Source organism: Carettochelys insculpta, chromosome 15 (assembly GCF_033958435.1).
Source record: "Carettochelys insculpta isolate YL-2023 chromosome 15, ASM3395843v1, whole genome shotgun sequence".
Taxonomy (NCBI): Eukaryota; Metazoa; Chordata; order Testudines; family Carettochelyidae; genus Carettochelys; species Carettochelys insculpta.
The window spans coordinates 32,371,026-32,512,921 of NC_134151.1; the positions used below are offsets into that span (position 1 = coordinate 32,371,026).

General features: G+C 51.3%; 1 protein-coding gene across 3 annotated transcripts; it reads left to right on the forward strand.

The window, feature by feature from the left end:
• Window positions 1-18,339: 18,339 nt before the first annotated feature.
• NDST1 (N-deacetylase and N-sulfotransferase 1) lies at window positions 18,340-90,705 on the forward strand. 3 transcript variants are annotated; one of them, XM_075009401.1, is made up of 18 exons: window positions 18,340-18,610; window positions 35,633-35,755; window positions 37,251-37,370; window positions 38,143-38,203; window positions 64,252-65,113; window positions 68,428-68,910; window positions 69,558-69,645; window positions 71,383-71,537; window positions 75,039-75,224; window positions 75,937-76,065; window positions 76,849-77,031; window positions 77,635-77,731; window positions 78,713-78,836; window positions 79,856-80,030; window positions 80,497-80,667; window positions 82,938-83,047; window positions 85,356-85,458; window positions 85,810-90,705. In XM_075009401.1, exons 5-18 carry the CDS (start codon window positions 64,604-64,606, stop codon window positions 85,927-85,929), a joined length of 2,634 nt encoding a protein of 877 aa, XP_074865502.1. In that variant the 5' UTR covers window positions 18,340-18,610; window positions 35,633-35,755; window positions 37,251-37,370; window positions 38,143-38,203; window positions 64,252-64,603; the 3' UTR covers window positions 85,930-90,705. The 3 variants fall into 3 exon arrangements, with proteins under 3 accessions (XP_074865502.1, XP_074865503.1, XP_074865501.1); XM_075009402.1 differs by lacking the exons at window positions 37,251-37,370; window positions 38,143-38,203; XM_075009400.1 differs by lacking the exons at window positions 35,633-35,755; window positions 37,251-37,370; window positions 38,143-38,203.
• The last annotated feature ends 51,191 nt before the right edge of the window (window positions 90,706-141,896 follow it).

Below are 141,896 nucleotides of genomic sequence, written 5' to 3' on the forward strand. Positions count from 1 at the left end.
CACGCCCTATCCCAAGCACAGTCTTGTGCCAAGGGCAGGAAGCAAGAATTAGACCAAGAAGTAAGAATGTTGAAAGACAGATCTGAAATAAGTTTAATATACGCCTTGGTTTAATCTAATTCAGGGACTATTTTACACCTAATTTATCTTTCAGGAGTGCTGGGGGAAGTGTCTACAACATAAAACAGCCAACCTGACACTTTACACTCCACTGGAAAGAGATGCCTTAATTTTGCATTCATTTTGAAGGAGGGTTTTTTTTTAAACTGGCTCTTTCTCCTGTTAAGACTTGGCTGTGTATTTCAATGAGACATCTGAAATCTCCCTTAATTTTATGATATATGCTTCATTCAAAATGTCACAGCACGGTAGCCCTGGATAGATTTAGAAATGAGACTGGGAAGTCCTGTTGGATAAGAAATCACTGCGTAGCTACTGCTGGTTGGCGCCTTTCCAGTTGCTGTTTCTCTGATGAGGCATGTTTAACATCATCACTGTCCTCCTGCATTACATTCAGAGTCTGCGATGAAAACCTTCAAGTGGCAAAGACTGGGGTGGAAGGGAACAGTGAATATATTACAGTGAACTGGCAGGTACTAACCATCCTCCTGTTCTGAAAGATCACCTATACACTGGGTCCATTTCAAAGACACAAGGATTCAACCTGGATCAAAAGTCAAAAGCGAGTTTCAAAGAACAAGTAATGGGGTCTATGCCCTTTCCCTGCCCTTGTGATGGGTAAAGGGGGCAGGAAAGGTTGTTTGTACTTGTTCATTTTTTTTATAACAGGCACACCAGGTTTGTCCACCCTAGAAGACTTTATGGGCAACTGGAGATCTCTGTCCATGTCAGTTGTTATTGCCTATGTGTTGGCCAACTGTCTGCTCTAATCCAGTTGTCCACAGATGTGCCGATGGAGTACGGAAGCATATCGTACCAGAAGCAGCCCATCCTGAGGGTCAGTGAAACAAGAGAGAGGATGGCACAGGGCTGAGACTCAAGATAACTAGGTTCATTTCTCTGCTACTGACTTGCTGTATGACCTTGGGCAGGTTGGTTAACTTATTGCTGCCTCAGTTCCCCATCTGTAAAATGGGGACAATAATCTCAGAAGGATGTTGTCAGGTTAAACAGAGTAAAGACTGTGTGGTTCTCCAAAACTGTGGTGATGGGTGGCATATGACCATCATACCTAGATGGAGGGCACATATCTGGCTAGAAGACAGGTGGTGTTACTCTGGGAGTAGATTAAATCGGCTGTTTATGAAGAGGAAGGCTAGTCATTGTTCTCCATCTTTTGGTGCCTGCTTTGGGATCTGTGGGGTCCTTTGATATGACCAGATTGCATATATTGTCTTGGCAGCAACAGTTATGGGCCAGGTTGCAGGAAGTCTGGTCTAGTAGTCAGAGCAGGCATCCAGCTTGGGGAATGTAGGCAAAGGTCAGCTCCAGGGTTAACGGCGATTAACCAGAGCCACGGTGAATCCACCGTCAGAACTGGGAATCAAGCCTGAGGTGCTGATTCTGGGGGTGTTCCTGTCTCGTCTTCTTCCTTCATGCCCAGGTGTTGTAAGACTTGTGTGAGTTCTGCACGTACAGGAGAATTGGCATCAAAGCACTGAGCTCTGCAGGGTCCAGGCTTCCGCCAGAGAGAAAGCAGAGACCAAAAAGCAGCATCTAGCACTGGGAGCGTTTTTGAAAAGGCTCAAAAATTATGGGATGGAGAAAGTGGCATGATGAAATCTTTTCCCTTAGCTCCCGGAACGCATGAGGCCAATTACTGGTATCACAAAGTACTGTGACAGTGTCCTACAAGGCATTGAATCAGCCTGTTGCACGGGGCACAGGGGAATACCTACCCTTGGGGTGCACCCCATTTTCAATTGACACAACCACTCAGGGTGTGTCTGCACAATGCCAACACACACACAGGCCTACGCAATAGCTGACCTCTGATTACCATCAGAACTTGCGATAACCAAATTTTGTGAGGTAGAGGTGGCCTGAAAGCTTATCTACACTCCCAAGTTTTGCTGCTTTAGCTGTGCTGATACAGTGAGTGCAATAACACCTCCTGCAGCGTAGACACAGTTATACTGGTATAAAAATGCTTATACCAACATAGTGTATTCTGATTCTGTGATGCAAAATAAACTCTACCTGTATAAAGTGTCTTGTGCTAATATAACAATGTCCACGAGTGTCTTCACTGGCATAAGTGACTTGACTTGACTTAAACTCTTGTACTCCGGGTGGAGCATAGGCCATCTACAAGTCTTCTCCACTTCGCTCTGTCTTGGGACAAAACTTCTAGCTGACCTCAGGAGTACCCCAGTTGTTGTCCTTCAGTCTCAGTAGATCTTCTCCACATTGTCCAAGGTCTTCCTCTTTTGTGTTTTCCTTGCAGGTTCCATTTGAGAGCTTGACGGACTATGGTGGATGATGGTTTTCTGAGAGTGTGGCACAGCCATCCCCGCTTTCTTCTCTTGATTTGAATGTCAATTGATTCTTGTCCTGCTCTGTTCCAAAGTTCCTTGTTTGTGGCCAAGTCTTGCCGTTTGCTGCAAAAGATGTACCTCAGGCATCTGTGTAGGAATGTCTGTAGTTTATGATTTGCAAATGTTTTAGTACACCAGGTCTCACATCTATACAAGAGCTCACTTTTCACATTTATGTTGAAGATCTTCAGTTTTGTCTTCGCAGATATTATTTGTGAACTCCATATGGGATGAGGAGTCTTGAAAGCAGCTATTGCTTTCCCTGTTCTGGCATTGATATCCTTATCTGTTGCTCCATCTCTGCCCATAATACTCCCCAAGTAGGTAAACTGCTCCACATCTTCCAGGTCATCCCCTCCCAGTGTGATGGTGTTGTTGTTATTGGACTCGTTGATCCTCTTTGTCTTGCTCTTTCCCTTGTTAATGCTCATTCCAGGAATTGAAGCAGTTTTGTCTAGCATTGTAGACTTTTCTTCCATGCATTCTTGTCGGTGTGAAACGAGGGTGACAGCTGGAAAAAAATCACCTCCCTTACAGAAAATAGTTGTGCTAGTAAGGCTTTTTAAGTGCAGACCAAGCCTAAATTAATTTATAAATCAGTTTAAATTAAATTAAACTGGTGCAACTTCTGCAAGCAGGCCAGACCTGAGTCCTCGACAGCTGGGTGTGTGTAATCAGCCCTCCTCACCTGAAGACACTCACCTGCACTCTTGACAGGTGACATAATGTCACAAAGGAGGGGTAGTCCACACCTTGCTTCAGGGAAGGATTTTAACTCTACACCGCCAAGCACTCAGATTCAAAATGAACACTGAACCTCCTTCAAGAGCCAATCTCCTTGAAACTGATTGCAAAACTCCTAGCTTGCATGAACATGGCTGTAAAACAGGACTGGACTGTACCGACCCATCTTCCATCTGCTCAGTTATTGGAAAAACTTCAACCTTCTGATGGTGCTGGGGCTAGGCTTAAGGCTTGACCCACTGTGCCTTGATGTTATCGGAAAGATTACCAGTAGGCTTTGAACCAGACCCTTAAAGCCTCATTACACAGGCCATTTGCTCGGGTTAAGCCAGACAATGCTGGTTTTGGTCTGGTTTGTCCTCCATCTGGTGCTGCTGTAAAATCGGCCATTGTTTTGTCCTGTATCCTTCATTCAGGGTGCCATTTGCTGAGTGCCCTACTGCCATTACCCTCCCACACGATGTTTGCAAGACTACGCCCTGAGTGCTCTGCAAAACGGCATCTTTTGCGCAGCATGACCTCACGTGCATGGTGCATGTGTGGTCACAGTGGGGACAGGGAGAACCAAGGGCCCACATTGTGGGCATGCCTAGCTCATTTAAAATAACCCCAGAACATTAGCAAAATCTGCTGTAAAACCCTCATCTGCATGTTAGGCCTTAGCATCACTTGGCTTCACTTGGCAGTTATCTGATCCCAAAAGAGAAATTTAGACAAACCTTATCTGCTAATGTGGCCAAATGGTATGCATTAGCTTCTTAGAGATGTCTATTAAAACTAAATCAGCCAATAATGCAGTTAATATCTAGTTAACTCTGGGTGATATAGCTAAATAAGACTTTTATATCATTCTTGTGAAAATTTGTGTGAAAATATAAGGAGGTCTTTGGGAATTTTTCCCAGAGGGGGTTGTATGCACAATTTTTAATATACAGAACATTCTCTCATAAGTAGCTAACATGGGAGCTTTTAATATACATAATTCTCTGTGGGGCAGTCAGATGACTAATGTAAAAGGCATTGACTTTGTAGCTGTGAATGATAGCAAAGAGCCTGGGTTAGATTCTTTTTTAGAAAGATTGTCAGGAGACTTAAATCCTGTCTCCTGGCGGTTAGGGAAAGAACTTCTGAAACACTTAAAGTTTTTCATTAAGACAGCCTAGAAAGTGACTGTTTTCCCCTCATAACAGATTACAAGTATGAGAGAAAATATCAAAGATGGTGTTTGGAAAGGAAGATGGAATTTGATTTAATCACAGATGTGTTACCCTTCCTGGACCTGATCCTGCCTACTTTCAGAATGCCTCTTGAATGCAGTGGTGCTGAGTACCCTTTTCTGTTTGGACTCCAATAGGAAATGAGCGCTTAGAACCTTACAGCGGTGGGTTTTTTGGTAGCAAGCAATAAGCCAAATTCTGTTTGCTGTAAAGAGACAGGTAGCCATACTAGTTTTAGCTGGGTTCTTTGCATGAGTGTGCTGCACAGGATTCTGACCTGACCCATTGCATGGAGATATTTCTATCTGATTAAAAATATAGGGCCAGAAAAGAATGGTGTCTGTTCCCCAGGTTCCCACTAGAGGGTGTATGAAATCTCACTGGTGGACCCAGAGCACTACTGCAGAGAACTGTTTAAGGTTTGGACTGTTTCCAAAGTCTAGCAAAGAAGTTGAAAGATTCACTGGTGACCCAAGGAAAACATTTGAAATCCCTTATTGAGAGGCTCCTGTATTCTGGGGGGTTTGTTATTAGTAGCGGCTGGCATGAAAGCAGAGAGTTCTGAGGGATTTGCCTGCTGTGGCCTGCTAATGTTGGAGCCCTCTGCTTCCGACATTACAGCCGCCTCCACGGGGACCACATTTGATGACAGAGGATTATATACGATTAGGGAGAAGTGGGGAGAAGAAGCAGCAGGAGCCAAGGAGCTCTTGAGAGGAAAAAAATAATCAGAACAAAGCGGCTGTCTTTGCAGACCGGAGAGGGGTTAAGGCTTCCATTGGACCCACGTGCTCTGCAGCAGGGACGACAGCTGCCAAGGGACATGGGGCAAGGTTGGAGGGGGGCCGGCTCCATGCCTTAGAAGGGGTGGGGCCAAAAGTGGAAGAGGTGGGGCCAAGAGCAGACTCTTCTCCACACCCTGTGAACTGCTGGGCTGCCCCCCCCGCCAGCCATGCACAGCCAGAGTAGCGCTGCCATGGTACTTCAGAGGGGCCCAGAACTCTGGCCACTGCCAAAGTTGCAGTGGTGGTGGCCGGAGCTCCAGGCCCCTTTGAAATGATGGGCCAGGGCTGCTGACCTAATGGCCCCTCACCCCCTCTGCCAGTGGACCTGGTGCTTGGGCACTATAACTGTTCAGAGAGCTGGAACAACACTGGGCATAAATCCATCTGACTAGCAGTTGAGAGTCCCTTGTGGAGCTAGCTGCAGTCCTGGACTGAGAGATGGGGTGGGATGGGGTGACCAGCAGGGCTAATGCAATCGCCTGCAGGTAGACTAGAACCTGGCACCCCTGGAGCTTAGTGTAGCCTCTATTGTCTGAGCTCAAAGCCAGCTGTAGAGGAGACTCTTTCTATCTCTGTGTCAATGGTGTAGGTGCCACTACATGGGTTAGTGACCCACGCCCCTAGATGTGTGGGTTACACTGACGTATCCAAGCATCAGAGGGGTAGCTGCATTAGTCTGTATCCACAAAAACAACAAGAAGTCCTGGGGCACCTTATAGACTAACATATTTTTTTGAGCATAAGCCTTCATGGGCAAGGATGAAGAGGGTCTTTGCCCATGAAAGCTTATGCTCCAAAAAAATCTATTGATCTATAAGACACCACAGGACTCCTCATTGTTTTTGCTGACATAGCCACAGACCACTGTGAGGATATGGTCCTGGAAAGGTGGTATAAAGGCTTTTCAACTCCCATGGTTTTCCAGTGTGTCACGGCCTTTTGATGCTGCTGCTTGCGCTGATGCGCCCCCACAAGGCACCTTGTGGGAATTAAAGACTTCTTCGGTCGCCAAGTCCCATGGCATTAGCCGCGCCCAATGCTCTGAAGTGCTTTGCTGCACTTTTTGGAGGCCAGAAAAGCTTTCTGGCACGAATGGTACGAGCACGGATGAGTGACAGTTGGGAAGTACCAGCAGTGCGGTCCAGCAACCACCTTTGACTGCTCCATTCCCCTGCCAAAACACCATCACCACCTACAGATTATTGCTTCCAATTAAGTCTTGGAGCTTCCCTGGTTTTCCTTTGGCATCTGTTGCATATTCTCATGCGATGCGCTATTCCGAATGCTTTTGTGTTGTTCATTCTAAATGTCCCTGGCTTACTTCCACCCAGATAACTCCTAGCTCACCCCCTGTGGGCCATCCTGTACTGCACCTCTCTCCTCAAGCAGTTGTCATCCACATCATGGAACTATGTATGATTCATGTTGGCTAAGATTCCCTCACCACATACGTTAATTAAGGCCACTGTAATTCCAGCCAGGGATTCCAGTGACACAAGCTGTCACTCTTGTGATTGATGGTAGAGTTTGTATTTTTTGGTGGGAGTGTGGGTGAGAAAAAGGAATCCTAGAATAATAGAACTGGAAGGGACTGTGAGAGGACATTGAGTCCAGTCCCCTGCCCTCACAGCAGGACGAAGCACAGTCTAGATCAGTGTTTCCTAAGCTTTTTGAGACCACGGAACACCAAACAATACTATATTTTAATGTGGAACTCTTATGAAAATTTTCTTTAAAAAAATTGTTGTCAGACCAAAAATAAAAAAGCAACGTATACAGCAAAAACAAAATGAAGTAATTTAATCAGGTATCATAGCAATGAAGAAGTAATATTGTACCTGGTTTAAATAACAGAAATTATTTTAATAACAGTAAGTACCCTCTGTGTGTGAATCAAAAAGCGTTAGACACTCGCGGCACACCTGCAAGTTGTTCAAGGAACAGCAGAGTTCTGTGGAACATAGTTTAATAAACACTGCTCTAGGTCAATCTTGACAGATGTTTATCTAACCTGCTGTTAAATATCTCTATCGATGGAGATTCCACAACCTCCCTAGACAATTTATTTCAGTGCTTAACCACCCTGACAGTTAGGAAGTTTTTCCTAATGTCCAACCTAAAGCTCCCTGGCTGAAGTTTAAGCCCATTGCTTCTTGTCCTACCTTCAGAGACAAAGGAAAATAATTTTTCTCCCTCTTCCTTTTAACATTCTTTCAGATACTTAAAAGGTGTTATCATGTCCCTTCTTTTCCAAACTAAACAAGCCTAATTCTTTCAATTGTCCCCCACAGGTCATGTGTTCTAGACCTTTAATCATTTTTGTTGCTCTTCTCTGGACCTTCTCCAGTTTCTCCACATCCTTGAAATGGGGTGCCTAGAAGAGGAACTCATTCCTGCCTCATGTGAACAAGTGACTTCTCCTCATTGTGCTCTCTTTCCCCTCCCATCTTTTGTCTGCCTTGTCTATTGGATTGTGAGCCCTTCAGGGCAAGGACTGTCTCTTCCTATGTGTTTGTATAGTGCCTCACATCATGATGCCTCCATATTGGTTGGCTGGAAACTCTAGGTACTGAAGTAAAAATGTGGACCCTGAAGAAAAGCTCTGTGTGGCGTGAAAGCTCACCTCTTTCACCAATAGAACTCCCATACAAATATTAACTCTCCCACCTCCTCTCTCTCATGTGAGCATAGGCTTGTGTAGTTGTTACCACACTGGTTTGAAAATGCCTCAGAAAAGAGATGGAATTTTCCACAATTTCCATTTTCTCCTTGACTTTTGTGCAACTGTCTGTTCTTCCTGTTCAGTGTTCTCTTAGATTCTTCATTATCCAGGACCTTCCAGTAGCTATAGTAGTTTTCCATAAGTGGGAGGGTAAGCAGAGTTCATCCATCAACCAGTCACTTGTCAGGCGATGGTCAGGCTTGGAATTGAATGTGTCTGGCTCATCCAAACTCAAAAGGTGAAGTGGAAAGTAAGCCAGGCTAGAGGAATTTATCCCAGGAGGGCTGCAAAGAAGAACCTGGCTGTGTGAAAGGACGGATAGGGCAGATCATCCACAGGATTGTCCTCTGGGGGGATTGGACCCTCCTACAGGTGGTTAAGGAACAGATGTGCCCCAGGAGCCTCCATTTGATAGTAACAAACAAAAACAAACCAAGCTGCCACATGAGCTGATAACACACGCAGCAGTCCTGTAGTCAGAAGGAAATGTATTGAGTCCTTTTAGGCATGGGAAGATTATTTTCTCCTTTCACATCCAAAGGGAAGGATCCTTCCTCTTCAATCCTCCCCTTCCCCTAGCATCAGAACCTGTATATATTGGCAGCTGAAAACCCCACAGTCCTGCAATTCTGGGTTTTTCTAGCAGCCAGTGTGAGCCTCTAGCGCAGTGTTTCTTAAACCATGTTCCGCAGAAAAGTGGTGTTCTGTGAACAAGTCGCAGGTGTGCTGTGAGTGTCCAGAAAAATAATTAAAAGTATATATTTTATATTATTAAAACCAGATACAGAATGAACCTTTCTAATCCGGCTCTCTCTTGTCTGGCAAAAATCCATAATCTGGCATGATTTTAGTTAGCCAAACCATGACTTATCATGGGTGTATCCAAGTTTCCCTTTGCCATAAAGTTTATTTACAGCCATCAGTCCTGGCTCTCGGTGTTCTGTGCTGTTATTTACCTGTAATTTACCCCAAATGTTTTCTAAGAGTCCAGTAAGCCAAGGACATGTTGGTAATGTGCTAGAAAATATCTCCCTTCGTCCAGCAAACTCTCTGATCTGACACTGGTTAGGTCCCGAGGGTACTGGATGAGAGAGGTTCAACCTGTACAATGCTATGGTACCCGATTACATTACTTCATTTTGGTTTTGCTGTATATGTTGCTGTTTGGACTTTTTTTCCTTGTCTAACAATTTTTTAAGGAAATGTTCATAGGTGTTCAGAAAAATATTTGGTGTTCCGTTGTGTCAAAAGGTCTAAGAAACACTGGTCTAGAGCATCTCATTGGTTGCCCGAGTGGGAAAGGCACAAGATAGATGGCTGACGTGACAGTTGCTAGCTGTAAGGAGTCACTCCTCCAGCTCTCTTTGTAAGATATATGCTCCTGAGAAGGGCCAGCAAGAGAACCCATGTGTTGCTGTGATTTAAAACGTGATCCAGATTTCACTCCTAGCAAATTTAGTTGTGAGGAGCTCTGTAGCCCTGAGTCCCTGTGCCAGGGCCTCCCAAATGGACGGGAAATCCACAGACACAGGGACTCTGACAATGGAATTCAGGGCTACAGAGCTCCTCATAACTAAATGAAGACATTTGAACTGTTTCTTACCGGTCTTTTAACTTCTGTTGTTTTGGTTCATTGTTAAACTGACAGCATCCCTTTAAAGCATGTGTGTGGTACTCTGGCCCTATGAAAACCCAGCATCAGGATTCTGGTTTTTTTTCTCCTGCTAGTCAGCAATCTGTCAACGACCTCATCAGCTGCAGCAGGAATACAGCCCGGGTTTGTAGTGACTGAGGTCATGTTTCCACACTGCAAGTGGGAACATGCTTGCTGGCAAGGTAGCCAGGAATACACTAGCTTTGCTGGAGTTCGTGTGCTAAAATTAGCCCAGCAGTGTGGCATGGTTAGCAGGTTGGGATCGTCACCTGAGTATGTACCTGGAGTCGAAGCAGGTTTGCACTCAGATGGCTGGTCCAAGCCCCTTCCCAGGGTCTCCTCAGTGACACTGCTGTTTATTTTTATCATGCCAGCTTAAGCAGACCTGGCCTGGCTGTCTCCCTGCCCTGGGAAGCATGCTCCCAACTGCAGCGTAGGCATACCTTCAAAGTCATTAGCCTCTTGATGGCTGTTGGGTGACAGGTGACAGCTGCGTTCATCATTCTTCAGTTTCTTCCTGATGGGCAGCAGCCTACAGCTGAAAAACAGCCACCCAAAGTGACAGCCTCATGGGGAGTCTCTGACGAGAGGCTAAAGGTGCAAGGGCGTTAAAGGAACTCTCTCTCCTTCTGCCTACAACAGGGCAAAATCATGCTGATGGGAAAGTCCTAGGGCTCCAAAGTGTGCTGTCAGCTACAGCTGGGCAAAGTGTTTCAAACAAAGAGTTCATTCCATGAAAAGGGCAGTTTTGTGTGACTGGAAACGATGCACAAATCGGACACAGTTTTAGCTGCTCGCCAACTGTCCAGAAAAGGAGGTGGAGATGCTGCTGCCACTGCTGCTATCCCTGCTACCTTCCCATGTTTAGCCTAGTGGTTAGAGTACTCGCGGGTGATGCAGGTTTCAATCCTGGATGTGGAACAAGCCCAAACTGGATTTATTATTTAAATTCAGTGAAAATTTTGCAAATTTTCAGATTTTGTTCAACCCAGCCCACTTTTAAAAAAATCTTGGAACTGACACTGAATTGAAAATCAGTTGTTTGTCCTGTCCTATTGCCTGCTTCCTCTGCAGTATCCATCCTGTAGGCCAGTGGTTAGGAACCCCCGGTCTGGGTGCCAAGAGTGGCACGTGAGCCAATTTTAATCGATAAGTGAGGCAAGAGCTCAGCCCCGCCCCTCCTCCCCCATGCAGCTGGGAGCTTGTCAAAGCCATCCAGCCTGTGCATTAACAAAATACCAGCTAATGCTACCAACCACCATCTAAACGGTAAAGCTCTGCATCTTCATTTATTTATTAATGAAGCTGTTGTAAGTCGGACAACTCATGACTGTAAAAAGTATCACCAGCCCTCAGAGCATACACAGAGGTTAAATGGTCAAATTTCAGTACTCTGCCTTGGAAAGGTTGCTGATCCCTGCTGTAGGTAATCAGAGGATTTTGGTCTCTGGGCCTGTTAAAATGGCATCTTTCACCAACACGATACCTTCCCTACTTCTCCCCGACCTCAGTAATATTAAGAACTTTATGTAGGAGAAACTCCATGACCTGAAAGCAGCTGTTAGCATGTAAAAAGCTTTTGAATTCACTTGTAAGGGTGCTTTTTCAGTTAGAAAAGCAGTTAAAATAGGTATTTAAAATGTGTGTATCAAAGGTTTTCAGAGTATTAAAATCTCATATTCTGATGTAAAGAAGCCTGTGGAATTGGCATATACTTCAAGGGCCAACTCCTGGTCATAGGGCCATCAATGGCAATGCAAAATTCCCATCAGTGGGACTGTGATTTGTCCCTATCTCTTTTGGAACCTGTAGATGGTGACTAATACATTGGAGACAATACAGGGAGAAGCTGCCAGACTCCTTTCAAACTGCTGTGCCTGAGCAAAGCAACTCCTATTGTGCACGAGTGGAACTGGTTTCCTTCAAATTTGCAGCTGAAAATTGAGAGGAAAAAAATACTTGATTCTGTTTATAATGGTATAACTGATATTGCTCTAAATGAATGTCTTTCTGAACAACCTTATGTTCCCAATAAGTTAGTTCTAAAAAGAATGTATTTATAAAAGCTGAGCCAAGTGTTTAACAAATTCGTTTCCTCCAAGCATAATTAGTCAGTGGAAAACTTCACCATTGGAGGTTGTGAACTGTGTAGATTGTGCTCAGGGTTTTGTTATGTGCTGTTTATTACTCATGGCTGCCTTGTTGTGTGATGCATTCTATGTGATTACACCAACTGTGACTCTCACGTGGGCTAGTAGGTATTTAAATTAATAGTCTCTTTTTGGTGGAGAGAAGTATTTCAGTTTTAGGCTGAAAAAAATCTCTGTAATAGTTTTTAACAGTTCAGAGTTGAAGAGATTGCTATTTAGTTTTACATTTATGTTACTCTGGAGTGGGCAAAACTTTCAAAGATCTTTAAAGAGAGAATATGAGGGAAGTGAGCTGTTCTGAGGATGAGAAGTATTTGACTTTAATAGATGCTTCTGAGCTTGTTAGTCAAGTGGCAGTTATAATTATCTGCGGTTCTCTGTTTCCTTTCTACTCAGTTTTTTTTTTTGTACTGTACTGGTTTGATTTGACTGATGTTGTTTCCTTGGTTGTTGGTTAATAGGAAACCTTCCCAGAGAACTGTGCCAGAGGCCAAATTCCAAACAGATCTTGTAGCCTATCTTTTTCCTATTGGCTGCGGGACACCAAACCTCGCGGTGTCTTCTTCACCCAGGGTTGGACATTTCCACTTAGTATGTGCAATAACCACAATGACTGGAGAATGAAGCCCAGATACGTGGGCTGTATGGGAAAAGTCAAGACCTGCCTGGAGACCCCGTATGAGCAGACTAGGGCTTGGGATTTGCCATGTGAAATCCTAATGTGGCTTTGAGAAGGCATTTATCTGTTTTCTCATTAAAATTAAGTTTCAAAGGCCAAAATTCACCTCTGTGCAGAGGACCAGTGGCAAACTCATGTGCTGTTTATGTCCATTGTCCCCTCTAAGCTGAGCGCTTGGGCGACTGCCCAGGAGAGATTTAAATGCCACCCAGCTGATTAGCAGAGCACCCACAGCTGGCAGCAGCTGGCAGCCTGTGTTTCTCCCGGTGGCGCATTTCCGCATGTGCCTTGGTGCACATAACAAATTTAATTCTGCCTGTGAATGGAAAAAATTGGAGCGGTCACTGCTCAAGCCCCAGGTCTGACATCAAAATGATCTAGTTTACATTACACAGTGTTGCCCAGCGCCCCGGCTCCCTCCAGGTGTGTTGCTTTTGCCTGTGAGTCTTTTCTGTGTCCCTCCATTGGCTTGCCTATGCCTGGCCTTGCAGTTCATCCAAGAAGTTGTAGGAGTCTGTGCTGCACAGCATCAATCTCTTTTGATGTCATTCATCTAAGGAGCCACCAAGGCCCTGGCCTGCTGTAAAATCATGAGAGGTGTGAAATACAGGAATAAAGAAGCGTTGTTTACTTGTTCCCATTATACAAGAACTAGGGGTTGCTCAATGAAATTAATAGGTAGCAGGTTTAAAACAAACGAAAGGAATTACTTTACACAATGCACAGCCAACCTGTGGAACTCCTCACCAGAGGATGTTGTGGAGGCCAAGGCAATAATGGGGTTCAGAAGAGAGCTAGATAAGTTCCTGGAGAATAGATCCATGAAAGGCTATGAGCTGGGATGGGCAGGGATGTTATCCCTAGCCTGTTAGGCAGACGTTGGAAATGGGTGACAAGCTGGATTACCTGATAATTACCTCTTTTGTACATTTCCTCTGAGGCGCCTGGCACTGGCTACTGTCAGAAGACAGAATACTGGGCTAGACTGGGCTTTGGTATGATCCAGTATGACTGTTCTCATGTCCCTTTCTGGGTAACCCCTCAAAGAGCCAGCAGGGACCTGTGACGTTCCTGGTGATTCCTCTGAAGAGACAACATTGAGCTGTGCTCTTGTGTCTTTCGCTGTCCTTGCCACTGCTGCTGCTTCACTCCTTGCATCTGCATGGTGACCGTAGCACATGTCACAAGAGCAGAGACAGAAACTGCCTCAGCCCATCCTCTGTGCCTGAACAGCCTCCCTGCTGGTAAGAAACTCTGCTTGTTGCACAGGGCAAGGTGTTGAAACAGCCTCACACGCTGTGCTGCTGGTTAACCCGAGCACAGTTCCCCACAGTTTGATGGTGTCTCTACATGTCTTTGGAGCCCAGAGCAGCCTCTGGGTAGAAGGAAGGGGGCAGAGACAGAACCATGAGCTGTATCAAGTCTATTTCCTCCTGGGAGGAATGAAGAGAATTTCTGTGCAGGTTGGAGCAGACACAGCAACAAAGTCCAGTGTGCAGCTGGCAGTTAGCTCAAAGTGGCACCTTGAGCTTGTCTCGCAGCCAGTGTACGAGCTGGAATTAGATGATGACCCAGCAGCTTCCTATCAAGTCCTGGTTATGTTGCGGGGAAGCCTGAAAACTAATTGGCTTCTAGAATCTGACAGAAGCGGCACATGCACGCACACCCACAGAAAGATAAAAGGATTCTTTGAAGGAGACATCCGCCTGACATGCCAATTATACCAAAGCCTTGCCTTGCTTAACCCTTTTGGACACCCCATCAAGCTTGCCTCCGGGGAGCGGCTGTGAGAGAAGGGACTTTATGGAAATATCTCTAAGCAGAGCTTCAAACACATTCCAGGCTGGGGGAATCCGAGGGGCCCTTTGGTTGAGAGATTATCGCATAACTCTGGATAATCCACCGTAGCCCAATGGGCTATAGGTTGAAATAAATAAAATTTTTCCTCTTTGCAGCATGGGGAATAGCTGGGAGAGAGAGGACTGTCTTTCACCTCAGGCTGAGGGAGTGTAGGAATGAAGGGTTGCGGAGTTTTAGGCCCCAGTTCTGCGTGGTTTGGGTTCCTGCAGCCGTGCTGGGCTGTGCTGCAGATCTGGGGACATATTGAGCGTCCAAGTGTCGCAGTTCTGATTCACCATGCAGTGTAAGACTTAACTCAGATTCCAGAACAGTGTCATGATGGAAGGGCATAAATAGGACAGTTAATCAAGGCTTTCGACCAACGCCACAACTGAAAGGACTCTACTGGCACTGAAATCCAGTTCAGGTTCCTCTCGGCCTCCTGGGCTACGTCTACACTAGCAAGTGTTGTTGACAAAACTGGTGTTTTATTGACAAAACTCGTGGAGCGTCCATATTACAAATGCGTTCTGTCAGTAAATCGACGGAGCGCAGCAGTTCTGTCGGCAGCATTCTGCTGTTCCCCAGGAGGCAGAATGCCCTTCTCAATGGAATCTGTTGACAGAAGGCCAGTGTGGACATTCCGGGGGGCCCACTGTCAACAGACTGGGCTTCTAGGACCCCCAACAGCCATGTCTGCTGTGCTCCCAGTTGGCCGTTCTGTTGAGAGAGTGGCCGGGCAGTCTGGCTGCTCTCTGTCGACAGAGCGATCTGCTTTGGTGTGCAGCTGTAATCTGTCAACAGAGTTTTGTCAAAAGATATCTTCTGACAGGGTGTCTCTACACTTGTATTTCTCTTTCGAAAGAGGTATGCAAATAAAAACGCAAATGACGCATATATTTGCATATTTGGCACCTCATTTGCATATTCTAATTTCGAAAGAGCTTCTTTCGAAAGAAGAAAGCCAGTGTAGACGCTGCTCTTTCGAAAGTAAACCCATCTTTGAAAGAATACTGCTTCCCTTTTAATGGGGAGAAGAAGGATTCTTTCGAAGATGGGCTTTACTTTCGAAAGAGCAGCATCTACACTGGCTTTCTTCTTTCAAAAGAAGCTCTTTTGAAATTAGAATATGCAAACGAGGTGTCAAATATGCAAATTCATGTATCATTTGCATTTTCAATTTACCTCATTTGCATACCTCTTTCGAAAGAGGAATGCAAGTGTAGATGCGCCCACAGTGACTTCTGTTGACAGATTGCTGTAGTGTAGACATAGCCCTGCAGTGCACCCCAGGGCACAGGAAACCAGTTTAGGTTCTTTGGCAGCTCAGAATCCTCAATTACCTAAATTTAATATGAATATAGTAATTAATACCAGTTCTGCATTGATGTAGTAGCTTTCATGTAAGACCTCAGAGCTCTTTAGAAACAGAAATTGATTCTTACAACAGCCCTGTAAAATAGGTAAGTATTCTTATGCCCATTTTATAGTCAGATAAACTGAAGCCACATCACTGGTGAGGCAGGAATGTAAGATCTAATCTCAGTTGCCAACCCCTTGCTTTGACAATCAGAGACCCTAACTGACTTCTGGCCTCCCAACAATACACACTCTATATTCCTCACCCAATTCCTGTATTTAGATAGAATAGCGTTGTATTAAGGTATGCAGGGCTAAATCACCCCAGCTATTAGGTAATGTCCTTCCAGGGCTGTCAGTAGAGTTGCACAGACTGACAACAATACTGAATCCGGCCCATTGTCATACCATTTTAACAACTTTTAATGTACAAAAGGTTATTAAAATTGAGACAATAGGCCAAATTCACAGAGGGAAGGATTAACAAAGTAACACTTGAAAACCCACCTAAGTACAATTTCTTGAATATATTATTAATTTTTAAAATATGTGGCGCTTGCAGAATACATGATGGCATTGCATGGTATTACGATTTTATATGGGCTCTTGTGTTGGGTGACCTGGATATATCACTCAGAAAAGAGTTACCATCTCTGGGCAAAATATGTGCTAATCTGCCGTGTGCTATATCACATCACAAGATCTCTGAGGGAAGCAGGGGAAGTGACATGTTTTATTTATTTACTCTATCATGGCAATTGATCAAGTTCAGATTACATATAGGAATTTCCAAGTGGAAATGTAAAGTTCTGGTATTTAGCTATGAGTCATACAGTATCAGGTCTTAAAACATTTTACTGAATCAGGTCTAAATAGCACCTGCCCCATTTCTTGAGAACAGCATAGGATTTGGGGGGAAAAAATGTCTTTTTCTGCTTAAAGCCAAGGTTTGGAATGTTAGAAGCTGTCCAGGCAGAGAAGGATTAGTGGGCAAAGTAGGATTCATGTTAAATGCAATTTATCACAGAGGTCTGATCAACATGAATGTGGTCTACATTTTTGGTCACAAAGTTTAAATTTAAAATTTTTGATGGTTGTGTGAACAATTTAAACAATTAATTGGACTGAACGTTCACCATCTTTTCTGGTGTATCTAACAGCTAGTGCTCATCAGTGTGCCATATGCCTTACACGGCTGAGATTCCCTGCTAGTTCAAATGATAGGAGCCGATGCTTTTGGGACTGGAAAATCTATATTCATGCTGTAATCATGAGGCTTCAGAAGTCCTTCATCTGAGGCACCCAGGCATTTGTGAAATCCCAAGCAGGATTGCGTGACAAGCAAGGGGAACCTTTGCTACCTTCTCTCCTAGATGTTGTCAGTTTTTTAATTTGTTATTTAATAAATACCCATTCATGGATCAGAGCCTACTTGGGCCATATATAACAAAAAGACAGTCCATGCCCAAAAACAAGGAGAAGTCCTGTGGCACCTTATAGACTAACAGATATCTTGGAACGTAAAGTTTCGTGGGCAAAGACCCGCTTCATCAGATGCGATGTAGTGGAGATTCTAGATGTGTAATTAGTCCATGCCCTAAGAGTTTATAGTCGAAAAAGTTATAACTCAGAAAAAAAAACCCAAAACAAAACTCTGTGGGGGAGCCGTGTTAATCTTTAACTACGCAAATAAGGAGCAGTCTAGCAGCACCTTACAGCCTGACACATTTATTAGGTCACCAGTTTTGGTGGAACTGCTTGTTGTTCAATAAACAAAACAAAACCCTCTCTCCTACTCATTTGTTGTTGGAGCAAAATGTGCAGTCTGTTACTAAGCCTGTATGCACCTTGGTCCAGGGTCAGCCGCAGGAGACATGTATTTCTGTATTTGCCAAGGTCAGTGGTTCTCAGACAAGGGTATGTGTACCCCTGGGGCTACGCAGACCTATGCCAGAGGACACATTGTGCATTTCTCCACCTTTTTTATGAATTAAAATTTTTACTTATTTTATGTTCATCTGATTTTTTTTATTTCTACTTTTTGAACAATCATATGACTGATGGCAAATTTATTTGCCTATAGACAATTTCTTCCAACCAACCTCTTACCATAAAGTTGTTTAAACAAATGTGTTGCAAATGGTAGAAAGAAAAACTGTGTGTCTGAAAATTGTAGGTACTGGGCATGCTTAACTTTCACTATTATTATTATTATTGATAAAGGGGCACGTAACCAAAAAAGCTGGAGAAACACTGCCCTAGGTGGCAGACCGGTTTCAAAGCTGAACTCTGACCCCCTGGAGCGGCTGCTCGTCTGAGTGGCGCTAGAGCCTGGATCTGGATAGAATTTCATACTGGGCCAGTTCTCCAGTCTGTGCAGCGCTGACGGCCGGTCCCTCTGTCCTGCAGGTTTGGCTGCCCTGCTGCGGGGAACAGCCTGCAGAGGGAGGGGCCACGGCGCTGGAAAAAGCCGGGAAGTCCCCGGGATGCGGGTCCAGGGCCCTGCCCATGTAGCTGCTTCTCGCTGGGCCGTGCCCCCCGTGCGGCTCTAGCTGGCCTGAGATCTGCCAGGCCGGGCCCCTGGGCCAGCGCGGCCGGCCGGGGCTCGGGCCCCTCCGCGGGGTGGGTGGAGCTCGGGGGCGGCGCGGAGCCCCGGCGGGCAGGGGGGCGGATCCGAGCGGAGGGGCTGGGGAAGGCGCAGCCGGTGGCAGGCTGGGGCCGGCAGGGTTAAAGCCCGGGCAGCAGCAGCAGCAGCAGCAGCTGCCGCGGGGGTTCCCTGCGGAGCGGGCGGCGTGGCCTTCGCGAGGCGCCTGCAGCGCGTTCCCTGCTCCCCGGCCGCGGGAGCCGAGCCGAGCCGAGCCGAGCCGGCGCGGCTCCCCACGGGCTGCATGCTGGCGGCGGCACGGCTCGGGGCCCGGGTGAGCCGCCGCCCGCTGCCGGCGCCGGGACCATGCGGCCAGCAGGTAAGGGACCGCGGGCCGGGCCCTTTGCTCTCGGGGCTGTATGGGCGGCGCGTGCCGCAGAGCCGCCTGCAGGCCCCGCCGCACCGGCGCGGAAGCAGGGGGCTAAAGTTGGGCGTCTCTCGCCGGGGACGGGTGCGAGCGGAGCCGGGCAGCAGCTGGGCGCGGAGGCCCGGCCGGCTGGGGGGCGGCGGAGGCGGCCCGCAGCGGGGAGCGGAGCCCGGGGGCAGCGGGTCAGGGGCGCGGAATTCGCTCCCCCTCCCCCGCATTCCAGAGAACAGCGAAAACTTTTGTCCTCCCCGCGCCGGCCGGGCCGGGCCATGTGTCCGGGATTCCCGGCGCCCCGGGGCGAGGGGGGCTTCGCCGCTGCGTCCTGTTGCATGTCAGTCCCTCCCCCCGCTCCCGGCTTTGGAACGTTCCCCTTTTCTGCCCCCCCCCCCCACCTTTCCATTGCTGCAGCCCGACGTTTTCATGGCTAATGTGGCTAGACAGGAGGTGCGGGAGTTTGGGGCGGGCTGTGGTGTCTGCATTTCAATGGCTCCTAAAAACGCAGGCTTTAAAACTGGGTCTGGTTTATTGGGCCAAAGAAGAAACTCCTGGGACTCCCTTCCTGCTGGTGGGGTGAAAGCCCTTCCCTGGCTAGCCTAGGGCTTAAAAACACCAGTACTTGCACTATATAAATATCAATTTGACATAGTGCTTGGCGCATATTCCTCTTCAAACTGCTTTTACGGACATGAATTGAGCCTCCCAGCTTCTGGAAGGAACGGGTTACAACACAGCAAGGGGCACACTTCCAAATATTGCCTTGTGTTTCCTGAGCACTGCTGTGAACATCCTGGGGGACTTGATCCCTGGACCTGCTATTCTTGCCTGCTCAGACTATGGGGAGGCCCCAAAGCCCAGAGGAGTGGTGGAGAAATACAGAATATTGTTGCAGAATATAGAGTGTGCTCATGTTCATTGTTCAGTGTGTTTCTTTCGCACCTCCTTGTAACTGAAATGTATCTTTTTGACTTACTGAGTGTGGGAGGGATTTTTTTTTCTTGAACAGATGTAACAATTACAATCCCCCAATTTCTATAATATTTGGGACACATGGAGTTATTTGATTGGCTGCTGGATTGTTCCATCTGTGTTGTCAGTGTTCTCTGGTCAATTCTGCACAAGGTAGTGCATTGCAGTGCTCTTTGAACAGAGTGTTTATTGCAGGGTACGCTATGCAAAGAAGGCGCTGACTGGGAGGTAAGGGGGACAGGCAGAAGTTATAGGTGTTCCTTGTGTACTCCTTATGCCTAGAGCACATGTTAGCACTGCTGCAGCTACTGTAGAGAGGCCATAAGGGCTTTGCTGCTGGGTCATCCAACTTTAGGCCTGCAAGAGATGATGGTGAAGGTGCAGAGGTCCTGTCTAAGTCAGCATCCTGGGGGTGGTAGTGCTGTGGCTGAGATTACCTGAAAAACACACTGGTGTATGCAAAGCAGAAGGACAGAACCCTGGCCTGAGGGATTTTCATTCAGCCAAGCACTGCAGACCCTTAGTCATTGGTCATTTCTGTGGAGCTGCTGGCACAAGTAAGGGTTTCAGGGCTGGGGCACAATTAGGTGGGATTTGAAGAGACTAAGAAAGTGATTCCATATGTGAGAGGGATGGCGGGAGAGTGATGCTTTCAGTCCTGGCTTTGGGGAATGGGGAGGAGGGGGTTGGGTCTGCAGGGGTGACAGTGGAGTGAGCCAGTGGGGTATAGTGGGACAGAGATGTGCAAATAAGACCTCTGTTATCTTGATTTATTAACGTAAACGTACCGTTATCTTCTCTCACCAGTGGAGCCTGAGATTCAGAACTGGAGGCTTACCTGCAGCTGCTTCTGGGATCTCTGAGAAGCCCACAGTGGGGCAGCTGCTTGCAAATTTTGCTGGCAGCTCTGGGTGTGTCACTCTTAGAAGAAGATGATGGGGAGTTGCAAAGTGGGTAGAAAGCCATGTGAGCTTGGAAAGCTGGGGGAGCTGCTCTGTAAGGCTAAGGCCACGTGCTGCAGGTGGTGCTTCTGTTTTGCTTTGTGATCTCAACAGTCATCAGATCTTGAAGGGGCTGAAGTCTTCCCCTTCCAAGCTATGCAAGAGGAAAGTGTCCCTGGCTTGTTCAGAGATGTCTCCTGGCTCTATCCAGCTTCAAATCCCCTGGTATTCTTCAACTCCTCCTCCTTCAAATGTGCTGTGCTAGAAACTGCGGAAGGCAAAGTTGACAGTAAATACTATGGGGAAAGACATGTAAATATGTTAACTTCACAGATCTCTGCGTCACAGGCTTTGAACGAACCCTGTACTGTACAGGTGACCAGGACCTGTGGCCACTGTTGTAATGCTAGTAATAAATAATAAAGCTCCCTCCCCAGAAATCCAAACACTTGCAACGTACATGTACAAAGGGAGACGGGTAAGATCTTAAACGACATGAACGTCGCGGATCTGGTGAAGCGTCAGCTCAAAAGAGCAGAGAGGGTTAAAGGAAATCTGCAAATTGTTGCTGTGGATTGATGTAACATTCCATATCTTCTACCGCTGCCCAGCTTTGTGTGGCTCTGGCTGGAGCCTGCACAAAGCACCTTCTGATCTCTGCCGGGAGGCCCTCCTATTGCCTTTGAATTACAATGGCAAATAGCCTTTAGCCAGCCACAAATGAACGTAGGGGTTTTCAACAGAATAAAAAGGGGGGGAAAAATCTGTTGATAACTCCCAGCATCTCTGGGCTGAGGCAGTTTGGCCACCTAGATGCCAGTCTTCTTACTGCGGTTGACTAACAACCTCTTCCTGCTTAATACTCTTTCCAATAAATGTAAGAGACTGCCAGACTGTAAACTGCACACTCTGCATTTCTTGTACAGGGGCTCCAGTCCAACAGCTTGATCCACAAGGGGAAGGCGCTTGTTCCTGTTCAGCACCATGTTGCAATCAGAAAGCTCCATACAGATGCAAATGCCTTCGTGTGCAGATCCAATTGGAATCTCCCTAGGGCAGGGATTATCTCCTGCTGTGTATTTGTGTCTAGCACTTTGGGACCTCTGGGTGCTATCAAATGTTTAATAACAATAGCTTAGAATCATAAGGGAATTGTGACAGTTTGGATCACAGAAATCCCCTGGGGGTTATCCTCTGTGTGCTGATCAAGGCACTGCTGCCCCTCTTCCTGACCTCTAGGGCTCCCCACCACCAGTCCTGCTGTTCTAGAAGCTCTGGTCTCCCCCAGACAAGGCCCACAATTGGGTTACCACCTCCCTGCAGAGAATCTCAGATGCTGAACCAGTTCAGATCCTGTAGGGCTCAGCTATAAGAGCTCAGCACCCAGAAACACAGACCCCTAAGAGGACCAAAACCCTGAGTAAATCTGTCTTACCCTGTGTAAAAGGTTTACACAGAAAACTCATAAGATACACCCCTTTATCAGTGAAAGAGAGAGATGCAAAGTGGTTGTCCCCCCGCCCTCTTACAATAATTTACACTTGACTTGATAATAAACAAAAATTTGTATTAAATATAAGAAGTTGAATTCAAGTGTTTGCAAGTGAAAACAGACAAATTAAAGCAAGTTAGTAAGTTTTAAAAAAAAAACCCTGCTAATTCTAATGTACTAAGAATCTTGTTACAGGCAAATTCTGACCCTAAATAGCTGATCTTATATCAGGTAATATGCTTCAAGTCAGAATTGATCGTTACCTTGGTCTGGGTCTACAGCTTTTTTCAGAGTTCTTTGTTGTCACTTCATGTGAATCCTCAGGGTGGATGAGGCAGTTGCAGTTCCAAAGGCCAGCAGAAGACTAAGACCTAATCATGGCTTTCCAGTTCTTAAATAGACTTCCATAGGGTGGGAAGCCTTTGTTTAACACTTCCCAACCCCATGGAAAAATAACAGGTTCACGATGGATTCCAGTACCAGGTGGCATGATCACATGGCTTCCTGGGACCAACCACAGGTTGGGCTTACAGGGCAAATAAGACCATTCACAAGTTGTTGGTTTGAGTACTGAGTCATTAAGTTCCTAAAGTATCACTAATGGCTTTCATTAGCATGTTCAGAATTAGAACCAGATTCACAGTTCATGTTTCTAACTTCACATGCAAGAATGATAAAAGCATGAAAATAGGATATGCAGAGTCAGCGGATTATAACTTTAAAATTGATATGTTACATGATGCATTTATAGTGTCTTTGAGTTCTGCATATTCATAAGCCAGTTTTCATAAAGCAGGGGATGGAGGAGCCATGACAACATCTTACAAAACCAGTCTGCAATATCACTTCTTTGCTTAGAACTTAGAAACACCAGCCATTCAACAACAAAGCAGCCTCTTTGCAGGACTGATAGTCACAGTTGTGATTACCACAATAGCTATTTTTGGAATTGGGTTGACTTGACTGAGGATGGTGCATAAACAAGGATATAAACAATAACATCCCTGTTCCGAAGGAGAGGAAATCATTGTTTTCCAGATAAAATAACCAAGATGAATTCAATAGGAAACTAGCTGCTGGCTTCTAAGTGAACATTGCAAAAAGTGGCGAAGAAGGAAATTAAACGATGAAAGTACACGGGCCTTTTTATGCCACAGAGGAATTTAATTCGGTGTGTTCAATGGTGGTTATATTATCCCCCAAAGCACAGTGATGCAGGCATTCTCGTGTACCTTCAGCCATCGTTTCTCTTCCCTTTGGAGATGACAAGAAATAAGTTGACTGCAAATGCTTCTTAATGAGTGGCAGCCTTTAAAAGCATCAGCGTGTGAAATAGAACCCTGCTTTAGAGAAGACAACTCCAAGCATCCTTACAGTCTGTGGCAGCAACTTGGGACGTTATTGTACATCAATTTAAAGTAGGTAGAATCTCACTCTAAAAGGTTTCCTGTCAATCTGATACGTTTTCCTTTCTCTTCGTTGCCTATACTGTCTTGAAGGGTTTAAACACACCAAATCCTGCATTGGAGGGTAATTAGGTGACTCCTGTGGCCACTTTTAACCCTATAGTTCTATGGTTCCATAATGGTACTACCTACCTGCAGGCCACCACCAAGGTATTTCCTCCTGTTTCCTTTCTCTGCGGTGTCTGCTGCATCCTCCATAGGGCCCAGATCTTATGTTGCTCCACAAAAGCTTGCAGAATTGCTGCTCTGTTCTTCATGTAAGATATCTGAAATACATTTTTTGCAACCTCAAAGTGGGAGGCTTTCCACATCTGTGACTTTGGAAAATTGGTGCTTTTTCCTTTTTTTTAACATTGCAAATTGGGCTGTGAATGAAAGCAGAAAGTGACAGCTGGCTTTTAGCTCAGACTGTAGCGACTCATGCATTAAGCTCCACTGGTCCCAGGTTCAGCTCTGCCTAATGGCAGTTACACGTTGGGGCACGTTCGGGATTTCAGCTGGGTCTCTGAAGCACCAGCCACACTTCCTCCGCTAGCTATTTAACTCAAGCATCTAGAAATGTATGTTAACTAAAGCTCTTTTGGTTTTCAGCATTTTTAAATTTTGCACATTTGGGTGGGAAGAGTACCACTTTGTGGTGCTTTTTTGACAAAAATCAAAGCAAAACAAAACAAAAATCCAACTGCAACCCTGAAACTTCTCGGGTACAAAGTAGGACGGAACGCAGTCTCAAGTATTTTCATTCCCATTAAATATCATGGAAAAAATATCACCTATTTTCTCTTAGCAGAAGTCACTCCACAGATACTGAGGGGACAATGTAAACAGCAGTTGCATGATTTTAGGCTTGGTAGAATTCGATTTTTTTTTTTTTTTTTAAATGATTTCACCACTTGATGCTTATTTTTGGGCAATTTTTTCTAATTCTTATGAAGTTTAAATTTTCACTGTTGCAGGACATGGTGTGTGGCCCTGCCATGACTTCATGACCTCTCAAGTTTCCTTCCATTTCTAATGCTCTGTGAGCATGGGGGTGCAAGTCAGACAATTTATTTACAGGTAGTGGACATTGCGATTCAGATAGTTGAAGCTTTCTAACCATTAAAACTAGGGATGTTAACAGTTAACTGGTAGGGCTCATATTAAGCAGATGAGGCTTACCTGTTACAGTTAACTGGTGGGGGCTGGAGCAGCTGTGGCCAGGGGTGTGCCATGGGCAGGGGCGTTTCAGCTTGGCTGGAGCAGCCTGGTTCTGTGGCAGGCCCAGCCAGAGAACAGTATAGGCAGGGGGTGCTTCAGTTTGGCTAGAGCAGCCCTGGGCAGGGGTGTTCCAGCTCAGCCGGAGCAGTCCCCCTGGTTATACCCCTCCTGTTTAACTTGTTAAACGTAACATTTAACCAGTTAACTAATGAAATGGAATTTTACAACCCTCATTAAAACACAAACTGTTAATGTCACTAAGTAAATGTAAAAAGTACTAAATGTACAACATAAATACTGAAGTTCTCAAACGGCGTTCATTTTTCTTTCTTGGCCTACATGTGTAGTTCAGTTTCTATTGTAGGAAATATTTTGTCCGTTGGTTTGTGTGTGGATGGTGAAAACAACATTTACGGATAAAAATCTGTACCTTCCAAGCCACTGATCATTGTCTCTTTCCCCCAAAACTCCCACTTTCTGCTTTTTTCATGCTTCACGTGGCCTTTTAGAATAGTATTTCCAACTTGGGCAAGTGTCTAGCCCTCGACCAGAACTGTCTTACCTGTCTTGGGAGAGTTTCAGCTGGGTAGAAATGTAAGGCAAGGGATCATTTTGTAATCTGTTTGTTAGAGATCATCTAAACTTTGGGGCAATACAAAGTTTGCTTTGCTGGTTTTGCTTTGTTCTGCATAACCCATGATCTGCAGCTGTGATATTTAGGGACATAATCCTTGCAATGGAAATAGGTGGGCTAGTTGTCTTGTTTACTGGTACCTAAATGCACAGAAACAGTGCAGTGCAATGAGAAGCCATTGCAACAGAAGATGGGTAGACAGTTCTCATGCATTTAAATGGAATGCTGACTTTTAACCTTAATTTACCCCTAGGATTGGTAGTTATGTTTTGCCCTAAATACGGGCAAGTAACCCCTTTCTGTGGGTTATTTGTTAATTTTGTACATGAAACTCGGGAGGGAGAGGTATCTGGCAAGTGCTGTAGGTGCTTTTGATGTAAATTAATAGTTCAATGACTTAAATCCTTCCGAAGTATCCTTCAAAGCAGAAAACATGCGACCAAACAGCTCACTCTACAGTCTATGGTAGGGATCATAGAAGTACCTAGATCAGTGGTTCTTAACCTTTACTGCAGCCCTGCGCCCCTTTGGTTCTCAAAATATGTTCTCACACCCCTTTTAAAAAGTAAAAAATGGAGATGGGGGGGACTATACACTTTTAAATGCATATTAAATATATGTAAGATAGGTTTATGTTACTACTCACCACAAATAATAGTACAGTAGGCATACAAAAATAAGCAAGTAATACCCAGAGATGTTGCGGAGTTTGCCGTGGAAGTAAGCTGAAACCGATGCGCTAACAGTTAGTGGCTAATTCAAACAAAGCCGCTGTGCTGCCACATCATCATCTGTGCGTGTCAAGTTATACCCCGCAACGTGGCAGTCTGGTGTATTTTGTAGTGCGATAATTTCGCCGCAATTAGTTTAAAAACTTTTTTGGTTGTAGATTGCAGTAATCGTTTAAAAATGTATAATGTGAATAAGTACATAGGCTTGATGAAACAAAGTACTTGTACCTACCTGCCAGTGCTCAATTTGTGTTTTCAGTGATTTACCTTCTAAAAAATCTGGCATGTCTCGCACCCCCAGGGGTGTGTGCACCCTGCATTAAGAACCACTGACCTAGATGGACAGAAGTACTTGGATATCAAAACAAACTCCAGCTGTTGTCTTCAGAACATCACTATAAAATATGATGTCAGTTACAGCTTGTTTGCTCTGTGGGTTTGGACACACTTTCAGCTTGGATGAGAGTTTCACTTTTTGCTGAACTAAAAAAATAAATCCGAATAGCATTGGTGCCGCTCTCAGGGAGATGGCCATGTGTACATGGAGCTGCAGCCAGTTCTGCAATTGACTACCTGGGGAGACTGCTGTGTCTGTATGGAGCCCCATTAATTCACCTGTGCATCCTCAGTAGAGGATTAGAGCCCATCTTGTCAGTTTCTTCAGATATTTCTTGCAAACGGATTTGGATGAAGATTAAATTTTATTTATTTATTTATTTTTTGGCTTGGCTGTTTTTATTGGGGCAAAACTGCAGAATTCATGCCATCTGTTGCAGTGTTATTTTCTTGAATGGGCAGATACTGTCTTTATTGCTGGTCTTTAAAGCAGTGGTTTTCAAACTTTTTTCTTTTGTGGGACCCTAAAATATTGCAAATTCTAAAGAAGCCCATACCTCCAATCGTAGACCTAGCCTGAGGACCCCAGGTTGAAAACCACTGTTCGACATTTCACAGGCCCTTTAGACCTAGTCTGGGAGCTACCAGCGGTCCACAGATAAAAAAAATGCTGCTTTGAAACATTTCTGCTCATCTTCCCCGATGCTGCTAACTTTGGTGGGTCATGAGATTCTGGTTCCTCTGATTATGATCTCGCTTCCTCCGGCCTCTCCTACCACTTCAAAGTGTGACATGATTTTAGCAACTGATAATCTAAGATGCCAACCGTTTGCAAGCTTAATGTTCTGGGCCAGGAAACCTCAAATGTTATCACGGTGTGGACCCAGAGCGAGGCTGTCTAGCACAGGCCATCTCTTCCTGTTTGTGATGGCAGGCCCATTCCCATTTCCCTGTGGCAGCTATAGAAATTGCATCCACGGCAAAGGACAGTTTTAGCTGTGCTTAAAACAGGGAGACTTGCCCCCTGGTACCTGCCAGCAATCAAGTCCCCCAGGAATTGCTTGGCAGGCTGCTAGTGCCAGTAAGGGAGCGACTGAGGTTTTAGAGGTGGGATTTCCTGGCTGCCAGCTGGTATAAAGCCTTAATTTCTGGCTGTAGCTTTCCTTGACATAGTGCCTCCTAAATTATGTCAGAACTGCGGTGATGGAGAGGGAAGCAAACTAAGTCCAAAATCTCAGGAACCTGCCAGGGATGGATGGGACAGCCTCGTACCTCTGCAGGGCTGCAATTCCCAGTGTGTAAAGCATGTTTCTAGTCCAGTTGCTTCACTGATTTTGGACTTTGTTTTGGGGCTGCCATCCAGCAGCATAGATTAGACCCAGCTGCAGGATACAGTGTAGCAAGCAGTGTCCTTTAGTTAAAGGTAAATCTTAATGTCTGGCAGGTATCTTGGGGTGTTTTGGCCACATCTGATGGGTTTTGCTGGGCAAACAACTGCTTTGCTTCAACAGCTAAGGAGACACCATAATCATAAAAAAACTGCATTAAATTGCAGCCCAAGAGGGTGAATGCAGCCCCATGTTTCTCCCTGAAACCAGGAAACAGGGCAGGGGTGGGGATGATGCAACACTTGGTTAGTGCTGCTTTTTTGGGGAAATCCTCTCACGTGAACTGAGGCCTCAGAGGAGTTAAAGGACTTTGTTCCTGACTGTGGTGCCAATGAGAGAGAAAACTGAAGAAACACACTGAGAGAGGCCTGCAATGGCAGAGACCCTCCACCGTTCCCACTTTGGGTCTTGTGTATCCGCAGCAGCTGGGGACCAGGAGAATCTGGACTTCCAGGCAGCAGACAAGCCTGTGTGAGTCACGCTCTGCTGGGTTAACATCTCTTCTGACTCAAGTTCTGCAGAAGTCCCAGGAAACAAGGGCAAGAGCCTTCTGAAAATGAATCATCCCCGTATCCTGCTATGTCCACAGGCTGCCCAGCTTCCCAGCAGTGTGAGTGCTGAGCTCTAGGGTTACTGGGACAGCAGGTTTCCCTGCTCTATTTTGCCACTGAGAACAGAGAACCTGAGAACCAGCAGGGCTGGTTCCCGAGCTTCCCAAAGTGAACGAAGACTTCTCACATTCCCCTTTCGGCTGGATGGCTGTCAGCTACTTAGTCCTCTAAGTCCTTCCCACCACCTCTGTTCAGAGCAGGGAGCTAACCCTCGGATACACAGTTGAACATTTTGGCCATTATAGGTATGTTCTATCATGAAGGGCTGATGTAGGGACCTCTAGAGGAAGCGCCTCACCTGGTTTTCAGAGGTGATGAGCAATGTCCCTCTAATCTTTTCCATCCAAGTGTAGAATAACTTTTTATGTGCGCCAAGGCAGGTGCCAATGTGCACCACCAGTAGAAACACAAACCCATCTGTGGCCATGCTGCTAATTGTCAGGGCTGCTTTGGAATCTCCCCGGAGTGGCCACCCAAGTGGTCAGCTTATGGGGAACACGGGTGAGTGTCCATCTGCTCCCATGGAAGTCAGTGGGAGTTACAGGAAAGGCAGGTCAGCTTTTTATTTAGGTGCTGATCCCCCACTTCATATCACATTTTAAGGGCTTGTCTACACCAGCAAGTTACTGTGTTGTGGCTTTCTTGCTCTGGGTGTGAAAACAAATCTCCCCAAGCACAGCTGGTGACGGTGCTATAAAGAGCCAGTGTGAACAGCCTCCTAGCGCTGGTGGAGATTTACATAGAGCACTGGGAGAGCTCTCTCCGTGCTGGTGCCAGGCCCACCGTCCTGTGTCACAGCACGGCTGCGGTTGGGCTTTCAACTCAGCAGTGTATACAAAACTTGAGCAGTGTCTTCCACTGGAACCTGAAGTGATGAAAGACACACTCATTTCATCGTTCAGCTCATTTGGCGTGGAGGTTTATTGTCACTTGGGTGTAACTGTGGGCATGCCCAGTTTAGTCAATGGCAGGCAGAGCTCTGCTTCAAGAGTTACTTAATCTGGGTGCTCGACAGACTCCCGTTTCTCTAAATTTCCCCCCTCATCAAGGTGGACTTGCCCCCTGATGGGCAGCTCCTCTTAGGGTCAAAAATGATGAGAGAGCTCATTGGAAAAACAGCTGCCTTTTAGTACCCCCGCAGTAGCCCGTCGCCCTGCTGCGTTTATCTCTGACTGGTGGCTGCCTTCTTGTGATTGCAGGAATCTAAATTCCTTCAGAGGCTTCTGTGGGAGACCTGCAGACTTTCTACTTAGGTCCTCACTTGCCATCTGCTCTTTTCTCTACCATCTTACACGGGGTCGAACCAGGCATATCCCCTCGGGCTAGCACCAGCCCTGCAGACTGAGTGCTTCAAGCGTTCTGTAGCCAAGTGATGGAAGGAGATGGTGCTAACAAGGCATGTAGGTTATATTGGAACATCTCTGCTACCCTGAGTTAGGAAGCGGGAGGCAGATAATGCCAAATGCTTGTCACGGGCAAAGAGCAGGAACCCTCTGGAGCTCCGTTGCCTTTCACAAAATGAAGGCAGGTGGCACGTTGGATCTTTGTGCTCTTTGGAACAAGGCTGGACTAAGTGGGTTTTTTCTTCTACAGGAGACTTTAACATCTGCTGCTTAGTGTCCTGCACAAATACAAAATCGGTGTCCTTATTTGCAAAAATGAGCCACTGGTATCCGCATCCACATCCGCGGATGGAGGTCTGAAGCAGACTTCCACGACTCATGTGTAGGGGCTGCCTTTACGCTGGACAGGGCTGGCACAGAAGGCTGTGCTGGGTACTTCATAGGCCTGTGTAATTAAGGATAACATCTGAGTCGGGATCAAAGAGCTAACGAGATTCAGACTCACACAGCTGACACTAGTGCTGGGAGGTGTAGTGTGGTGTCTAACGCCGCCTTGTCCAGCTGGTCCGTAGCAGTGAGGTGAGGCACTGTATGCCACCTTTGAAAGCAAAGTGGACCACTCCAGGACATGAAGACTAGCTCCTGTGGGGCAGAGAATGGTTGGGGCTCATGAGATATTTGTCCAAGCAGTGCTACTGGTCCCTACACCAGTTGTTTCCTGGATGATGTCTTTTCCTTTTCGCTTGCGGGTTCCAACGTAAGGCTTGCCTTGTGATGGTGGTGGTTAGTTTTCTAAGGGTGTGTCCAATACATCACTCTCCCCTCTTCCTGGCTTCTTCTGCAGGAAGTTGGTGAATCATTTGCCGCAGGTCTTAGTTGTTGATGACGTATGGTCAGTGGGTCTGGGGGATTTTTATGGAGACAGAGAGACCTGAAGGCAGATGCTGAAAAGATGGGATAGGGATACAGCTGGTCAGAATTGGGAAAGATCACTGGCAAATGGTTGTCAGTGGCCTATGCTCCAAGACGTATGTGTGGAAGAGGCTTACTGCTACGAGTGCTGTTGGGTTCCAGTTAGTTTGGAAGTGGACTGTAGAATACAGGTTTCGTTGTAGAGCCATGTCCCCTGTATTACGCGGCCTGCCAAAGGGCCATGATGGTGGACGCGATGAATAATGGTGCTGAAATGTTCTATATAATTGGTTCCTTCCCAGCATCTGCCCACAGGGCCGTGCCCTGATGGCAAACTCCATGGTTCCATTGGAGCAAGAGGATGTACAGGCCGAGGCTGCTGGAGCTGAAACCAGTCTGCCTCTGTGTAGTTTCTCCCCAGGTTAAGGCAACCACCCTCCAAAATCCCCTTTTGAGCTTTTCAGGAGGGTTTGAGCTAATTTGTTGCAGATTACATGGTTGCCAATTACGAATAAGGTCATTGCTGGGTTACTGGGTGTGCTTGATAAACTGTCAGAGCCCTTAGCAGTTGTTAATGAAATATTGGGTTGTTTCTTCTGTGAGCTGTGGGACGCGGGGGGAATGTGTGCTACAAAGAGCATCAGATGGAAGAAGTGGCTGGTTGGAGTAACCGGGACATGTGACTGTCCGGACGGATGGGGTTTTATGGATGTATCCATCACAGAGACAGGTCAGAAAGAAGCAGCAGATGCTCTCTGTAGGTCCCCTCCTGTGGCACATACGCTGCCTGTTGCTGCGAGAATGACAGTGAGATGGACACAGCACTCCTGTGGCTCAGGGCAGCTTGGCTGTTAGAGAGCTGCTTGCTTAAAAAGGAAATGTCACTTGTGTGGGTGGGCTCAGAAAGCTGGCTGGTAGTCAGTGACCTGAGCAGAGTTTCAATTTGGGGGCCTGGAAATGCATTTAAATGGGCTTGTAACACTGTAGGGCTTCAAAGAGGAGAGAATTTTGTAAATCTCACCTGCTTTTTGCTGTCCTAAAATTACCATTCCTGGAGGATTTTTACATTTCGGTTGGGTGGGTGAGTGGTGTTTTGTTATAGGCTTTATTATGCACTGTCTGACCATGAGAAGCCTGGCATGTGGCCGGCACCTGCCCCAGAGAGATTGTAGTCTAAGTGCATTTTCTAGTGAGTGCATGAAAACTTGGAAGCAAAAATCCTAGAGAGTGACATGATGCTGCAGCAGCTGTGGGGCCTTCATCTGAGAGGGAGTAGTTATTAGATTTGTTTCCAGTGGAATCTGGGGGCGGGGAGGCACTGAATTGAGCTGTGCTTCTGTTTTGGGAAAAGCCTCTTTTCAAAACTTGCATTTTGGGCACAATGAGCTTTGGCAGCATCTGCTTACAGAGCAGTTGTTAGTGCAGTTGGAGTACGGCTGCTCCATTATCTGTTCCATTCTGATCATGTCTGGTGCATACATTGACAAGGGGAAGGGAAATGTCCTTGGTTTTAGAGCTGATTAACTGGGACTTCCAGCTGGATGTATTTTGAAAAATCCCTGTCATGGGAAGTTGTCAAGAAAACTCTATCAGGAGGAAGTAACCAGTCAGCACTCGGCGACACATCTCCCCCCTGGGGGAGGGGGAGTGGGACAACAGCGCAAGTAGCACAGGTAAATCGTGGTATTGTTTTAATGAGTTTGACGTGACAGCTGCCACTGCTTACAGGGTGTTGGAATTCTACAGCACCTTTTGCTCCAAGATCACAAAGTGCACTGTAAACCTTAGTCCGTGAAGCCCTCCTAACCCCTTTGCAAAACCAGCCACCTCCAATTTGCAGACTAGCCTTGGCAAATTGCTCAGAATGAACTCGCAAAGCAAATAATTCATTTGTGGCAAGTGGCGGCCCAGCTGTGGGCTTGGTCTTTTGTGTGTGGCTGGGTCCTCTTATTGGCCATCAGCTGAGAGTTCATTTATGGTGCTCCCTGTTTACTCTCTGACACTCAGTTTGCCTTCTTGTCTTACTTTCCATTTCTGTCCCTCCCTCCTTTCAGAAGCCGTGTAGAGGTTAATGGTCACGTACGGGGTGAGAAGGGAGGGGAAAATGGAGTTTGCACACCTTTTGGCTTTTGTAGGCTGTATAAAGAAGGGCTACTGGGCTACTTTTGTAAGTTTAGAGTGTGTGTGTGTGTGTGTGTGTGAGTTGCTGCTGTTTTTTTCTTAAGTACTTGTACTTCAGGCCATGATTGCACTGTGAGACTCTATGGACCACTGGAGAAAACTGCTAGGTTTATGACAGCTGATTCCAAGAAAGTGAATTAATTAAAGGAAGTGATCTTGGGTTACGACACTTTGGGGTTATCCTGTTAGTCCCTATTTCATTTAACAGACACAAGAAACTCTTCTAGGTAAGTATCCAACAGCACCTTGACTACGTACTGAGAATGCTCGACCCTGATTCTTTATAATGGTCAATAATAATTTGATTGCTTGACAGCCGATATTAGTTTAAGGTAGGGGTCTGCAACCTGCAGCTTTAGAGCTGCATGCGGCTCTTTAAGAGCTTCTTTGTGGCTCCCAATGCTATGATTACAAAATAAAAATAAATAAAACCCCCTCCTGGTTATCTTCAATAAACGGTGAGCGTCTAAAAGCCCAAAATGAATAACTTCTAGCTAAATAGCAAACAATATGTGATCTTGAAATGTTGGCTAACTCCCTGCCAGCGTCCTGCAGGGAGAGAGAAGGCTCAGGAGCGAAAAATCAGGAAGACAGTGGTACAAACACAGAAGTGAAGTGTGAGGAAATAGAATACATAAAAAGTTTGTGAACACCCCTCAGTAAACACGTTTCACATTACAAATCATCGTGCGCACGCTGTTCTTAAAATAGGGGTTACAAAAAGTATGGTTTGACATTGTTTATTAAGGGCGGTCTCATAGTCACATGTATTGTGGCTCTTGCATTATGGAGTATTTTTACCGAATTGGAAAAAATGTCTCCTCCTTCCTATTTTGGTTACTGATCCTTCATTTTAAGACGAGAAAGCCACATGAACAAGTAGCAGCAATAGTGTCTTACTGCTGTCTGTGGTCTAATTACTGGCATATGCTCACATCCTTCCTCAGGGACCTGGTGGTGTGAAGCAGAGGACTCGGCACGCATGCAGGGAGTTACTGACCTCTGCCTTAGCGTTTGGGGATTTTACGCGCAAGCTTGCAGCAGGGTCAGTGATGGACACCTTGCCCCTGCTATGCGGTGGCATGGCTTATTAGAGGGCCTGGATGCTGTCACAAATATATATTGACATGCCCAACCTTGTGCATGTAAATTGCGTTTCCTCACCCACGTAGGATTGGGGTGCACTTAGCCTATAGCTGAACACATTGATGCGTGTTTGCTACATCCCCTGCTGCAAGCAAGTTTGTGCATAAAAATCTCCCCATGATTCTACCCTGAAGTACCCAGGCCCAATGTTATTTCAGGGTTCTTGTGGTTGCTTGGCGTCCTCCAGTGTGAGTCTCTTCTTTTGAGCAAGGAAATCCCAGTTCCTCGAAATCTGGGGCAGAGGTCAGTAACACCTTGCATGCGTGCCCAGAGTGGCAAGTTAGCCGATATTTTGTCAGCAAGGGAGGAGCTCAGCCCTCCTCCAGCCTCCTGCGGATTAACAAAAGAGGAGCTAGTGCTCCTAACCACCACCTAAATGGTAACGCTCTGTATCTTAGTTTATTAATTAAGCCGTTGTAAGTAGGACTATTGGTGACTTTAATAAGTATCACAGGCACTTGGACTGTACATCGAGGGCAAAAGGTCAAATTTCAGCAGCCCGCCTTGGAAAGGTTGCTGACCCCTGCTCTAGAGTAAGTGTTGGGCACTTTATCTGTGCTAAGGGTCATAGGTCTCCTATACTTTGTTAATTTGCTTAAGCCAGGGCCTTGAAGGTTGCAGGTTACAGGCTTTAGCTCCCTTGCTCTCCTGCTAAGTAAGAGAAAAGGCTAAGCTAGCCCAATGGGCTACAACTGCCAGGGCTTGTTTGTCTGTCATCTATTCTTTTTGCTGGAGGGTCTCTTGGGAAGAGCAGATCTGGAGTCCTGAAACCAGGAGGGAAGGGGAGAAGTCCCAGCAAGGCAAAAGGCAAAAGCTTGGAAACAAACCCAGCCTTCTTTTGTCATTAAGAAGCTAAATGGGAGGCCGTGTAGCCTGTGAACGTCATACTTGGGTGGGACTCGAGAGACCTAGCTCTTGGGAGAGGTGGGGCGCCCATTTCCGCTCTCTGCTTCGGTGCCCCATCTGTAAGACGTGGACCAGGATATTGATCTCCATTTCATGTGCTTTTGAGAACAACAGGAGAGAAGTGACATAGAAGAAATATGAGTTGTTGTTTATTCTTAGCCTTTAACAGGGCACAAACCCGCAGTTGGTTTGCCTTATAAAACCGGAGGTTGGTTTTAGAAGGAGCGGTCCGTCTCTGCCTGGGAGTGACTGTTGTTGAACTACATTTTGGGCATGGGCGGCTCACGTTAACACTGCCTGAGCAATGGAAGTGGCTGGGCCTTCCCTGGGGAAAGGGAAACTGCAGAGAACTTTGTCCTAGAGTGCACACAATCAATAGCATATATATTCTATTTTCCAAGCCAATGAATAATTGATACAAGAAATGGAAATAATCATTCTAACCCCAGGGGCTAAAACACAGCACGGCCTCTTGTTAAAAGCCTCTCCTTGAAAGACATTGTGAAGGGGAAAGAGACTGGCTGTGGCTGTGATTATGATTCAAAGTGCAGGAGCTCTGGCTCTGAGGTTTATCTTCTTACCCTCCTCAGACGCTAGATCAGGAAGGGTTTGGGCTGTGCGCAGCATCTGGTATCCACGACCCCCTGTGCCTGTGTGAGCACATGCCCCGTCGAGGCAGACATATGCAAGCTGGTGCAGTGGGCCCCCTTGTTAATTGCAGCTCCACCGTCGAATTAGAAGGCCGTTGGTTTGTGCTGAGCAAGGCCGTTGAATGAATCAGCCGCGGAGCGTGTGCTGGGCCCTGGCGACTGCGCTAGCTGCTGGGTCGGCTGGGAGCTGCGAGGTAAGCAAGGCCAGGCAGAAGGAGTGTGTCTCGTGGCCAGGGAGGAGGTGAAGGGCAGGACCAGCTGAGGGGAGACGCGGCATTAGAAAGCTAATGATCGGAAAGCCTTCGCTGGCCTGCTTTATGCAGAAGGCTTCACTTCAGGCAGGCTGGTGTGTGAGGCTTTTGCCCTCCCCCCCCATCTCCCAACGCTCTTCCTTTTGTGTGAATGTCAGAAGATGAGAGCGGAAGGTGGGAGGGAGGAGATGAGAGGAAGACGGCCATTTCCAGAAACAACGAGCAGTCCTGTGGCGCCTTATCGACTAACGGATATTTTGGAGGATAAGCTTTTGTGGGTGAAGACCTGCTTTGTCAGGTGCACTAATCTTGGGGGGTTCCAGAGGAGGCTTTAAAGAGGGGAGTCTCAGCAAAGGGGAGGGCCAGAGGTGACAAGGTCTGTCCAGTCAGGGTGGATATGGCCCATTATCGGAAGTTCATGTGAAGCTGCAAACGTCAAGAGAGGAGAAATTAAGTCAGTTCAGTCAGGGAGAATGTAGCCCGTTGTCAGATGCTAACGTGCCATAATTAGAACGGCCACATCCCCCTGACTGAACTGACTTAATTTCTCCTCTCTTGACGTTCGCAGCTCCACATGAACTGCCGATAATGGGCCATATCCACCCTGACTGGACAGACCTTGTCACCTCTGGCCCTCCCCTTTACTGAGACCCCCTCTTTAAACCCTCCTCTGAACCCCGCACTCAAGCATCTGATGAAGCTGGTCTTTGGAACAACCCTCTGCTCACACTGGGCAGGGGTCTGCTTCAGCCCCTACAAGTTAAGCATAAACAGTAAGCCTCAGACTGGTTAACCGTCAACATCCCTACCAGCTGCTGTTGGCTTTAGAGCCCATCAGGATACCGAGGCTACTATCAGGGGCATGAGCAATGTTCCCTCTGTTTTCCGTCCATGGGTGGAATAAATTTTATGGGCACTGAAGCATGCGTGGATGTGCACCACCCATAGACCCATAAGTTGCTGCCTCGCACCTGGCATAATTTATTCTGCTCATGGATAGAAAACATAAGCGGGAACCTTGCTTGAGAGAGCTTTTTCACACCACAACCTTCCCAGTCAACACATGGGATATTGTCAGTATGGCTGGTTAATGGTTTTTGGAGCAAATGACCCATGCAGGCCTCTCGATGTGCTGGGGTTCTAATCTCCTTAATGGGGAACCTGGCAAACTCGACCAGTAATATAATAATCTCTTAGAGCTGGAAGGGACCTCAGGAGGTCATTGAGTCCCGTCCTCTGCCCTCTTGGCAGGACCAAGCACCATCTTTTTTTTTTTTTTGTATAATCTATTTGCCCCAGATCCCTAAATGGCCCCCTCAAGGACTGAGCTTGCAACCCTGGGCTTAGCAGGCCAGTGCTCAAACCACTGAGCTGGTCGTCACCTTCTGTAACCAAAGACATGATAATTCATTTCCCTTTTACCCCTCTCGTGTGACAGGAGCAGAGCACCATCCTCCTTCCTTCCTGGAAGCACCGTGGCGGTTGTCTGCTTATCGTTTGAATTGGGGTAGCAATTGTGTGCTCAGCAATTAAGAAATCCAAGTAATCTCTGGCTGAGGTACTCCTTATCTGTATTATACAACTGCTGGGCTGGGGAAGGGGCTGTCAGGTGACCTTGGCCAGGGAGGGCAGGTTTACTGGTGCGGGGGAGAAGGGGACAGCAGTTAACTGTTAATGTTGGAATGCACCAGGAACCTGCCAGTAGCCTAGTAAAAGATTCTCCCCCAGGGCTCTCCAAGCACCAACTGCTATGTGCACGGGCTGTAGCGCTGCCGGAGAGGGGATGTCTCTTGGGGCTTGCCCACCGCTCCCTGGAACGCAAAACTCTCTCTAAAATGTGACGCGGGAGGGTGGGTGGGGATTTGAAGGCTGGCATGGGTTCGCCTGGGGACCCAACCCCATGGCCCAGCCCTGTCTGTGGCTTGCTCTGTGGGTGTGTGGAGGCTAAAGACCTCTTGCTGGTCACATTTTGGCACGCTGTGGAAGGCACTGAGCGGTGCCGGCACCGTGCACACTTGGTTAGTGTGCCAGCTCTCACCCTGTGGTGGCCTGTCCCAGGCTGAGAGACAGCAAAGCTTCTGCAAGAGGCCAGATTAAGCAGCATCGTAGGGGGCTGGAGGGGGCCAGCATTTGAAGCGAGCTGTTCTGCGGGTGCCTTTTTCTCTGGTGAGCTGGCTGTGTGGACTTGCTGTTGGGTCACAGAGCTGCACCCGCTGCTGGACGTGTGGATTGCCGCGGGTCTTGTAGAATTGGGTGCCAGGTGGCTGTGGCACACAGCCCACCTACATCCGAGGGCAGCTCACAACCCCTGATTTGCTCATTTACCACAGAGTGCTGACTGGGAGGGGACCAGGCTGGAGCAGGCCACCAACTTGCTGAGACGTTTTTGAGGTAGGCACCTCCTGGGTCACTGAGTCCCATCCTCTGCTATCACAGACACGCCTGCAGGTCCTAAGAACATAAGAACTCCACACACCCCCCGGGATGGTCCTGTAGGTTATTTACCCTTGTTGGCTGGCTGCTCCCAGACCTTGTGCCTCTGACAACTAGAAGCCACCTCCTGGTTTGCAGTCTGGTTCCTCCCTTTCTTCATTTTTTAGTTCCGTTCTTGTGCCAGTGTCGTCCTTGGGCATAGATACCTCCTCCCCTCCCTGGAGTTTACTATCCAGGGGTACTTCTAGCACGTGCTCAGCCCCCCTGGGTGAGTGGAGAACACTGAAAAACCATTTCCCAAAGCCACCATCTCCTGCTCCAGCCCTTTTGGGAATCTTTCTTTCAACACCCGGGGGCTCCCCCGGAATTCATGTCTCAGATGAGTGGCACAGCAGAGAGGAGAACCAGCTTTATGAAGGGATTTCCCTCAACCCCTTCCCTGTGGAGACAGGATATTGGTGCAGGGTATTGGTAGGAAGAGATGGGGGCAGAATCCCAGCTTAGCAGTACCATGAAGTCCTTATCAACAAGGCAGGAGTTAGCCAGATGCTAGCAGTAAATGTGGTGGGTTTGGTGGGAGGACGTGCGCGCATAAGCACACAGTGGGTCACTGTCTCAGTTGCACCTGAAGGTATCTAACTGTGCGCGCTGGCATCCGGGTGACTGCAGGTGTCCACAACTGGATTTCCACAGGTTGGTTTGAACGTGCAGTGGTTTGATATGCTTTGTTCAGAATGTGTCCATAACAGCATGGAGGCCTCTTCCAGTTCTAGTGTTCCATGGTTCTGTGGTTGCCTTGTAGGAAGGTAGCCTGCATGCCTTCATGTTCAGGGCTCTTGGAAACGAGCCTGCTTCCCTTTTAAAGATTTGCAGTCCACAGAGCTAGACGAGTCTCTTGCATGGTGCCCGAGAAACAGATGAACAGACTAAGGTATGTAATAGGCAGAGCCAGTCAAGGTGACCATCTCAGCAAAAGCAAACCTGCTGGACCTGTACCATTCAAGGAGGAGTCCAACAGTCGGCTTTCTTGAAGGTCACCTCGGAATTTTTTTATCTGAACCGTTCACGGGACCCATACCAACTGAAGGATTGGAGCCTGTGGTTGCAGAAGGGAATTTTTACTGATGGTCTCTGGCCAATGCTGGTATCTCTGGCTGAACCGAAGACAACCTCACTGTAGAACTGTGCTTGGATTCCATTGCACCTTTTCAGAAGAGACTAGGGGTTTTTGGTGTCCAACCGGAGATGCCTTCAAGGGGCCTGGTTTTCAGAAGGCAAGTGTTCCAACCAGGCTCCTTTAAGGCGTCACGGTGGGAGCCCAAATGCACTAGCTGCTTTTGAAAACCTTTGGTCTCGGCTCTGTAACACCTGTCCATTCTGCACTACAGGCAAGAAACTGTTTGCACACGGGCATCCTGTTAATGTCAAAAAAATTTGCCACTCCAGCTCTTTCTGTGCTCCTCTTTACTGTGCACACACTAGAGGAAGGAGCAGGGAACAGTCCAAGATATGCAAGCTGTGTTGAGGGCAGAGACAAATCCAGACCTAGACTCTCTGGCTGGATTTCCTTGGGCAGTGGTGGCGATGGTCCAGGTTCTGTCTGGCCGCCTGGAAGGCTCAGCTCTGAAATCTCGACTGGAGCTGTTTTTTAACCTGGCGGAGAAAAACCCTCAGGTTTTTGTTTTTTAAATCCAGCTTTGTTCCACTTTCCCTCGCTACCCTGGGGCTGTGCGCTGCCTCCTGAGGCGGCTGGGATCTGCTCCTTGCTGACATCAGGGCATGTAATGGAATCAGGGGGGTGGGGGAGGGACAGGAGGTTCTGAATTACTTATTAAGAATGACTTGCAGGACCTATCTGCCAGCGAGCAGCAGAGAGAGCTCGGAACAAGAGGGGGTTGGAGGGCTTGTTACCTGCCCTTTCCGTGGAGGAGGTGGTTGTCTGGAATGGATTAGTGTCAGTGAAGTGCTTGTTTAGTACATGCTGGAAGTGAAGCATGCTGTGATCACAGCTCTTTTGTGTTTGTGGCCGTGCTGCTCGGTGTTGTGGTCATCCTGAGGGCTAGGGAGTAGGAACTGAGCGCAGTACATGGCTTTGCTGGGACTCCCTTTGTGGGCTGGGGTGCACCACTGAATTGCTCCACTTGAGCATCTCCTTTTGCAAAGTGGAGGTAATAAGCTCTTCAGAGTACTGTGCCCAGGTCCCTGCGCCTCATCCTGCCCCATCTGAGCCCCCTGCTCCAGCTAACTAACGGGTGCTTTGTGCCCCAGGGTAGCCCCCATGAAAGCTTCACCTCTGGGCTTGGGCATTTCCCAAGAGCAGCCGTGCAGAAAGAGAGGTTGGTGTCATCCCAAAGGTTGGCTGGTGAAGCCTGACACACCTCCATGCAGATCCAAGATCTGTTGACACTGCAGCCACTACAGCCGCACCTTAATCAAAATGTTCCTACCTCTAGAAAAAGGGTTTTTCACTGGGGGAGTTAATCCACTTCTCCAAGAGCTAGGTTGACTGAAGAGTCCTTCTCTTTACCTACCCGCATCCGTGTGGAGAACTAGGTCAAGGTGATGGTGGCACTCCAGGTGCAAAATTTCCCAGCCCTGGGCAAATTACGTATGTCGAGCTGAGGTTTTTTTAAGCGTAGAACAGGCCTAAGGCACATGCATCCACTTCTGTTGGGGGGCCTCTGAGCCCGTTGTAAAGGTAGGTTCCCATTGCATTCCTTAATCATCCTGACAGTCTTACATTTTTATGCCGTGCTTCGTCTCCACGATGTGATCGCCCGGGGAAGTTGAGGGGCCGTGAATTGTCTCAAGAATGCTCTGGAGATGAAAAGCTGTATGTCAGGATGGTGATGGCGATGATTTATTCCCAACGAATCCCAGGCTCTTTAGACTTCAGGGTTTTGTTTCCATAATAATTCTCAGCAACCCTTTTCGTCTTGAAATTACTCCACAATCATTCACTAAAACCAGTGAATTCGTCTGCCCTTGACTGCTTTGCTTCAACTGCAAAGTAGAGAAACGGAAATGATGCACTGGAAGGAGGTCATGCTCTCCACGCACACATCTGCCCAATACTTGCACTTTGTAATGGTGCTGCCTTGTAGGTGCTTGGACTTTCTTCAAGTGTGTTTCCAGTTGCTGCTTCCATTGCAGCTTTTAAGCACTAGTCCTGCACATCAGTTACCTTTGTTGTAAAGATCTTTCTCTGCAGACTCCTCAATGCCTGTTCTGTGCTTATCTTTGGTTTTTAGGCCTCTTTGGTTAAGAGGAGCCCAGGGTTCTCTGGAGTAATAGGATGGCACTAACTTCTAAATTGCGATTGGATGTTTTTTTCTAAAGAATCTGCTCTAGAAATTATTGTGGGGATGATATCTGACCTGTACTATGCAAGAGATCAGACTAGAGGACCAGCATTGTTCCTTCTGGCTTTAAACAATCGAGGAGTCTCTTCATCTTTTCTCAAAGCCTTGTCTGGATTAACCGTGTTTAAAATATAGTAGCTACAAAGTCCTGGCAGGTGTGAGATTTGCAGTGCACATGGCCTGGCCTTCAACACATGCCACACTGGTTGAATTAAGAGGTAGGGGGAACTTTAGTCTTTAACTCAATCAGTTTAGTAACAGAGAGAAGGCCGTGCTAGTCTAGATTCTAGCAAAACAAAAAAGCAGTCCAACAGAACTTTAAAGACTAACAAAATAATTTATTAGGTGAGCTTCCGTGGGACAGATCTGCTTCTTCAGACCATAGCCAGACCAGAACAGACTCAATACTTAAGGCACAGAGAACCTTAATCTAATTCTTGACTCCTCCCCCCCCCCGCCCCTCTACTCTCTGATTTGCTCACCTTGATCATTTTTTTTTTTTTTTTTCTGATTTGTCAACCTTGCTTACTATTTTTGGTTCTCTGTGCCTTAAGTATTGAGTCTGTTCTGGTCTGGCTATGGTCTGGAGAAGTGGGTCTGTCCCACAAAAGCTCACATAATAAGTTATTTTGTTAGTCTTTAAAGTGCTACTTTACTGCTTTTTGTTTCAATCAGTTTAGTGCATCTTCGAGTTGACGTTGTATTTGCATTTATATTTTCAAATGAGTTCACTGGCTTGTTCTCTAACACTTACCAACATGTACTCTAAATCCTACACTAAAATGGTAAGACCTTTTCATTACTAGGAATGAACAGGGTGGTGTCAGATCTCATTAAACCCAGCACTCTAGTCCATATAAAATAGAATGTGTACTTGTAACTCTGCCATCTTAGCCTGTGCTAAAGCCCAGATGCCTGGACAGGAGTTTTAGAAAATGGTGGTTAGATTAAGCGAGCTCACAATCTAACATCACACCTCTAAATCGTAGGCAAGGCGTAGCCCTGATGAAACTCACAGTCATGCCTCAATCTTAGATTTATCAGAAAAGGAGGAGGAGACTTATCTGCTGTTGCTGACACGCATCATCGCAGGTTTTGAGATCTTAACTTTTCAAGTTACTGTCTTCGCTGCCTCAGGATCCGCTTGCTGTTTATTGTTGTGTAATGGAGGCATCAGCAAAGTCTTTGCCATCCTAAGAGATGAAACAAAGGAATCCTATCCTTCCCACTTGCCCTTCCGCATCCAGGAAAGCTAATTCATTTTGCTTCCCAGCACCTCAGTCGCCCCTCTGGGGTTCAGCATCTTCCAGTGTCTGCTTTCAGCTCCAACTCTTAAAAAAACAAGTCACAAGGTGGGTCTCTTGGGACCATTCTCCCCCACAAATGCTAGTCCAGACAGGCTCCCCTGCTGTCCCCGAGATCAGATTAGTTATTGGCTTGGAGAGGAGGAAGGAACACATGAAGGGCAGTTTGCAAATTGAAGAGGAATTCTTGTTTAAAAAAAAACCCACCAAACAATGCAGGCTAAATTCACTTGTGGTGGCATGAAGAGGGCAGGCGCCTTGGAGGAGAGAGACGAAGGAATTTTGGAGGGCAGGCGCTGTAGGAGGAACGTATTGGGGTGAGTGGCAGTGACATGCTTCTTGAGGTGGAAGGAGGAGTCACCATTACTTTCCTCTTCCTTGGGCAGTGGTACCCACGGGCACCCCACTGCCCATCTGCTGGCTTCGAGCCCATGGGATTGGAAGCCGTGTGGAGAGAGCCCAGGTGCAATGGGTGATTGCAGGGTATAAGGGATGGCCCTGGGAAGCAGGGGAAAGGTCACATTAATCAGCTAGTTGCAACCTCTGGGGTGGAGCATCAGTGGCATAAAAGTGGCCTTGAGCGGCCTGGCCCAGGCGCCAGGATTCTGTACCTGTCTGGAGCGAACTGGTGATGCAGAAGCTGCTTCTCCCCTCCCCCCGCCCCCAACAAAAGTTGAGTAAGGGACTTGGCACACCAGTTCCATGCACTGGATAGAGCTGGACCTCCACCTCCACTTGAAAGTCCCACCCCAAAGAACGGCATTAGGCTTCCTTCACCCATCTCCTGTGGCTCTATGTGCCCCCTCTGGCATGGGGACCCTTGGGTTGGCTTCATTTACAGCCCCACACTTGTCAACCCTCCCAGCTCACTGGTTCCACCTGGTACTTCAGCTTGTTATGTTTCCCTTCCCCCTATAAATGAGATATTTTCCCCAGTCGGTTGATTCTGCTGCAGGCTCACCCTGATATTCACCAGCCTTTGCCCCATCCACAGCATGGTTCAGATTTAACCCCCTGCTGAAAGGTGGGCCCAGTCGGGTTGGAGATGGAGGGCGAGCGCTGGAGTCAGAGGAAGGATTTGGTTTCATCCTTTCTATCCCTTTTGTTATGCCTCTGGTGCTTGAAGCTGGGACGCACCAGCTGAGCAGGTCTCGGGTGAACGCCGTGCGCGCGTCAGGGGAGGTCAGGCTTCCCGTCTCGTTCCAGATGACGTGTCTCCCCTTTCCAGCCTGGCAGCCCAGAATGAACCAAGCCCGTGGGGCCAATCAGTGCAGCTGAAGCTGTTCGTTTTCCCCTGGAGGTGAACGTAAGGGAAGGCGGGAGGCGGCTGAATGGGGCCACTCCCGGGGATTTGGTAAAAGCGGAGGAAGTGGTGATGTGTAGGCCCAGCAGAGGATGGCTCCCTGGAGGGTTCCTTGGAACAGGGCTGCTGGGCAGCGTGGCCATGGGGATGTTTATTTTGGTGCTGGGGCCTATCTTCATTTCTACCCCTGCTGTCCAGGGGGTGGTTGAGCTCCTGCGTTGTTAAAGGGCATGGTGCAGCCAGAGGCTTGCTGGTCAAGGATGGACAGGTACAGGGCAAATTTGGCAGTCAGGTGGGGGGAAGCCCCTGTGACTTGCTACACAGGTCACACGTGTGTGTGTGTGTGTGTGTGTGTGTGTTCACGTCTTGCTCACCCACCCCAGCTGAGCCTTGCACTGGGACGGTGGCAGCTGCACGCTGCTGGGAGCAAAAACCTCTGGCAGGAGCTGTTCCAAGCATTGCTCAGCCCAATGCCCCCCTTGCAAGGGGAGCAACCTCAGGCTCCTCACGCACGTGGCAGTGTCAAGTGGCTATAGCAGATTGCCAGTGGCACCGCCTGGGGCTGCATCTCTCCTCCTGGGGGTGGACTCCTTCTCTGGCCCCCCATCACCCTCTTCACCCTAACTCCAATGGGCTTCCTAGGCCCCTTTGTCTTGTCAGTGGCTCTTGACCCGTGACCAGACCCAGTGGAAAAGTACAGCCCCCCGCACCCCATGGGCTGGAGGTGCCAAAGGTTTGTATATTTGTTCCAGCAGGACCTTGGATTGAATTGTGATCACAGATTTGGAGTTTTGGGGGTCGAGCTGAGTGGCCAGGACGGGCGGCGGCTTCAGAAAATCAGGTCCTCTGTCCCCTCTGTTGCCCTGCTGAGTGCACTGGGGGACTCGTTCATTTAGGGCCAGGACGCGCTATCTCTCAACTCTTGCCAGCAGGCGGCTGTCTAGCACCAGCAGGGAGGGGTGGGTGGGTGTGTGTGTGTGTGTGTGCGTGCGTGCGTGCGTGCACGCGCTAACACTCCTGTTGTGGCGTGGGCAGGACAGAACTAAGGCTGTTACCTGGCCATGGTGCAAACAAAGTGCAGAGATTGCCATCAGACTGTGTGCTCATCCCCGGGGACTCAGCTGGGTAAGGCAGTGTTTCTTAAACTTTTAGCGACCGTGGAACACCAAATAATACATTTTATGTGGAACATCTGTGGAAAACTTTTTCAAAAATGAAAAATGGTCATCAGCTCAAACAGCGGGCAGCGGGGGCAGGGAGGGACCCCAACCAGCAACATCGACAGCAATCGCAAAATGAAGGCATTCAATCGGGTATTGCAGCAATGAAGAAGTCGCATCGTATCTAGTTTTAATAGCAGAAAATATCTCCATATGCTGCACTTGTTGCTAGTCGCTGTGCGGCTGCAGCACACCAGTGAGTTGTTCGTGGAACACTGGTGTTCCCTGGAACATGGTTTAAGAAATGCTGGTGTTAAGGGGCCATTTGCCCCAGTGCTTTATGTTAAAGCATCCCCATCCATGCCAGCCAGCCAGGTCCAGTTGGAAACCATTGCAGGTGGAGTTTTATGTTTGAAAGGAGTTAAGCAGAAGTCCTTCCTTTGCTTTGAAACCAGCCCTCGAACTGAGTCTGGGACTTGGTTCCTGCTCCTATGGGTTGTTGCAGTGTAGAATCATAGAACACTAGGACTGGAAGGGACCTTGAGAGGCCATTGAGTCCAGCCCCCTGCCCCAATGGCAGGACCAAATACTATCTAAACCATCCCTGATAGACGTCTATCTAACCTGTTCTTAAATATCTCCAGCGATGCAGATTCCACAACCTCCCTTGGCAACTTATTCCACTGTTTGACCGCCCTGACAGATAGGAACTTTTTCCTAATGTCCAACCTAAATCTCCCTTGCTGCAGTTTAAGCCCGTTGCCTCTTGTTCTGTGCTCAGAGGCCAAGAAGAACAAGTTTTCTCCCTCCTCCTTGTGACTCCCTTTTAGATACCTGAAAACTGCTATCATGTCTCCCCTCAATCTTCTCTTTTTCAAACTAAACAAGCCCAATTCTTTCAACCTTTTTTCATAGGTCACATTCTCTAGACCTTTAATCATTCTTGTCGCTCTTCTCTGGACCCTCTCTAGTTTCTCCACATCTTTCCTGAACTGCAGTGCCCAGAACTGGACACAATACTCCAGCTGAGGCCTAACCAGCGCAGAGTAGAGCGGGAGAATGACTTCTCGTGTCTTGTTCACAACACACCTGTTAATGCAGCCCAGAATCATGTTTGCTTTTTTTGCAACAGCATCACACTGACTCATATTTAGCTTGTGGTCCACTATAACCCTTAGATCCCTTTCTGCTGTAGTCGTTCCTAGACAGTCTCTCCCCATTCTGTATGTGTGAAACTGATTGTTCCTTCCCAAGTGGAGCACTTTGCATTTGTCCTTATTAAACTTCATCCTGTTTACCTCAGACCATTTCTCCAATTTATCCAGATCATTTTGAATTATGACCCTATCCTCCAAAGCAGTTGCAACCCCTCCCAACTTGGTATCATCTGCAAACTTAATAAGCGTACTTTCTATGCCAATATCTAAATCATTGATGAAGACATTGAACAGAACCGGTCCTAACACAGACCCTGCGGAACCCCACTTGTTATACTTTTCCAGCAGGATTGAGAACCATTAAGAACTACTCCCTGGGTATGGTTATCCATCCAGTTATGCACCCACCTTATAGCAGCCTCATCTAAATTGTATTTGCCTAGTTTTTTAATAAGAATATCATGAAAGACTGTATCAAGTGCTTTACTAAAGTCTAGGTATACCACATCTACCACTTCTCCCCTATCCACAAGGCTCGTTATCCTATCAAAGAAAGCTATCAGATTGGTTTGACAAGACTTATTCTTTACAAACCCATGCCGGCTGTTCCCTATAACCTTACCACCTTCCAAGTGCTTGCAGATGATTTCTTTAATTACCTGCTCCATTATCTTTCCTGGCACTGAAGTTAAGCTGACTGGTCTGTAGTTTCCTGGGTTATTCTTATTCTCCTTTTTATAGATGGGCACTATATTTGCCCTTTTCCAGTCTTCTGGAATCTCTCCTGTCTCCCATGATTTTCCAAAGATGATAGATAAAGGCTCAGATACCTCCTCTATCAGCTCCTTGAGTATTCTAGGGTGTATTTCATCAGGCCCTGGTGACGTGCAGACATCTAATTTTCCTAGGTGATTTTTAACTTGTTCTTTTTTTTTATTTCAACTTCTAACCCTACCCCTAGACCAGTCCTCATAACTTGGCGCATGTGCAGAGGAGATGTGGGAACACCGCGCAGGTAGCAGGGCTGTGGCTTTCACGGTACAAAGCCATGGGAAATTAAAACAGAGCCAGCAGTTTCATAGAACTGTACAATTGGAAGGGACTTCGAGAGGCCATCGAGTCCAGTTCTCTGCCATCATGACAGGACTGAGCACCATCTAGGCCAGCGTTTTCCCAAAGTGTGGTCCGCAGCCCAGTACCAGTCCTTGGGGGTGGGGGTGTGTGGAAATACCGTTCCTTAGAAAATGTACAAATTATCGCTCGGTGCTATTGTTATTGTGAATAAATAAGAAACAGTGAAAATTCCTTCATTTATCATTCTTTTTTTTTCTTATATGCATTTATATTTTTGGGCTGCCAAAAAGGTACTGAAAGAGCCGGGTCCCAACTGTGTAACATTTGGGAAACCCTGATCTAGATCATCCCGAGAGGTGTCTGTCTAACCTGCTCATAAATATCTCCAGTGATGGAGATTGCACAACCTCCCATGGCAATTTATTCCAATGTTTAACCACCCTGAGAGTTAGGAAGTTTTTCCTAATGTCCAACCTAAACCTCCCTGGCTGCAGTTTAAGCCCACTGCTCCTTGTCCTATCCTCAGAGGCCAAGGAAAACAATTTTTCTCCCTCCTCCTCGTAACCCTCTTTTAGGTACTTAAAAAACTGCTATCATGTGCCCTGTAAGTCTTCCCATTTTTAAACCAAACAAGCCCAGTTCTTTCAGTCTTCCCTCATAGCTCATGTTCTCTAGACCTTTAATTGTTCTTGTTGCTCTTCTCTGAACCTTCTCCAATTTCTCCACATCTTTCTTGAAATGTGGTGCCCAGAACCAGACACAATACTCCCATTCATGTTCTCTTGACTCCTTTTATCCAGCTTGGAGAGCTCTCCTTACTGTCTTCCTCAGCGGGGATCCCATTCACGCTGCTCAGGCTCACAGGACATTGGGGTTTTCTCACCTCTGTCCCCTTTGGGATGAGATTGGGAAGCCCCAGTCTCTTCTCCATAGTAGATATGACGGGGTGGCAAGGTTCCCTCTAATTTTTACTATGCATGGGTGGAATGAATTTTGTTATGTGCACCAAGCCATGTGCAGAGGTACACCACCAATAGAAACACACGCTGCCCCCTGTGGGTGGCTGTGGGCACTCTAATTAGTTGGGCAGCACCTGAATCTCTCCAGGGGGGCTGCCCAAGCACTCAGCTGCTGGGTGAGCACGTGGCCTCTGATTGAAAACTGTTGCTGTGCTAGGCCCTGCCTTTTTCCCCAGGGTGCGGGACAGAAGGATCTTTGCAGTGCTCAGAGCTGGGAGAGTTCAGAGCCAGTTGGTGGAGTCATTGTCCATTGTGGACACATGAAGACACCCAGCTGCTGCTCCCGAGAGCCTGCCTTTGCCTGGCTGTGCCTGCTTATTTCCTTTTCTTTTAGTGTGATTTTTTTTTTTTTTTTTTAAGAGAGCGGCTGTCGATTCAGGGGAGTGACTCTGAGCTGGATGTGAGCAGCAGGCAAAGAGGAGGTGGCCGCTTTTCATTCTTTGTGTTTAATTTCTCACAAAACGGAGAGCGTTTTCTGTCTCTGCCATCAGTAGTTTTCCATTCCCTGCCTCCCCACCACATCCCTTTAACCCTCGTGTGGTGCATCTCCCACCCCTTTTCTCTGATGGCGAGCCCAAGAAAAGCAGTGATCTTGTCCCGGATCACAAAGGAAGACGACCAGGCAGGAGTGAGTTTGGAGCTCTGGGTTAATGTTTCATGATGGCACATGGATGCTGGCTGGCAGTGTTGGGGGCGGGGGAAGGTATTCCCAGAACGCCGGTCTGACTGTAATGCTGTTTGTCAGAGCTCTCCGATTAGGAGGAGCTGTGTTATATATAGTGGCAAACCACCAGCCTTCAGGGTACCACAACTGAGCAGTATGAATGGTGCTTCCCCGCATGCTGGGTCGCACGGGGGTAGGGTTTTATTTTATTCTTTTCCCCCATTTAATCCAGCTTTCTGGCTCATTGTTCTTGCTTCGTAATCCCCCCAGGAGCAGAACTCGGCTGTCTGATGAAGAGTTCTGTCCTTGGGCGGTGAAGCCCTAAAGACTAGAGATTCCCTGCCCTGTGATCTGTAATGTTTGGGGAGGTGGGCTTGGTAAGAGTACCAGGTTCTACTGCAAGCCTTCTCTGACCAAAGCAGAAAGCAGGTGGGGAGGGATAGGATCAAAGGCATGAATGGGCTTTTGCAGGGAGCACAGAATGGATATCTGCTCAGATGATGAGTTGCAGTTACTCCTTTCCACAGCATCATGTGTAATCCAGGTCCCGACACTGGGTGCATATTACAGACCTAGCACATATCTACGAAACGTAACGTCCCTGTGGTTTGATTCCCCCGAGATCATATTTCAACCTAGTTTTTGATCGTGTGTATTTAATAACCAGCTGCTGTTTAAAAGGACCTCTTCGCCTCATTTTTAAAAACAGACCAAGTGTTTTCAGGTGCTGCACTGACCTGAGCATCCGCCTGCCAGCTTTTGTGGCCCCAAAACCACAACTTTCCTTTTAAAAAAAAAAAAATGCTTTCTTGCCTGCCATGTGACAGACCCATGCAAACAGGAGATACCGACCAGGCCACAATGCTGCCGAAAGCACAGAGTAAACAGACTGAAAGAAATATTTGGTGTTCTTTTAATCTCTCGCGGTAATTTTAGCAGCTGCAAGAAATAGCAGAAAGTCAAACTTTGCAGAGGAGGGTGATTTTTTTTTTTTAAATTATTGTCTGTTCGTTTAAGATAAATGGTGACTTGCAGCCCATAGAAATCAATGATAAAATTCCCATTGACTTCAGTGGAGTCAGGATTTCACCCTTTTACTCCTTGTAAACTCTGTGGTTGAACCAGTTGACTTGCAGAATGCACCTTCTCGGTCCTTGATCTGTATCTGCTCCTCTGTGTTTATGGGTAGTACAGTGATGGGCTTATTAACTGTAAGAGAGCGCACAGCATCCGAGTTAGCAGGTGTATTCTTGCATGTAGCAGAACGGCTTTTTCCTTGCTGGTATGCCCGCACAGTGCTGCATCCCTGCTAACCCGAACAGGTTTTGCTCCCGGACAGTCTTCTGAGATGAGGAAAGCATCGTGTCTTACAAATGGTGAAACCGAGGCATGAAGGTGCCAGAGCCAGCGTGTGTTCATGTGCCCAAATGCCTGCAGGAGTTTCTGGTTTTGGGCAGCTCGCTTTGTAGCTCCCACTCGGGGGCTGAGTTTTCAGAGGCACTGAGCACCCACAGCTCCACCCAACTTGGAAGCCTTCAGCACCCCATGGGCTTCGCAGGGTTCACCCAATACTTGTGCCTCCAAAAGCCAGGCTTCTGGCCTCTCGCATTAGGGACCCACAGTCCAGAGTTCCCAGGCGTGTTTGAAAATGTGACTCTGCCAGGCCTCCGAGGGAGAGCCCAGGGATGGAGCCCAGTTCACCTGATTCCTGGTTACGTGGTGCCTTAAAAGACCTGCCTGGGCAAAGCCAATGGGCTACCCGGGATGGTTCTGCTCTCGCTTGTGCCTGCATACCTGAGCACTAGCCAGGCCTCTTGTAGCCTGTGGCGAAGTGGGGTGGGTGTGAGGGTTTTATTCCCCGGTCAGGTTGCATGTGTTTCTTACTGTCCTGTAACAACATGAGGTGTGTGCCTCAGTTTCCCTGGGCACAGCATCAGTGCATAGCGGTGAAGGGAGTTTCCGTGTGATGACTTCTCACAGGTACACAATGGGTCTCCATGGCTATTTGTAACCTCGGCAACCAGGTGATACCTTTCTTCCCCAGGGAAACAGGACACAGGAAGGAGGAAGGGGCCTGCCTGGTCTGAACTGGAGCTGAGCTGTGAAGCCGGGCAGTCTCATCTGGCTGGAGAGAGAGGAAGGGGGGCTGGGGCCTGGCTTGTGGACCCCCTCTGGGCCTCCTGTCCCCAAGATGGATTTTACGGACAGCCCCTGATTTCTGTGCTGACAAGTCTGTTCTATACTCTTCCCTTGTTTCCCAATAAAACCTTCTTTTCTTCCTGGTAAATGAGTCTCATCTAACTGTGGATGGGCTGCAGGGCCTGGTGACAGCGCCCCCCCGACACGCTGTGACATAGCCATTCCAACGGCACCATCACAAGCCCGATGCATCTAGCCGGCTACTTGTGTGTAGTTGCGTTGAGTGTGCCTGTGTAATGAGGAGATGGAAAATTCCACCAAGGCAGCAGCTGTCAGTGTCCAGAGTCTGGTGGCTGATTGTTGGAAACAGCGAATTAAGAACGAAGTGAGTCCTTAAAGCACTGCATGGTAACGAGAGCACCCTCCAAAGGCTAATCTGAGTGGGACGCTCCCTCTCCCTGTCCCTTTCTCGCAGGTGATTAAAGACAAATGCATAATCTCGTCCCGTCACTGTCTCCTTCGCTGCCTCTCTGTGCATCCACGTTAAATCAGTTGGCTGTCACTTCGCAGCCTGTAGCCATGGGAACTCTGATGTCATGAACAAGGACTTGTGACTTTCTTCCGTGCAAGAGGAACATGGGGAATGGCAGGAGGAGGCTGGTTGCAATGGTTCGATCTTGCCTGATGAAAGAAATCGAGGAGGAAATGCTGGCAGGTCCGAGACGGGTGACTTGATAAATTGTTCCATTTCTGTCTGTCTCTGGACAAATATAGATCTAGAGATAGCGAGTGAGGGTGCCTGTGTGTGTTTCCCATCACCATACAGGGCCGACGCATTTTCTGTTTGCCAGAAGCGAGGGGGTTTCATAGTTGACGAATGCCGGATAAGCACGTGGGAGATTAAAAGTGCTAAGTGTCATTCTGCTTTTGCGGAGGAATTTGTTTAAACGGTGACGGCACTCGTGTTACTGAAACAGTGGTTGCAGTCGCCCTGGGATACCCCGGCAGGACAGAGTTGCTGAGCTGGGCTTACAGGACAGTGTTCTGTTGTGTGCCTTTATATTGGAGTTGCCTCCTGTCAAGCTGACCCAAAGGGTGCCCTGCATTAGCCCTGGTATTCTTGCAGCCACCCCTTGGCGCCTGGCTTGACCATGCTGGCTTGAGCAAGGGATACATGGGGTTTACGTGCTGGCAGGAAGACAAGACCTTTGCTCTGAAGAGGCTTCTACTTAAACCTGAGGCACGCAGGACATGCAGAAACAAGGACAGACAAATGGTTGGTTGCTAACAGGCTGCCCATGTCTGGCTCCTTGCAGTTGTTGTTCGAGTGTCCCTGTGGGTGCTCCACATTAGGTGTCGGGCTCGCCCGGCGCCGCAGATCGGATCTTCCAAGCAGTTTCTGCTGGACCGCGCATGCGCCGGTGCGCGCCGCTCCCTTGCGTGCTCCTGGCCACGTGCGCGATCCGGTCCCCGCCAGTTCCTCTTAACCGCCGTCGGCTGCAGACAGAATCCGACTAGGCTACGGCCAAGTTAGCGTATTCAATGGTTTTAACTGTTTTTCTTTAAAGTTTTCAAGTTCTTAGGCTACTGTTAAGTTAGCTAGTTGTTATTTTCAAAAAAAAAAAAAAAAAGAAACAACAAGCGGGACGGCATTCAGTCCAGTCCTAGTAACAAGCGGCGCACCGGAGGCCAGGAGCCTAGGGCCATTAGCCTTCCTGCCGCGGCAGGCTATCGGAGAGGGGGAAAACAGCACAGAGAAGGTGCTAAGTACCCCATTAACAACTGAAAGACTCACCAACAATGTCCTATTCAGGATTCAAGGAATGTGAGTCTTGCGGAGAGGCAATGCCAGCATCTGATGGGCACAGTCACTGCATAAGGTGCCTGGGGGAGTCCCATGTCACGCAGAAATGCTCCTTTTGTGCAAAATTAACAGCCAGAGCATGGAAGGAAAGGGAGATGCGGCTTGAAATGCTGCTCTTCGACAAGGCCCTCCAGCCAGACGTGCCGGAGTGGCCGCAGCAGGAGGGACCCTCCGGGGCCCATAAAAGGAAAGCCGCCTCCCTCACCCCATCAGCGCAAAAACGGAGGAAAGTCTCCCCAGCCCGATCCCTGCCGGCAGCAACAGCGAGCGGGACGGGAGGAGCACACAGCCCCCAGCCGCAGCAACAGCTGATCGGCGGTGGCACCGAGAGCCACGTGGAAGCGTCTCAGCCTCCGATAATCAAACAGCCGCCCCGCACCGCAGGCAGGGCGGTGGCTAAACAAGCGCCGGTACCGGCGGCACCGCAAGCAGCGGCACCGACCCCGGGGAACCGGCAGTGCAGAGCGCGCAGGCACGCAGCCTGCAGGCACCGGAGGACACCGCCCGTGCGGCACCGCCCATAAGCGTGCCAAGCACGGTGCGGACGGGGCCGAGATCCCCTACACGTCAGGGGGCGGAGCTACCCCCTCAAGGGAGGGGGAAGGCTGCACACAAAACAAGGCACCGCAGCCCCTCTCCAGACAGGGCTGCAGAGTTGCTTTCTCTCAGCCCTCTGCTCATGCTGCAGACTCCAACTAGGAGGCAGGGGTCCCCCCTAGCCTACCTGGAGCCCCTGTCTCCATTTTTACAACCAGCCTCGCCCTGGCTGGGACGACCTTCACCCTTCCTGGGGTTTGAGCCGCTGGAGTACTATCACAAATCGCTCTCTCCAGTGTCCCAGGTCTCTCGACGATCTCGCTCCCCCAGACGCAGAGGGTATGCACCAAGGGAGTGGTCCAGGTCACCTTCCCAAGAGCAGTGCCCGTGCTGCCATGGTCGCCCCTGTCATGCGGGGCATAGACACCACCGGCAATCTACCAGGGAAAGATCCCCACAGACGGTCCCGTATCCCCAAGGGCAATCGTGAACGGGGACAGAGACTCGAGTATCTCAGGGGGAACTGGTTATGGAACCCCAAGATTTTCCCTTGCAAGCTTCCAGCGAGCGGATGTACCATCACCAACAGGAACCGGAAGGGTCCAGAGAGGCGTATCCTAGTGGTTCCTCGCTCTCCTCCCCGGCTGAGGCTACGGCCCCGGGGGACGTCCATCCTCCGGACGATCTCAAAGAGTTTCAAGAGCTGTTTAAAAGGGTGGCCTTCACGCAAGGCATCCAGACAGCAGAGGTGCAAGAGAAACACCATAAGCTCCTCAAAAATCTGAGACCTCCGGCCTCCTCCAAAATAGCAATACCGCTTGATGAAGCAATCTTGGAGTCCGCTACTACGATATGGCAGATCCCTGCGACTATTCCGCCTGTCCACAAGAGAGCGGATAAGAAATACTTTGTGCCGGCGAAGGGCATGGAGTTCCTGTTCAGCCACCCACAACCAAATTCCTTGGTGGTGGAGTCATCGCAACACGGGGGAACAGACAAAGATGCCAAGAAGCTAGAGCTGTTCGGCAGAAAGGTCTACTCCTCCTGCACTCTACTGTTGCGAATGGCAAATTACGCAGCGCATCTAGCGAACCACAATTTCGACAACTACACTAGGTTAACCTCCCTCATGGACTCGCTTCCAGAGTGCAAGAAACCGGTGCTCAAGGCCATCGTGCAAGAAGGCTACACGGCCTCGAGGACGGGAGTTCAGATCGCCCTGGATGTTGCGGACACAGCAGCACGCTCCACAGCTACGGCAGTGGTGATGCGAAGGGAGTCCTGGCTCCAGACTTCGGGTATACCGAGGGATCTGCAGGCAAAGATCGTCGATCTTCCCTTCGACTCGCAGAAGCTGTTCGCTGAATCAACTGACTCGGTCCTTCATTCCAGTAAAGATTCAAGAGCCACACTTAGGACCCTGGGGATTTACACCCCTCCATACAGAAAGAAAAAGTACTACCCTCAACAAAGACGGTACCAGTACCAGCAACAGCGTCCCCAGTACCACAGGGGCTACGAGCAAGGGCGACATAAACAGCACCAGCAGTACGGAACTCCCAGGCGACGTTCCCAACAGAGCCGTGCGTCCTCGGGGCAGGGCCAAAGGCCACAAGTTTGACACACAGATCCAGGGCTGCGCCATCACTACCATCGCACAAGGTCATCCAAAGCGGTTATTCCACCATCGCCTCCGACCATTCTATAACCAGTGGCAAAGGATCACCACAGACAAATGGGTGCTGGAGATCATAGCCATGGGGTACGCCATCCCCTTCCAGTCGCTCCCACCGCCACGACCTCCACCCAGGCCCCACCTCCAGGAGGCCTCCCACGTAGCGAGGCTCGAGCAGGAGGTAGACCATCTCATGCTCATAGGGGCAGTGGAAAGAGTGCCGGAGCAACTGCAGGGGAGAGGGTTCTACTCGAGGTACTTCCTCACAGAGAAAAAGACAGGAGGCCGGAGGCCCATCTTAGATCTTTGAGGCCTCAACTGGTACCTGCGCAAGCAACGCTTTCGGATGATCACAATCGCCTCCATCCTTACGGCACTAGACGATGGAGATTGGTTCGCAGCCCTCGACTTACAAGACGCGTATTTTCACATAACTATCCATCCGGCTCACCGACGATTCCTCCGGTTCATGGTAGGCAAAGAACATTTTCAATACAAGGTCCTACCGTTTGGCCTCTCCTCGGCCCCCAGAGTCTTCACCAAGACCTTGGCAGTGGTGTCAGCCTACCTGCACAGACAGGGCGTATTTATATTCCAGTATCTGGACAACTGCCTACTCAAAGGGGCCTCGAAGGAGGAGGTACTACGCATGATACGCGTCACAGCAGGCACGTTCTCTTCGCTCGGCCTGGTTATCAATCTGACAAAATCAAAGATAGACCCCACACAGGACATAGAGTTCATAGGGGCACTCATAAACTCTATTACAGTGACAGTGTATCTACCAGAGACTCGCTTTCGGGCCATCGGCTCCCTTGTGCAAGTCATCACCTTCAGCCCTATGGTGCCGGTTCTGACGTGCTTACAGCTGCTGGGCCACATGGCAGCAGCGACGTTCGTAGTACAGAACGCCAGGTTACACATGCGCAGCATGCAGCACTGGCTGGCGAACGTATACAAACCGGCAGCACACACCGTTCACAGGGTGGCGTCGCCCACGACAGAGGTGCGCAAATCCCTGCAATGGTGGGTAAACCCCGAGAACGTGCGAACAGGGGTACCCTTCCACCAACCACACACATCGTTTTTTCTTACTACAGATGCCTCCCTCATAGGGTGGGGAGCACACATGGGCGAAGAGGTGACGCAAGGGCTGTGGTCCTCCACGGAGCAGTCACTGCACATAAATATACTGGAGCTCAGAGCAGTGTTCAACGCCTGCAGACGCTTACGAGACCATATACAAGGCAAAGTAGTCGGGATCAGTACAGACAATACCTCCACCATGTTTTATATAAATCGGCAAGGAGGAGCTCGGTCCCGTGCCTTATGTGCGGAAGCAGTCCGGTTGTGGAACTGCTGCATCGCCAACAATATAACCTTGAAAGCCTCGTACTTACCAGGCGCTCACAATGTGAAGGCAGAGCAGCTGAGCAGGCGTTTCGCACTCACGCACGAGTGGCAGATCCGTCCCGATCTGCTGCGACCGATTTTTCAGGCATGGGGTTTTTCCCCAGATAGACCTGTTTGCTACTCAACACAACAAGAAGTGCCCACGATTCTGCTCCAGGGCAGGACTGGGACGGGGGTCCTTGGGGGACGCTTTCGCGATCTCCTGGAGGGGCCCCCTGCTTTACGCTTTCCCTCCCACAGTGCTCATCCACAAAGTGTTGCAGAAAGCCAGGAGGGAAGGAGCCTGAATGATCCTGATAGTCTCAACGTGGGATCGACAGCAATGGTTCCCCCTACTCCTGCGCATGTCGGACCGGCCACCAATGCCCCTTCCGGTGGCGCCAGATCTGCTCACGCAAGCCCAGGGGTCCATAGTGCATCCGCACCCCCAAGGCCTGCGACTACAAGCGTGGTTAATCCATGGCTCAGCTCCCTAGAGAGCACATGTACGGAGGAAGTGCAGCAAGTCCTAGACAGTAGCAGGAGGACTTCCACCAGGAAGACCTACAAGCAGAAATGGACTTGCTTCACGGCATGGTGTTCTACCAAACATCTAGCCCCCCTTTCGGTGCCTATACCTGTGATATTAGAGTATTCACTGGACCTCAAGAGAGGAGGACTCTCACTATCCTCGTTAAAGGTCCACCTTGACGCCATTTCGGTGTTCAGACACGAAGAGGAAGGGCACACGGTGTTCGCCCATCCCAAGGTTACCAGGTTCCTCAACGGGTTGGTAAACCTATACCCCCCTCGGAAACCGCTTCCACCTTCGTGGAACTTGGACCTGGTGCTTAATGCGATAATGGGACCACCGTTCGAGCCTTTGGCCACGGTTTCCCTCCGCCTCCTTACGATAAAGACGACCTTTCTTCTCGCAATCACGTCAGCTCGCAGGGTGAGCGAGCTTGCGGCAGTTATGGCAACGCCACCCTGCGCTGTTTTTTCCAAGGAGGCGGTAACCATACGGCTGCATCCAGCCTTTGTTCCTAAAGTTTCTTCTGAGTTTCATACTAACGAACCTATCATTTTACCCTCGTTTTATCCAAAGCCTCATAACTCTAACAAAGAGGTGCGCCTACACCACCTGGACGTGAGGAGGGCGCTAGCTTTCTATGTAGACAGGACCAAGTCCTTCCGGAAAACGGATAGACTCCTAGTCTCTATCGCTCCCAAATCAAAAGGAGAATGTCTCTCTTCGCAGAGAATCTCGAAGCACATCGTATCTTGCATAAAAATGTGCTATGAACTCAAAAAGACTCCTTTATTGGCCACTCCCAGGGCTCACTCCACTAGGGGGGTGGCAGCATCAACAGCCTTTTTCAAGGGCGTTGCGGTAAAAGACATTTGCAGAGCAGTGACCTGGTCATCCTATGACACCTTCGCCAAACATTACGTCCTTCACAGGGTATTCCAAGAGGATACCCGTTTCTCGACAGCGGTCCTCTCGGGGACAAGCTGCACATAATCCGATTACCCACCTCCTATCTTGGGTTACTGCTGGGTAGTCACCTAATGTGGAGCACCCACGGGGACACTCGAAGAAGAAAGAAAGGTTACTCACCGGTAACGGTGGTTCTTCGAGATGTGTCCCCGTGGGTGCTCCACTACCCGCCCATCCTCCCCGCTTCGGATCCCTGTTTAGTGTTTTGCAGGAGCATCCGAGGCGGTTGGTCAAGGAACTGGCGGGGACCGGATCGCGCACGTGGCCAGGAGTGTGCAAGGGAGCGGCGCGCACCGGCGCATGCGCGGTCCGGCAGAAACTGCTTGGAAGATCCGATCTGCGGTGCCGGGTAAGCCCGACACCTAATGTGGAGCACCCACGGGGACACATCTCGAAGAACCACTGTTACTACGGTGAGTAACCTTTCTTTTTGTGAAGATGAAAATGAATGTTGCAAAGCCAACTGTATGGGCTGACAAGCAATGTTACCTCTCTTTTTCTTCCATCCATGAGTAGAATAAATGTTCTGTGCACCAAGGCTCACCAGTAGAAACACAGGCTGCTGGCTGTGGGCGCTCTGCTAATCAGCTGGGCGGCACCTGAATCTCTCCTGGGTGGCCACCCAAGTGCTCAGGTTACAGGGAACGCTGCTGATAAGGTGAGGAAGGGCAGCGAGGCACCACAATCTCCTGCTTTTCTGCTCTCTCTCCTGCTCTCTGACCTGTAACAGAATCCCTGTGCTCAGTGTGCCTGCACTGCAGAGGGGTGAGTGGCAGGGATGCCTGAGCACCTGGGCTAGCCTCACCCAGGTGTGTGTGTCTCTGCTGCACAGCCCAACCTGCAGAGCTGTGTCCTCAGCATTTCCTCACTGGTGTGTCTGGGGCATGTGGCCCAGGGCAGTTTGTTCTGCTATGCGAAAGGCAAAGCAGAGAGGGGGACAAAGAGGCTGAAGCTGGGGAGGAGTGAAAGACCAATCCTTTACATGCTGGGTGAGCAAAGCCGGCCATCTCTGAATCTGGGTTATGCAACCCAGCAGTTCTGACCTGCACTGGGGACATAGCCAGTTACCTGGAGTCTTTGATCCTTGCAATGTATTCAGCAGGAAAGCTGCGCTCTGCAGAGAGACCAAGGAAAGGAGTGGGGACAGTGAGGGGGTGTGGAGCAGTGAATGGGGAAAGCTGCATTTCTCTTGCTTGGTAACTAACGGGCTAGGGTGGCAAAGAAGTGTTTCTCGTTGCTTAGGGGTACAGACTCTGCCCTTTTATATTCCAGCAGGTTGGCTCTGTTTCTAGTTGCTCTGTCTTTCTGCCAGAGCTGGGAGTGGGTGTTGTGAGCAAGAGAGACAGAATTTGATTGATTTTTCTGATTTCTCATGAATTGCCAAGACATCAGCTCTTAGGGCCCCGTTCTGGTCTATTTCTGACTCGCGTCTCATGGGCCTGTTGCACAGGAAGAGAGGCATTCAGAGGCCTGGTGGAAGGCAGCGCAGCTCTGGCTCCCTTAGATGTGTGCGTGCCCACTTCCTGATGAATAAGGAAATCCAGGCTGGTGTCTCTTAGGCACTGGGAAGCCTGAAGATGGGGCAAGGTTGCTTTATTTTACATCCTTCGCTGCTTAGCTCGCTCTCTTCTGCTCATCTGACCCCTTGGCTTGGGAGTTCCAATCAGTCTGGCTTTCAGGGCCAAAATCTTGTGGTGATTGTGTAAGAAATGGGGGTACACTCCCATTGGGAGGTGGGTGGGGGAGTAAAGGGTGGAGTACATCAATGTGCCTGCTAATTTTTTCCCATCCATGTGTGGAATAAATTTTATATGCACCAAGTCATGCACGGGTGTGCACCACCAACAAAAACACGGGCTGCTGGCTGGGGGCGCTCTGCTAATCAGCTGGGTGGCACCTGAATCTCTCCTGGGCAGCTGCCCAACCGCTGGGGGAGAGGTAGCTCAGTGGTTTGAGCATTGGCCTGCTAAACCCAGGGTTGTGAGCTCAATCCGTGAGGAAGCTGTTTAGGAGTCTGGGGCAAATAGATTAAATAGACAAACGAGCAAACAAACAATCAAAAAATCTACCAGGGATGGTGCTTGGGCCTCCTGAGAGGGCAGGGGGCTGGACTCAGTGACCTCTGGAGGTCCCTTCCAGTTCTGAGATGTGTATCCCCATTTACAAGGGACACAGGACTACGCTGCAATCAGGACGTGTTAGTGCAGTAGGTGTAGACGTAACTGAGCTACCTCTGATACAGATCAAAGCTAGTTTGAGGGCCAGTCTCAGTGGAGCAGATCAGTTGCTGGTGGGCAAATCTAACAGGAATAAGAGCTCAGATGTTCCTGCTGGTATTATGTAAACTAGCATTGGTCAGTGCTTACACAGTCTGCAGTCATGCCTCTTGCCATAGTGTAGACAAGTCCAGACAGCACCTGGATTAGTGCAGTACGCTTGTTAAAGGGGCTGCCTGTGGACTCCTGTCTGATTTGAGCCTGGAAGCTGCAGGTCTGTAATCGCCTGGCTCCACACAAAGGCAGGAATGACGGGATTACTAGGCAAAATCGCAACATATAATCTGTGTTGCTTTTCAATTGACTTAATCCTGTTATTTCTTTGAATTATATTTATAAAGCAACCATTCACTCGCTCAGGGCAGCGTCTGCTGCGCTGCACCCCAGGCTGCAGGGCAGGTGGGGCTGCCTACCCTGGAGGTTTCTGTGCCCTTTCCGCAGGCCCCGCTTTCTGCATTCTAGGTGGGAGCCCATGGCATCGGCTGGTCTGCTGCAGATGTCTGTTGTGTTCCTGTGCTGGGGGATGTGAGGAAAGCAGAGGCAGGTGGCCCCCGAGTAACGGTTTACGCTGACGCTGAGGTGGTTTGCTGTTGGGGAAAGCCTTCCCTGCGATGCTGGTGACTCATCAGAGTCTATGAATAACCCCAATCCACCTGCTAAGGTGTGAAACCCGAGGAGAGCCACTGACCTAGTTCTCTGTCTGCCCTGGCCGTCTCCAGGCAGGTTTCATCCACGCAGAGCAGGGCTGAGGGCACCCTGGAGAGTGAGGTTTGAGTGCAGTCTGCTGCACACCACAGCTAAGCCAGCCCAGGCCCTTGGCTCTGTGGATTTCTGCCAGAGGCCGGGGGATGCCACAGTCTTGTGTGCGGCTGCTGGCTGGTGAGAGAGAGAGAGGCCAAGGCACCCCAGTGCGTGCCGGGCTTTAAAGCACGTGAGCGGGTTCTGGCTGACCCAGGGCCTAGGACAATAAGCTGGAGCACTTGTGGGAGCCTATTGGTCAGTCCATATATCCAGGGATGGCCAACGCCTGTGGCTTTTTGCTTCATGAAATGTGGCTCCTACTCAGAGCTGCGCGCCTGGGCTGCTCACCGCCACTCTGCGCATGCGCCCCGGCGCCTGGAGGGCTCCACTGAGTCCTGGGCGTAATGGGCATTGGGCTAGCGTGGGGGAGGGCTGGGGGTGGCTGGCCCTGGGGGAGAGGGAAGGCATCGAGCCACATACATGTTTATTTTTACATCTGTATCTAGATAGGTATCTAGGTATTGTACCGATCTAGATAGCTCGGGTGCGCATCCGTCCCGTATGTGGGACGCCAGGAAGATGTCCCTGATTATTTTTTGAAAGGGGCGAGTTGTCCTGTTTTTAGGCCCTCGGGGGCTGGTGGGGGGGTCAGAGTGGCCGCTGCTTTCCCAGGGCTCCAGGTGGGGTAGGGGGGTCAGCAGCTCCCCAGGGCTTGGTGCAGCTGCGAGGAGCCGTCCCTTGTTTGGGACAGGGAGCTGCGGTCGCTCTATCAAAATAAATATGTGATATGTGGCTCTTTGCATTTGCTCTACAGCTATTTTGGATCTTAGTCTGTAACTAGTTGGCCATCCCTGATATACACACACAATCCGCCCCTTTGCACGGACGTGCAGGAAGCCCAGATTCCCCATCCGCTGGGACGGGACAGGATGGGACGGGAACTACGCTCCTCCTGCCAGTGTTTTTCAGAATGAAACCTTTAACCATCTATGCCTTGTCTGCTACCAGCTTCTCCGTCAGAGCAAGGGGGTTGTCCTGGCAAGCCTGGCCAGGATTGCCCCTCCCACCCTCTTGTGCAACAAGCTGATTGCCAGGTGACCTACCACCTCCTGTCCTGGGGTTCCTTGTGGTTGAGCAGTAGAGGTTGAACCTCTCTGGTCCAGCAACATCTGTAATCCAGCAGGATTTTAGTGAGCCGGATGACCACTTATCCTGGGGGTGGCCAAGTTTCCCACAGTCCCATAAAGTTTGTTTCCAGCCCCCAGTTCTGGGTCTCAGTGTTCTGTGCTGTTATTTACTCAATGTCTTCTCAGAGCCCAGCTAGCAGTGGCAGTGTTGGTGATGTGCTGGACAACACTGACCTCCGATGGTTTGGCAAATTCTCTGGTTCAGCATCGGTCAGGTCCCATGGGTGCCGGACTACAGAGATTCAACCCGTGTACCTGCGTGAAGTTGGTGCAGTGCTTTGGGACCTTGGGACACAGGGTGTGTGCTCCCACCCTTCGCAAGCCTGTGTTCTAGGTCACAAATAAGCCAGGCGGGCCGAGGGGGGGAGAATGCTCCAACATGCAAATCAGCAATCTTGGAGCAACTCTCAATTTCAGTTGTCACTCCAGACTTGCCCTGGTGTAAGTGAGATTTGTGCCTGGCCCCAGCGTATTGGAAGAGCATTTCTGAGCACTCCACCTTTTTTCTGCATTTTTCTCTCCTTTTAGGATTCTTTAAAAATACCTGAACTTTAGGGAACAAGAATCCCTGGCTGTGCCAGGCCCTGGCTGTGCCGCTTCTCCCTTCCCATTGCAGGAAGCGGGTGGCAAGGGCTGACGCCAACAGGCCGTCAAATGCTTTGAGGATATGCTTTGCCTTTCTAGCACCTCAGTATGTTGCTGGGCTCAGGCCGAGCTGAGACAGCAAGGCCAGAGTGGCTTTTTAAAGGGGGCACATCGGCACATTTAAATTTTCACTCCGAACAGCTTGAGCAGGGAGGAGCTTCCCACCACATACATGTCCCCTGTGGCAGGCCAATAGGGAGCTGGCGTTATTCCCAGTTCACAGATTATGAGACAGAGGGGCCACGTGTTTGTGACTTACCCAAAGTCAGTCGGAGAACCGACAGCAGAACTGGGATTAAACCCCAGGAATTCTTGATTCACCACCGTTGGCTCAAACCAGGAGCCCAGGGTCCAGCAACCCCCGGCGCTGGTGCCAAGAGTGGCATGGGAACCGATTTTTTTCATTGGCACGCAAGGCAGGAATTCAGCCCTGACCCTTCTCCCTATGCAGCCGGGAGCTTGCTCAGAGCCGGGCTGCCTGCACATTAACAAAAGCCCAGCTACCAACCACCACCTAAATGGTAAAGCTCTGCATCTGCTTTTATTTATTCATGAAGTTGTTGTAAGTGGGACTTTTAGTGACTTTAAAAAGTATCACCAGCACTCGGACTGTCCATAGAAGTCAAAAGGTCAAATTTCAGTGCTCCGCCTTGGAAAGGTTGCCGAGTCCTGGGCTGGCCTGTGCCACCTCTTAAATACAGACCCTCACTCCCTGCTCTGTCCCTGCAGGAAACGCACCAGCTCTCCTGGGAGCTAGAAAAGCATTCTGGGGACTGGCAAGCAAATGAGCCCAGGGCGTGATCTGTTCAATGGGTTTCAGTGGTGACATAAATAGCAGCATCCGAACGGCTCTGTAGCGCACAGATCTGAGTAACACCTCTGCAGCAGCGCCTACTGTTGAGGACTTTCAGCAACTCCCTCTGTGCATTGATTGCAAGGGGTGTGAAATTATGCTCTTTCCAGGCTTGTTTGTTTACGCCCCGTCTCTCTCCCTCTCTCTCGCCAGAGCCTGCGGTGCTGCAGCAGCACTGGGCCGCCATGAGTGGACACAGGGAACTGACGGGCTTGTGCATCCCTTGAGAGGAACGCCCCATCGCCCGGCCCCAGAGAGGCAGCGAGGCCCATGCCAGGAGGTGGCTGGTGTTTCCGCTCTGCTGGGGGACTCTGAATGGATTTGCCATGGTGACATGAAAAAGACCGGGGGGGTACCCGACTGCCAGCTGGGAGAGCCAACACACACCCAGGCTGCCTGCTAGCCTTTCAATTTTGACTGTGCTCCTGTGAAGGGGGCTGAGAACAGGAGGGGCGGGTGGGGTGGGAGGTGGGGAGGAACTGGAAGTGGCTTCTTGGAGGCAAGGATGACGGTTCAGGGGAAGCTCCGGAGGGGTCTGCGACAAGTGTCTCCTCAGGTGGTGCTACTGCTGCTCTTTGCTTTCTGCCTGCTCAGTGTTTTCATCTCCGCGTATTATTTATATGGGTGGAAGAAGGGCCTGGAGCCCTCTGGGGATGTCCCAGGCCCGGACTGTGATGAACCCAAGGTGGCCCCTTCTCGCCTGCTTCCCTTGAAGCCCCTCAAGGTGGCTGACTCATCCCGCACGGACCCCTTGGTGCTGGTGTTCGTGGAAAGTCTTTACTCTCAGCTGGGCCAGGAGATCATCGCTATCTTGGAATCCAGCCGCTTCAAGTACCGGACTGAGATTGCCCCTGGTAAGGGGGACATGCCCACCCTGACCGACAAGGACCGGGGCCGTTTCGCACTCATCATTTACGAGAACATTCTTAAGTACGTGAACTTGGACGCCTGGAACCGGGAGCTCTTGGACAAGTATTGTGTGGAATACGGCGTGGGAATCATCGGCTTCTTCAAGGTATTGGGGTTGGGGGGGAGGTGGGGGCTGAGACGGGGCCAGTGTGGGGCAGGAACGGATCATGTGGGGAGGAAAGGGGGCCAGCGTGAGGGTGGAATGGACCATGTGGGGATCTGAAAGGCAAACCATGTTCTCTCTGTGCAGGGCAGGGTGGCCAGACACCAGCTCTCAGGAAGACCCCAAGGTCCATTTCAGTTTGGGGTCCCCAGTCTTGCTGCCATGGCATCTCAGCGGGGGGTCCTGTCACATTGCTCTGCAGAGACAAGCCACTGAGTGCAGACCATTTCAGAGATGTAAATCAGACGTGGGAGGAATGAGAGCCAGGTCTTCTCAGGCAGGCAGCTAGTGGCGGAGCTCTGAGGGAGAACGTCTGGGGAACGGGATGGGTTAAAAAGGTGGAGAAGTAGATGGGGGCCAGGGTTCCCTCTTTTTTTTTTTCCATCCATGGGCAGAATAAATTTAATGGGCACCAAGGCATGTGCTGATGTGCACCACCAATAGAGACACAGGCTGCCCAGTGTGAGCGGCTGTAGGCGCTCTGCGAATCAGCTGGGCGGCACCTGACTCTCTCCTGGGTGGCTGCCCCAGCGCTCGGCTTAAGGGGAACACTGCTGGGAACTTTTCTCGACTTTGATGGGAGCATGGCCGCCTGGGCTTGGCCCATCAAACTACACCACGAACAGAAGCACTTCACAGGCTTGTTGGGCCCCGTGCATTGGTCGTGTGAGCAGCAGACTCCCAGCTGAGCAGCGATCTCTGTGGTTTGCTCACAGGAGGGATCCCGTTACCCTAGTTGCCACATCAGGCACTTCTTGTTTTAGGTGTCACCCTCTGAAGCCTAATAACTCAGGGCTCTGCTTTCAGCTGGTGCCAAGTGTGGCTTTACTGACCCATGTGGGGCTGAGGACGTGCTGTCATCTCTAGCTTGGCTGGGGACAGTGCAGGGAGCTGGGATGGTCCCTGGGAGCTGGCTGTGTTTTCCAAGCAGAGGCCTGGGAGATGTATCTCCTTTTTGGTCTGCAAGGGGGTCATGTAACAAGGACAGAGGTGCCAAGAGTTAGCTGGGCCTGGGCTGTGATCCTTTGAGCAATGGAGAGCAACCCCCTGCTCTTGCTTTCTGTCTCAGCCTTTCAGTCAGGGTGGACACATCATGAGCAGGGGACTTTGCCGTGCTGGTAGAAGGGACTTGTTGTTTGCTTCTCTTCCAGATGTTTGGGAAACACAGCTGGGTTCCCTGGTGTCACAGCGGCTCTTGGAACTAAGGTTCTCTCTCCTCTTTTCCATCCATGTGTGAAATAAATTTTGATGCGCAGGGAGCCTGTGCAAATGTGCACCACCAAAAGACACACAAAGCTTAGCCGGGGGGGGCAGGAGTCGAATTTCTCCTAAGTGGCCACCCGAGTGCACAGTTCACAGGGGACGCCGCACGGCACTGTTTTCTCTGCTCACACGAAGCTCTAGTTTTGAGGTGCCTCTGCTTTCGTGCTCTTCTGTTTGCGACTGGGATTACCCAGTGCTAGGCAGTGGGCTGGGGGTGGAGAGTTTGCATCATGGAAGCAAACTGGGCTGCGTCCAGCTGCTTGGGTTGCATTTCGAGACATCTCAAATCCCTGTGGGTGCAGGTACGTGGGCAGACAGAGAACTGGGAACAAGAGGAGGCTCAGAGAAGCCAATGCAGATCCACCTGGCGTGAGCAGAGAGCGAATGTGAAAAATCAGACTGGGCTGAGGGGTAGGGGCCTATATAAGACATAGCCCCGAATATCGAGCCTGCCCCTAGTCCTCCGAGACATCTGGTCACCCTGGCTTCACCTGCTCACACCAGAGCACGCGTGGTCTGGCCCTGCGCCCCAGAAGGCCATAAATAAGTCGGTGATGAGAGGCTTTCTCAGCACTGAGCTCTGAGACAGAGAGAACCTGCCCCCTGCAGTGCAGTGAAACCCCGGCCTTTGGCTGAGCTCTTACAGGCCTGGGGCGAGGAATGGGCGCAGACGGCAGACGGTGTGTTCAGCTGCAGGGCCTGTGGTACAGGAAACCCCTGTTGCCTATGACATCAGCAAGCTAAGCATAAGATACCAGCCTGCGTGCACTGGCACAGCTGTTTTGGAACGACCCTGCACTGCCGGGGCGCCGGAGGAAATGTGCAGGCCGTGCCCACCCGCAGAGTGGGACCGTCGGCATTCCCAGCACGCCAGGGTCTCTCTGGGCCTTTGCCAGAGGCATCTGCTTCCCTCAGGCCAGGGGCCTCCTTTTGCGCCTCTTTGCTGGAGGAGCTGCCTGGAAGCCTTCCCCTGAGGAGGGCCACTGTGGAGAGGGTTGAGATGGGCGTCTCCCCCCCATGCTGCTCCTCCAGTAGCAAGGCCTGTCCCTTCATAGCGCTTGTGGCCTCCGCTGCCCAAGGACACCAGGGCTGAGCCGCAAACCGGCCTCCCCCGCCCAGCCGTGCTGGGCTACGTGCTCCAGCCCCCAGGTGGGTGTGAACGGTGCTGAGCAGGGGGAGCTGTCCCCTGCATTCGCGTTCCCCAGGTCAGACCGGCCTGGCACTGGGCAGGTGGTGCTCCCACGCGCGCTAAGGCTGGCCCAGCCGAGAGCCCGTGCTGCACCGGTGGGGTTCCTCAAACAGTGTCCCACAGCTCCGCTCCCTTCCCCTGCTGCTCTCTGAGCGTCTGCGGCTCCCTGTGTCGGACCCGCCCAGGGAGGCCTCTCCCGTTCAGCCTCTGAAATGGGAGCCTATTCGGGATCCTGCATTCGACCTGGCCGGGAGCGTGTGTGCAGGGCTTGTGTTCCAGCTGGCCGGGGAGGTGTAGGGCGCAGCAGGAAGGGGACTCTCCCTCCCAGGCACAGGATCACCCCTCTAGGTGTGGTGCCCTGGCGTGTGTCGGCCCTGGTGCCCTGGCGCAGCCATGCAGGGGAGTGAAGGCTGCAGAAGGCGCCTGTGGCTGGTGCGGGGGCGGGCCAGCGCCTGCTCTTGCTTTTTAACATGTGGCTGCTCCTGCTCTGTGAGTCCCCCCAGAGTGCTGCTGGGAATGGGGTTTCTGTGCAGCAGCCTGGGATGAGCTGCCTTCCTGCTTCCCTGGGCTGTGGTGCTTTGCTTGTCCTGACCGAACCGAACCGCTCCCCAGCCTCCGTTAGGCCCTACGTCACTGCCTTTCCTTGCCCAGGAGATGCAGCGGGGCACGAAGTGACACTGAGCCAGCGGTAGCCTGGAGCACCTTGGGGAGGGAGGCATGAAGCACGTCAGGTGCAGTCTCCCCTTCTCCTCTCACGGGAGCCCTCCAACCCCTTTCTCATCTCGCCCGTGGGCTCTCCCCTCAGGCCAACGAGAACAGCCTGCTGAGTGCTCAGCTCAAGGGCTTCCCGCTCTTTCTGCACTCCAACCTGGCCCTGAAGGACTGCAGCCTGAACCCCAAGTCCCCGCTGCTGTACATCACGCGCCCCAGCGAGGTGGAGAAGGGCCTGCTGCCGGGGGAGGACTGGACCGTCTTCCAGTCCAACCATTCCACCTACGAGCCGGTCCTCCTGGCCAAGACCAAGTCGGCAGAGTCCATCCCGCACGTGAGCGTGGACGCTGCACTGCACACCACGGTGGTGCAGGATCTGGGCCTGCATGACGGCATCCAGAGAGTGCTCTTCGGGAACAACCTCAGCTTCTGGCTGCACAAGCTGGTCTTCGTGGACGCTGTCTCCTTCCTGACCGGCAAGAGGCTCTCCCTGCCCCTGGACCGCTACGTCCTGGTGGACATCGATGACATCTTCGTGGGCAAGGAGGGCACGCGCATGAAGGTGGAAGACGTAAAGGTACCGCAGAGGAGTCAGTTCGGCCAGCTGGGGCTCCTGGGGAGGGGGAAGGAGAGGGAGGGGGCCCTGATGGGACTAGGGATGCCAAAGTGCACTGATACCATTGTGCACAGCGCCAGGGCTGGGGTGAGTCTGACACTCAGAGGCAGGGAGCCCACAGTGCAAGGGCTGGGGTGTGTCTGGAACCCTGGTGCACACAGCAGGGGCTGGAGGGGGACCCTGGAGCCCATGGTGCACCGTGCAAGGGCCAGGGGGGTGTCTTGGACAGTGGTGCATGGAGGCCATTCTGCTCAGAGCAAGAGCTGAGGTCATGTTTGGGACACATGCACAATGGGATTCATGTGCCAGGTGCAAGAGCTGGGGTGTGTCTGGGATCCTGGTGCATAAAGCCCTGGTGTACAGAGCAAGGGGTGTGTGTGTGTGTGTGTGTGAAAGAGAGAGAGAGAGATGCTGGTGCGTGATCTGAAGCCATAGTGAAGTGACGTGCGGGTTCTGGTGATCTCTGAGCACCAGCTGGGGGTGTGCACCCTTCCGCAGGGGCACTGTTGCTAGAGTCACACGCAGGACTCCCAGCTCCCATGCACGGCTGCGCCAGAGGGGCAGGTGACGTCTGGGTGCTGATTAACCTCTCTCCTTTCACACCCTAGGCTCTGTTCGACACTCAGAATGAGCTGCGCGCCCACATCCCCAACTTCACCTTCAACCTAGGATACTCAGGGAAATTCTTCCACACAGGTGAGGCTGGGAAGCTTTGCCTCTCTGGGCCCGTGCCGACCCCCTCCTTTGTGGTGCTGCGGGATCCCCCCTGCACAGGGTAAAACCTGCCACCCTGGACATCGGCCCTCTGGAGAGGGCGGCTGTATGAGAGTCAGAGCATCAGGGTCCCTTTTGGACAGCGGCAGGCCTCTGCAGCGTAGGGTTGTGGCAGGAACTTGCATGAAGGGGGCTGTGCCCCTTTAGTCTCGGCCTCTGGAAAACCCATGAGCGGAGCACGCAGCATTAGCTGGGGAAAGCCTTCCCTGGGTTTGGCCAGGAAGAATCCCTGGGGCTGCTCCAGCGTGGTCCAGTCACGTAAGGCAGAGTTCCACAGCCCCACGTCACAGGGGGGAGAGCGAGCCACTGGCGGGGTGAGAAGCCAGGCTCTGGTGATTGCCTCCCGTGTGCGGCTGGGCCACGTCCCGCTCCGCTCTGGTGAGGAGCCCTGTGGGAGGAGGTGGTTTGCCAGCTCCCGCAGACAGCAGCTGCCATGCCTGGAGAAGGGCAACGTGAAGCCTAAACTCAGACATGTCAGTGGATGCTCTCACCTGTTCCCTGCACGTCCTCTCCAGTCGTGTAACCTCCTGAGGCGGATGCGTCTTGGGACAGGGGAGCTGTGCTTTACTCTAGGGCTGGGGTCAGCAACCTTTCCGAGGCAGGGTGCCGAAATTTGACCTCTATGCACGGTCCAAGTGCTGGTGATCCTCTTTAAATCACCGCCAGTCCTACTTACAGAACAACACGAGCAGGCCTCTGAGCAGTCCTCAGAGACTAACAGTCTTATTTATTGGGAGATGAGCTTCCATGGGACAGACTCACTGAGGAATCAGCTAACTGGGGGGAAGGAGGGCACGGGGGGCAAACCATCTGTCTCCCCTTCTCTCCCCCCACATTTAGCTTATTCCTCAGGTTTTTTTTCCTCTTCGTAATTGTCCATATCTGAAGAAGTGGGTCTTTCCCGCAGAAGCTCATCACCTAGCTGATAATATTGTTAGTCTCTAAGGTGCTACAGAACTGCTTGCATTGTTTTGTGAAGATACAGTTTAGTACGGCAACCACTGAGGCTAGTCCTATTTACAACAGCTTCATTACCAAATAAATGAAGGTGCAGAAGTTTCCCGTTGAGGTGGTGGTTGGTAGCACGAGCTGGTCTTTGGTAATCCACAGGCGGCCTGGCTTTGAGCAAGCTCCCGGCTGCCTGGGGGCAGAGCTGAGCTCCCGCCTGACGTGCCAATGAAAATGGACTTGTGTGCCCCTCCTGACGCTCACTGGGGGTTGCTGATCCCTGCTCTAGCGGCTCATTTCATTACCAGAGCCCATTGTGGACGGGCTCAGGACCCTTATTCAATGGCTCCTGAGTAACGGAAGAGCCAGATTTCTCCCTGCTTCCCTAGAGGCGAGGCAGGTGAAGGCTGCTAAGCACCACATGCACCTGTGGCCATTGCAGAGCTAGCGATCTGCCCCAGAATTGTGAGCCGGCTTGGGGGCTCTCGGGCTGCTCCTTGCCATGGGCCAGCGGCAGCAGAGAGCACGTTCGGGCTAAGTCAGGCCCTGGTCTCCCTGAGCTTTTTGCTGCCTGTTGGGTTCCAGGGAGGCAGCCTGCGAGCCCTGCCCTTTGCAGAGCTCACCCAGCCCGTGCAGGCGCTCGCGGGAGCCAGGCCCAAGTGCTTCGGTGGCGGCACGCCTGGGATGCTGACGTGGCTTTGCCCCCGGCAGGCACAGATGCTGAAGATGAAGGAGACGACCTGCTGCTGTCTTACGTGAAGGAGTTCTGGTGGTTCCCACACATGTGGAGTCACATGCAGCCTCACCTCTTCCACAACCAGTCGGTGCTAGCAGAGCAAATGAGCATGAACAAGAAATTTGCTGTGGTGAGTCACATGCCAGCTGGGCGGAGGGTGCTTAGCCGGGGCCGGGGAGGCGGTGTTAAAGAAGGCACCTGGCACTCCCCCTTTGCTCACCTCTCCTCCTGCCTCCTCAGACGGCGCTCTGCGCCCCAGGGAACCCGGGAACGAGCTGGATCTCCAGGAGGAAGGTTGCATGAGTGCAGCGGCAGACACGACGTCACCTCCCTCTCATCTAGTTTCCCCCTCCAGCCTCTCCCTCCTCTGCCAGTGAGACCGCAGAGGGAGGAGGCTCTTGCTGCTGGATCCCCTGGGAGCTCTTTAAAAGCTCCCTGGGTGTCTCTGGAACCCAGTCTAGCTCGAGTTCTGGTGCTCCATCTTCTCCCCGGTGGTGCCGTTTCCTTGGTGCCCTTCGCAGGTGCCCTTCGCAGCCCCGTTTCCTTGTGTGGCTCTGCCTGCTCCTGGGCTGGAGGCTGACTAGCAGCGGGGAGAGGCTCAGGCCAGAGCCAATCTGAAAGAAGAGCCGAACGGAGGGGCCTAAAACGAGGGGCGGGAGGAAGGCTGTCCCCGTGTTGCTAGGGGAGATTTGTAACCTGTGTGTAGCTCTCCCGTGGCAGCCAGGTCCACCTGCGCGCACTTGTGTTAAAGGACTGGCCTTTACCCAAGTTGGACCACTCTATCGACACCAGTGCAACACCCAGCCCAGTGCAGGTGTAGCTATGTTGACGTGATGTTGTCTTGCACCGGTATAAGTAGTAATCCCTGGTGCGTGGTGGGAAGCCCTTGTACTGGCACAGCTGCATCAACAGTAGCGGCTGTACAGTATCGCTGCCCCGAACCTCCTTAATTTGGCAGCCTTGGGACAGGGGCAACGCCAGCCGAGGGAGTTTTCCCGACCACGGGTGCCTGCTGTAATGACGGAGTTTTCCCAACCACAGGCGTGTGCCATAATGACGGGGATGGGGTCTGGACGGGAAGGAGACAGGAAGGGTGCAGGAGTGTGGTGCAGGTGTGGGGTGCGGGGTCTGGGAGTGAGGGTGTGTGAGGGGTTTCGGGGTGGGGGTGGGTACTTGACATCCTGCTCCTGAGGGGACACATGGCTCTGAGCCCTTTGCAGCTCCCAGGCACTGTCCCCTTCCTCCCCGCATGGGAGAAAAGCCTCCAGACCTGCACTTTGCCACACTGCCGTCCCCCCAGCTGGGTCTGCCCTCTGAGCACCGCCGTAGTGCCACAGTGCCAACACTTCCTCCCGCAATGGAAAGGCTTGCCCTGCCCTGCCCTGCCCTGCCCTGCAGTAAATCTCCTCCTCCAGCCCCTGAGGCAGTTGCTAGGCTGAGAGCAGAAATCTTCCATCCCAAGCTGCGGCTGTAGCAGGTTCGGTTGACCTAACTGCGTTGCACAAGGTGTAACGCTTCCCAACCCTGGAGGGGGTACCGAGGCTGAGCTGAGTTTTCAGTACAGCCCTGGCGTAGGGCTGAGGCTGAGAGCTTCTCTGCAGTGGCGTTCCAGGGTGGTAGTAGCTACCACGGCAGCAAAGGCAACTCTGGAGGTGTCGCAAGTGTTTGTTCAGAACCCCAAATTCCGGGGCAGGGCTTGGTTGCCTGGAGGAAGTGTGGGGAGGGCACCCAGAGTCACTTATCCAGCGTGTTCGGCAGTTCGCTGCACGGAGCGACCAGTTCACTCCTGGGAAAAGTCGGATGTAGGCACAGCAACAGGCCAGAAGGATGCACGTTCCTCCGTTGAGGGAGCCGATGCTAGGGAAGACAAGGTTGGTTATAGTTTTCTGGTGCATTAGTCTTTCCCTTGACCTGCTCTGGGGAGCCTGGGGTTTACCTCCACCTCCTAGTTCATGTGGAAACTACAATGTGTCAGGCCTTGCAAAGGCTTTTGCCTGGTGGTTGTAAACTCAGCTTAGCACTGCGTGCTGTTCTGTCTACAGAAGCTAGTGGAATTAAAAGCTGGTAACTCAGGTTACATGAATAATAAGGTACCCAGGGTGGTAAGAGCCTGGGAAAAGCCTGCCTGTACATCCTCAGGATTGAAGGCATCAGCCTACTGCTAAGAGTACATCTATGCAGCAAAAAGAGTGTGCTAACTTGGGTTCAGATAGTGGGGAAGATGTGGCAAGGCAGGTTTAACACTGGCTCAGCAGCTTGAGTTGAAGACTATAGGGGAGCCAGCGATAGCTAGGCATGCGGTGGGTATGTTGTAGCTCCCTCTGGCGCATCTGGCAGCGGCCACTCTCAGGGATCGGCTACTGGGCTAGCTGGCCCATGGGTCTGACCCAGGAGTCCTTTTAATTTTTTCCATCCATGTGTGGAATAAATTTTATGTGCACCGAGGGATGTGCACCACCAATAGAAACATGCTGCAGACTGTGGGTGCTGTGCTAATCAGCTGGGTAGCATTTGAAAATCTCTTCTGGGTGGCTGCCCAAGCGCTCAGCTTAGCGGGAACACTGGTGTGACCGGGTTCTGTGCAGTGGCAGGAAGCATGTGGGGAGAAGGACAGATAACATTCTAGGTGTGGGGTTAGTACACACACACGCCCCTTGGTTCTAATGTCTCTGCTGCCCTGTTGTGATAACACACCAGCCTTTCTGCCTCTGGTGCTCTGGATCTGGGCGATGGCTGGTCACACTGGTGCTGAGAAGGTAACTAGCAAAGTCTCTCATTCCCGAGCTGACCCCAGTCCCGAGCGTGTGCCAAAGCTGGGCAGAGATGCAAATTTTAGAATTTCCGGTTGTTAATTTTTGCTCTCCTCTGCACTTCTTGCCTCCTGTTAGGTCTGGAAGCAGAAGGGCTGTTGCACGGCTGTGAAAGCTGTGTTATTTTGGGAGGCTGGGGGTATTCCTATTCCACTGGGGCTGGGGTCACCGAGGGGAGCAGTGTTCCAGCTAATCTGTTCAATCCAGGAGTGGGTTTTGTCCGTCTCTGCAGGGAATGGATTTTGTTGTGTGCACCGAGCCATGCGCGAATGTGCCCCACCAGGAGAAACGCAAACTGAGCAGGAGGCGCTCGGCTAATGGGCCAAGTGGCACTCAAATCTCTCTCGGGCAGCCGCGCAAGGGCCCAGCGTGTAGGGAATGTTGCAGGAGAGTGCCGGGCCAGGCCTGCATTCCCAGGGGAATCGGCAGAGCATGGGGTGTGTTTTGCCTGTCCTGGCTCCAGCCCTGCTTGGAGCATAAATGCGATGCTGGGTAACCCCAGCCTGGGGGATCCCTGTCTGGCTGCTCAGCATGGACCTCGGGCACCACCGAGCTGCATTGGTGGGCCTGCCTACGGTCGGACTGTGCCGCATACCTGGCTCTCTTTGTGGCTGTTAACCTTCACGGGTATGGCCAGACCAAGGCACTGACCGGCCCTTGCTCACTCAGAGTGGTGCCCTTCTTCCCAGCTAACCCAGCCCTGTTACAGCAAAACCCGGGAGTGACGTCACCGCCCACTGGCGATCTCCGCTGAGCCCCTTTGGGTTCTGCTGGGTCATTTGTAGCTCAGCGCAGTCACCTTCCCTCTCCTCTGCCTTCAGGAGCACGGCATCCCCACTGACATGGGGTACGCTGTGGCGCCCCACCACTCTGGCGTGTACCCCGTCCATGTGCAGCTGTACGAAGCCTGGAAGCAGGTGTGGGCCATCAAAGTCACCAGCACGGAGGAGTACCCGCATCTGAAACCCGCCCGCTACCGCCGGGGCTTTATCCACAATGGGATCATGGTAGGTGAAAGAGGGCATGGGACTCTTCCTCAGGCCCTACCCTGTCCTGAACCTCCCGCACTCAGCTGGGCGGCTGGCTCAGAGGGCTCCTGCCAGGATGGGGAACTCTGCCCGTCCGGGACACAGACTTGAACAGTGCCCAGCAGTGGCTTGGCTGCATCTCAGCCCAAGCCTGAACCATCAGCAGCGACTGCTGCATGACGCTTTCAGCAGAGGCCAGCCCGGGGGGATTTGGCAGCTGGGAGGCTTGGTCAGCAGGAGGAAGGGGACACAGCTGGCTGCCTCTGCCCTAGTCACCCCTGTGGTACGTGGGTGTCCTCGGCGCCCTGCTAGCAGAGGGAGCTGCTGCGTCCCTTGGCTGCGGAGCCTCCCTTGCTTCTCTGGAGATCCTGGGCCTGATTTCCAGCACCTCGGCGCATCACAGCACATCCCTAGGGCTGCCCTGCTACAAGTGCGCATGTAGATCAAAGCTCACAAGAACCTCCCCCACCTCCCCGACGGGGCCTGGAGCAGCCCAGCTCCATCCTGCGGAGTGGAAGAATCTAAGCGGCCAGGCAGCGGGGGCGTCCCGGCTGAGAATGAGGCTGGTGTTAATGCCTGATGGGCTGGGGTAGGAGCTCTTTCCTTCATTTGCTGAGGAAGGAGTTCCAGGTCTGGATTTCCAGAGCAGGCGGCGCGGTTCCTCCCTGCCCTGAGCCCTCCCTGCCCCCAGGTGCTCCCACGGCAGACCTGCGGCTTGTTCACGCACACCATCTTCTACAACGAATACCCCGGCGGCTCCAGCGAGCTGGACAAGATCATCAATGGAGGGGAGCTGTTCCTGACCGTGCTCCTTAACCCGGTTAGTGCTGCCAGCAGAGCTGTGTGCCGGGCTGAGAAGGGCCCCTCGCTGGGGTAAATGAGCTTCCTTGGGTGCCCACTGGCCAGAGGCGCTCAGCTTGCGGTCGAGGAGGACGAGCAGAGCCTCGTGAGTGGCACTCGGATGAAAGGGAAGCTTCTGCAGCACTCCTGGCCACGCCTGGTCCTGAAAAAGAGCATCAGAGACCAGACAGGGTCTGAGTCTCCTGCAGGCCTTTTCCTCTCCGAATTGCGAATCTCATTGTTCCTGGCCAGCAGGGTTGGCCCCAGGGGTGGTCAGTCCCAGCCGTGTTGGGCTCTGTCATTTGAGCTCCGGCTGCTCCCGGTGATGGGAAGAACCGCCAGAGAGGGAAAAGCCATTGGTGTCGCGTGTGTCCCGCAGCCGGGGTCCTGCGGCTGTTTCGTCTCCATTGGCTCCTCTTTGTTCCTCTCACTTCAAGCTGGGCCCAGACTGCCCAGTGTGGAGAGCCACACCCGGGTCACCAACGTGGGCAAAGCGGGGCCCAGAGTGCCCAGGTGCTGCCACTGTGGTCGCCGGAGCTCTGAGCCCTTTGAATTGCTTCCGGGGCGCTCCTGGCAGCGCCGAAGGTTGCCTGGGGGAAGCACCATGCTCTCCAGGCAGTGTGCACACGGGCGCACCCACGTGCCTTCCCCAGGGGCCTGGCGAAGCTGTCAGCCCTGCACCATAGAGCCAAGTACACCTGTCCTGAAATGGACCCGGAGCGCTGACTAACCTCCATCCTGTCCCCTTCCTGCTCCGCTCCAGATCAGTATCTTCATGACTCACCTGTCCAATTACGGCAACGACCGCCTGGGCTTGTACACCTTCAAACACCTGGTCCGCTTCCTCGATTCCTGGACCAACCTGAAGCTGCAGACGCTGCCGCCCATGCAGCTGGCGCAGAAATACTTTCAGATCTTCTCTGAGGAGAAGGATCCCCTGTGGCAGGTACACAGGTGCCGCTGTCTGCGTCGAACGCGGGGCAGGTGGCCCGGGGAATAGGGGGCTGAACTGGGGCAGGCTTGGTTCTGCTCACTACTGCCTCCCTACAGAGGCGCTCCACCGAGTCTTGCTCCCTGCCCCCAGCAGTGCAGCACAGGGCCTGTGATCGTAACACTCAGACCCTACGTAGCCCTAGAGTCCAGTGCTCGCCACAAAGGAGAACACGTTCCATTAACCCCGCTTGGACTCAATGTCCTTCTCCAGCCTGAGAATTCTGTGTTTTTACAGAGGGGAAACTGAGGCACGACAGAGGGCCGTCACTTGGCCAAGGTCACCCCACGGGCCCCTTGCAGAGGTGGGCGAGCTCCGAACCCCTGACTCCTGTCCTACCTGCTGGATGATTCCTGCCAGCTTCTTAGCAGTCGGGGTTTCAGCTCTGTGCTGACCTCCCAGCAGCCTCCATCTCTCCCTCCTTGTTACAACCTGGGCACCCATCACCAATGCGAACGAGTGGCCCTTGCTGTATTAATGGCCTTCGGGGCATCGAGGCCGCTCTGCCCTGCTGCCTCCAGCTGGCGCCGCTTTGATTCTCTGGCCGCTGTATTTCAGGACCCCTGTGAGGACAAGCGGCACAAGGACATTTGGTCCAAGGAAAAGACCTGTGACCGGTTCCCAAAGCTCCTCATCATCGGCCCTCAGAAAACAGGTATGGTGGGTCACGCACACAGAGCCCTGCCGCCGCCACGGGCGTCACCCTGTCAGCAGGGCTGGGGCGCCAGCCGTGCCGTTTCTCTTGGCTGTGGGGATTATCCGGTTCTCCCTCAGGGGGCCGGCAGGTGCTCTTCCGGCTTTGTGCCTCCGTCTGCTGACCTGGGAGGCCTGCGCAGGTCTGAGCTGGTGTTTGTTCCTCTAGCTGGGGCCTCTGACCTCCTCGGAGGGTGGCAGAGACTGCCGGGGCCAGGCTGGGGTCGGAACCTGAGCGGGCTGGTCCAGCCCAGTGGTTGTCAGCCGTTCCAGACTGCTGCAGTTTGCTCTGTCTCGAGGAGCCCAACTTTCACCCGTCTTAAGAACTACTTAGAAATCACCCCTAGAAGGGCCACAGATCCCGTTAATGAGCAGTCACTGCCTTTCCCTTCCCATTTGGCGTATAAATACTGTGCTGGCGTGTCAGTGTAGAGCAGTGGGTCTCAAGCTTTTCAGAGCAGTTTACCCCTTTCAGGAATCTGATTGGTCGGTGTACTCCCAGTTTCACCTCACTTGCTCCCAACAGCCGACCCAGACACACAGAAGGGTCCCAGCACCTTATTCCTGAGAAATGCCGACTCCAGAATGATAACTTTAAGAAATTGGCATGTGAACATTGAATTCACTTATCACTGGTGAACTTCGCCGGAGGCCTGCAGCCCACAGTCTGCGGTGGAAGCAGGTCCCTTAGCTGTGCTGGGTCCCCTGTGGCATGGAACCCCTGGTACTTGCGACCTCTCCCCCTCCAATTCATCCTCCAGCCCTGGCTGAGAAACGCTGGTCTAGATGGGCTGACGTACCCCCCACAGAAGGCCTGGCTGAGAACCACTGGTCCAACCAACCAGGCCTGGGGCACAGAGGGGAGGGAACGTTGTCTGGTTCGCCAAGACACGAGATGGTTACTGCTGTGCCCCAGCCTCCACTCTTTCCTTTCCGGCTCCAGGCACCACAGCCCTCTATCTGTTCCTGGGCATGCACCCGGACCTGAGCAGCAACTTCCCCAGCTCGGAGACCTTCGAGGAGATTCAGTTCTTCAACGGACACAACTATCACAAGGGCATTGACTGGTAGGTCTTCTCTCACGCAGCCCCACGGGGTCCTGGGCCATGCCAGGGTAGAGGGAACCTGCACGCTCAGTGAATAGCTGTCTGTGGAGTTGGCCGTGTGCCTCTGGCTCCTGGGACCAACCCCTCACGGCCAATATTCCTTCTAATTTTTCCCTTCCGTGTGTGGAATAAATTTCAAGTGCACTGAGGCATGTGGACATGTGCACCACTCTCACACACAAGAAGCTGCCAGCTGCGGGTGCTCTGCTCGCCAGCTGTCCAAGCGTTCAGTTTGGTGGGAAGGGACTCCAAACATCCCCTAGTAGGCTGGTTGTTCCCACCAGACACCTGCTCAACCACGCAGACCTTGGGCTCCGTGAGGCGACTGGATTTTGAGCAGAGGAAGTGCCTGTAGGCCCATCTGCAGAGCATCTCGTAAACACTAAACGCCCAATGACTCCCCTGGGAAAGGCCTCCTGCTGGCATGTACTCCAGCCACTGCCCCTTTCCGCCTCCTGGCTAATATCAGCGGGGGGCAAGTTAACGTAACTGTCCCTAGGCAGACTTCAGCCTGGGGCCTCTGGAGCTTAGTTCAGGAGCCTCTGCTGTAAGTGGCCAGGGAGTGCTTCCCTACTGGCTTGCCTGTGTGGTGCCCATGGGATTAGCTGGAGCCCAGGGATGGTTATAGCTCCGTAGTGTGGAGCCCTCATTCCACACTTCTCTTCCACCACGGCAGAGGACTGATCTACACAAGCACATCCAACACCACGTCCTGGTCACACGTGTCCACCAACCAGCTCCGTCACTGTAGCGTAGACAGGCCCTTCCCCACGTGCTGCAGCCAGAGCCCCAGCCTGGTGGTGGTTAGATGTGACGTGGCTGTTCAGGGTGGTTGGTGGCGTGTGCTGGCTCCTGAGGACATAACGCTTGATACTCAAGAGTCGGGCCCTGCTGTCTGCAGGGACAGGAGCCAAGTGTGTTTCTCTATCTGCTCCCGGTGCCCGCCTCCCCCGTCTCATGCCGTACCCCCCCCACCGCAGGTACATGGAATTCTTTCCCATTCCCTCCAACACCACCTCCGACTTCTACTTTGAGAAGAGTGCCAATTACTTCGACTCGGAAGTGGCCCCCCGGCGTGCAGCCGCGCTGCTCTCCAAGGCCAAGGTCATCACCATCCTCATCAACCCGGCTGACCGGGCCTACTCCTGGTACCAGGTGAGCTGCCTGGCTGTCAGCACCCGCTCCTGGTGTTCCCCTCAGGCTGACTCGGCCGGAGCCGGGCTGCACTGCGCTCAGGTGTGTAGGAAATCTGCTCTGCTGGGCTGGGTTTGATGATCTCTGCACTGGCCAGCAGGAGAGCAGCCTTGGCAGAGGTCCTGGCATGTGCTGGAGGAGATGGGTGTCTGGGCAGGACATGCTGGTGATCCAATGCTCTGTGGGTCAGTGTGGGGTGGAGTGAGCAGTGACCTTGGGAGGCAGGACACTTCCCCATAGAAGGGAAAGAACCCAGCAGAATAGGCCGTGTCAGATGCAGCATATCCCACTGCTCTGTGCAAAGCAATGGCCCGGATGCTGGTAGCCCAGTGACTGCATTAAGGCCCCCCCGCAACCCCCAGAGCTGTCACAGCCCTGGGCTTTGGTTTGCTGCCTGAGAACTAAACCTCTTTGCTCTTGTTAACAGCACCAGCGAGCCCACGACGATCCCATCGCCCTGAAATACACTTTCCATGAGGTGATCACAGCGAGGCCTGACGCATCGCAGAAGCTCCGGACGCTGCAGAACCGATGCCTGGTCCCGGGCTGGTATGCCACCCACATTGAGCGCTGGCTGAACAACTTCCATGCCAACCAGGTCGGAAGGACACAACCTCTGCGTGGTGTTGGTATTCTGTGCAGCAGTGCGGAGAACACTCCCTCTGTGGGGCTAGAAAATGGATGTGCAGCCCATTGCCCAAAGGCTATGGCGCATGTTCCACTCTCCTCTTGGATAGCACCCTCTCGGAGCCCGGCCCTGGAGGGGATGCTGTGATTAGGACCTCAGCCTAACAGGATGCCTTTGGGACCTGCACGTTCACAGCCCAGAGCACAAACACTTCCACTTTTCCCAGCTTCCGCTTCTCAGATCACAGGGGCGGAGTTAGCATGGGACTAATTTGTCTTCTCTCCTCGTCTCTGTTTGCAGTGGAGCAGGGGTGTATGTTTGTGCACTGGGGGTGTGAGCGCACGTGTGCAGAGAGGTGTCAACCCATCAGAGGCACCTTGGGCTGCAGGAGCTCGGCCTTTGGTCCCATCTCGGAGCTCTCAGGAAGGGATTAGAAGATGGGAATTGTCACAGGAAAGGGACTTCTGAAACTGGCTGGAGCTGGAAGGCTCCTGAGTCTGCGTGGAAGGGGGATTAGGATGTGCTGCCAGTGGGCTCTTACACCAGGCTGCCAAATGGCCGTAGGCCAGTGTTTCTTAAATGATGGTCCATGGAACATGGGTGTTCCATGAACAACTCGCAGGTGTGCCATGAACGGCTGATGCTTTTTTGATATGATGCACTGATGGTCTGTATTTTCTGTTCTTGAAATCAGATACAAGGTTACTTCTTCATTCCTACAACACCTTATTAATTTACTTCATTTTGTTTTGCTGTAGATGTTGCTGTTGGGGTTTTTTTTTGGGGGGGTGCAGCATTGTTTTCATTTCAGTTTGTTTTGTTTTCATGAATTTTTGCATAAAAATATTATTGTGCGGTGCTTCGTGGTCTCACAGTTTGAGAGACACTGCCAGACAAATTGCTGGGCTCCTTTTCAAAGAGCGTTCAACCACAGGGCAGAGAGGGTATAACAATCTGGACCCAATTCACAGCAGCGTGTACAGTGTTGAACGTTGCACGGGACTGTTTCATGTCCATGAATGCCCTTCATATGCCTCCTAGTGCAGCTGCAGCATCCAAGCATGTGAGGAAAAATAACAAAAGCTCCCTACCTCTTGTTGCTCTCAGCAGTGGATTTAAACCTGGCTAGAAGACCGCTTCGTGTAGCGATAGCACACTGGTCGCCAAGGCGTCTGGCCACGGCATCCAGGAATTAGTCGTGGTCCGCTTGTGGAAAGGGCATGTAACTAGATTTTTTTTTTTTTTTTTTTTTTTTTTTTTTTTTGTAAGCTTGGATGCATGCAGCTGTGCGCACGCAACCGTACATGCGATGTGCCTGTGCAAATGGAGGATTTGAGTGTGCACCTGAATACCTATGTGTGTGCACCATTTATATTCCTAACTTGAATTCCTCTAGTTGTGCAGTTTTGTGCATACAAGTGTGAGCATTTGGGCCTGATTCTGGTTCAGTTTTGGTGGGGTTGGGGCCCAGGTGCATCTGTTCTTCAGAGAAAAGGATTTGCCAGGCTGAAAGGCCCAGCGACTGACAGAGCTCCTGGCAGACGTGTGCCTTGCATTGTGCTCAAAAGGAGGCAAGACAGGAACCGCTGTGGCAGGGAGTTGTATGGATGGGTGCTCATCAGACCTCTGCTTCCATCAGTGTCACCCAGGGACAGTCAGCTCCAGCCGTGCTGCTGATGGGGGTGTTGGTGGAGCGGGATAGAGAGGGCTGGAGTGCTCCCGAGGCTCTGAAGGGAGAATCTGCATCGTGCTTGGCACACTGCTGTGATGTCTTTCACCTCCTGCACAGTCAGCCCCTGGCAGCCTCCGATTGGCTTCTGTCACCAGCCCAGTGCTGAGCAAAGCAGAGTCCATTGCAGCAGGAAAGAGAGGAAGGGATTGTGTCTAGTGGTTTGAGGAGTTGTTCTGGGACTGGAAAGGCCTGGGTTGAATTCTCTGCCACTGATACCACATGTGACCTTGGGCACATCACTTAGCAACTCTGTGCAGCAGTTCCCCCCACTGTAACATGGGGATTGAGGGCAGGCAGAAATAGCCCTGTCTTGTTTGTTGGAGCCATTCCGGATAAATTTGTTAGCTGGTGAAGTGCTCAAACACTGGAGGCTACAGAAATATCGACTGCTGATTGATTGCTATTACTGTCTGTTCATGGAGGCTGGGTCAGATCCTACATGAAGCCAGTGTGGAGCTGGTGCCAGATTAGACCCTCCTCACCCCCAATTCTCCTTTTCTTCTCGCAGATCCTCGTTCTGGATGGCAAGCTGCTGCGGACAGAACCAGCCAAAGTCATGGAAACCGTCCAGAAATTCCTTGGCGTGACGAACTACATTGATTACCACAAAACCCTGGCGTGAGTTCTCCTTGTCCCCGCCTCTTCCTCTTTCAGCCAGCATGGCCCAGGGGCATGGCCCCATCATTCCACAAGGGCGTGTTTTGGTAACAGAACTGGAGCCAGACAAGCCTAATCCAGGCCCCATTGACATCTATAACAAAATGAGATTTTGCCCCAGGACTCTCAGCCTTATTTGCTGGGAGCTAGAACCAGGGCCTGAGCCGCCTTCCTTTTGGGCATGGGTGGCTTTTCTGAACGCAGTTTCTGACACACGTCAGCTGCCGCGTTGAGAGTTCGCTCTCTGCGGGCTGGGCTTGCAGCGAAGGAAGGGAAATCAGCTCCTTCCTTGACAAAATGCTGGGCATCCATTTGCATTTCTTGTTTGTGATCCGGACAGAGGGTCTGTCGTTCTCTGTTTGGCCCATGCAATATTTTGCCTTGCTGGATTCTAGTGGGAGTCATCCTGGTCTGACAGCAGAACCACCTGTGACCTTCAGCACCCAGGCATAAGTTCTAGCTGCTGCCACGGAGCAGTTCGCTGCCTGTGCCAGGGCCAGAAATGGCTGTTTGGTGCCTCACACAAGTTGCATCTTGTCATTCCTTCCTCTGCTACGTAGGGCAGGTCAACACTAGAGGAGAAGGTTGACCCAAGATACACAACTTCAGCTACGAGAATAGTGTCGCTGGAGTTGATGTACCTTAGGTTGAATTTCTCTGTCGTCCCCACAGCAAGAGGTCGACAGGAGAAAGTCTACCATCAGCTTCCCTTACTCCTTCTGGCTGCAAGGAGTACTGGCATCCATGGGGGCGCCCTCAGCATTTGACTTAGTGTGTCCATACTAGACCTGCTAAATTGAACCCTAGAAGATCAACCTCCAGCACATCAATCCAGTGCTTAGTGTAGAAAAGCCCTTATAATCCACAGAATAGTCCTCCCCTGCTTAGGACATCTTTCTCAGGAGAGCCCTTCCTTAAGCATTTAAGAAACTAAAATACGCCATTACAAATGTGCATTACCATGGTCAGCGCTCCTGTAAAAAGCTATATGCAGCCCCGTCCTGGCTTGCTGCGTCCTATAGAGTGCTGTGAAACATTACAAAGCAAAGTGCAGTGACAGCGTGCAAGAAGGATGAGGCTTCTCCATTCCGTTTGTCAGAAGCTGGGAATGGACTCACTTGACAATTCCTGTTGTGTGTGTTCCTGCTTGGGCACCTGGCATTAGCCACTATCAACAGGCAGGAGACCAGCCTACGTGGACGTTTGGTCTGACCCAGTCTGGCTGTTCCTATGTTACTATGCCAGCATCTTACAAAATCCTAAACATGGAGGGGTGGAAGAGACCTTGAGAAGTCATTGAGGCCAACCCCCTGGTACCCAACCAAGCATATCTAGAACCCCAACAGGTGTTTGTCCAACTTGTTCTTAGAAACCTTCCATGTTGGGAGATTCCATAGCCTCTTTTGGTAACCTCTTCCAGTACTACCTGTTCTTTTAGTTAGAAAAATTTTAAAAATACTAACTCAAATCTCCCTTGATGTAAACTAAGCTTATTGCTACTTGTTCCATCTTCAGTGGACATGGAGAGCAATCATTCATCGTCCTCTGGATAACAACTCATTACATATTTGGAGACTTATACATCTCCTGGGGACTCCTCAAGACTAAACATGCCCGTTTTTTTCAATCTTTCCTCATAGATCAGGCTTTCTAAAACCTCTTATGGGTTTTGTTACTCTCCACTGGACTCTGTCCAGTTTGTCCACATATTTCCTAAAGCGTGGCACCCTGAATGGACGCTGTATTCCAGCCCTGGTCTCATCTGCATTGAATAGAGCCAGTAATTACAGGCCGTGTCTTACATATGAAATTCCTATTAATACACTGCTGAGCAACAGCTGCCTTTTTTGCTACAGTATCACGTGGTTGACTCATATTCCATTTGTGAGCCACCGTAGCTCCCAGATCTTCGTCAGTGGTACTGCTGCATAGTCCGTTATGCCCTGTTTTATAGCTGTGCTGTTTGCTCATTTTTTTTCCCTTTCTCACTATAGAACTTTGCATTTGTCTTTATTGAATGTCATCTGCTTCATTTTAGATCAGTTTGTCCAATCTGTCACGGTCATTTTGAATTCTAATCCTGGTCTCCAAAGTGCTTGTAACCTCTGGAAATTCTATAAGCTCACTTTGTGCTCCATTATTCAAGTGATTAATGAACCCATCGAGATCCATGTACTGGAGACCGAGCTGTCCCTGAGGATCTTAGTACAAAGATCATTTGCAGGCGTGTTTGGCTGAATGTTGTTGACTCCTCCTCTTGTGTTTGTAGGTTTGATCCAAAGAAAGGATTCTGGTGCCAACTCCTGGAGGGAGGAAAAACCAAGTGCTTGGGGAAAAGCAAAGGAAGGAAGTATCCAGAGATGGATTCAGATGTAAGTAATAGAAACCTCACATGATTACCACCAAGTGAGAATTGCCTTTGCTACTGTTGAGGACCACCATCTACCCAGCCACAGCAGAATGTCTGTGTGTCCCAGCAGAGCACGGAATGGGGACAGAGGAGCGTATGTTCCTTTACACTAGACAACCACATTTCCTTGCACAAGCCTGGCTTGGTACTGGGCATGCACGGGATGGACTGGTGGGTGAACAGTGAAAAGTTGGTCTGGTTCACAATGCGCTGGCTCTAATTGTGACCCACTCTAATACATTGACTGCCGCATGTTTCTGGCACACATTACTGGTTACCGCTAATGATGGTGTTTGTCCTCTTTCTGCTGCAGTCACGCGCCTTCCTGAGGGATTATTACCGGGACCACAATATAGAGCTTTCCAAGCTGCTCTACAAAATGGGTCAGACGCTACCCACCTGGCTGCGGGAGGAACTCCAGAACGCGAGGTAGCTGCTGCTGTCCCCTTGTTGAGCAATAGTGAGGTGAGCCCACGAAGAAGACCCCAAATCCAATGCCGAGCCGAACGAACAGGAGCGGGAGGGCACGGTCACCGGGGCGAAGCATCTGAGCAATATTCAGCCGAGGTCTTTGAGGAGAAAATGAGCAAGAACCCGTGTGCTCCTCACTGCGGCCTATGGGAGCCAACAGTCTTCTCAAAGAGCCCTTCAGGTTGTGCAACTGCCTCACTCTGCTAACCAAGCACAGATTCCTCAAGAGTGGTCATCTTCTGAGGGCCTTGTCAGTGAGGTCGCTTCCTGGGTTATGACGTCGCTTCCTAATGAGGAGGCTTTCCTGGAGATTCCCTGCTTCTTGGGTGGGGCTAAGTTCTCCATGTCCGAGATAGTATTACAGCAGCCATGAGACTCTCCCCTTCAAATAAGGAAGCCGAGTGTCCCTCAAGATGTGGCTAATTCTGTGCAAAGCTGGTTTGGAGAGCAGGAGCATGATCTGCAGTTTGAGGTCAGGCACAAAGGGGCCAGCCAGAAGCACCGACTCAAATCTGCAGTCCAGTTTCACACCAAGCGAAGTGAAACATCATAAAGGAATGGCGTGTCCTGGGCTCCTGCGAGGCCTAACACTAAACGCTGGAAGAGATCTCTTGGTTTTTTCAAGAAGATTTCAAGACTTGGCAATATGTACTTTGTCACCCAGGAATTCCTCCCCCCCCCGCCCGCCTGCCTTTTATTTTATTGCAGAGTGGGAGCCTAATATATGACTCTCTCTCCCACCTGGCAAGAGAACTGAGAACTAGTTCCAGAGGAAAAAGCCCTGCCCGCCCCTGCCTGCACAGGAACATTTTTATACGCGTGGTGTTTTCTGTGGTAAAAGACTATGGGCCTCCAGCCTGGTCCCTGGAATGTGCTTGGATATAAACGCCACCAGCTCAGCAGGGGGCAGTCTTTGGACTAACAGTGGCCAAAAGGATTCTGAGCACGTGGGACCTCTTGGATACTAAAAGCTAAAAGTATTTTAATAATTTGTCCTGGTTTTCTGGTGCCAGAGTTTGTATCTGAGATAGTAGGGTTTTATTTTGTCTCATTCACTGTTACTTGTGAAGGTGGGCAGCTGGGGAGTTAGCCGGTCTCTCTAGACCAGTAACGCATCATTCTTTTTCGAATCACGGGATAAGCACCCTGCTGCTCCATTTCTCTCTCTCTGTGCTCTTTTTACTGCCAGTGTTTCAGTATTGAGCTTTTGTGTGAGTTTCTGCCCCCAACTGGCCTGCAGTGGGAGGAACCAGCAGCAGGGCTAACGACGAGGTTTTGCCGTTGCTTCCTTGGCAAAGGTCCTGGAGCTATGAGCAGAGTTCCTTGTGAGCTGAGCGCTTGGCTGGCTACCCAGGAAAGATTCAGGTGCCACCCAGCTGGTTAGCAGAGCGTCCGCAGCCGGCAGCCTGTGTTTCTGCAGGTGGTGCACATCTGCACATACCTTGGTGCACATAACAAAATTTATTCTGCTCACTGGATGAAAAAAATTAGAGGGAATGGTGGCCCTGAGCAGACTACGGGGGTATTGCTCACTCAGGAGCATAGGTGGCCCAGTGTTTGGGGGAGACCCCAAAAGATTTGATCTGCTAATGCTGTTGGCTGAATGCGCCGCTTATCTGGTGGGTCTGGCGAGCCTTGGGGTTATAGGGTTGAGGAGGAGGAGTCAGGTGGGTGAGATTTTATCTCACTGCACTGCAGAGGCTGGGGAAAGTGAATGGGACACCTCAGCTGGGGAAGGTGCATCCTCCCGCTGGTGGCTTTAACATGAGAAACAAAATGAGGAAGGAGGGGAAGAAGCCAGTGCCAGTGTCTCAAAATGCCAAGGGCTCGAGCAGGCAGGATTCTGGGAGCCAGTACTCCGGAACACTACAGATGAATTTCTTGGGTATCTCGTCAACTGGACCTCACAGCATTAGCCACTGAATAAATCCAAACGGAAGAGGGTCTAGCAAGGAGACTTGGGGGAGGAGGAAGCAAGAAGGGTCTCGTCATAGACCCTCAGGCTTTCCCACATGTCTGTGTGTCTTCCTCTTGTGGCACTTTGGGGAGCGAGAGCTTCACTCAGACCTAGTCCCTGGGGCATGCTAATGGTCTTGCCTTGCCCGCTGCCAGGACCTGACTCTCTTAGTGTTCCCTACCCTGGGACGGCCCCCTTCTCCAGGAGCACACCCTGATGGTTTCCAAACATCTGTGCCTCTGGCCCATGCAGCAACACAAACCTGCCTCCCGTCCTCAGCCGCTAACCTCATGGGCCTCCCTCTGCAGCCCTGTTGGATGACTGTATTGGTCCTGTGCAGCCTTGCCGGTGCCAGGGAGTGAGACGCACAAGGTGGGTGAGGCGCTCGCATGTACTGGACCAGCTGACGCACACTGCCCTTGTCTTGGTGCTAGCCGTGGCCTTTTCCTCCACACCAAGCCGCCTTAGCCCTGCTTTTCCACCGCGGTGGGTACATCGGTGCTGGGGCTGATGGGCAGCTGGAACCAGAGGTGTAACTGTGGCCGGATGGGACAGTCGCATCCCACCCAGGCTCTGTGTAAGCTGCTCCAGTATCTTCTCTTAGTAGCGCTCTGGGAGAACTCACTCCTTGAGGTGCGAATTGCACCTTCAGCTCCAGTGTGGACGTGCCCGTTGAATGAGCAGGCTAGGAGCTGGGAGCCGAACAGGGTCAGCTGGTGCCCTCTAGTTTGAAGGGGACGGTGACTGTGAAAGGCAGCGTCCGTCTGAGGCAGCTTGTTGTCATTTCCAGCCCCATGCACTGGTGCAGCGCTGTGGAGCAGCGGCTGTGATGCTGGCAGCATGTTCTGCATTGCTTGTTATAGTCACAGCAGAGGGTCCAGGACATCATCCCTTGCTGGCAGGCTTTTGGCTTCTTGCAGCAGCGTGGGCTTGAGTCAAGGCCAGCACGCTGCTGTCTTTCATTGAGCACGCTGGGAAGGAGCGGGTAAGACCCAGGCCACCAGCAAGGCTCATGCCAGCAGGCAGCAAGGCTGGCTTCTCTCCCTGGCTGTGTTGCTGCTTGTGGGGCGTTGACCCCAAAGGGTGACCCACAGGAGACAGCGCAGTAATGCCCCCAGTGTTGCTGCTGTCTGGGATTTTCACCTTCGTCACCCAAACAAATGTCTTCAGGTTAGAGCAAAGCTGCGGTGGTGATCGTGGGATGAGGAGGGGACTTGATTCTTGGGGACAAGAGTCCAAAATGCCCATCCGGGTTGGTGCCGTGGGGGCTTTGTGTGCCCCACCGGGTGGCAGGTTGTAAATCACTAGTGCCACGGGTACGTGTAAGCACGTGTTCGCTTGCACGTGTACACACTGATCTCTTGTGAGTGCTGGAATAACAGGCTGGCACGTCTTGGCCGTGCGAGCTCTCCCTGCTCTAACGCTTTCCTGGGCGTATACATGCAGTGCCCACCAATGCAGATGCAGACCTCTGGGGGTGGTGTAGACCATGGGGTGTAACACACTAGACCCTGTCCCATGGTGCTTTCCCAAGGTACCAGCTAGCCCCATGTGGGTAGCCGCCCTGGAGGGCTGCTCTGCAGGCTGGCTGCTGCTCTGCCATGTGTAGGCAAGCACGGGGCTAGGCAGAGACTAAGGGCCCCCCCATACACACCCCAAGTGCCAGTCTCCCTCCTTTCATCACTGTTCTGCTGTCTCCTGACCCAGGCGTGTCTGAATAGCCACCTGCAGCCTCTGCCCTCCTCTGATTCGGTCCATGGTGCTGCACTCTCCTCTCGGGAGCCTGCACAGCAGCAAACTGGGACCTTCCCTGGCAGAGTGGGGCAGGAGCAGGCTGAGCTGGGAGTGGAGGAGCAGCACTGACACCACCCCCCGCCCCCCCCCCCCCCCGATGAGCTGACGTTCCCCCTTGGCACCCAGGCAGCTCCTATTGCTGCTGCTGTCTGCACTCTGGAGCCAGGGGAGGAAACTCCTCCCGCACCCAACCCCTTGATTGACAGCAGCAGGGAAGAAAAGGGACTCGGTGCAACATATCTCAACCTTTCCAGAGGGAGGGCGGACCCCCCAATAGGGCCCATTTGTGAAGGATCGGGCCTCATTTCCCCAGGACCCAGGGATGGGCCTCAAGCTCAGGACCACTGTCCATATTGGGATGTGGTGAGGCTAGAATGAATGAACCTCAAGTGTGTTCTCCAGCCTCTAGCACAAGTCTGTCCCAATTGCGCCAGGGCGTTTTAGACTCAGCTTGCCAGGAGGCAACTGAGCTCTCCAGCTGCCAGCCTTCGCACAGTCATTGGGGCGGAGATGGGCACGCTGAGAACGAACCACCTCATCGGGTGTAATTGACAAAAGTCGCCACTGGGATGGTCCCCAAATGCTGACACGGCTTTGTCTGAACTTCACGAGAGGAGAATGGTACGTGCCAAGCCTGCTCTGTCGATCCCGAGTGCAGGCACTGGAGAGCGAGTGGGGAGAGAGATTCCCATTTTAAACTGTTCTTTTACCTTTGGTTATTAACAAACAGGGAATCCCTGGGGGTTCCCACTTTTAGCTTTGCATGAAATCCTGTATAATTTCCCAGGGGCTGGGAGAAATGGGTACTTCTGGGTGGTGGTGGGAGGGGGTAGATGCAGGAGGATGCGGGGAGGGAACATTTCAGAGTGGTCTTTGGCCCTCCTTTCCATCTGGTTGACCCCAGCCATTTTGGGTTGTATTCAAAGGTTCTTTATCACTAATAATGTATGGTCCTGTTGAACTAACTGCTAATAAAATGGGGCTCCCTGTTTGTAGTCACTTGCCTCGCCTGATCCCTTTGGCCATGTCTGAGTAACTTCAAAAGGATTTCCGGTTGAAAGAGATGAGCGTGCTCCTGGAGGGGCTTGCACACACGCACCCTCCCAGCCTTGCTCATGCTGAGCTCTGTGAACCAGCGTGGGATAGGGAAACCCTCTCAGCACAGCCACAGTGATGCTGTAGAAAGGTACGGGAAGGAACGTCAGGGATGTGGGGCTAAGGTACCTTTACGATTGAGGGGGGTGTGATGTGAGGATAGCTCTTCTGGGTAAAAGTCACCCCCTCGCTCACACAGTTACATGGTACCTAAGCTGCCTAGACCAGGCTTAAGGTACAGCTGTATTTGAGCAGGAAGGTGGTTTCTAACTCACACAGACATACCTGCACTAGCTTGAGAAGGAATAGTTCAGGTGAGCCAGCCCAGTGCAGAGCCAAGTGATGTAGGCAAATATCTACCTGGAAGAACTGCCCCAGATGTCCTGTTACTGGGAGTGCTCAGCTCAGGGAGAGCAGGGACTCCTGCCTTCCACATGAGTTGGAGGTACAAGTGCTGTTGGCTTTGAATGAGACTTGGAATTACTTTCAGGCACTCGTGCTGCCTGGTACACTGTGCTTTCTGGTGCATGCACACCCTGTGTAAACACACGGCCTCTCCTCGTGGTGCAGCAGTGCCCCCTGCGTCCGCTCGGCTGGGGAAAGTCCATATGAGTTTGCTGCTGCAGGACCAGCAGGGTAAGCTGAAAAGCACAGCACATTGGCTGTTGGGTTGTGTGGTTAATGATGGCTCTAACACCATACACATTGTACACAGATCCTTGTTAAAGCACAGTTGGCAGGCAAATGGTTGCAGTGGAGGACGGAGGTTAGACACATGGGGGTGCAGTTTCTCTTGTTTTAAGGTGTCTTCTCTTTCCCTTGAAGTAACCTGTTCTGCTACACACAACTGAAATCCAGCGGAGCCCAAGTCTGGTATTTTGCAAGCTGTAATTTGAGGCACTGATTTTGGTTTCTTGGTGCAGTGTTCGTATCGGACGAAACTACGGTTTCAAGCAGTTAAGACTCATGGATCCCAGCCCTGTACGCTCATCCAATGCTATAAGTACAGACTCCAATGCCTGATTATAGTCATTTTGCATCCTATTGGTAACGGCCTAATTGGGTAAGTTTTAAATCACTGGGTTGCAGTGTTTCTGAGGCTGCATTCAGCATTCTGAGCTCCCTGTCTGGGCATTGCAAGTGCCCTTCGTTCCTGCACGCCAGTGATTCAGCCGCTTCTAGGAACAGCAATTGCTCGTCTGTCTCAGAACAGGGCCAGCTGCCCCTTCATCCCAACAGCCCTGGAGATCACTGACACTGAAAGACTGGAAATGTTTTTCTGCCTGTGCACATGCCGACACTGTGTATCAAGCATGCGTGTTTGCTGGCTAGTCTGTTCCCCTCTTCTTTCTGGAGGCCTTTCAGGGAGAAAAGTCGCAGCACAGAATGAGAGGGCAGAACCACAATAGTTGTCTGGGAGACTTGAGCACAGAACCGGAAAACTCCCTCTAATTTAACCCCAATTGATTATGAGTAGGTTTCCAGTTAGATGTGCCTGTTTTAAAGCAAGCCCCAGATAATAAGTGATGGTGATAAGTGATAATAGGTGAGTGGCTGCCTCTCACCCTCCCTCTAGTGAAAGCCTCCTTCCTCTCCCAAACCTGTCTGAGCCTGTCCTCCAGCTCAGAGCTGGACAAGCCTGAATCTCAAGCTACAGTGTAGTGGGATGGGGATGTACAGGAAGTGTCTCCACGAGGGTCCCAGTGGCTGTTGCTAGGCTACTGCACATCCTGCTAGGTCATTGTCATGGCGATGGCAGCGGTAAACTGGGATTCTGCTCCTCAGTCATGAGTCCCCATCGCTCCAGCCACCCGCAGGCCCAGAGAGGGACATGGATAATCCCTGATACGTTGCATCATCACGGTAATGGTGTCAACAGGTTGGGGAAGGGGGAGCTGGCTCCGGTGCTACCTGTGCGCTGTTGGACAAAGCTTGTCCTAGTTCTACCGTTAGCGCCCCCAGGCCCCGTTGATAGTGCTAGGTGCTGTACATCCATTCCTGCCAGCAAAAGCCTGCACTGTAAAGTGACTGTTACACCTGGGATTGTATTAGCACACTTAACAGCACGTTCCCTAATAGGCAACTGATTCTTACCTGTGCTGGGGGGGTGATTTCCAGCAAGTTTCACTGGGATAGTAAAACCAGATCCCTTTAAATTCTCTTACTCTGGATGTCCCAGCTGGACAACTTTCTCTGTTTATTTGCCCATCTTTTTGTTTTTTCATGGGTGCTCTTGCTAACCCCCTGCTAACTGTATCACTTTCACTAGTTTTTGTTTCACAAGTTGATTTGCTGATTAACTAGTAGTTCTTCACACATCAGTATAGATAGACCTGTGAAGAACCTCCCTGTGTACCTCTGCATTGGGCCACAAACTTTAGCTCTTTTTCACTAGGGTTCAGATCAACAACCAGTCAAATGTGAGGTGTATCCACACCAATCTTTACAAACATGCTAGGTGAGGTCTAGTAAAGAGAAGCTCATTATTCAGGTAGAAAAAAGCCTGCCAGAGACCCAGGACCTTTTTGGGTAGCTGCAGCGGGCCAGGCTGGGCGAGCTATAAAACAGCTGAAAACATCAGTAATCACCAAGAACAGCCTAGCTGCAGAAACTTGTGGCTGGACACTCTTGTTTTACTTTGTCCCGGGGGGCCCAGGGCTTGGTGTGTGGTGACCCCAGGGGGTGAGCTGTTGTGTCCCCATGTGGCTGGAGTACCGCCCCTTGCATCCTTAACCCCCTGGAATGCAAAGGGGGTGATCCCAGACCACGCTTTGCCAGCGGTGCAGGGGTGCAGTTTGTTCGCCAGGTGGCAGCATCCACCCAGCACTAGACTCGGTAGTGCAGGAGGACAAGTGACTGCCTGGAGCAGCTGAGAGTCAACCATGTCTCTCTGTCTCCCCCAAATTGTTGTTGGGACAGGGACTATTCTGACTCTTCCTTTCTTGGATTCTTTTCCACCCCCCGGCCGAGGTGGGCAGTGCAGACCTGGTACTGCAGGCTCTGCTTGCGCTTTGAGCCCCGCAGCCTGCTGCCACACCTCCCTGGGCCTGGATCCCCAGAACTAATGCACCATCTGCTCCTGCGCTAGCCAGCCCACCAACCCAGCACCCTGACTTGGACCTGCCCAGCTGTGGTAGTACTGCATGCAGAGCTCCGGCCACACACAACAGGCTGTTCCCTTGGCTCAGGCGAGGCAGGACATTGAATGAGGTGGTCGGAATGGTCCCTGCTGGCCTTCAAACTCCCTGAACATACAGGATCCAAACACGGGCAGTTTTGTGATTGGAGCTAAACTGAGATGTGCTGCAACTGCTCCACTTGTGAGCTGACAGGCCCCAAAGACAGCAAGGCTTGTGCATTTATCCCACTGCAGGGCCTCCCTAACCTCACCTCTACCCAGCAGTACCACTGGGCCGGAAACACTTACAGCAAGCAGACTTTAGTGCACCGCTTGGAGCATCTCTCTGCTGCTGACCGGTGAGCCTGAGGCAGGGCCATTCCTGCCAGCTCTGGGCTCCCCGAAATCACACGTGAGGCCTCCAAGTCACAAAGTTACCTTAAAACCCTTGAGCTGAAGAAATATGGATCAATTCTGGGCCACTTTTCTGCAGCAGCCCAGCTGCAGAGCAGCCTGGTGCATGCTGACCCCAGCCCAGGGCATGGGAGTGGGGCACCACAGCGCAAAGGGCGGGTGGTAAGCATTTTCAGCAGTAGTTGTAGGAGTGGAAGAGGCTCCCTACATCTTGGAGCACAGGCCACTGGCAACCATTCGCCAGCGTGCCGTCTTGGGTGACCTTTTCCAGTTCTGACTAGGTGTATCCTATCTTCTTAGATGGTAAACTGTTCGCTTGCGTCATCCTTGGCAGACTCCAGAAGATTGCTGAGAGGGTGTACCCCGAATCGCAGTGCGGATTCCGCACAGGGAGGTCTACCGTTGATGTGGTCTTCTCTCTAAGGCAGCTGCAGGAGAAATGCAGGGAGCAGAGGAAGCCACTCTACATAGCCTTCATTGACCTGACCAAGGCCTTTGACTTGGTCAGCAGGGATGGTCTGTTCAAACTGCTCCACAAGATAGGCTGTCCTCCACGGTTACTCAAGATGATCCAGTCGTTCCACAAAGACAGGAGAGGAACCATCCAATATGATGGTGCTTTATGGGATGCTTTCAGAATCAGGAGCGGCATCAAACAAGGATGCGTGCTTGCTCCAACATTGTTTGGGATCTTCTTTGCACTCCTCCTGAAGCATGCCTTTGGATCTTCAACAGAGGGCATCTTGCTGCACACAAGATCTGATGGGAAACTGTTCAATCTTGCAAGGCTGAAAGCTAAGTCTAAGGTGCAGGAAGTCCTCATCAGAGACATGCTGTTCGCAGACGATGCTGCTGTAGTGTCTCACACAGAAGACCAGCTTCAAAAACTGCTGGATCAGTTCTCCAAAGCATGCAAGGACTTTGGGCTTACCGTCAGCCTAAAGAAGACAAACGTACTTGGTCAGGATGTTGCTGAATCCCCATCAATCAGCATTGACAACTATACGTTAGAGGTTGTCCACGAGTTCGTTTACCTCGGGTCCACCATCACTGACACCCTGTCGCTGGACACTGAGCTAAATAGGAGGATCGGAAAAGCGGCCACAACTCTGTCCAGACTCAGCAAGAGAGTGTGGAATAACAACAAGCTGTACACTCACCAAAATGCAAGTCTACAGAGCCTGCATCCTCAGCACCCTCCTTTATGGCAGCGAGACTTGGACCCTGTATGCCCGCCAGGAAAAGAGGCTGAATGTCTTCCACTTGCGCTGCCTCAGGCGCATCCTTGGAATATCATGGAAGGACAGAGCAACCAACACTGCCATCCTCAAGCAAGCTGGAATCCCAACCATGCACACCCTCCTCAGGCGGCGTCGACTCGGCTGGGTTGGCCACGTCCACAGGATGAATGATGGAAGGATTCCAAAAGACACCCTATATGGTGAGCTAGCCTCTGGCAAAAGACCTCCCGGACGCCCCCAGTTGCGCTACAAAGATGTCTGCAAGAGAGACCTCAGGGAGGTAGACATTGAGCTGGACAACTGGGGAGAACTCGCAGATGACTGCAGCAGGTGGAGGCAGGGGTTACACAAGGGCCTTCAGAAGGGCGAGATGAGGATCAGACAGCTAGCAGAGGAGAACCGAGCGCACAGAAAGCACACTAAGGACTTGCCAGACACCCACTACATCTGCAAGAGATGCAGCAAGGACTGTTACTCTCGTGTGGGTCTTCATAGTCACAGTAGACGCTGTAAATGAAGTCCTCAATTGAAACTATAAAGGGCACGATCCATAGTCTATGCAGACTGAAGGATGCCTACTTTAGTGTCTCCTTTCAGGTCTCTGCACCAGGTGTTTCTTGGGCACCCTCTTTGCCTTTGTCATTGTGGGTTCCAGCTCAAGGCTTGCCTTGTGATGTTCAGTGGTTGGTTTTCTGAGGGTACGTCCCATCCATCGCCACCTTCTCTTCCTGATTTCTTCTTCGGCAGGAAGTTGGTGAGTCAGTTGCCACAGGTCGTGGTTGTTGATGGTGTATAGTCAGTGGGTCCAGAGGATTTTATGGAGGCACTTATTGATAAAGGTCTGGATCTTCTTGACCACCCTCTCTGTTGTTCTCCAAGTTTCTGCTCCATACAGTAGGACTGATTTGACATTAAAACAAGGGGAGGCTCTAGCTTCCTGCTGTCCAGGAAACGTGGCTATGTCTCTGTGTGGGGCACGTCCAGGCAGTGGGCCATGGCTGGGAGCTTATGGAGCTGCCTGGGTGAGCTACCTAACTCTGGTCAGGGTGGGAAACGCCAGCCCCAATGTCCTGGGAATGACGGCCAGCAGGATTCCAAAGCCTATGGATTTCCCTCACTGTTTACACAGTGGGGCCCATTTGAAGTTTGGTTCTTCACAGTGGACTTCAAAGCCATCGCCCAGGTGAGGAAGGAAGCGCTTAGCTGGAGCTCCCATCCCTGGGGGTGACCTGCTCAGTGATCTCGACCCCGAGCTGTCCTGCCTTAATGACTGTCCAGCAAAGCAACACAACTGCAGGGCGGCTTTCCTGTTACAGGTGCTCCTGCGTGTCAAGGTGTGGCTGGCGTGGGAGGAGCATTAGCTCCAGCGTAAGAAGGAACAACTCGCTTGCTGCTGCTGTGAGGAAGTGGGTGGGTGAGGATTTTATTCCCCCCCGCTCCAGACACATTCGGTTGCATGGGTTTCTTACTGTCCGGCAGTAACGGGAGGTGAGTGCCTCAGTTTCCCTATGCACAGGGTCAGTGCATAGTGGTGCGAGTTTTGGTGTGATGACTTCTCACACGTAGGGAATGGCCCACCCTGCTCTTTGTTACCTAGGCAACTAGGTGACATCTCCACCCCCGCCCCCCAGGGAAACAGCACAAAGGAGGAAGGAGAAGGCCTGCCTGGTTTGAATGGGAACTGGGCTGTTGAGTCAGGCAGTCTCGTCTGGCTGGAGATGGAGGAAGGGCGGCCAGGGCCCTGGCTCCGGCCCCCCTCTGGGTCCCCTCTCCCCAAGGTGGCTTGTACTGATGGCCTCTGCTTTTTGTGCTGACAAGCCTGTTCTGTGCTGTGTCCCTGCTGCCTGATAAACCTCCTGCTCTCCCTGCTGAGTGAGAGTCATGTCTAACTGCGGATGGGGTGCAGGGCCTGGAGACCCCATGGTCCGTGGCATGTGCTCAACAGAGATGTCCCCCTGACTCGCAGGACCCTCCCTATCTCATCTCCCTACAGGACTAATGTCCTCTCCAGCCCTGAGAAAAGAGGAAAACTGTCCCTCGGTTTCTAAATGTAAGGCAGGAAGACTGCAGGCTTGGCCTCTTGGGACAGCCTGACTGGGTGTGTGCGCTCTAGTCCCAGCCAGCACCAAGGTTAGTGGGGAGAAGAGGGGTTCCTAACTCTCTGTGCCGAACCATGGCAGGGATGATGCGATGGGGACAACAGCAGCTGTCCTGGGTTGCAATAAGCGGGGAGCTGGATGGGGCTGGTCGTGTTGGGCTCTTTCCAAGCCGAGGGCCCTTAGGCGTGACAGTGCTGTGCCTCAGGCTATTGGTGGGTGAGGCCACTCCTGCCAGCTCCGAGCTCTCCAAAATCACAGGTGAGGCCTTAAAGGTGCCTTAAAAACCTTGAGCTGAAGAAATACAGATCAATTCTGGGCTGCTTTTTGTGGCAGGCCAGCACATGCTGACTCTAGCCCTGGGCACGGGAGGGGGGCATCACAGTGAACACGGGTAGGAACCATTTTGAGATTAGGTGATGCTCTGGATTGGGCCTGTGTCTCTTCAGAGCACTGGCCAGAGGTCGCCAGGCTGAGGGGAAATCACCCACCTTCCGTTGATTGCTTTGTACTCCATCTTCGCCAGACTCCCAGGTGCAGAGCCGGGGGCTGGCACTGAAGATGCAGTGCTGACGGGGCCTTGGACCTGTCATGAACAGAGTGCCTGCCACAGACAGGCAGGCACTGGATGCCAGCAGAACCAGCCATCACCCTGTGGGAGGTCAGAGCAGCAGGCATTTAAAGGAGCAGGGCACCGCTGAGCAGTGAAGCGGTAATAGTGAAGCAGTGGTGCGTGTACAGCTCTAGCACAGCCAGGATCTGTTCAAGGGAACAGGCTGAGCACGCTCCCCTCCTGCTGTCCAGCTGTTCCTCCCGGCCTCAGCATGGACTAGGACAGCCACTAAACAACTGCCTGGATTAAGGCAAGGGGCTGGGCCAGGGATGCTTTCAGCTTTTGAGTCTTGGTTGTCCTTTCTGGAATGCTTTGCAAAGAGGTCCAAGAATGTGGAGACAAAAAAATTCCCTGGAACCTGCAGGGCTGTGTTTTCAGCTCAGGGGGTTGCTTTCTTGTTTGTTGTGCAACACAGCTGGTGCCTGTAACTTACTGCCAGAGCTTTATCAATGAAACACAGAGGAAGCAAACGGGCCAGGTACTTGATCTGCCCTCTCTTTAAAGCTGCCTCCACGTTGACCCCCGTGTAAGGCGGGGCACGAGGATGCATGTGTCTGCACAGCCATGTAAGCCCCCGGACGTGCCCAGGCCCAGGGCCAAGCATGCAGGCTTGTTTGCACCCTGATTTACCTGAAGTTCGTCACTCCAGACGGCATAACCACAGACATGCTCAATCACTCGTCAGTGCGGATCCCACACATCACTGCGCAAGCTCACTTGGAATTAGCAGGAGCGTGCTGTGATGCACGCGCGCAGATACAAGGATGTGCTTGGATCATGGGCCATGTACAAACAAGAGCATGTACTCAAACATGTACACATGCAAATCTATCCCTCTGCACCCATCCACAGCGACACGCATGGTGTCTGTTTAACCTCATGCACAGACCTGGGTTGATCTAGGACCCCATCAAGTTCATGGTCCGTTTTGTTGAATTTCAGAGTTTTTTTAAACTGCAAATTTAATTCAGCTATTTAAATCTGAAATTGCATGGTATTGTAATGCTAGGGGTCCTGACCCTCAAAGTATCAATGGGGAGTCACAAGGACGGTGTAGGGGAGTTGCAGAGTTGCTACCATTAATTCTATACTGCTGCTGGTGATGGCACTGCCTTCAGAGCTGAGCAGCTGTAGTGTGGCAGCTGCTGGCCAGGAGCCCAGCTCTGAAGCCAAGCCACTGCTGGCAGCCGTCTAGAAGTAAGGATGCCATGTTGCAGTATTGCTACCATTACTTCGGTGCTGGTGGGGTGCTTCCTTCAGAGCTGAGCATCCAATCACCAGCTGCTGCTTTCCAGCCACCCCGCAGCTGGAAGACAGCACAGAAGTAAGGATGACAATACCATAACACTCCCTAAAGTAATCTTACGGTCCCCCACCAACTGCCTGTTGGACCAGCACCACTGGTTTGAGACACCTTGGTCTGCCCTGTGAAATCTGTATAGATTAGAGTAGAAGTACACGGAAGACCAGATTTTGTGTTTTTCATGGTTGTGAATTTGGCAGGGCCTTTCCTATTGCCCATGCATGCAGGTTCAAATCCCCCATCCTATCCTGCTTCCAGGCTGTGCTGCTTTTTCTCCTGCTGCATTTCGCAGCTCCAGGGACATCCGCTCTGAGGCAGAGGAGGAACAGCTGGAGCATAAGACCTGATGTTTTTTAAGCTCAGGCTCAAGTTTCCCTGGAGGAGATGGGTTGGGATTGGTGGGCTGTAGTTGTTTGGCTGGTGGGGTGGTACGGGACAGTGGGATTTGCACGTTTGCTTTGCAGCCCGGCTCAAGAGGGGATAAGAAACCCCAGTGGCTGGCAGCTCCCCAGGGTTTCCAAGGCCAAGGCTTTTGTCTGCTTTAGCTCATGTGTATTGACCATGCAGGGCTGTGACTGGCCTTGGCCTCCCTGGGGCTGCCTTACATCCTAGTAAACACATTTAAAACGAATGCCACCAGATACAGCCCTTGGCGTGCCATCAGTCATCCCCTGTGTGCCTTTTGCAGCATTCAGTTCCAAGGCCCCAGTCCCTTCCAGCCACAGCCGTGCCCTGAAAGACTTGCAGTGCCCCCGCCAGCTGTCTGAGGCTGAGGAATGCTGGAGGTGGAAGGGAACAGCCTCCGCTGCAAAGGAGGCAGCTGGAAGTACAAAAGCACCTGGCTTTTCCCCCATGAGATAGGCCTGGGGCAACCTCTCGGGGAGCCCAGAGGCCGCTGGTTTTGCTCATGCCCAAGGTGCTTAGTGGCCCTCTGCAACTGGACCAACTGCAGCTTTGCCAGGTACAGTCAGCCTGCCTGTAACCCTGCAGCAGGGGGATGATTTGGCCTTCTCCTGCTCGCTCACCCCCACCAGCAAGGAGAGACAGCTGCCTTGAAGAACACTGCCAATCCCCAGTACCCAGCGGGGTGTGTGAGCTTGGGGCTCTCAGCAGCACAGCCTCCTCCAGCTCATCCCCCGCCTTGGTCGCACCACCCTCATCATGGGCACAGAGCATATGGCACCCTCCCTCTCTGCTGCGCTAGAAGAACGAGCAGAGGTGCAATGGGTGGGATCCAGCAATGTCTCCCATTTGAGAGGGAGATGTTGTTTCCGGGCCTGGGATGAGCCTCTGGTTAGGACAGGGCTCCGCCAGGCTGTTTTTCATAACAGGATAACTGGTTCCCCTCCCCGTGTCCTTGAGGATCAGTCCCTGAGCAGCCTGAAAGAACCAACAGCTATTTTCTTACCAACTCCTCAGCTTCCATCAGCTGGCCGGACAGGAGAGTGGATGGACACGCACTCAGGTTGTCCTAGCTTGGAAGGCAGTGCTCCATTTGTGGTGTCCACAGGCTGTGGGGGGTGAGAGCCAACGTCCACGCTAATTTTTTCCATCTGTGCACAGAACAAATTTTGTTATGTGCACTGAGGCAGGCGCAGAGGCACACCCCCATAGGAACACGCGCTGTTGCCAGGAGGTGCTCTGCTAATCAGCTGGGTGGCATTTGCATCTCGCCTGCGCTGAGCTTACACAGGTGAGAGCTGAGCTGTGCCCCAGCTGGTGCAGTGAAGGCTTCTCAGGGCCATCCTGGCTGTTGCAGAGATCCATGGGGATCCCAGCACTAAGTGTGTTCCCAGGTGAGCTTCCTCCCTTGGTGTGTTTGGCCAGGAGCAAAGGCTGTTGGGTATTTGGGGAGGTGAGGCATTTGGCGGGGCAGTATCTGTGCTTTTTCACTGAGGATCTTTGATCCACAGCTGCTGAGTTTTCTAGTAGAAGGCAGAAAGCGATGGAGGTTCTCCTGTCCTGTGGCCAGCTGGACTCAGCCCTCCCGGCAGCATGTTCAGAGGCTGTGTGCAAGCTGGGGTCTCCTCCAGCTGAAAAGTCCCAAACCAACCTAAGGAGCTGGCAGGGCCTGTCCCCTCCTGGCTCCCCATTGCAGCCCTGTGGAAAATGCCTGTGGAAATGAAGACTGAGCCGAATGAATACCAGACAGGGCATCAGCCAGGTTTGTGTTAACCTGTTGGAGTGAAAAATGAAGTGCTGTTCGGTGGGGGCTGCTGGGACAAGGATGTGCTGGGGTGGGAGAGGAGAGAAAGAGCGCCCTGGGTAGCAGTGGGAGGCGTAGAGGCCGAGAGTCCTGCTGCATGCAGGGATGAAAATGAGGTACATCTGCAGCGAGCTGGGCTCCTGCCCCTGCTGGTGCTGCATGATGAAGCTGCCAGGCTGCTCTGTGGCTTCTGGAAGAAGGGGTGGGCAAGGCGCCAGTCACTGTGGCCTCACTAACTCCCACACTGCAGCCATGCCACTTTGTCAGATCACCGACTACCTCACCTCCCAAAGGAATATCCCACTTCTGCCACCATTGCTTGCTGAATTTCTCCCCTTGATGATCAACAAGCGGGGGGGTTGGAGTTATTTTTGCAGGGCTGGGCATATTTTTAAATTATACTCCATCTGGCAGAAAGATAAAGCAGTGACTAGGCCTGCTGAGATGCATCCCAACAGCCAGGCCTGTTTCTACCCTCCTCTGGCCTCAAACAGCAGAGTGTAGATTCAGAACTGAGCCTTCTCTGAACCCAAAGAATGTGCTGTCCTGGGACTGGGTTTGGCCTTCTCCTGGCTCTGCTCTGGGACTCAGACTCACAGCTGCTCTCTGGAGATGCTGTTAGCACAGCTAGGGCTGTCTGCTGGAGCTGGGACCCAGCCTTCGCAGTGAGGCCCTTCTGTGTGACAGAGATACAAGACAGGCTGTGAGAAAGTTGGGAGCTTATTAAAGTTGCTTTTTGGGGGACGGGCGGGGGGTCTTGGTCAAGGCCACTAGAAGTTGGCTGGCGATGCAGATGGGCTAAGGCAGGCTCCTTGGCTCCACGTGACTCCTGGAAGCAGCCAGCACGTCCACGTGGCCCCAGTCGCAGGGGCAGCTAGGGACTCTTCCTGAGTGCCGGCTCTGCAACTCCCATTGGCCTGGAACTGCAGCCCATGGGAGGTGCAGGGGCAGTGCACACAAAGCAGCCTGGTCCCTTTGCTTAGGGGCCACAGGAACACCCTGGTTGCCTTGAAGAGCCAGGGCAGGCAAGGAGCCCGCCTCAACCTCCCCCCTGCACCTCGGCCTGGCTTCTGCCTGAAGTAAGCCGTGCATGGCTGGAGCTTGTACCCTGAACCTCCTCCTTCAGCCAGCTCCCTACCCTGGGTCAGAACCTCCTTCGGCACCCTAATTCCTGGCCAGAGCATGCACCTCCACCCCCTGCCATGGCTGTGAGCCCCCTCCTACACCCCAAACCCAGATCCCACTCCCCAGCCCTGTGCCCTGCTCCTGCACCCTGACCCCCTCTGCCCCAGCCCTGAGCTCCTGCCCATACCAAAACTCTCTCCCAGAGCCTGCGGCCTTCATCTCTCCTCCCCTTCCTGGAGCCTGTGGTTCTGTGCGATCAGAAAGTTGACAGCCGTATGTGGGTGCCTGCTACGGGGGGAGCTGAAGGCCGCATGCAGGGAGAAAGGCTGCTCTGTGTGGCTGAGGGAGGGAGGGCCTCTTTCGGCACCGCAGCCACTGCCTTCGTTGGCTCTGGCCCCGCCGAGCTGGAACAGCACAAGGTGTTGCTCCTGGGGTTGATCTGTCTCTCGGGCCCTCGCAGAGCAGGTATGAAGGCCGCCTTTGAGGCCCTGGGGCCCGAGCCGTCCCCAGCGCCTGGCTCGCTTCCAGCAGCATTTGCTAGCTTCTGCCTCTGTGGAAAATCTGCAAACTAGGCAAAACCAAGACCGGCTGGGTAACGGCCAGGGCTTTTAACAACTGTGGCCGCCAGGCTCTCCGACAGGAAGGGAGAGCCCCAGCCAACATTCCAGCCTTGGGCCTTTAACTCGCCTGCTCCCAAGCCGGGCTGTATTGTACCCTGCCGTGGGCCTGTCGCTGCCCCTTCATGGCCCTTGTGCTGACCAGTTGGGGGTACCAGTGCCAGGCACCCTCGCTTGGCCTGGTGCCAGTTTCCAGACCCCTAATGGCTGGCTAGTTAACCACCAGCTGACCTTGGTTTGGGGGGGGGGGGGGAGAGAGAGAGAGAGAGAGAGAGAGAGAGAGAGAGAGAGAGAGAGAGAGAGAGTGTGTGTGTGTGCGCGCACGCGCACGCGCGCTCTCTGCTACTTCTGGCTGAAGCTGCTGGGGAGGGTCCCCTGATGCTATGGGGAGCCACCTGGTTTAAGAGCCAAAGTAGACAGCAGTGGGGCAGAGGCTGGCGGGTTCCTGCCCATTGGCACACCCTGTCTGGCTGGCAATATGACCAGGCCAGCGCTGGCCCCAGGATATGTTCAGACAGGCGTGGCTTTCATCAGGGCTTTGCTTGGCCGCAGTCTGGGGAGAGGCCTGGCAATGGCAGGGCCTGAGGTGTCTCCTGGGCTTGGCTGGGGCAGGCCATGCAGGGTGCAGCGCACTGAGGAAGGGGAGCCCAGCAGAGGCGCTGTGCAGGGCTGGAGTCGCTGGTGCTCAGGGGGTTGCACAGGAGGCAGGCATGCCTGCAAATCCCAGGCCTGGTGCATGGCGGAGGGAGCTGTGGAGTGTTTCCTGGGAGCCTGGAGCCCCACCCAGAGCTTGGAGTGAGGCTGGACCCAGAGAGAGCTGTGAGCCAGCCCGGCGCTTGGCTGCACTGGAGTGCTTGGCTCTGTCCAGGTGCCAGCCCTGCCCTCCGGCAGAGGGGGTGGCCCAGTGCTGCACAGGAGGTTCCGCTCCCTGCCTGGCCCATGTGCCGCAGTGTGCGAGGGAGCTTGGCTCCTTGATAGCAGGCTGCTGCTCCTGCCAGGGTGCTGGCCCTTGGCCAAGCCCCCGGGGCGTGGGGCAGGATCTCTCCCTCCCGCTGCCAGCCCCAGCCCCAGCCCCAGCCCCAGCCCCTCCAGGGCTTCAGCCCTGATGTTCTGGGAAGGAAGGAGGAGCCTCTCTGTGTGGCCCAGGCCACCAGCCCTTCTCTGCCCCAGAAGGGGTTTTCCTGGAAGCGGGGCCTGGGCCAGGGCAGTTGTGAGATTGACTACGTGGGGCCTGAGGGGAGGTTCAGCTCCGGCTCTGGGGGAAAGGATCAGGGAGGCCAGCTGCAGCGGGGGGGTTACACACACAAACATTCCCAGCCGGAAAGGACGTGGTGATTAACCAGCCCTTGGGGGCCTTACTGGAGGTGAGGGGTGGCCAGGGTTCTGCTCTCGCCCGGCCCTTCCCAGCCTGCCCGGGCCCAGCCTTAGCAGAAAGGCCCTGCTCTGCCCCCCCCAAGGGAAGGGCGGTGCGCGAGGTGGGTGGCAGAGGCCTGCGGAGCCTGGCTGGTGGGGGACAAGCACGTCAGGCAGCAAGCAGAGATGGGAGGCGGGGGGGGGGGCAGGTGTCCGTGGGAGGCAGGGGCTGCTGGAGGCTGCAGGCCAGAGGAGGGATGGGAGCACCCTGGCCCCTGCCCCCCACGTGACAGGGCGCTGGGGCACTAGGAGGAGTCTCTAACCTGGAGGAGTTCAGCCCCATCCTCCCCTAGGGAGCCCCCAGTAGCAGCTCCTAGCAGAGCTCATAGGTCCCGGGGCCTGTCCCCCGGCTCCTGACGCCTGGGGCTGGGCCGGTTAACGCCATCCTCCCCCCTGCAGTGCCAAAGGCAGGGAAGAGCAGCTGGGCCTGAAGGGAGGGCAGAAGCCAGCGTTTGCCGGGTGACGCTGGCGGGAGAAGCAGCGCTGCCGGCGGGAGGAGTGGAGCCAGCCCCGGACTTGGCGCAGAGCGAGAGACGAGCACCGGGAGCAGGAGTTTCCTGTCGCCCTGACTCAGGGGTTGGCTTGGCACAGGAGCAAACATCCTCTGCAGGGTGAGGCCCAGCGTTCGCTTGCAAACCTAGCTGAGCAGGGCGGGAGATTACTGCACCACCGCGGCCCCGTTCCCCAGCTCTGAGCCGGCTCTCGGAAGGACCTGGATGGGGACTCCTGACTCTGACCCGGCCCAGGTTTGCTTGAGGCTGAGCTCTGCCTCCTCAGCCAGCTCCTTCCCAGCCTTCCTTGCTTCCTGCTGGCCCGTCCTGCCCTTGTGGTCTGCGGCTTGCAGGGCCCCGGGTGGGAGCTGGGCCAGGATGATTAATTCACAGCTCAGGAGTTCCCGTAAGTGCACAGGAAATAGGGTGCCTAGAGGAGCCAGCTGGGGTCACCTCTCTGCCTAGCTGTCCTAAACCAGGATGAGCAGGAGAGCCTGGGGCTGTGTGGGGTCCCCACGGGGGGAGGAGGGTCTGGTCTGTGGCAGGCTGGTTCCACCCTGAGACAGACCCAGGGTTCGCTGTAAACTGAGCACTTGAGGGACCACCCAAAAGAGATTTGGGTGCTGCCCAGCTGGTTACCAGAGCACCCACAGCCTGTGTTTCTGTTGGCGGTGCACATCCACACATGCATCGGTGCACATAACAAAATTTATTCCACCCACAGATAGTCAAAAATTAAAGGGAACATTGATCAGACCCCACAATGGTATGACCCCCTGAGCCATTCCTGCTTTGCAGCCCCTACCAGTGCTAGCCCCTGTGGTGCATTGTGGGGCTCACTGGCCTGGAAGTCCAAGAACCGAGGGGAGGAGGCCCAGGAAGTAGCACCAGAAGTTGGGATTTGCAGGGAGCTGCCAGGTGACTGTATGCAGCCTTTGTGTGAGCACATTTGGTGGTGGGGCTGCCTGGACAGAAGCGAACCGGGGCCCTTGCTCACTTTGCCCAGGCGGCTCTGCTCCTGCACCTTTGCCACTCTTCCAGTCCTGTGTCCCCATCTGTGCCAGGGGCCCATGCCATGCTGTAGTCTCCATGCGCCTCCCCTGGGGCCTGTGCAGCTCGGCTGGCAATAACAACCCGCTCTGCATTGCCAGGAACAACTCTCGTTTGCAAATCTCCTAGCACCTGCCAGCCCAGCTCCACCATGGCCCTGTGTGGGTGGCAGTTAGCGTTCACTCTCCACCTTGGGCCCCAGGCTTAAGGCCCCATTGAAGTTCATGGGCACCTTCACACTGACACCAGTGGACTTTGTATCAGGCCCACGATGAGGTGACCAAAGTTACACAGGGAGTCTGTGGCACAGCCAGAGCGTGAGCCCAGTTCTCCTCAGTCGCTTAAGCCTTGTGAGCATCTTTTGCCATCCTGCCCCTCACTCCTGACTGGCAGCTCCCTCAGAACCCAGCTGGGCTTTACAAAGCACCCTGCGAGAGTTGAAGTGCCCAAGTCTGTTGACTTTTGGTGTCCACTGAGTGCCTAATTCCCTTCTGCCCCTTTTAAAGCCAGCCTTTGACTCTAACCTGCAACACCCCATGCATGGTGGCAGTGCCCCCTGTCCCCAGCCTGTTCACACACTTCAATCCTGATGGGCAGGCCCCCCTCCCCTACCCTCCCAGCTGTTCTATTCCTGGCCTCCTTTCTTGGGCACAGCGGTTTCCAGAACGAGCCAGGCTGGTGATAGTGGATAAAACCAGACTGTTTCTCTTGAGCACAAGGTTGAACCCCTGTCTCTAGCAGTACAGAATCAGCGCTGCATCTGAGCTCTTTCTAGTAGACGCGGGGCTCTTCTCCACCCCTGGAGCTGGCTGTGGGAGGGGGTTGCACTGTTCCCAGTGGACTGTGCCTTCCCGTCTCTCCCTTCTAAGCTCTGTGCTGAGCCTCCCTCTGCACTGTCAGGCCTGTGTGCGGCCAAAGCAGCCAGCCTGCAAGATTGGAAGGCCGAGTCCTAGGCCAGCAGCAAGGGAGAGAATGAGGCTGGTGGTCCATCTAAGTGGCTCAGCCTGGTTTCCCTGGGTAGCAGGCACCATCTTTCTTACAGCTCTGTATTTACCCAAGAGGGACGCTTCTCCACGCCTCTTGGTCCCTCCTGCTTGACAAGCCCTGATGTCTGCTCCCAGTGCTCCTGCCCTGTGTGGGATCCTGTGGCAGAGGCCATGCTGTTAGACAGTGGGTTTGCCAGGTAAAAGACATACTACAGCCTCTGTCTTCGCAGGCAGGGGAGGAAAGGTGGGCTTTTGTATAGAGCTGAATATCTTGACGTGACACCCTAGAGACAAGGCAGTATGGTTATACCTGGACATAGCTAGCCAGGCTCAAACCCGAGCCCCCCGACTTGGGTGTACCTTGCTGTAAAGCACCCCTTCTTTGCAGTAAAGCCATACAATCAACTGTGCTACAGGTAAGTGAACTCTCGGCAAGGCGCAGGGGGTGCCAGGACCTTTTCCCATGGGGGCAAAGGCAGTGCCCTGAGTAGCTAGTGTTTGATGCCACAGGGCACAGTCATGTGCACAAGAGGGTAATGGTCTCCTGTAGCCAAAGGTAGCATTGACCTTCCTGTCTCCTGCTTTTCCTTAGAGATGTCGCATCTGTGTTCTGGCAGGCGGCATGTTTCGTTGGGCGGCTGTAACCCACACACCTGGGTGAGATTCACTCTCTGTGTAGCGTCACTTAGACACTTGCAGAGAGAGAGAATGAATCTCCTCTACAGCCTGAGCTGGGAGCCCGCTGGCTTTTAGCTCAAGCCAGGGAACAGCAACCTTTCCAAGGCGAGGTGCCCAAATTTGACTTTTTGACATCTATGGACGATCCAAGTGCCGGTGATACTTTTTAAAGTCACTAACAGTCCTGCTTGCAACAGCTTCAGTGCTGAATTAATGCAGGTGTTCAGAGCTTTACCATTGAGGTGGTGGTTGGTAGCATGAGCTGCTCTTTTGTTAATCCACAGGCAGCCTGGCTTTGAGCAAGCTCCCGGCTGCAAAGGGCAGCAGGGGCAGGTCTGAGCTCCCGCCTCGCATGCTGATGGAAATCAGCTTGTGTGCCACTCTTGGCACGCATGCTGGGGGTTGCTGACACCTGTGATAGGGGCTTCTGCACAAAACTCCAGAGGTCCCAGGTTGGGCTCCTCCTGGCAGCGGTTACAAGTCCAGGATTTCAGCTGGGTCTCTGAGGCTCAGGACTCACTTCCTCAGCTGCGGGAATTATGTAACCCACACTCCTACTGGGTGTGGTTCACTGTCCCATACAGAGGCACTTAGAGTGAAAGAATAACTCTCCTCTGCAGCCTTAGCTGAGAGCCAGCTGGCATTTAACTCAAGCTGTATAGAAAATCCTGTCAGCATTACACTAGCCTACTGGCTGGCAGGTTTACGCTGGCTCTGGCTCTGGCTCTGACACTATGATGCTGCATGACCTTGGATATAAATAACCTCTCCTCTGCCTCAGTTTCCTGACTTGCAAACTGAGGGTGATGCTGTTTGCCTGTTTGTGCAGCCACACGCTGGCCAAGCATTCTGTTAGAAACCTCCTAGCTGCCTCCTTTCCCTGAGCTGCAGATTTTGAATGTTGGAGTCGGCAAAGGGCTGGAAAGGAGCATTGTGTGCTGAGAGCTGAGCTGCTGTACCGGCACTTGCCTTACAGGGTTTGCCAGAGCAAAGCCTTTGGCAGGAGGCTGTTGGAAGAGAGGAAGGAGCGAGAAAGACGTGCTCCAAGAGCTTCTGTCATCCGAAAGTTCTCGAGAGGGAGAAGCAAAGCAGTAGGAAGCGAGAAGTGAGAACAAAGCTGTGAGATTCCAGGGTTCCTGCTGGGATCACTGCTGGGGAATTACAGGCCTGGAAAGGAAGATGATTTATGGCCACCGTGTTCCCCTGAAAGGTCCATCTGCTACTAGAAAGGGCTGTTCAGCTACACAATGTGCAGGCTCCGGCAAGGAGGCTGTGAACTTAAAGGCTCATAAAACAGGGGACTGGAGAGAAGTTCACACTGTAAATCCCATGCTCATTTTAAAAAATCCATAAGCATTTCTCACTGATGTCTGGCTCTGCAATGCATGGAGTGAAAGGTGTTACTGGTACTGGAGATGAACAGGTAATAAGCGTAGCAACTGCTGGTGCCACCGAGGGGTGTCAGGATTCTACACCCACCTGTCTCCCAAAGCAGCAAGACTAGGTGTTGACTCTGGGACAGTATAGGTCAAACACAGATTTTAGCTCAGATGTACAGCGTGTGTTTGAGAGACTGTCTCTTGGGACTGCTCTCACTGGGTCTTACATCAGCTGGCCAGCAGAGCTGCTTGGAGGAAAACAGCAGTAGCGTGAATGTTTGAAAGCTGCCCCTCTTACTTGCGTCCCCAAATGAACGTCTCTGTTTGTGTGTTGCCTTATCAGTGCAATGTGTTGCCCTGATCGAAACCCCTTTTCTCTTCTTGAAAATGGTGGCCCGCAGATGAAATGTTCTCATCTTTTGAAATCTTTAAAAAGAAAAACAAATTTTGTCTCTGAAAATGATTTTGTGAAAGTCACCAGTGAGAAGAAATACCAAAAATTCTCTATTTTTTTGATGTCTGAAGCTGAATGAAGGGCTTTCCGTAAGACATGTCTGAGTCGAACACAAGGTACTGGGCTTGGTATAGGAGTAACTGAAAGAAATTCAGGCTAGAGCCACACTACAAAGGAAGATCGACCCACTGAGCTTCAATTTCATTTTGCGTATGTGCAAAATGGTGCTCCTGGGGTCGACGCTGACCTCTGTACTCCTCGCAAGAAATGAGGAACAAGGAAGATCGATGGGAGAAATGTTCCCATCAGCTGTCCACTGTGCGGACCGACACAGAAGTCGACCACACACAACCAATTTTAGCTGAGCAATCGGCATAGCTAAAACTGCGTATCAGCGGTTGATTTCTATATCTAGTACAGACATAGCCTCAATGTCCTTCGATAAATGGAGTCCAACTAGATGGTCGAACGGTCCCTTTGGGGCTTAGTCCCTGTTCACATTGGCACTACAGCTGATGGAATGGCAGTGGCGAACCGTTTTTCCTACTGGAGATGTAGCCTTAATGTAACCCAAATCATAGCAGTGATCTGGCAGTCAGATGCTAAGAATCTACAGCGCCAGCTGTGCTCTCCACTCGGTGCTTCTCTAGTTTGAGCTGTCTAGGGAGGGGGAAGCTTTCTGCTATCTTCATCAATGTGGGGGCATCTGGACATTTATGGGAAATACTTTTCTTGTCTGCTCTGTCGACCCCCAGCACCACATCGTTTAGGGTGGCTTAGTCTCCAGCTGATATATTTACTGCAGTTTTGTTGTGGGAAGCCAGAATCTTGGGAATTTGAGAGAGGCAATGTCTAGACAATGCAGTGAGACAATAAAAAGTCGAGAAGAATGTTGACATTTCTGAGATTCTTAAGCTGAACCATGGAAAGAAATTTTGTAGAATTTATGATTGCAATTTTCTGGGAAGACCCCACTTGAAGGTTTGAATTATGTGCATATGGTATATGGGAGGATAGGACAGTATGAATCCACGATCCTCTACCTTTATCCGCTTGTGTGATTGGAGGAAACACCATCCTGTGAACTTTATAGCTGTGCACAATTGTCCAGGAAACTCAGACAATATACCATGCAGATCTAGGCATCATTCTTCTGCATCTCTTCAGGTGTGCTATCCTGTCAAGAAACAAGATGGCCAATGCAACATAATTCCTAGGACAGTTTGTGCCATTCTTATTAATTTTGAAAATGTCATTTCAAAATAGTGGCTGTTTCCTTGAGTAAAAGCCATGCAAAATATTTCCTTTAATTCCTACTCCCTTGTGGAATGATACTCAATTTCAGCATCCTTTGTAGCCCTAGTGTAATATTGTGCTTTTGCTGCGTGTTTATGTAGACAAATAAAGTATAATATAGGTAGACCTGATGCAACAATGTGCAAGTTATATATTTTCATTTAGCCACATTTATTATACAACTCTCTTATTCTGATGTTTTAAATTGAATGTTACTATGTTTATATGTGACTAACATAGTTTCTAAACTATAACTGTAAATATGAGTCATCGTACGTTTGCATGATATCTCACTGAGTTTAAATATAAAAATGATCTAAGAAATAAAATAGACTTTAAATGTCAAAATATGATTTCAAAAATATATTTATGCCATATGGAGATTGTTGCCTTCAAACTGGGCTTATGTTAATGCTGATTTTACAGTGGTCAGATACATAAGAATCCCATACACTGTTACAGGCTGGGTGCTGACTGGGTAAGCAGCAGTTCTGCAGAAAAGGACCTGGACATTACAGTGGATGAGAAGCTGGACATGAGTCAACAGTGTGCCTTTGTAGCCAGGAAGGCTAACGGCACATTGGGCTGCATTAGTAGGAACATTGCCAGGAGCTATAGGGAAGCGATTATTCCCCTTTATTCAGCACTGGCGAGGCCACATCTGGAATATTTTGTCCAATTCTGAGCTCCCCCATTACAGAAAGGATGTGGACACGTTGGAGAGAGTCCAGACAAGGGCAACCAAAATGATTACAGGGCTGAAGCACATGACTTATGAGGAGAGGCTGAGGAATTTAGACTTATTTAGTCTACAGAAGAGTGAGGGGGGATTTGATAGCCACCTTCAACTACCTGATGTGCTGTTGCAGAGAGGAAGGAGAGAGGCTATTTTCAGTGGCGACAGATGACAGAACAAGCAGCAATGATCTCAAGTTACAGCGGGGCAGGTCTAGATGGGATAGCAGAAAAAACTATTTCACCAGAAGCAGGGTGAAGCATTGGAATGTGTTACCTAGAGAGGTGGTGGAATGTCCAACCCTGGAGGTTTTTAAGTCCTGGCTTGACAAACCCCTGGCTCGGATGATTTATTTGGAACTGGTCCTGCTTTGCACAGGGGGTTGGATTTGACGACCTCCCAAGGGCTCTTTCAACCCCATGATTCAATTAACAGAGTTCTCTACATTTTGTTTTTAAACAAAATAAATTAAGACCAAAAAAATGAAAAAATTGGATCCTGGTCTTGCAAAAATGTACACGTGGGTATGTAATTTACTCACATGAGCATCGGAGTTTTGGGTATGTCATATCACAAATAGCATTTGGGTTTGCCAACAAATCTCAAAGCGCACTTCTGTGCAGATAAATGTACTGTAGGGTTCCATGTTTATCTCTTCATGACGTCCAGATCATTTAGGAAAAGCATCATTTTACTTCTATCTCCCTGCCCTCTCAACCTCCCTTAGCATCTGGAGGATAAGATGGATTCTGTCCACTTCCTGAGTCAGCCCTAGTAGTGATTCTGTTGGTGATGTATGCACAAAAATATCATCCAATGCTCTTGCCCCGAGCTGTGTTGCCTTCCTGGGACTCAGAGGACTAAAAAGGTAGTCACGTGTTTATACTCGGCCTGTCTGATGAAGGGAGCTGAATGGGTGATTTAAGAAGGCTTCATGTTTGCACAGTCACTTTTCAGACCTTTAAGAGTGCCCTTTTCCATTGCAGCGTTCCTATAACCAGAGCTGGTTGGCTCTTACATGGGCAAACTTTCTAACATCCCCTTGCCTCCTTTTTATTGCTCCCTCTTTTATAAGGCTTCCAGAGGTGAAAGTGAGTGGGCAACCATGATACACAGCTCCCATAAGAGCTGTGGCAAAAGCCAGCAGGGAGCTATTTAAAGAGGTGGCAAGGACCTGGGTTGCAACAGGACAGTACCTGTAAGGCATTTTAAGTTACTTTCACCCCCAAATTCCTTCCCAAAGTGTAATCCTGCAAAAACCTGCTTTATTCCTGAGAGTTATTCTGCTGCATTCATCAATTAGCCAGACCTGAACAGTGGGGTGAATTTTGTGGGTGGTGCCAAACCAGGAGTGACTGCAAAGAACTCGGACCAAAGGGGAGAAGGGAGGGTTCGGGTAGGAAATCAAGAGAAACTTCCCAATGGTGAGATGTACTGAGCCAATGGAACAGTCGTTAGGAGAAACGGTGCAAGGCCGATTGTCCTGGTCATTGACAGCCAGATGTGATCTCCATGGAGCACAGCATAGCTACAGCATGCTGGGGTGAGACAACTCCACCCCCGGTGCACCAGAGCTTGGAGCCTTGTGACCCAAATGTGACAGGGACTCAGACACAAGTGTTGGATCCAGATCAGCTGGGCAAACGGCCAACCTCTTGGGTGCAGAGCCGGGCAGGGTCAGGTTTCCAATAGGACAGGAGCAGCAGCAGCTACATGGCCTCCATCTGCTCAGGCCCACCGCTTGCAAGGCTGGGCTCCAGCACAGAACAGCGAATGGGGCCCCAGGCGTGCATGAGCCGCACTCATGCGGATGCAGGCTGCCTGGCATTTGAGCAGTGCTGCACCTGCTCTGCTGGTGCCCAGCGAGCTGCTGACTGCATGGCTAGGAATGCTTTGCTCTTCCACCACTGCCCAATAGGGCTCCCACCCCTCTACTCACCCAAATCCAAAGACCCTTCCCCCACCCCTGCTCTGCCCCTGAGGCCACACCCATGTCCCGCCCTTTTGCCAAGGCCCTGCCGCCCACTGGTTCCATCCCTCCTTTCTCCATCACTCACAGTGCCTCTCTCCACTGCACAGCAGGGGACGGCGCATGGGAACAGCAGGCAATGGAACCACCGAGGGGCAGTGCCGTAGACTCAAGTTAGGAGGGAAGGGGCGGATCAGAAAGCAACTGAGCCCACCTGGGTTCAGGTCAGGTGGAGTCTGAGTCAGGTTGAGCAGATGCTGCTGGAGCTGCGCCCACCTAACCCTAGGTGTGGAGGCAGCCAATGTGCTTCCCTTGGGGAGGCGGTTCTCCCGCAGGGATGTTGCAGCGGGCTGTGCCTATGCTATAGGATGATACCAGTGTCACTATGGCACCATCGCTTTCGTCCCTGCAGCCTGGACAGGCCCCAAGACTGGGCCATGTACTGGGACGTGTGGGAGGTAGCAACCTGGGAGCGCATGGCCCTAATGGGCTTTCCCCTCAACAAAGGAAAATTAGCTATGGAAGGGACCAGCTGGGATGCCAAGTCCAGCTCTTTGCTGTCATAGAATCATAGAACAATAGAGCTGGAAGAGACCTAAAAAGCCATCAAGTCCAGCCCCCTGCCCCAGGCAGGACCAAACCCATCAGATCAGCCCAGCCAGGGCTTCGTTGAGGTGAGATTTAAACACCTCCAGGGATGGAGACTCCACTAGGTAGACCATTTCAATGCTTCACCACCCTCCTAGTGAAAAGGTTTGTCCTAATGTTCAATCTGGACTTTCCCAACCGCAGCTTGAGACCATTGTTCCGTGTTCTGCCCTGGTCCCAACGTGTCCATCTCTGAGCAGCTATCTTGTCAAGAAGTGGCATGGGGTGATGGCAGTTGAGTGATGAGTTTAGAGGATGGCATGAAGGGCTGGTTTGCTCACCGGCTTATATCTCCTACAGACCAGCAAATAAAACGATCCCATCGGAGATAGACGGGCCAACAAGACTTTCTATCCCTCCTCCTTGTCAGGACAGGGCTGCTCCTAACAGCTCATTTCTAGCCTGGCCATTATTATCCATTGTTACTTCAAGAACAAGCAGCATTCTGGGCCTCCTGGTAGTGTCCCGTAAAGGGCTGGAGGAGAAGGTGCAGAGAGGCGGTCTCTCACTCTGTGCCTCAGAGCCATATGTGTGGTGATGCCTTTACCCTGCCGTACCGATGCCCTGACAATCGTCCCGCTGACTGGAAACGGCGGGGCTGGTTCCCATCAGCACCGTAGGTGGTACAACCTCACATGAGCCCGAGGGAGCGTCAGCAGTAATTAAAAGTGCAAGGGCTGCCATAGAGCTGTGTAATTTATGGGCTGAAATCTCATCTCTGCCTCCACCCCTGCCCTCCCCAACTCCCACCCTGACCACCTGCCGTTCCCTGCTGCTGAGGTGAAACATATGCTGCTCTCACAAGAAGCCATTGTCCCGCCCAACGCTGCTTATTAAAGCCATGTGTTGGAATGGGCTCCAGGCCTGGAGTTGTGCCTGGTCGTTAAGTCACCAAAAGCCTGGAAAGAACTGGGATGCAATTTCCTCCTTTCTGTCCTGCCTAGCTCTCGTAAAGCACTGCCTGCAGAGAGTCCCAAGTGGGACAGCAGAGAACACTTCCCTCAGAGCCGGCCTGCTTCTGAGACCTGGAATTGCCTCAGGAACAGAACATCGCTTCCCACTGGCTCCTCAGCTCAACGTCTCTTCCCTCGTTGTACCGTCTCCTGACCCTACATCGGGCAGTGGGTCTCAACTTGTGGCTCGTGTGCAGATATAACCCCGGGTTTGGGACACCTCAGAAAGGGTCTGCCCCGTGGGGTAGCTCACAGGTACAAGATGTCTGCAACACTTTTCCGGCCACAGGGCCCACAGCTCAGGAGCCGGGTGGATTTGAGCTCGGAAAGCACGTGCCCATGGCACTCAAGAAACGTCCTCAATCGGCACATCTCCTGGACAGCCCGTGACATCTGAGTTTCTAAAGGACCCATGTCTGTCTGCTCAGGGTGGATTCTGTTAAGGAGGCAGCAGTACTGGTGGGCAAATGTCTAACCTCACTGCTATGAGTGACTCACCCTTGGGGGCTGGTGGCAGCTCCTATGACTTGCAGAGCAGGGCAGAAGCCAACCTGTGGTCTTCACCCCCTTGGTTCTTCAGGTATTTTTTTCCTCACTTAACACCCCCTTTGCTGGCCTCTTGTCACTTCCTTCCCATGCGTCCTTAACCCAGCTGCATAATGAGGTAGCTGGCTTGGGTGCACTTCACAAACATGGGCTCTGCAGCAGAGAGCAGAGGCCGACACTTCTTTCCACAGGGACAGCCAGAGCCAGAATCCTGGATGTCCATGTGCCAAAGGATGGGGAAGCTCAGACCCACACCCAAACATTCCAGCTTTCTCTGTGAGAGGGGGATGGGCTGCCTCGGCTTCACAGTACCCTAGGCCATGCAGCACTGAGCACGCCAGCCCAAACTTGCTTCCTACATCCCAGCACCCAACGGCTTTGCCCTGCAAGTTCAGAACAGAGGAAGAGTGAAGGGAGAGGGATTTCCTCTCCCTCACGGCACAGGCCTGTCTGCTGAATCCTGGGAAAGAGACTGCACAGGAGCAATTCTGAAGCACACCCAGGCCATTCAGGGAGGGGAAGAAGATCTGGGGACAGATGCAGAGCTGCATGTCGCTTGCCATCAGCACCGTTCTCCCGCAAACAGTGTGTCATCCTGGGAGCGTGACTGGCCCCAGCACTGAGCTCCTGGGTGCACTTGTGCAGAAAACCTTGTAGGGTTGGAGTGATCGACTCCAGTTAAGAACTCTTCCACCGGAAGCTGGGCCCCTCAGGTGCCCATTAAGAGGGCTCACTGGAGGCTGCCATTGAATGGAAGGAACCACCATGGGGAGCAACCCCCTAAAATCATAGAATCCTAGGGCTGGTAGGGACCTCAGGAGGGCCTCTAGTGCAGCCCCCTGCTTCAAGCAGAATGAACCCCAACTAAGTCACCTCAGCCAGGACCTTGTCAAGCCAGGACTTAAAAACCACCAGCTCTCTAGGCAATGCACCCCAGTGCTTCACCACCCTCCTGGGGAAGTAGTGTTTCCTAATATGCAACTTACCCCTGTCCGTCTGTAACTTCAGACCATTGCTCCTTGTTCTGCCATCTGTCACCACTGAGAACAGTTTCTCACCATCCTCTTTAGAGCTCCCCTTCAGGAAGTTGAAGACTGCTATTAAATCAGCCCTCAGTCTTCTCTTCTGTAAACTATAAACAAGCCCAAATCCCTCAGCCTCGCCTCATTGGTCAACTAGAGGGTGTCGTGGTAGGAGAGGACCCTGGAGAGTCAGACCTGGAGTGGACGACCAGCCTGCCTGGAGCGGACTGGTGGAGCCAGAGGGAACCTGGCAGGTGCCCCTCACAGGTCCTGCTGCAGGTCTGAAAAGGCCATTCAAAGGCTCAGGCCCTGGATCTCCCTGGAGCACTAGCACTACTAATTTTTTTTTCCAGGGTCAATGCCAGCGGGTGAGGCGGGAAGAAGTGCACCGCAGGGCCAGCCGCCACATTCCCACCCCATCTGTAATAACACGGAGCGTCTAGACGCCAGAGCGTGGAACATTGACTGGCATTGTTCGGCCAAAACAGCCCGGTTACCACGCTGGCAAGAGCTTGTACCAATCCCTCAGCTGGAAGGGACAGGAAGGCGGCACAGTGCGGAATGGGGGTGGGATGGGGCACCCTGGGCGGGGGGAAGAAAAGGGACAGTGGAGTTAGTTTCTTGACTTTTTCAAGCCTGCTCCATCTGCAGAGCAAACCCTTTACAAATCGCCCTTTCAACTCTGCCAGAGCAAATTTTGAGGTGTTTTTTTTTTCTTGGTGAAACACTGGTGTGATTAAGGGCATTCTGTGATGTGAGCTGGGCCCCTGAAGGGAGAGCTCCTTCCCCAGCCGACTAGCAGCTGGAGCAGAAACAGGCCTTTTCCAAGGCTCCGCTAAGTACACACATATGCTTTCTACAAGCTGGAGCAAGCCAGCCTGGTTCTTTTGAGCTCACAGTTAACCCTTTCGCCAGAGCAGCTTGTCTCTTGGCTGCTACTCTTGGAAATCTCACTCCTGCAAGGCACAGAGCTTCTTCATCTCCTGGGGCTGTTACATCCCCAGGGCCTGCCTTGTGTACCATGCTTACTGCCTACCTGAGAGCCAAACCACAGGGAACTTGCCAACCATAAAATACAAGGCAAATGGGGAATGACTGACCCCCTTCACAGGCAGCTTTCTCCCAGTAGTTCCTTTGGTGGTGTCATAACCTAACCTTTGTACCCTTCCATGATGGCCATGCCAGTGCGGAATTATGACACCAATGATGGGTGCAGATAGGAGCAGAGGGTATTCTTGAGGAGCTGAGCAGAAAGGGATCTCGGAGGACACCCCAGCACTGGTTTGACAAGAATAAGAGTAGGACAGATATGTGGAGCAGCAGCAGGGAAGAGAGAGGAAACCCAGGCAGGGAATAGGGAATGGCTGGGTTTTGGCGAGTTTTCGGTTTTTCAAAATGACTCTGTGCGTGACTGGAGTAGATTAATTTTGGAATATTTGTTGCAGAGCCTAGCAAAACCAAAACACTCGAGGGGAAAAGAGTAGTGAGCTAAATGCCAAGCCACTTCCCCACAACACACACACACACACACACACACACTCTTCAGCAGTTCAGATAAACCAGAGTCCCACATCTAACATACAGCTGGGTTGCCAAAACGACGCCCAACTGCCGGGTTTCAGATCATGCCAAATCTCACTGGCGTTCGTCTGGCGCTGTGTGATTCAGAGAGGAGCCCAGCCCAGAATTATCCATTAGAAACCCACCTCTTCCTCAGTGCTTTGGAGTTTGAATCATATCGGTGAGGGTCTTGGAAGAGCTGAGAAATGCAATAGTCGGTCTAATTGGTCCCTTCCAGTAAGGCGGTGAAACACAAGGAGAACCAAAACAGTGAAACAGGGATCATATAGGCAGGGCAATTTCAGGACCACAAAGACACGATGCAACACTTCTAAGCATCTCATTCAACCATCCAAAATAAAACTGAACGTAGCTGTTCAACAGGCAAGATTCAAAGTGCAAAGAAATCAGCTCTCTAAGGCCTCGTATGCGCTAGAAAGCTTTGATGACTTCACTATCTCAGCAGACTCCTTCATTGGAGCAAAATCTTACAGGGAATCTGCGTTTGAGCACCTGGAAGGGGGCTGTTGAAATCCAGTCGCAAACCCAGATGGCTTGCTGACACTGTTCAGCTTGACTTCAGTAGCATCTGGGGGTCAGGGTTTAAAAGGGTCTGTCTTATTATGCATTTGTTCTAGCTCCCTTAGTGCTGGTACAAATACATAACAAGACACAGTTCCTGAGCCATAGAGCCTGCAGCTGGAGGCCCCAACCCTGTGACTGATTCATAGACTCTAAAGCCTGAAGGGCATATTGTGATCATCTGGGCCAGGTTCCTGTAGGATGGAGAGCACAGAACTTCCCCTAGATAATTCCTAGGGCCTTTTAGAAAAATATCCAATCCTGATCAGTGATTGTCAGTGATGGAGGATCCATCCAGACTCTTGGTAAGTTGTTCCAATGGTTAACACTTGCTGTTAGAAATGTTCATGTTATTTCTAGGCTGAACTCATCTAGTTTCAGCTCCCAGTCATTGGACCGTGTTTGGCCTTTCTCTGTTAGACTGAAGAGCCCAGCATTTGTTCCCAAGCTGGGTACTTAGACTGTCACCCAGACATTCCTTACTCTTCTCTTTGTGAAGTGAAACACAGGCTCAATGAGCTCAATCAGCATCGGGCATGTTCTCCTTGCGTCTCTTCTCTGAACCTCCTTCCACTGGTCAATACCTTTCTTGAAACTGGGCCTGAGAAAATCTTCTCTGAAGTGCGTGTGGCAGAGAGAGAGCCGTGTTAGGTAGCAGTGTTAGTTAGCCGTGTTAGGTAGCCGTGTTGGCCATTTCTCTTTAAATACCCCTCTGAAACCACCCCCCCACTCATGCATCTGATGAAGCGGGTCTTTGCCCACAACAGGTTATGCTCCAGGACTTCTTGTTGTTCTGAAGTATGTGGGTCTTTTTGCAGGATCAGGACCTTAGTCAAGGCAAGACCCAGCAAGTGGGTGTTAAACACAACGGGAGGTGTTGGGAGGGGAAGGAAACAGGACGATGACACAGCTGTATTTGTAATTGTGCATGTAATTGTGCACCATGGGAGTACTTGTTCAACATGCGCAATTCACAAGTTTTAGCCTTTTTTTTCTTTTTGGTGCCTGTTGCTGATTTCCAACCCTGACAATCAAATTCTTTGGATGCTTCTACACATGCCACCTCTAGTTGGAGGTAGCATGGTAATGAGGCAATGTGAAGCAGTCTAACGAGGCTAAGATGCATATTCAGCACCTCATTCGCATAATGGCGTCCACGTGAATTTGCAAGTACAGACTTCGAATTGCAGATTGAGAGTGCAGATGAGGGCAGCTTCGAAATAAGCACCCCACTTCATCATTCCCTTATTCCCACCGAACTAGATCAGAGAAAGGGAATGTCGAAGTGGGGCGCTTATTTCAAAGCTGCCCCCATCTATACTCACAATCTGCAATTCGACAGCTGCACTTGGAAATTCCCGTGGATGCAATTATGCAAATGAGGTGCTGAATATGCATCTTAGCACCTCATTACTGATGGGAGGTAGCATGTGTAGAAGCAGCCTTTGTTTCTAAGAGGGCTGCTGTACTTGCTGCTTAAGCTTATTGCTTACCGGATGGCTGTTTGGGGCATTGGGCAGTGTTGATTAGGACTCAGAAGATCTCTGTTCTGTTCCCAGCTCTGCCTGGCTCCCCTTAGACAAGTCATTTCTCTGCTGCGTGCCTCACTTTCTGCAGCTGTGAGAGCGCGAGGGCGCTAAGGCTATGTCTACAGAGCAATGTTATTTTGAAATAAGCTGTTCCGGTAGAGATTTTCCAAAATAGTTTATTTCAAAATAGCACGTCTACACACAGAATGTGTATGGAAATAGTGCTCAGCTATTTCAAAATACAGCATCCAGACACAACAGAGCCTATCCGGGATTAGAGCCGTTGGACGCACTATGACTTATTTCAAAATAGCCCCTAGTGCCTGTCTACTCAGCCCCTAATCCGCATCTCTCTTTTGGAATAGGGGCCATTCCTTGTAACATTGTGGTTGTGTTGTGTTGATGCCCGCGAAGTTAATCCAAAATAGCGGCACTGGTGAGGCCACATCTGGAATATTGTGTCCAGTTTTGGGCCCCCCCAATATAAAAAGGATGTGGATGTGCTGGAGCAGATTCAGCAGAGTGCAACAAAAATGATGAAGGGGCTGGAGCACAAGACCGATGAGGAGAGGCTGAGGGATTTGGGTGTGTTTAGTTTACAGAAGAGAAGACTGAGGGGTGATTTAATAGCAGCCTTCAGCTTCCTGAAGGGGAGCTCTAAAGAGGAGGGTGAGAAACTGTTCTCAGTGGTGTCGGATGGCAGAATAAGGAGCAATGGTCTGATGTTACAGAAGGAGAGGAGTAGGCTGGATATTAGGAAAAACTACTTCACCAGGAGGGTGGTGAAGCACTGGAATGCGTTACTTAGGGCGGTGGTGAACTTTCCATCCTTGGAGGTTTTTAAGTCCCAGCTTGACAAGGTCCTGGCTGGAATGACTTAATTGGGGTTGATCCTGCTTGAAGCAGGGGGCCGGACTCGATGAATTCCTGAGGTCCCTTCCAGCCCTAAGATTCTATGATGCCTTTTTTGAAAGAGGCATGCAAATGACGAAAATAAAAAATGCAATTGAACTGCAGATTTACATATTGGGCACTTCATTTGCATATGTAAATGTGTGCCTCGATTGCATTTTGATTTTCCTTATGTGCATGCCTCTTTTGAAAGAGGAATGCTAGTGTAGACATAGGCTATGGCTTATTTCGAATAGGCTGTATGCCCTGTCTGCACAAACCCTGTTTTGAAATAGGTGCTATTCCTCATGGAATGAGGTTTAACTATTTTGAAATAAGCCAGTCGCTATTTTGAAATAGCAGTTGTGTTGTGTAGATGTTAGCAAAGTTATTTCAAAATAATGGCTATTATACTGAAATAACTGTGCTGTGTAGATACACTCTCAGGCTGCGTCTACATTACATTACCCTTTCGGAAGGGGAATGCAAATACTGCTGATTGGAAATGCAAATGAGGTGCTGATTTACATATTGTGTGCCTCATTTGTACAATGGCAGCCACCCACTGTTTGGGAAGTGCTATTTTCAGGGAAAAAAGCCAAGCAGCATAGATAGATTGCATTTGAAAGGAATCCCCATTTTCAAAAGAACCTTTCTTCCTGAAAAATATGAGGAAGAAGGGCGCTTTCAAAAGTGGGGTTTCCTTCCGAATGAACCCTGTCTACACTGCTTGTTTTTTATCCCAAAAACAGCACTTCTGGAACAGCAGCTGGCTGCCATTACGCAAATGAGACACATGATATGTAAATGAGCACCTCATTTGCATTTCCAGTTGGCTACACTTGCATTCCGCTTCTGAAAGGGGAACGTAGTGTAGACACAGCCTCAGAGAGACAGTGTGATAAACCAGTGGTTCTCAACCAGGGGTCTGTGTACCCTTGGGGTTAGGCAGAGCTCCTCCAAAGAGTACTTAACTCAGTGTTCCTCAACATTTTTCATGAATTAAAAAAAAAAAAAGGACTTCTTTTATGTCATCTAATTTTTTTATTTATCCTTTTTGCACAATCATAAGTCCGCTGGCAAGTTTATTTGCTTATAGGCAATTTCTTCCAACCAACCCGTTACAATCAAGTTGTTTATACAAATGTGCTGCAAAGGTAGAAAAAAAATTGTGTATCTGAAAACTGTAGGTACTGGGGGTACTTATAATTTATTTTTTTAAAGGGGTACTTTATAAAAAAGGTTGAGAAAACCCTGTGATAAACCACTATGCTTTCATCGAGGGAGATGTACAATCAGAAGGAGTTTGGCATGTGTTTCTAATCCATGTTTATTCATACCACAAAGCCTCTTCATGAGTGACGGTCCAGAGGGACCCCTGCAGGACTGTCAAACACGTGCGGGTGGGAGCACAGCTAGGCAAGTATTGAGCATGGTGGCACGTGCCACCCTTAATGCTTAGCTGCACATCCTCCTCGTAACGAATAAGCACAAAATAAAAGGCTGCTGGATTTTCTTGCTCTTAAATATTCTTTTGTATTGCCTCGTTGTCAGGATTGGCTTATTTTCTCCAACTGGTGTTGGCCACCTGCGCAGTTATCAGCCTGAGCCAGCCAGTTGTAGGTTAAATAGGGCCACTGGTGTGTAGCCCAATTGGTAAGGCTATGCTGCTGCAGACACCTGCTAGCCCAGCCTTGCACTAATATGTCTTGAGTGACTTGGTTGACTGACTTAAACCCTTGTACTCTGGGTGGACCATAGGTCATCTCCTCCACTTCACTTTGCCTCAGGACAAAGCTTCTAGCTGACTCCACGAGTACCCCAGTTGTTTTTTCATCTCTGTAGAGCTTCTTCATGTTGTCCAACGTCTTTATCTTTTGCGGTTTCCTCGTGGGTTCCATGTGAGAGCTTTGACGGACTATGCTGGATGATGGTTTTCTGAGAGTGTGGCCCAGTCCCCCCCCGCCCACAAAGTGAAGTGATTTGAACATCAAATCCTGCTCTATTCCAAAAACTGCCTGAATGACCAGACTGAGCAACAGCGAGGGACAGATCAAAACAATGAGGATCCACCAGTCCAGCAACACCATCGCACTAGGAGGGGATGACCTGGAAGATGTGGAGCAGTTCACCTACTTGAGGAGTTTTATGGGCAGAGATGGAAGAACAGATGAGGATATCAATGCCAGAACAGGGAAGGCAACAGCTGCTTTCAAGACTCTTTGTCCCATATGGAGCTCACAAACTAAGAAGCCAAAAATAAGAAAAAGTCCTGTGGCACCTTATAGGTGAACAGATATTTTGGAGTATAAGCTTTCGCGGGCAAAGGCCCACTTCATCAGACGTGTCTGACGAAGAGGGTCTTTGCCCACGAAAGCTTATGCTCCAAAATACCTGTAACGCCTATAAGGTGCCACAGGAATTCTTGTTGCTTTTGAAGCTATGGACTAACACGGCTGCCTCTCTGAGACTAAAGACAATACTGCGGCCGTCCAGCACAAGTGTGAAGAGCCTGCTCTTGTATGGCTGTGCGCCCTGGTGTGAGTGAAGATGCTAAAAATAGCAGCGTGGAGGTGGCAGCTCTTGCGGTGACCCAAGCTGCGGTGTGAATTTGGACTCAGAGGGGCGGGCAGTCTTTCAGCCCCAGCTGCTGCCTGCACCCCAATGTTCATGCAGGTATTTTGGCATGCAGGCTGGAACCCACTAATGGAGTCTGGCCACCTTCTGGGCAGCTGCCTCCCAGCGGCCATGTAGATGGACCCTCCCGGGCTGCATGCTGGAGAACAGAGGGAGGAATTAGCTTATCTCCTGGAGGGTGGGATAAGGCAGTGGAAGTTGAGGGCAGCCAGGCATTTCCCTTGCAAGAGCTCATCTGCCGACATGTTTGACTGTTGGGAGGGGCTGGAACGCCCACCCTGCCAGACCTGCTGACAGGCTGCAGAGTCCTGGAGGCTTCAGGCGCTGGTAGGTCCATGATTATGAGCCTCAAGCCCAGCTTTGCTTTGCATCCTAGGAACATGAGGGGGGCCTGTTTTAAGCCTCAAGCCTAACCGAGACCACTGAACACAAACCATGAACGTCTGTGAACCGTCTCTAGGCCTGCATGGCCTCCCTCCTCTCTTGCTGCAGTCCGTTTTGTGTCACCGCACCCTCCCACACTCCTGTTTGCTTCCTGATCTGCTCTGTGAAGCCTGGGCCCCTTGCGAGTAGCCGACAGCCCCCAGAAAGGGGGCACCAGCAGAAGATGGAGGTGGGACAGCAGCTGGGGAATGCAGACTTGTAATTATTTAAAGTGGAAGGGATGGGCGATTTATTTTCAGGCCCTTCTAAAGCAGGAATGTGCTGAACTGAAATCTTCCCAGAGGGAGAGACGGCCAGGGAGGTGGTGGGGGCGGGGATGGGAATGATAATTAATATTTCTCCCTCACAGTTGAAAAGAAAATGAAAAACTACCCTTCGCAGACCACTGCCTGATGCTTTCCAGAGCTGGGGGAAGTCTGGCTGGGCTTGTGTTTGAAGTGCCCCCTCCTCATTCCTTGGACCAGCGCTGGCTACAGCCTGACAATCAATGGACCGGAAAGGATGCTCCATTACTCTGGAATGCCCCCAGTTTTCCATGCGCTGTGCACGCTCGCACCAGCCGGGTGATTGATGGCATCGCCTTCAGAGTGGAGGCAAAGGAGGATTCCACCCCTAGCCATAACAGTTAGGCCTGGATTCTTTCCAGGAGCCAGATGTTCTGAAACCACAGCCTGCGGCGTCTCAAGGTAGGGCGAGCAGGCCGGGACAGTCAGTTCACAGCTGCCCAGGTTTGCAGAAAGTCAGTTGCTTCTCCGCCAGGCTGGCAAAGTCAGGGAGAGGGAAGCAGCTGCAGTCGTGGGAGAAGCCTCCCTTTGTCTGCCGGCTTGTATCCTTACAGCTAAGACACTGTGCTTCCCCAGAGGAATAAATACACGGACAGGCACAGTACCTCAATGGCACCAATGGATAACTGCAGGAATCCTCCTCCTGCCCCAGCCTTTCATTTGGAAGCACCGAGTGCCGTGTTCCTCAGCCATGTGAAATCACAGCAGCCCTGTGTTTCATGCAGCACATCCAGGAGAGCAGAGCATTTAGAGGCGCCCAGTTACCCCAGTCGACGATTCTCCTGGCCCCTTGTTCCATGAGCTACAGCCATCCCACCTTGCACCACCTTCCTTTCTTTCCAGCACTCACCAGTGTATATACCCAGGCATAATCAACACCCTCCCGCCCCTCCACATGCACGTGGAGCGTACACACAGCCCTAGGCACATCAAACCCCTCTGACGGAGCCAGAATAAATAGTTTATGGTGAGCGACCCAGGGTAATAATGATAAAAATTTGCACTCTTGACCCAAAGACAAGAAATGATTTCCAAACAGCTGGTGAATACGTGACCCAGATTAGTGCTGCAGTCTCCGTTCTGCCTGCCTGGAAGCTCAGTGTCCCAGGGCTCTGAGCAGTCTCAGTACACAATGCCATGAGGGGAGAGGGCAGGAGCAGTCCCAGCACTCCAGTGCATTCCGCTGGATGAGGCCGGAGGATTTGGTTGTTTTGTTGGGAGTTGCTGGTTCCTTGCAGGGAGCAAAGCGGGATACAGCTGTGCAGTCCAGGCCAGAGCCAGGGTGGTCCCTCAAGACTTGCATTTGGGGCTGCCGGCAGCTACACCTGAGGGAGATGGTTCAGGATCCCCCAGGCTGGGCCATGTGAAAGGCTGTGGAGGCAGACTGGAAATACACCTGTAGCTTTGGATACTTGGAACAAAGTTGTTGAGCGCATCATGGGAATAGGGTAACTATCCGGCCCGTTTCCGCCAGGACAGCCCTATATGTTGGGTGCCAGGAAGGTGTACTGATTTATTTTAAAAAAGGGGCTAATTGCCCTGTACTTGGGGCAGGCAGGAGCATACCCACAAGGCTGCCCCCTGGCTCCCTGCAGCTTGGGGAGGCAGCTGCCTCCTTCCTGGCTCCCTGAGGTGTGGGGCAGCTGGGGAGGTCCCTTGAGGCAGCCCTTGGTGGCTGCAGCTGGGGAGCCGTCTCCCTTCCCCCGCCCTGTCTGGTATTCAGGATAGGGGGATATGGTCACCCACCACAGGAAATTCGAGCAGGACCCCAAACAAAGAGGGAAGCAACTGGGGAAGGGGAGAAGGGAAAGCTACAGGCAGCCCCTGCCGCTGGAGAGGCAGCACTAGAATTACGGTGGCCAGAACCCTATTCGCGCCAGGGCTGTGACTCGCAAGGCCAAACAGAAGCCGTTTCCCTATGTGTGGAGGAGAGGCGCAGGGGCAGCTGGTTGTTAGCGTTAGCACTGGCACTGCCCCCGGGCCAGTGTGGTGACTGGTGTGAGGACGGGAGGTGCAGGCTGCAGGGACAAGGAGGAGTCGGGAGTATGTAATTGAGTTCAAATCACCTTCACGCTGGGGCAGTTCCCATGTAGGCTGAGCCTTAGCACTGCCTAGGCTCCCGCATTTGTGCCTTTAACATTGCCCATTGCATCTGGGTTTATTTACCAACTGCTTTTCTCCCGGCCCCTGTGGCTGACATTGGCCTCCCCAGGGGCTTCCATGAGCTCAGCTCATGGGGCAAGCTGTGCCCTCTCATGGATGGTGAACTGGGCAGCAGCTGTGGTGGCTTCTGGCATGTCCTTGGTGCCTGTTCCGAAGCTTGCCCCATTGGGGTTCAGACTCTCTGGGTGCCAGACAAATGGCACCTGGCTACAAGACATTGGTGAGGCTGGCTCAAGGCCAAGTGCTGTGGGATCGTGTCCATCTACCCTGAGAGCTGAGAAGAATTGTCGGGATTGGGATGTTTCAGCCACACGCTCAGTGCCACGCTAGGCACAGAAATGAAGCTGGCGCCTGCCCCAAGCAGGTCACCAGCCTGAGACAGGCCAGCGTAGGCCCAGGCCGCTGGGGCAACAGGGGAAATGGAGGTGAGAGAGCTTGGGTAGGTTATTTGTTTTCCTTTTCCTGTCTTGCTGCTGCTCCGGAGACGGTGGAGAAAGCAAGCAGCTGGTGAAGGTAGGTCCGTGGCTTGGAGCCCGGGGGCAGAAGCGACTCTGAAAGGAGGGTCTCAATGCGCTGAGAGTGGAGGCCAGGTGGAGTGGTGAGGGGGTGAACATCCCAGGACTTGGGACTGGGAAGGAGGGCAGGGACGCCGGGGTGTGTGAGGGAGGTGGGCAGGCCAGTCTAGGCCGTACTGATTCAAACAGGAGACAACTGAAAACAACATCTCCGCTTCTAAGCTGTTTTCTCCTCCAGGTCTCCTAATGCTTGTTGCATTGTCTAGCCGGCTTATGGGCCTCAAACACATGGTTGGAGTCAGACCCCCTGTGGACATAGGATCCCCTTCCCATGTGACTCGGTAGGCAGGACTGGGACCAAGGACTGGCACCTCTGTGTTCTGTACGGCCCCTAGCACAGGGATGGGCAGCCACTAATAGTGGGTGGGCTGCATGAGTGGTCCTCCTTCATCTCAGTGGGTTGCAGCAGCCCACCTGTAGCTCCATGGCCCCCTGTTGGCCTCCCTCCTGGACACTTACCGCACACTGGGGAACCAGAGCCCCATGCGTCTCTGCTCCTTCCCCTCCCTCCCAGCACTTTTGGAGCATGCAAATTGCCGAGTCCCTGCTCTGATTTGCGGCATTCCAGCTCTCGGAAGGAGGAGGACAGAGTGCCAGTCAGGTGATTTGTGGCTCCTCTGAAAGTCCTGGGAGAGAGTGGGGAGGTGTAGGACGGGCAGGCTGCAGTGCCCCAGGGTGCAAGAGGCATGGGGGTGGGGAGAGGGCAGCCAGGGGGTCTGTGGGCCACAGGTGTGTCCCAGTGGGCTGCCGGTTGCCCACCACCACTCTAGCACACAATGGCTGCAGAACAGCGGAGTGCACAGCTTGAAAACAGGAGCTGTGGTGGGAGCTGAGCTGCAGGGAAGGGTTTTTCCATCTCAGGCACACAGCCACTGCCTGTGAAGTGCCTCACGTTAACGAGAAAAAGAGCTGCCTTGCTGATCCCTTTATGCTGACTTGCTCAGAGCTGAGTTTTCCCTCTCTGGGCTCCTTGGGTTCGTGACAGAGGATGACTCAGGCAGTAAACAGCAGCTGTATCCAAAGCCGAGCTCTCCAGTTGGCCGAGCTCCACAATGGAAGAAACTTCACAACAATGGGCCTGGCCTTGAGTGGGACTTAGGCAGGGGGTTATGGGCTGCACTAAGTGCACGATGGCCCTGAAGTGGTTTGTACTGAGCGGAGTGCTGAGGAGGGGGTGGACAAGAGGGCAGGCTGGTACATTGCGTGTCTAACATGGAGGATCTCCAAGCCTTAGTGAAACACTGAATGATTTTAAAGGAATTCCTCCCTCTGGCCCTGCTGTGAGCTAGGTAAATAGGATTTCCAACATTGTACAGAAGGTAAAATCAAGCCACACAATGTTGGTCAAGATCACCCATGTGGCAGAGTGGGAAAAGAACCCAGGACCTCCTGAGTTCCAGCCCCCACGCCGCACATAAACACTGTGGTGACCTTGTTTCCCAGGTTGCTGATGGCCTGCCACTTCCACTAGCCTGGGGCTGTGCAGCACATCTGGAACCCAGACCCCACCTGTGCTTCTGGGATAGTTAAAGTAAAATCTTTAGATGTTAGCGTGTACCTGACATGGGCACAGCCCACCTCAGCGATGTCTGAGTGACACTGGCCAGACTCCTATGAGGTTGCTCTGCTGTAAACCTAATTCCAAAAGGAGTACCCTGAAAATCAAATCTTGCCGCAAATGACAATCTCAGCTGCAGCCAATCATTACCTGCTGACTCTATGATGTCACTCCTCAAGTCACTCCAGAGGTGGGACTTCCTGGAATTTACAGCTATAATGACGTCAGTTACAAAGGCAAGTGCACAACCTGCTTGCCCCTCTGGCCTTGTCCTCCTGACTCCATTGCAGTTGCCTTCTGTATTGTGAATAGAGGACCTGGACTCCCTTCAGTTTCAGACTTCCCAGCTGTCTGACTCCATTTAAATGGTGTCTTTCTGCAGCCAAAAGGAAGTGGAAGATGGATTTCTTGGTGAGCAAGGTTTGCTGTAAACAGTCTGAGGGCCTGACCCAATCTAAGCTGGGGCAGGGGAGAGTTGGAGCCTGGGAAGCTTACAGTTGTTTATCACATTCTTCTGCTCTCATTTCCTCTGACTGCATGGCTGCTGCTTGGAGTTCTTCCCCAGGCTCTGAGTCTTCATGGAAGTTGATTTGCAGCCGATTGCAATTAGTTTATAGAACCTACGATCTATGGGATCTAGAGAACCGTGCCAACCCCCGCCGCAGGCAAGGTAAACTCACCCCTACATGATGTTATGCTGACTTGCATGCTTAGAGATTTGTTACTTGCAACAACCTCACCCACATATCCAGGTATAGATTACACACCTGTGTGCCCTCCAGCTCTCTCTGCCACACGTGTGCGTACTGTATGTATTGTAAATGCTGGAGACTACGCATGTGCTATGCTAGCCAGGAGTTGAAAGGCAGAGCCTTACAATTAATTGCATTTATCGCACACAACATCCTCACCTACACACTGCCCCCCCCAGGTGGGATCAATTTTGTTATGTGCACCAAGGCATGTGTGGATGTGCACCACCAATAGAAATGCATGTGGGGTGGTTGTGGGCGCTCTGTTAATCAGCTAGGCAGCCTTTGAATGTCTCCTGGGTGGCTGGATGGTTTGATTTCCTTTTCCTTCTTCACTGTCTGGGACCAGAAGCAGTGGTAGCAAAAGCCCAGGGGATGGTAACTTAGGTGGCCTTCCCTATCCCAGAGGTCAAATGCAGCCAAACATTCTAGAGCCCTGGGTTCGAGCCTGGTAGAGTGGCCAGGCTCAGGCTCCCCTACCACTGCTCCATGACTCAGTGGATGCTAACCACTAGGCCTCTCAGCCCCCAGTGGATAGGGTCAGATGTGTGGAGTACTCCATGACTTGGCGTGCGGATCTCAGCACTAACAGCTCGTGGCTGTGAAAGAGTTAAAATGTCCCTTTAAACGAGGAACAAAACCCTATTGAAACCTCCCCCCAACACTGACGTTCTGCCACTTGCCCAGTCACTGACTGTGGCCCAGCCAGCCCCCTCCACCGCCACAAGTGGCTTCACCCTAAAGAATGTGTCTCTTCTATTCATCCCTCTTCCTGAGCCTGCAGTTCCGTGGAAGCATCCCATTGCCCAGGGCTTCTGCTGGACTCCTCTTTGCAGTGCCGCCAACAGCAGTGTAATGAGGGGTATTGCAGAGACAAAAATCCCTCTGGCAGCCTCCATCAGCCCCGAATGCTTTTGCAGGGGCTGCTGGCCTGTGTGTTACAGCTCAGTGGCTGGAGAGAGGCTGCTCTGCTGGGCTAACAGAGGATTCCCCTGGGCCTGAGATGGTGACTGCTGTGATTTCTCCACCCTTCCACCATCAGTAGCTGACAAACTCTTCACTGACAAACTCTTGAAGTCAGAGCTTTTTTTGTTCACTGGCACAACCAAACCTGATGTTCTGGGGTTTCCCTATGGGGCAGCCTGCCCCTGTTGAAAAGTATTTGAGATTGGAGTAGGAGGAAGAACCTTGGTGAGCAGTGAGCAAGGCTATTGGGCCGTTAGCATTTGTGACAAGAGCTGGCCAGAACGGCGTCTGGATCCCAAAATGCTGCTCTCCAAGGCCTTGCAGAGCATTTGCCTTCTGAGCTGTTGTTCTGCACAAGCACCGGAGGGTTAGCTGTGTTAGTCTGTATCTGCAAAAACAACAAGAAGTCCTGTGGTACCTTATAGACTAACAGATTATTTGGAGCATAAACTTTCATGGGCAAAGACCTCCATGTGACATGCACCTGACGACATGGGTCTCTGCCCATGATAGTTTATGCTTCAAAAATCTGTTGGTCTACAAGGTGCTGCAGACTTCTCGTTGCTCTACGCAGCGGCTCATAGGGAGCACGAGTGAGTGAACACACTGGCTGTATATTTGCAGCTTGGTCCACAGCTTATCAAAGGTGTCCTGTGCAGAACATGGTGAACTGGTCCAGAGCCCTCTCTCCTGCATGCCTGACTTGGACAGCAGAGAAGCACAACTGGAAAAAAGATGACTTCTAGGAGCCTAGCAGACTTGGTGTATAAAGACCTGTCATGGACTTTATGGCCATTTTCCAGCTCATAGACCTACTGGCTCCTGCTTACTCGGGGGGTATAAGGGATAAAATAGTGGCCAAGAGAAACATGTGACATGGGGAATGGAAATATCTGTCTCTTTGCCCAAGATAAGATGCTTGATTAATGGCAAGATAGGTTTCTGGATGTGTGGAGATCCAGAGTCTGGCTGGCCTTGGTACAGAAGTCTGAGCAAAGTTTGATTCGGGATCCCCTTTAGAACATAGTGTTAGGATGCAGGTTTTGTTTCAAGGACATCTCTCATACTTGTTGGTCAAAACTAACCTGTAATTGCAGGGGAAGCAGGTTGAGGAAATGGGAGGAGACTCTTTAACCTTAGTCAAGAAGGAAAGGTAAGAGGCCAACTAGAGGCAGATATGAAAGTGGGGAGTCAGGTAAAACAGAGAGGAGCTTGAGGGGTAAAAGGGGAAAGAGGTTTTTTTGCCAAGACCAACTGCTCTGCTGGGCTTGGGGGGCTTGTTAGCCTTTGGGCTTTTGCTCAGAAACCTATCTTCAAAGGAGAAGGCACCAAGAGATGGTTACCAAGTGCTGCCCTGGGAAGCAGCTTTGGAATTCTGTCCTGAGACAGCAGAGAAGTTTTACTGGCTACACAGGAGATGTGAGATAGCAGCTTTAGTTCACTGCTCCCTCCCTCAGATATCAGTGACCCACGGTCATTGGACCATTTCTTCTGGACAGGTGGCCAGCTGGGACTTGGACTGAGGGATTTTGCAGCTGAAACCCACCCCTCTCCCACTAGCTTTCATGGGCAGCAGCCCCAATATCTCCTTACCAGGCTTCTAGCTGTTCTGTGCTATTCTGTGCTGGGTGACTCTTGGCATAGAAGGCCCTTTGAGAGAGAAGGAGGAGGCGGCCCAGAAGAGTAAGAGGGAATTGGGCTGTGGGGGATGTTACAGCTCTGCAGGCAGGCTGGGGTGCTGTGAGCTGGTTGCTGTTTGCTGCAGAAGTGGCCTGGGGAAATGGTACTATTGTCAAAGAGGCTGTGTGTCTTCCACCTTGAGATTGCAAACATAACACGCAACTAAGAGCAACATCACTCACCCGTGTACATCTTCCTTGTATTAATTCCATCCGATAGGGTCCGCCCTATGAGTCTCTCTCTACAGAGCTCCACTCCATGCTTTATCCTCATTGCACACACGGGCATGTCTTTTCTTACGACTTGCCACCATTTCTTCTTGGGCGAGTCACTCTTTGCTTTTCCTCCAGTCTGGATCTGTTGGACTCTCTTCCACATGCAGTTGTCACGGCGTTGCTTTGCATGACCAAACCATCTGAGCCTGCGCGCCCTCATTTTGCCACTGGCACAGGTCACTTTGAGTGTGTCTCTAAACAGTTCACGTGATCTTTCTTGCTCACGCCACTCACACAACTTACCATCTGCATGTCTGTAAAACAGCTCTTTTCCAAACGGTTCTCTTCTCTTGCCCAATGCTCAGTGCAATGCATTAAAACAAGGCAGGCCACAATTTATAGACTTTCCCTTTTAATCTTACTGGTATCTTCCAGAGATATACTATGCCATTCTTCTTTCTCCATTTGTGCCTGGCATTTTATTATTCTGAGCTCTAATTTCCTCCCCACTTTCCCTCTTTACCCAGATTCTGGTATCCAGTTACTTAAAATGTTGCATTTTTTGTTGTCTCCCCTCTAGTGTCAAGGATCATTTTTTGGTGTTCACAATATTGATATTACAAACTACATACTCTGTTTTTCATCACCTTATTTTAAGCCCATGTCTCTCCAACATATCTCTCCAGTTCCTTTCCTCACCAAGATCCTTTTCTTTCTCACTCTGTTGAATGTCATCATCTCCAAATAGCATGCACCAAGATGCCTTCTTGTGTAAGTAAGTACCTTGTCACAGTATCCAGGTAAGAATAAACAAGAGAGGGCTGGATGCTGAGCCCTGATCCGCTCTCTCCTTTACCAACAACTCATCTGTTTCACCACTAGAAGTTCTGATGGTTTATTGTTGTATCTACGTACATAAGAACGGCCACACCAGAAGTCTGTCTCGTCCGGTATCCTGTCTTCTGGTGAGTTTCAGAGGTGTAGCCATGTTAGTCTGTTTCAGCAAAAATGAGTCGCCCTGTGGCACCTTCAGGACTAATAAATTGATATGAGTATAGGCTTTGCTGGGCTGGAGCTCACTTTGCCAGATACATATCTGACGTCCTCTGACAGTGGCCCGTGCAGGTGCCCCAAAGGGAATGAGCAGAACATCAAGTGACCAATTCCCAGCCTCTGGCCAACAGAGGGGCATCCTGATGGCTTGAACAAGTCACACGTAACATTCTGGTACCATCTTTTTCCCTCACACCCACCCGGATGACATCCCTTGGAGCCGAGTCCAAGGCCTCTTCCAGAGCTATAAATGCCATCGGGAACATGTTTCCTTTTATCTCTCAATTTTTCCACTAGCTGCCTATGCACACAACCAGGAGCTCCTGTCTATCTTCCAGGCATGAAGCCATATTGATTTGCTCTAATAACTGCTTCCCTGAATAGTCTCTTATTGATAACACTCCCACAGTTCCAGGGAATGACGCATCAGCTTTGTACCTCTATTATTTGTACAGATGCCAGGCTGACGCCAACACATTACGTACAAAGAAGCAGAGGGGAGCCTCTCTAACATGCTTTGAGATCTACTGTCAAAAAGCACTAAATAGCTGCGTCTACACGTGCACGCTACTTCGAAGTAGCGGCACCAACTTCGACGTTAGGCGGCGAGACGTCGAAGTCGCTAACCTCATGAGGAGATAGGAATAGCGCCCTACTTCGACGTTCAACGTCGAAGTAGGGACCGTGTAGACGATCTGCGTCCTGCAACATCGAAATTGCTGGGTCCTCCATGGCAGCCATCAGCTGGGGGGTTGAGAGATGCTCTCTCTCCAGCCCCTGCGGGGCTCTATGGTCACCGTGGGCAGCAGCCCTTAGCCCAGGGCTTCTGGCTGCTTCTGCGGCAGCTGGGGATCTATGCTGCAGGCACAGGGTCTGCAACCAGTTGTCAGCTCTGTGTATCTTGTGTTGTTTAGTGCAACTGTGTCTGGGAGGGGCCCTTTAAGGGAGCGGCTGGCTGTTGAGTCCACCCTGTGACCCTGTCTGCAGCTGTGCCTGGCATCCCTATTTCGATGTGTGCTACTTTGACGTGTAGATGTTCCCTCGCTGCGCCTATTTCGATGTTGGGCTGAGCAATGTCGAAGTTGAACATCGACGTTGCTGGCCCTGAAGGACGTGTAGACGTTATTAATCGAAATAGCCTATTTCGATGTTGGCTGCACGTGTAGACGTAGCCAATAAGAGCTATGCATTATTAGTATTATTTCATCATTGCTGTCAGTGACTTCATCACTGTTTTGCTGGTGCTGCTGCTTTGGAAGCTGGTAACAAGGGTCCTTGTGGGAAATGTGACCAGTGGGGAAGATTTTCTTGTTCTGTGTTTGTACAGCACCTAGCACAGCAGGGGCCTGGCCCATGCAATGTAAATAATAATTAATGCTGTATCCCCCACCACCATAACATAAAACAGCCCAGAGAAAAGGAGAAGGGAAATAATCACGATGCACACATCTTGTTGGATTAAGCTTGTGAGCTCAAGCCACTTGTCCTGAGCAGCGTAGACACTGCTACATAGAGAATGGGAGGCAGGTCCCCTTACTCCGCCTTTGATCTCGGGATGGTGGGGGGAGGAGAGGGGTCCAAGGTCCTTCAGTATAACGTCCATGTGACTTCATTGTTCGGGAGGGGGAGTTGTTCATAAGAAAAAGGCCCCACCTGAAATATTTAGGAGCCAAGTTGAGTTCACCTGAGCCACATAAAAAGCATGTGTGACAGGCAGAGTCCACAAGGAAAGCACATGCTCCGGTCTCCACAGGCTTTCTTTCTAACAGCCAGGGGAAGAGGGGGAGTCCCTGCGGTTTTGCTGGGCAGATATTCATTTGGCTACAGCGGTTGCAGAGAGAACGGGGGGTTTGTTTCTATTAACCCGCCCTGTTACCCTGCAAGGAGCCCTTCGGCTGGAGTCTGTAATTCAGTTCCTCAGGTTTCAGCACTCTCTGTCTCAGGCCTCCATTAACAAATCAGACCCTCACTGGCACACAGGCCTCCAATTTCTCGGCAATCAGTGCTCATGACAATACAAGCTGACCCCCAGGGGGAGCCAAGAGGAGGCGGGGGGAAGAGCGCAAGGGCAGGATATCTTCAGCTGGTTCTCATTAGCGGCTGCTCATTAATTGAGGGCCCAGTTACCCCCTCTGTCTCCTGCTCAGGCTTGTACTTCTGCCTTGGTTCTTTGATCAGAATGTTTCGCTGCTCCCAACCGGCCATAAAGTGAAGGGCTCTTCAGCCGTGTCCCCCATTGCTGTCTTCAGCGCTGTTCCAGCCAATGCAGCCCCACCGCCAACCTCTGAGTCCGCAGGCTGACTCTCTTGCCAGCAGACGCATGGGCTCTCCTGTTCTTTCTCTCGCACGTGCTCTGCCCCACATGCCCCCTGAAGTGCTGTGGGCGGCAGCACAGACAGTGGTATATTGTTGGATGGAAGAGGCGGATCACTTAGGCAAACACAAGGTTAACACAGGGCAGTTGGCTAGACGCTGGGGGTGAGCGCAGAGTGCCTTGCGGGGGAGGCAGTCATGAGGAAATGGGGGTCAGCCATGGCCTGGCCCTGTTTGCAGAGCTGAACAAAGGGGCTTTCTTGCCATTCCTGCCCATGGAGGACTTGTCCGGCTGCACGAAGGGGAAAGGGAAGCCGCCTGCGTCAGAGACGACAGCAGGAGGGATTATTCTGAAACACAAGGAAACTCAAGACTCTCAGGCTCCACGGGAACCTTCCACAGACCTCGTGTCGTCTCTGGTTAGGACAGAAGGGTGGCTACGCTAGGAAGCTGGGTAACAGACGCTGTTGTGAAAGGCTCCTTGTCTGTTGCAGGAGGGGTAGGAAGCTCTGCTGGCAGTTTGGACATCGCATATCGTTCAGTTTGGCCTCGTGGCTGAAATCTCTGTGCTCCTTCAGGTCTGGTAATGGGAGCATGGCTAGATCACCTAGCAGAGTTTGGATGTACTCTGAATGGCTCTTCCACTTGCCCCGGTTTAACTTCCAGGGGCAGGTCAAGTATTTGGCACAGTGCAGGGTTTAATGGAGGGAGGGTTTGTGGGCATCGTCCCAATCTGCAGGAGTGTGCTGTGTACTGGTTCTAAAGGCAGCAGAAACCTCTCTGAGAATTGGCTGCAGCATGCCAGCAACGTTAGGATATGCTGCAAAACCTTCCTCCTCAACAAGCTGTGGCTATGGCCAGCACTGACACAGACACCCATCAACCACATGGCAAAAGAGAGCCATATTGTTACAGAATGTAACACATCTCACTCTTCCTGCAATGCACAGTCTACTTGTGGAACTCCTCGCCAAAAGATGTCATGAAGGCCAAGACTATAACAGAGTTCAGAAAAGAGCTAGATAAATTCATGAAGGACAGGTCCATCAAAGGCTCTTGTCCAAGATGGGCAGGGTGGGTGTCCCTAGCCTCTGCTTGCCAGATGCTGGGAATGGGAATCAGGGGCAGGATCCTGATGATTGCCTATTCTATGCATTTGCTCTGGACACCTGGCATTGGCCATCGTTGGATATTGGGCTAGATGAACCTTTGGGTCTGACCCAATAAGGCTGTTCTTGTGTTCTTATGTGACTGGCCTTAACTGTATGATGACATTGTAGTGATCTGTGTGAACTGCTAGCCTAATAGTTTCCTGTACAGCTAGGGCCAAATTCATCCATGACATAAATGCTCTTAGAAACACTTTGACGGTGAGTTGGTCAAAAAACAGGTACGTGTCGGTATAAGTGGCCCAGGTGAACAGCTTGTATCAATTCAGATTATTGAAGGGAACCAGTTCAGCCCCATAAGTGATGACCAGCTGCGTTGATGTTCCTTGTGCCCAGCAGTTTAGATCCTCATTTCTACTAGACTCAGCAGTAATTCCTAATGAGCCTTTTTCCTTGCAGGTCCTCTCAGCAATTCGCACTACATTTGCTGACGTGGGTCTTCAGCACTCCTCCGATGATATGAACGAGCGAGTAACTGAACTACGTAGAAGAAAGCCCATACGATTGGGTATTTTAAAATGGTGCTTGCAGCTCCTTTGCCTTCAAGTATATTCCTCGAGATCACAGTACTATGCACAATTACGCAACTTATTGCAGGTTTTCTTTCCCCAACACAATTTGAATTTGCACCACATTGTCGCTCCTAAGGAAATGTTTGTACCTTGACACATTTATTATTGTGATGTTCAATCTTGGAGGGGGGTGTCACTCCACAACTCCCAGATCTGATAGCATATCACTAGGCCATAAGGAGATGGTGCACGGTTTGCTTCTGAAGCTGTACATCAAAAGAACTACTTGTGACTGGGCCAGTTCTCCAAGGGAATAATAATATTGCAGGGCCTGTATTGGGCTTAATAAGATTCTTGCCTGGAAGGTCCATGAGATATAGCTGTAGTAAATGACTACCATGTGTTTGATGCTTTGAGACACTTGCTGGGATTTTAAATGGGTTGTATCATATCTGTCTGAGCCCTCCAGCTGTTACTATGCCAAGATCCAAAATGGGTTGGCACTTCTGTCCTGTGTCTGTGACACACAACAATTTAGTTTTCGTAGAACTGAAACGCTTTAGCCAAGAGGTGTTCAAACTGGGGGAAGGGGAATGAAATGTGGTAGTGGGGAGAGTGTGGCATTAGAAATGTTAAGAAAAAAAAACTTGACTGTGCACATTGTACCCACAGCAATGGATAACTAACCAAGCTGGTCCCTCTGGATGTATCAGGTGCTCAGGTGGCACTGTCCATTTTGACAGATTTCTGGTAAACTGGCCTAATATTATAGGACGTTGTTGCCATCCATACGTTAACCTGTTTGCTCTTGCACATTTCATTCTAAGCAATGGGCAAAAAGCACAGCTTTGCTCCAGTTACAGTGATGCATTGGCTCTGTTCAAATAAATGCAGGCCTGTGTGTGTGTGTGTGTGTGTGTGTGTGAGAGAGAGAGAGAGAGAGAGAGAGAGAGAGAGAGAGAGAGATGGGGTGAATGCACACCCCCATATCCAGTTTCTCTCCCTTCCTCTCTGCTGCACAAGGCAGGGGGAGCCTTCAGGGTGTGATGTGGGAACTCTGGGAGCTGTAGTTCCTTGGTCAGCTCCCTGCTTAGAAAGCTGGTCCTGGAGCAGCGAAGGGACTATGTTTCCCAGCATGCCCTTGGCTGCTAGAAACAGGAAACTATGGATATATCTTACACATTGCTGTGAACTTAATGTCATGAAGAAAAATTTGCTGTTAGCTTATGATAGTCTTAACTAAAAACCTCTGAAGACGAAGAGTAGAATATTTCGGGATATTGTTTTTCACTTACAATATTACAGCAAGATCTGAAAAGATAATTTCTATAAAACCTTTATTACTGTCTACACTTTAGTGCATTATAACAAAATATTTTTACCAATCACTGTTTCCACTCGTATTTTTCATTAACCTCTCTTACGCATGCTCGTTGCACAACTTATTTTGAACTAAATGGTGGTCCATGTTTACACACCTTGTAGAAATTCCGGCACAGTGGCCTGCAATACCTTGCTGTATTTTTACTATTCAGAAAAAGTGGCATGTTGATTTTCTTTTTTTATTGGTATAGGCACCTGTGTGGTGAGGTGAGGGTAGGACGTGACAGGTAAAGCTACAATGAAGGAGGGGAGATTGAATAAATTTGACCACAGTTGCTTTAGTTTATGCAAGTTGTTGGTTCCGTGAGGCGTTACTGAGGAAATTGAATGGTTTGTGCTACACAGGAGGGCCCAGTGGGTGATCTAGTGGTCTCAAACTCTATGAAACATAAGGCTGGTGCACTCCATGGCATATCAATCTTGCTATAGTTTCCCTCTGCACCTGGACCTCAAAGCACTGCTATAGATGAAGCAGGTCATTACATTTCAACTGTTTGGACCTGATTCTGCTCTCCATTTCCCCTTTGCAGCTCAATCCCACTGAAGTAAGTTCCAGAGTAAGCATGCAACTGAGCCCTTTACGTCCTCTCCGATTTCCAAAGATCTGCGGGTCTATGCAGCTTCCTTCACTCTTCTCAGGTCAGCTGCTGCCTTTCTCTCCAGCTTGCTCCTTTTGGCCCACTGCCGGTAGGGTTGACAGCAGCAGTGGTATTCATTGTCTCTGAACTCCCAGGGACCAGCAGGAAGGAGTGTTGATAGACACCTGGGGCCAGTCTAGAACGTGGGTTCTTGACATGGGGGTCCCGCTCTTCCACCCTTTCTCCATGGCCAGATGGAAGGGGGCGTTCCCAAAACATTTGCGTTGCTGTAAGATGAGGTCATGGCCTGGAAAAGGCAGGAGGGCCATGGGGCTTGACTACTGCAAGGCAGAGTGGCAGACAGACCCAAGGTGCAGAGTTTGGCTCTGATGACTTTAGTTCAAGGACATCTGGGTTCAGGAGCCTGCCCTCACATTGTTTTCTCTGCAGACTGGGAGCCACCAGCTTGAAGATTTCCAGAGCCTGGGTAAATACACTCTGAAGTCATTAATTCCTTCCCCTGGGCTGAGAGGGAGGAAAGAGGGAGGCCTCAAACCAGACCCGTCTGGGTGGCACACGCCCAGAGTAACAAGCGGCTCTGTCCCATTTCGGTGTCCACCAGCAGTGACCCTCCTGCCCCCGAATTAGGTGAGCCCCTTTTAGCTGAAGGGGCCCAGCCAATTAAAGCCATTTAACATTCTTTACAGTGCCAAAGAGAGAGTTTATCAAGATTTTCCTTTGTTCAGACTATTTTCTTTTCATGGAAACATCAAATGGGCTGAGTGATAAGGAGTAAATTTATACAAGTTCACACCGAAGCAGCCAAAACACGAGCAAGGGAAAAAAATTTCCTTCCCCTCTGTACGCCCCCTCATCAAACTCCCCCCACCCCACCCCACCCCACCCACTTCCTCTCATTCTCTCCAGATTCTCACGACTCCCACAACAAACTTGGCCGTCTAGACTCTTCCTGCCACGAATCAAGACTTCCAGTAAAGTCGCCGACGGCTCGATGAGGTAGTGGTGGAGGGAAGGGTAAAAAAGTTCACCCAGTAAGACACACACCCAGATTCCCGCCTTTTAGCAGCTTGGCTCAGGACTGCTGTGACAGTGGAGGGTCAAAGTCACTGGATGATGTTAACAGTCACAAATCTGTGTACAACAGCTGTTAGAGAAAGGGGCAGCACCACGCTGTCAGCCATGCCACGGGGCAGTATGCTGAGGAAGCCCAACAAACTGGGTTCCGTGATAGTTCTGAATTGTAAGAGTACCTGGTGCTTGGAGGTGAGATGGAGTTAGGTGTTTTGGGGACCCTCTCCTTGCCTCTTGGCCTCCGTCTGTGTGTTCTGAAAGAATCAAGAATACTAGGACTGGAAGGGACCTTAAGAGGTCATCGAGTCCAGCCCCCTGCCCTCATGGCAGGACCAAGTACTGTCTAGAGCATCCCTGATATTTATCTAACCTGTTCTTAAATATCTCCAGAGATGGAGATTCCACAACCTCCGTAGGCAATTTATTCCACTGTTTGACCACCCCGACAGTAAGGAACTTTTTCCTAATGTCCAACCTAAACCTCCCTTGCTGCAGTTTAAGCTCATTGCCTCTTGCTCTATACTCAGAGGCCAAGAAGAACAAGTTTTCTCCTTCCTCCTTATGACACCCTTTTAGATACCTGAAAACCACTATCATGTCCCCCCTCACTCTTCTTTTTTCCAAACTAAACAAGCCCAATTCTTTCAGCCTTTCTTCATAGATCATATTCTCTAGACCTGTGATGATTCTTGTTGCTCTTTTCTGGACCCTTTGCAATTTCTCCACATCTTTCTTGAAATGCAGCACCCAGAACTGGACACAATACTCCAACAGAGGCCTAACCAGCACAGAG

What these genes read in the sequence shown, in the direction of transcription:
- NDST1 (XM_075009401.1), top strand. Translation starts at nt 64,604, where the DNA reads ATGACGGTTCAGGGGAAGCTCCGGAGGGGTCTGCGACAAGTGTCTCCT. An exon ending in TATCACAAGGGCATTGACTG is followed by an intron (nt 78,837 to 79,855) that starts GTAGGTCTTCTC and finishes CCCCCACCGCAG; the next exon opens with GTACATGGAATTCTTTCCCA. An exon ending in GGGCCTACTCCTGGTACCAG is followed by an intron (nt 80,031 to 80,496) that starts GTGAGCTGCCTG and finishes TCTTGTTAACAG; the next exon opens with CACCAGCGAGCCCACGACGA.